We start from the raw sequence: 131,458 nt of genomic DNA, 5'->3' as shown, positions 1-131,458 counted from the left end.
ATAAGATAATTTAGGATTTTTAATAGAATTTATAAAATATTATTTATGGCTGACAGGTGTCCTCACAAGAATTTGCAATGGAGATTGGTGGGCCCTTGAAGCAATTTGGAACTAACATTTTTCAGGTGTAATCACATGGAAGAGAAGTAGTGTTATTGAAAATTAAAATCGTTCTGACAATAATTATAGGTTACGATTGGAATGGAAAAACCTCGAACCATACTCAGCCAGATTTGGATTTCCAAATTGAATTATAGGGGTTATTATCTTCTAACTCAACGTTCGATAATAGGTGAACAACGAAAGTAGCAACTAAAAGGTCATCCCATCTTTTGGTAAAAATGAAAAAAAATAGTTCCCGCTAAAGAAATTGAATATGTATTAGGGATAAATCGTGGTCCACTTTATTGGCCATGGCATTAAGATTAACTCGAGCTGATAACCTTTAAGATAAGATTGATAGAGAGCATACTCCGATTCTGCCAAATTTAGATTGAAGGGTGGCGTGGAGCCAAAAGATGTTATCGAAGGTTAAATTTAGAATGAATCCACGAGAGGGCTTTAATATTAATTCATATAATATTTTAAAATAGCGTGGCAAATTCTTAGTAAATCGAGAAGATTTTAATTGATTAATGTAAGAATTTTTTGAAAGATGATTGGCAAATTTTATCCACTGTTTTGTAAGGAAGAAAAATTGAGCTTAGTATGAGATGTACAGATCTATATATTGAATAAAGAAATAAGCCTGTCAATAAAGTAAAACTTTATATTCATTTTTATAAATCTTATCTTTCAATTATTTCTGTAAAGAAGGGGAATTAATCGACCTAATGCTGTTTACTATGAGGTAGCATCTATAAAATAATTAGAAGATTGTTATGTTAATGAATTTTTGTGTGATTATGAATTGAGCAGCAGCTTAGCATTGTGTAAAAAAAAACGTTAGGTTGTTTAATTGAAAGTAGCATTTTTTGACGCATTCGCAAAACGAAGACTGCCAGGAGTGTATAATCTTCAACATATCATCACTCTAATGAGGAATTGGAATATTATGTAGGATTTAGCTTTACATCTGTATAACTTTGAAAAGATTTTCCGAACAAAAAATTTGATTGCTGCAGATTTATTATGGGGGGTTCCATTTGTTCAAATGCCAATTTTATATATTAGGAATAAATTTAATTTTCCCCTTTATTAGTAGGCTTATGATAAAAAAAGGGGCAGCCATTGTTGCTATTGAATGAGCTACTTTATGCTGGCATCTATATGTATCTTCGCTCTAAGTCATTTATCTAATAAGGGGAGAAGGGACGTGAAAAACAATTTTATCCCATTTTTAAATTGAAGGCGCCTGGATATTTAAATTTTATCCTAATATAGATTACAGTTGTGTGCATATATATACAATTTATATTTAGAAATAATTGATTATCAATAAATTTATATGAGAAATTAAACTTTAATGTCAAATTAGAGAAATTGTTGTAAGAGACAAGATATAATTTTTATTAATTTTTAAATATGAATATATAATTTTAGTAGAAAAGTTAGAGAACCAAACCAACCCTCTTATTATTTCAAAAAAGTTCTACGAACATTTTGGGTATCTAAAGATTATTTTAATCATAATTAATAAAGCTAATGCTGCTATTGCTAGTGGGGCTTGGAAAATAAGAATACTCTAAACAGCTAATATATAATTTAAAAATTTTTTGAATATATTATCGTTGGTTATTTTATAGATTATATATATTAAATTACATGAGATATTATAAAGAACAAGTATTTTATATGCTATAAATGTATTTAAAATCAAAATTATATTTTAATTTTTATAATATATTTTGTCCAAATTTTATAGTTATAATTTAAATTAAATATCTAAATTATTTTATAAATATCTATCTAGAAATAAAAATGACATTTTTGTTCATTATATAGCAAGAAATTCAATGGTTTAGGAAGCCCCTCAAGGTATTATACTTAATCCCATGGTTAGGGCTTGTGGGTAAAATTACTTATTAAAATATGATCGTATTCACTTACAGAGATTATGGACCGGGCTGGCCGCGGCATAGGGGTATATTTTCGAGCGGGCCTGGGTTCTTGAAATTATTTTAATGGGTTGAGATGGGCTTAGGTTTGAATTTTTTTAATTTAAATTTTAGCTTATTTAAAACAGTTGATAACTTAAAAAATATTGTAAATATTTTTCTTAGTACATTTTAGTATTGTAAACATAATGATTACCTAAATACACTTTATTATTGTTTATTTTTATTAAATACAATAGATTAAATTTTGGATATTTAGGCCGGGTCTGAAACTAAAAATATTTTTCTACTGCGGGCCTGGGCCGGGCGTCATCAAAAAATTAAGGCCCTTGAAGGTCTCTGTAACTTATAGTATATAGTCGTAGGCATCTATTGATATATAGTATTCCCCTAAATATAAAAAAAAGGTAACTAAAGTTATAGACGATTTATATATTTAATTTTTAAAATTTAATAACGAACATAAATAAAATATGATAAATTCTGCGTTAAATTTAACAACAATGATGTTTTCTACCGAAAGAGTTAAATTTTGTCAATGCTTTCTTATTAATAGGCCATGCCCAAAGTAGATTCAATCTTTGGCAAGCAATTGTGAGTTAAGGTACAATTATGCAACAAACAAAACATGGCATATGAAAAATAAATCCTCTTTGAATGTAGGGTTAAATAAATTAAATCAATTTTATTTTGGCGAACTACAAATATTATACGTATAAATAGTATTATTGTAAAAATGATAAACATAGAAGAATATATTTGATTTATATAATATGAAACGCCATCCAAATATATATTGAATAACAGATTCCTTCTTTAAACTTATATCAAAATCCTTTTTTTAAAATGTTTTTTCCCCTGGTTTTCAAGTCTTTAATTAGAGATATAAATGTCATATTGGGATATAGAATCCATTTTGTATTCGGATTCTCTCAATTTTAAATCATTTGCTGAGCACGATTTTTAAATTTAAAAAATCTAACTTGACCTGAAATGGAATTCTAATATTTAAAGAGCCCCACTCGAAATTTTAGCCAATTTGCATAGATCAAATTTTATTACATAGATTTTTAAAAATTAAATTAAAACAATACACAAAAGTTTATGGCAATAATTCTCTAAGATTTACAGGGTAGATGTTCAATCTATGTTGGAATGCTCCAATCAAATCAGATTTTTTCAAATTTAAAAAATCTCTCCGGAAATGATATAAAATTTAGAGATTCTGAATTTCTATGGATTCCATATCCCAAATAAGAAGAAAAATCATTTAAATTTTTTCTCTTCAATAATTTGAAAACCCGGTCATTGATAAACTGGTAGTCATGATTGAGTTTTTTTTAGTTTTTCCAGAACCTTCATCACATATATCGCTTGAATCGTTGGGCATATTTAATGGATCCGGTGTTTTTTTCTGAAGTTCGCTATTTAGATAAAATGGCCGATGAATGGATTCATCACCGCTTTTCTTACAACCGATGAGGCTTTTTCTAAATGACCGTTTAAAGCCTAAAGATTTATGATTAGATGAAACCGTGGCTGTATATTCATAAGTGAAAGCACCCATAAGTCCACCCAATATAGGCCCTATCCAATACACCTTTGATATTAAATAAAAGATTAAATTTTAAATAGTATATATTATTTACTGATGTTACGAACCTTATTTTTCCCGGTTATGCATAGTTGGGTAATGGCTAAATACCGGCTAATTCGGTTCAATCTTCAGGCGCCTGCTGGAGAAAAACCTTTAAAATTAAGGCGTCTTAATTTACATTATTTTCTTTCAAATTTGAGCTGCTATATTTTTAAGAAAAATTCCGAGCCTAAAGTAGGGGAAATGTGCCATAAATGATGTGTGAAGACTAACCACCACCCTTTAACTTTTTATCTATTGGACCAATTTCTCTCATAATTGGTCAAAATGTGTATATTTATGATATGCACTATACCTAAGTTCATTTATTGAATAGAGCAATTCAATAAAAAAATATTTCAAATAAACTGTTTATAGTACCTCTTTCTGGAAAAATCACGTTACACATTTTTTTGTTTGGTGAAAAAATTACTAATTTAGATTACTGATATTTTATATAAATATTATCCTTTGGCATTTAGCATTATTCACACATAAAATTAGACTTTAAAAGCTTTATTTAATAGACATATAAAGGCGCTTAATAATAATAGAGAGGTGAGCATTGACTGGCAATGTATTGATTGGCCACAATTCGCACATTCACATATTCATATTAAAATGAAAAGCTCTTGCAAAACAACATTTGGTGAAATAAAATGATGAAAAGCTTAAGAATGTTAAGTTAAATGATAATTAAGATATTAATTTATAATATTATCATTAAATAAATGTGGTAATAAATAGAGATTTTAATACTAATTAAATTAGTGTATAATTAATTTTTTATATAACTAAAAAAATGTAGAAATATTAATATAGGTCTTTTACAATTATTTCATATTGTATTATTTCATATTTATAAAAATTCTTAAATAATATATTATGGCCAGTTAACACATAGTATATGGCCAGTCAATACATTACATACTATGTATTGACTGACCAGAAAAACAACTTTCACACTCATAAAGTATTTTACATAGAGCTTAGAATCAAATTTTATTTTAAATATTAATATTTAGGCTACACATTGAACAAACTTTGTTTGTTTAAACATAAATTTTAATACCTTTTTTCAAAAAAGCAAAAACATGGCCATTCATGGCACATTTCCCCTAATAATTTTCGGCAATAAAAATTTGGTTTAGCTGACTTAAATTGGCTAAAACTGCTAAAAATATAGCAATTGAATTTTAGTTATTTTTTTGAACGTTTTTTCTTCAAATCTATTCAAAACAACATTCGTATTCATTTCCAAAGAAGGAGGGATACCAATCATAAAAAAAAATTTTAACAAAAAGGAATAGAGGGATCCAAATTCGAATTTAAATTAGTTTGGGGAAAAAGGAAAATCCAAAATAAACAAAAAAAGAAGATGAAGAGGAAGAAAGGAAACCATTTTTAGTGGCCCGAGCCCCACCCCTAGTGACTCCACTAAAATAATATCTTATAACTCACAAAGCAACTGTTTTACAATTTATATTACCTACAAATTATTTAACTTTTGCTATCATAATATTTATATTATAACTAATTAATTAAGTTTTGGGCGTGGTAAGGACATCAATTCATGCACCAGAGAAACTTGGGTGGTAACTATGTTTTTAATACGGTTTTAAATTCGCTTATTACCATGTTAATTTTATCCAAGAAAAAAATGGTCACTAATGATAGACAATTCTTACTTTAATATTTAAATTTTAAAAAGAAAATGCGAAATCGATATTGGCTGATTAATTATCATAAAATCAGATAGACATATATTTAAAAAATTACGCTGTGAATAAAATGATATATATATGTTATAAGCAATTTTAATAAATGTTATACACTTAAAATTGGAGTGCAGACAACAATTACTCTTAACCAATCATTTTTATGCCTACATTCCCAATTTTATTTTATATATTTGGACCCAAGTCTGATCCAGCCAAATCTTTTATTTATTTTTAAGCCTGGCCTGCAATTTTTATAAATTTGAAACACTATAAAGTTAAATAAAATTTCAAAAAATCTCTATCTGCGTTGTCCCAATCCCAAATAAATTCTAACTGACATGTGGGACTCTATTATCGAATATCGAATACAAATGAATCCGAAGGACTAACCCAAAACACATCATATTATTAGGGTATAGAAAAAAATTATTTTTAGAAATAGGGTCTTTTTTTATTATTTAAAATTTTAAATATAGAATTTCATTTTTAATAAAAAATTGTAATATTGTATAAATCGTGTAGGCACAATAGTTTGTAAGTTTGTATGATATTTTCAAAAATTGTCCATCGAAAATTGATAATATTAATTTGAAACTAATGATTATTTTAAAAGAATTTACGTAATTAATATATAAGTAACTTTGACCTAATATAAATCTAATATATATTAAAAAATATAAAAAATCTTTCCCTTTTAAGTGTCCTATTTTTCAGTTTTATTAAATCTCAGCTTTGCATCAATCATTAATTTTGTAAAAAAGCGCTCTTGTAAATATAATAATAAATGGAATTTACTTCTCACTCCTCATTCCTTATTTTAAAATACTTATCCAAAACTATTAGAAAAAGGCCTTTATAATTTTTTAACGAAAACACCATTATTTTTTTAAATAATAAGCACTAAAAAAAAGTTGAAACATGTAAGCACTAAAATATCGATAATTATATTGACTTTACCCAATGATCGTTCCATTGTTTGTTAATGATTGCTGGACCCAAAGATTTGGCAGGGTTCATACTTGCCCCTGTGTATTTATACTAAAAAATACAAATTATAATCATTTATTTAGGGTTGGCAAGTCGGTCAATTGACATGAAAAGTATTTGACCAGGTCAAATACCATCAAATACTCTAAATATTCTGAAAAAAAAATTAAAAATATTTTTTAAAAAAAGAAAAAAACCATATAAATACAATGTGATCACAATATTGCTTATTTATTGGGTCATCAATATCGTGGAGCATCTTACTATAGTGAATTTAATGAAGTAAGTGATATAATACAAGAATCAGACATTTTGGTGATAATCAAAAAATTTCAAGTGATATAATAAATTTTATTTATAAAAGTGGCATGTTTAATAGCAAAGTATGTGAAAAGCAGTAACTTCCATAAGAAACATATAGATTCCTGCCTCAAGTTAGATGAATGGGCTTTGCCCATCATGCCCTTTAAGAGAAGTGGCATTTTACTAACAATTTATAGTTCTACTTCTTCTTCAGAAAGAAATTTTCGATTTGTGGTAATATTCTTACTAAAACAGAAATCGATTGAAGATTTCGTCAACAGGAAAATTGATTAAAAAAATAAAGAAAATGATAATATTGGATATAAATCAGAACAAAACTCTGCCAAGGAGAGCGAAACATTAGTTATTGAATGACAATGAAATTAAATAATATTTTAGAATTAATAATATATTCATTTGACTATTATATATAAAATAAAGATAACATAAAAACATTTACTTGAATTTGACTGTATTTGACCGTATTTGATTACATTTGACCTGTCAAATATCGGTCAACTGACTGAATCTTATTTGAACGATCAAATACACAACCCTAAATTCATATATATATATATTACATATCTATTTTTAGTCGCCTATGTCCTTTTTTAAAATTATAGCTTGTCAATCTAATTTAGTATTAAAAAAAGGACATTAAGAGTTTGAAAAAAAACATTTTGACTTAGGAAGCTATTTATATGGGAGAAGAGAAGAATGCAACATTGATCAATCTCAATTTGGAAGTATATCATTTAAATTTTTCAAAAAAGAAGATAATATAGTAAATTAAATTTACAAAATTTTTTTAAAAAATATTTGGTGCTTAGGTTTAGTATTCTTTCAATTTTTATTCCTAAGACTAAATTATCACAAAAAGGCAACATATAAATATGGGTTTCAGCCAAAGAAATATAAAATATCTATTCTTTACCCCGAATATAGTTGCGAAAGTTATGTACAGTCCTACAGATATAGGATACATAATGAATCCCCTAGTCCTTCCCTGATAATCTTTGTCATTCATCAACAGATCTTCCGCTATATTTCCATCCTTTTTAATCATGTGGTTACTGTTCATTTTATAACCTCTTTCCAAAACATTCTTATTTTGATGTTGTATTTTATCCAGATTTTCCTTTTTCATGCTTATTAATGCCGAAGTTGGATGATTATAAGGATCTACTTCCATATCGCAACTATTTCCCTCATTCAAAAGCCCCGAGTGGCCATTTTTATTAAATGACTTAAGATATCCATTAGGAGGTATGAGAAGGGTTTTTTTGGGATCCAAGGTAGAATAAATGATCAGAGCAAGCACAAATGTCATTATAAACTCTAAGCCGAATCCTTGAACATTTGTGATAATTTGGATAGAGAATAAATCAGTGTGAGGTAAGATAAATGTTTTTGTTGGTCCTTGGTCTGATATGTTAGGATGAAATAACGAGAAAATAGAAAAAGAAGGCTGGATTAGTGCCCTAATCATTGTAACTCCTATTATACTTCCCAAACATTGACAAACAATATACGCACTGCACCTCAAAACGCTTATATGATTGACAGCTAAATATGATAGAGTTATGGCCGGATTCAAATGTGCACCACTTATGTGTCCAAATATTTGTATGAGTATGCACATAGAGAAACCAGATACAATGGCAATTTTTAGAATATTGTATTCTTCGTTTAAAGTAACGTAATCTTTATGGATAGGTTGAGCATTTTCAATTATCACACATATATTTAATAAGGATGGGCTAACATTTAATTTGATGTCTGGATATTCATGAGGATATTGTTTAGTCAATTTAATTTGGTTAAATTTTTTGTTTAAAGATAACATAAACGATACGTTTGTATTAAATAACTCACTACTATTATTCGTATTATAATGGGCATTATCGGTTAAAGAGTCGGACATATTAACTGTTTCATTGTTGTTTCTAGATCTAGAACAATATAAGGATATAAATTTATTATCATATAAGAAAACTTCGTTCCTTGTATCCAATCACGATTCTCCCAATCATACTTAATGACAGATTCCGTTTTTGCATCAGTCCAACTCATCACTGGCCCATTCATAATTTTACTTTCCGCTGAAAGCTTAATGATATTACAAGATTCTTTAAAATCGTCATTGATTAGCGAAATTTTTTCACCTTGATAATTTAAAGTCACCCCGGATAAAAATATCATGTATAGAAATGTTCCAAGCATTTCGCACCTCAAGGCTCTCCAAAACTGAAAATCTTTGAGTTCTTCTAAGTACTGGTATTTTGGTCTTTTCATTTCGTCGTACACTTGTTCTAACAAGGAAGGAAGTGTCATTAAATTCAGAAGGGGTTATAACGGCCTCATCTGGTCATTTCTAAAATTAAAAATAAAATCGTTTGCTAAATTTTAAAAATATATTTTTTTTTGTAAAAAAAAAGGATGGACCATATATGACATGATATGATAAAAAATTATTGATAAAAATTTAATGCCAGCAGCTAATATTTATTGTGGCGATAGATTAATATTTTTTAAAAAAAATAAAAGTGCTCTCTCCTTTCTCACAGTTATGTAATCAAAAGAAGCAAGAAAAATATTTTCGATAAAGATTAGTAAAAATTCTTCTTTTTTTTTATTGCTTATTTTATAAAAAGCAATTTAAAAAGTTAATGAGCAACGAATAAGTTATTTATTCTCTAGAGAAAATATACACAATAAATTTTATTACTATATTAAAACATAATTTTTTTTTTAAAACAAAAAATATTTTAATAAAATATAATAATTAAAATATTGTTCATAAACAATATGCTATTCTTTTTAGGATTATAAAATATTAATATAAATTATATTGCGAAAGTAGAATGTTTATAAGAAGTGGGCAGATATTCCAGACCCCTCTCCCCCCAAATAAAATATTACTAAAATTTAAGCATCTCATTAACTCTTTTGGAGTCATATAATTTTTCTGCCATGATGGTATAAAAAACCAATATATATATAGGCTAGAGAAGACTACTTTTAAACTATCTTCTATTATATGATATCTGTTCAATCTTAGAAGCATAAATCTATTTCTGAAATTATTTTTAGCCTTTATTGCTAAGTTTTAAACAATTGAATATTTAACTCCATTTATTTCAAGAAGTTGCAAACTTCTCCATATTCCTATGCCCTTTAAAAATATTAACTATTAGAAAAAAATGAATTAATTTTGCAAGATTAAACTTTATCGAGCCAAAAATTTTCAATACTAAAGAGGTTTTAGGATACTATCAAAAATAAAAATAAGACGTTTTCTTATCAATGAGTTAAGCCAGCAAAAAATATAATATTCCTAAACCACTGAATAAAAATCCTACCCCATCTTCCAATTCTTACTCACATAAAAGAGTGATACTTACTCAAACATTTATTTAGAATAACCCGACTATTATGAATCTGAATACAATTAATAAATATTACATAATTTCCAAAAGAGGATTGTGAATCAAAGAGGGTTTGAGAGTCAATAGGTGCTAAATTAATTAATATAATAAGACATTGAATTTTAAAGTATTATATGAACTTATATTATTATTATTATAGATTGTCTCAACCCCGAATTAAAAAAATATATAATTTGTTTTATCTAAATATATTAATTTCTTCATTTTAAGGATAAAGTTAGTTCTCTCACTGAAGTGAGTGACAATTTTATTTTATTCATTTTACTCACATCAGCAGGACAAAGTTAAATTATTGTAATACTGTGCCTGGTACGCTTTTCTAATATCGAACGCTCAAGGCTAAACTTCTGGCAAATATGTGTTAGTCTTATCTTTTACATATTCAATTAAACTATTTTTTAATAGTTGTACATAAAGATTTACAAGTAATATAAGATGGTGAACGTATATAGTAGCCATGCTGGACTCATAATTTATTGGGATTGGATCCAAACCCAGAGAATGAAACAAAGAAAGAGCTGAAACAAAAGTATATTAGTTAATAAATTATCAACTTTTCAGAATTTAAAATATAATTTTAAAAAAAAAGATTGTTCATTTTATGACGAAATTGATTGAACAGTATTTTTTTAGAAAAAATTTCGAAAATGATCTCTGCACATAGATTATAATATTAAAATCATTTTTCAACATTATTCTGCCTGGCGCCTAAGAAAGGCAATTATTTAATGTTGCAACCAGAGATATTAATAAAAAATTTATAGGCCTGGCGAGATGATGAAGATTGGTAAAACTTTGGTTATTTTGTTAATTTTTCAACCTGCCCTCCCACCCTTTGCTTTTATTTAAAATAGTGACCTGTTTCAGAAATAAAATTTTATGATGCGAACTTTCTACTTGGGCATCGGCCTAAAATATGCTCACCAGGCAAGACCTGTAGGTGATTAGCAAAAATGTTAGTGATCGATGGAGATGTTAATTAACAAAAAAATTTAAAAATGATTCTATTTATAATAGCAAATAAAAATGTTTAGTGTATTATATTTATATTTAATAATATTTTTTCATGTGATAATGGTTAATATTAAATTTTTTACAAATTTATATAAACTTATTGAAGGACTAAAAAAAAGCATATCGTTTTTGTATCGGAAATGTATCGATTTTATTATTGTGTATAATAGCAACATTTAAAAAGGAATGCATTTGAAATAATATCTGGAAACCATGATTTGTATCAGTATAATACGTTTTAAATGTATCATTAACATTTTTACCGTACTGCAAGTAAATGATAACGGGATTTTCTGAAAAGAGATTGATATGACAATAGAGATAAAATTTCTAAGGTTTACACTGAGTCAACGCTACCCCCTCTCATATCCGCATTATTCTTTCCTAGTCATATTGTGTTAAGTTATCCGAAGATAGCAGCTAATTTATAAAATAATATTAATAAAACTTAAAATAATAAACCAAAAATAATGCCAAATATACTATGTTATATGGATAATATAATATATATTTATGAAAATGAACATGAACATTACATTACATATAATAATGAAGAAGAATAAAATTATAATAATATATTTTTCCAGTAATTTATTTTGATGATTTGAAATGGGAGAAAAAAAAATATTGTATACTTTTATGATTTCATATTTTCATATAATATTTACATAAAATATTTTGACAAAAGTTTTGCGAAAATCGATAATAGCTAAAAGCGGTAATCAGAGTTAATTTTAAATAAAAAGATTTTTTTTTGAAGAATCACAATAAGAATATGTTAATTTTCTTGTAGAATAAAGTTAATTAAGTTCGTCAGGGATAAAGTTCTTATAATGTTATATTATAATTAATAATTTAAATTTATACCTAATATTTTTTAATCCTATCCACGAAGTCAACTTAGCTACATAATAATAATTCAAGCCACATCAGGTGAGCCATTATTAACTCCTCCAAAATTTGCAAGAAAACCAGTTGAGTTCATAATCAGTAAATTTGTTCTCTCTGTGAATGATCAGGTGCGTAGCCGATGGGAGAGGAAATGGGGAAATTTCATCCCCCATCGAAAATTTACCTGTTCTCCGTAAATATCATTTTTAGCTAATAAAAATTTTCACCCTACACACCACCACCCCCTTCCCCTCTCCCCTCAATATATATAAAATATATGGGAAGATGTAAAAATTAATAACTTTTAAAAATAACTATTTTGATATTAAAAAAAGTGAAGACCCTAAATTATTTTTTATAAAAATCTAATATAGCCAAAGACCTAAAATAAGTTAACCTAAAGATCTTCAATAAAATTCATGGGGGAAAAATCCATCTAATAGTGCCCCCCCCCCCTAAAATAAAACCTGGATCTGCCTATGTGAATGTTATTTGAATTATCGTGTAAAATATAATTTTCGGGGTTATAAAATAAAATATCAATAGGAACTCAGAGACAGGTCACGTGGTTATACCGGCAGCAGTTTCATATTTTTTGATTTTGATTCCCCAATCTCCTTGTTTTAAATTTTATTCTTTTTCTTACACCCTGAACTCCAGCCTTGAGCGGGGGGGGGGGGTTGGTTGAGCAAAATTATAGTATTTATATTTATCATCATTCCAATTTGATAAAATTATTATTTTTACATTTTTAATATAATAAATGGCCTATTTTTTCCCTAAAATTATGAATACATTTAAAATTCTCATTTCAAACTTAAGTTTAACGCTCGATTTGCTTTTATAGTTTTGATAACTGTTTTTTGGTTAGAAGAAGATAAAATGATATTAAAAAAATTTTTTTTTGAAAGCTTATTAATTTAATATGTCATAAAAAGATATAGCAAAAAAATTGATCAAACCTTATATATAATGATATTAATAAAATTTTATATTTACTTTTTAAGAAAAAATAATCAATAAATTAAGAAAAAAATTTTTTTTATGCTTTTTTTAAAATTCTTATGAAACCTTTGGAAAATATTTTTATATTTCCTTTCAAATATATAGTGCAGGATTATAAATTGGAAACACCTTCATTTTCATTTTTTTGTAAAGTTACGTAAAAAAAAAAATTAGAAGGCTTATTTTTAAAAGATGTTCAGATTTGAACCTTCGCATAAAAAGTCAAATCAAATCTGGAATCCGGGTAGAACTGAGAGAAAATAGGCTAGAAATCGAACTATAACCAAAACTATCATTAAAAATTCTCCCCTAGTTTCTTTACGTCCATTTTATATATACTTATATCGCTTCTAAGATGATCATCATTTCGATTTAAGAAATAATTTTTTATATTTTTTTTCAAGCACTTAAGTCATAAAATTGGCCGGTAATTAAAATTTTTATTTTAAAAAATTAATTCGTATCATCCTATTGGAGTTTGTAGTTTTTATATTATATTAGGTCTTCTTTCTAGATTTAGAAACAAGCAAAAGAAAATTAGACTACATATTTTATCATATAAATTTAAAAGAATCACATTATAAGACTCTAGAGATTGAGATTGTAAGATAGAGACACCGAGATCGATTTATTCAAAGTTAAAAAATAAATAGCTTTAATACAATTTTAATTTCAATTTATAAATACTAAAAGTATGATTAAAGTGTCAAAAATACATAGAATATTCCTTAATTACTGAAAATAAACTGTATACTACTGAAAAGCATTAATTGATTAAATGCCAGATACTAAAAGTATGATTAAAGTGTCAAAAATACATAGAATATTCCATAATTTACTGAAAATAAACTGTATACTACTTAAAAGCATTAATTGATTAGAGGCCAGATTTTATTTTTTATAACTTTCTTCTTTAAGTAGAAACTGGGAGCATGGCTAGATCATTAAAATTTGGTGTTACAAAAAGATACCTATAGATATTTTGATCTGAGTTCTTTGGTAGCCTCCTCTAAACTATGTTTTTAAAAAATCTGGCATTTTTATTGATGGTGGCTTTATTTTTGGGTGCAGTGTGCCATTGCATCACTATCTTTTCAACATGCAGGAACCCACTTTATCAATATATTTTTTCTAAATTAGGAAAATTTTATTTAATATTACCAAAATATTACATCTTAAAATTAATCAAAAAAGGAAATTTAATATGAGTAGCAAAAAATGGAAATATATTTTAAAAGAATTAAGATATTCAAGGTGTTCTCCTAAGTTTTTTGGCAGGAGGGAAGTTAAGTCATGATGGGGAAATGCAAATCAAGACAGCTTTTGACTAAGCCTTAGATTAGAAAAAATAACTTTAGCTATTAGCTATATTCATTATGACTAATATAATAGCCATAGTAATTTAATAAAATAACTACGACTAATAGCTATGGCCAATTTTAAACCTGGCTGGTTTGTTTTAATGTTTTTTGAACCACTACTCATATCCCGAATGAATTATTATGTTATATATAAAATTAAAATAAGGAAGACTAAGAGATACGAATAACTGATTTTAAATAAATAACTTTAACTATTTCCATGAGCTATTTACAATTGATTATTGTTATTATTCGTATTTATTTAAATTGGTTATAATTTGTAGTCATTCTTTTATGGTTCTATAGCTATTTTTGTTGTCTAATAATCTAGTGCTCCTTGGTAAATTCTGCCAAACTTAATCGTTTTCCATCCAGAGTCATATGACAGGATATTCAGAGGAAGCTAACCTCCGTCAAAAACTACTCACTAAGAAAAATTCTCCATCCTCTGTGGAGATATTCCCACATTATGAATAATATCTTTTTAATCATAATGATGCCCCCATAAATAATTTGAACTATCAATACTCTACTATCAACTATAAAAAAATTATGAATGTAAAAGAATTATTTTTTAATTAAATAACCTCTCGTTAACAATGAATAAATTATTGGATTATATTGTTTGGCGTGAATATGAGTTAGCTGATGGAATATATAACTCTTTTAAATTATACTTAAAAGGTAAATTATGCATAAATAAGTTTTATTTGAAAAATAATGACTATGATTGAATCCAATTTATAGATTTGATCGATATTTTTTCATCCCATTGTTTTATAACAGGTTTCTAATAATCAATAAATATTTTTATACAATATTATATTTTGCCCTATTTCATCTAAATATTTAATTGATAAACCCCAATAAATTTAACCCCTTGCCTATCTCCTAGCTTACCCCCCCCCCACCCACCTTAAATACCTACCCCCTTTGGTAACAAACTAAACCTAGCTCCTCCGCTCCTACATATGATGTCCCCATCTATAGTTTGAGCCCCACCTTACTTCTTTAAAGAAACCGTAGTTCATCCTAAGACTAACAATTTTTTTAAAACTATGGTGCAAGCACATAGTCTCACACTGTACCCACTCTGTCTTTTCATCAAAAAAACTTGCACAATATTTAAAAATTTTGTTTCATTTGTCATTATTTAAGCGTTTCGCCTTTTATACTGTTAAAAACAATAGAACTAATCTTGATTCATCTCAAGCCGATTAACCTGGGCAAAAATTTTAACGGTTTAAAATTAAAATGAAACTCCTCCACAAATTTTCAGGGAGGCCGTAGTATTCTTTGTGCACATAAAGAATAGGTTTATGCTTAAACGCCTTTAGGCCATAAGAAGGTAAAAAATTTGCCTGTACCCTATTTAAATGAGAGTTCTTAATTAGGGATGGGTTTAATAAAGTTAATTTTTTTAATTAAGTATATTTAGATTTTTGTTTAACTATAAATTTAGGAGATTTCCCATATATTCATAAAGATTTAATATCATGTCCATTGAATTCAAATCCTTCTAAATAAATTTAATTTAATATTATTCAACTTCCCTAGATTTTTTTACAATAAATATATGTAAAATGATTTTAATTTTATAGGTTACATATTAACTTATAATTTCATAAAGTGTATACCATAGATTCATCCGAAAATGCCGTATTTTACAAATCCATTATATCGGCCACTATTTAACAGCATAATATTAAGAAATCTTTAGAACATGCATGCATAAAATTTATGCATTTAAAAAATTTACCACAGACCAAATGTTTCTTACGAAACTTTAAAAATATTCATTATCCAAGTAATGATGTAATGCAAATTCCTTTTATAATAATAGTAAATCCATTTATTTAGGTAGGCAACGATAAAATTATTGTGTCAGGAATACAGCCTACTGGTAATTTTCATATTGGAAATTATTTTGGAGCCATAAATTCATGGGTTAAAATACAAAATAATTATTGTAATAAAAAAAATATATACTATTTTATTGCCGACTTACATGCCATTACTAAATATCAAGATCCATCAAAACTTAAGTTTATTATTATTGAAATATTTTAAGCTTTGAAATCTACTAAATTAATTTATTGTAACATTATTTTAGAATTAGCATTTATTAATTTATATTACAATGTCAATTTCAGATTTAATATATGCAAGTCAATTGCAACATTGTTAGCATGTGGTATAGACCCTGATAAAGTCATTCTTTTCCAGCAATCTAATGTATTTTTTATTATATATTTTAAAAACATTTGATAAAATATTATCCAAATTTATAAAATTAATAAATATCAATTTATTGGAAAATTTAGTTTTATCAAAATGAATATATACCTGAGACCTACAACCCTAACCTGAATAGGTTGGGCTGTAATTTATTAAATATACCTGGTCCAGGCTGAATATTTTAAATTGCCATTATTATTCATAAAAATTTAAAACAATTATATATTTAAAAAATCTGGGACTGGCCTGAAAATATAAAACTTGGGCCAGATTAAAAAAAATCCAGGCAAGGCCAATTTTATTTTTTAAACTGGCACAGATTTTTTTAAAGAAATTTTTTCAACCTGGCCCAGCCTGGATTTTTTTTGAATATATTTTATTTATTTTTGATTTTTATAGCTAATAATGGCAATTTCAAATATTTGGTTTTAAAATATATGGCCTAGCCTAACCAGGGTATTTTTTTAAAAAAAATTTTCAGGCCTGGCCCGGGTATATTTAAAAATAATAAAATACAGCCAGGCTTAGGGCCGGGCCTGCAGGTCTGTGAAATATATAATAATTCATGAATTTCATATAATTTAAATCATTTACCTAATTTTAAGGATATCTGGTGGGGGGGGGGGATTATAATTCAATTTGAAATTTATAAATTATTAAATACTAAATTTTTTTTTAGAATTTACAATATATTTTTATCTACAAAAAATTAAATTATAATGTACATGTTTATTATGCCCATTCATTTTAATAGTCTCTTACATATTTAAATTTTTGATCATATAGCTTGGATTAAATAGTGTTTTATACATATTTATCTATTTTATTTTGCTTGATATACATTGGACCTAATTATTAGGGCTGTGCAAATATTTTGTTGATTTTGTAATGACCTAATCATAAATGTGAATATCTAAGAACTAGCATGAGATTGGCAGCAAATTTTTTATGCATAAACATATTGGAATATCTATATAACTTCACAACTTGTTATAAAACAAAATTATTTTATAGAAATGTTCAGAATCTGACAATTTAGAAATCAAATTGGTTTCCAAAGCATTGGCTGATTTTATTTGCCACTACAGATCCCTCTTTAAAATATTTTTGTTGAATAATATATTATGAAGTGTTATTAATATTCCAAGATCGTTATTTATAAAAAAAATATTTGTCAATCTAGTGCCAATTTTAAAATATACTCATTTATAACTAGGCCATTTATTGCTTACCTCAGTTATGCATTGCCTAAAGGTTATGCAAAAGGGGACGGTTATTGATAATAAAATATAAATAAACATACTCTAAGCCTAAAGTTGCAGCCCTTATTGTTTTTTTTGAAACAATTTTGTAGTAATATTAATTCCTTTAAAAATTGTATTTATTTTTGTCACTTCTTCTTATTATTATTATCTATTTTAATGTTCATTTATTTGACAAAATGGGAGTAGGGTTAAGTCAATAATAACAAGGGAACTCCCCTATCTTATAAATATTAAAAGATGTTATCAAGAGGCTAAGATTGGGGTCAAACATTTAAAAAATTTTCCTGGGTTTGGGCTCAAGTCAGGTTGTAAGATCTGTCCATTCCAAAAAATAAATATTCATTATAATTCAAAATGATTATAACACCATATCATTTTTCTATCTTTAAAATGTCAATCATATTTCATGTCATTTACAATTATTATTATATAATTTACATAACAGCAATATGTCTTGTCTTGTAGTTCACTGGGGAAACACACAATTAAGTGGTCTCCACCACCCAGCAGAGGCCTTATCCAGTGCAGTGAATTTGCATTCACTGTATGGCAGTAATTTACCCTACTGACAGGGCCCATTTAATTAAAGAGGGATTCATGGTACCTCTCGTGGATAAGCCAGGATCCATTAAGTTTGGTAGTAATTTACCCTACTACCAAGTCCGTTTAATTAAAGAGGAATGACGGTACCTCTCGTGGATAAGCCAGGATCCACTATTTAAGAAATAATAAATTTTATAAAGGAGGAAAAAAATAAATAACCTAGGGTTGAAGAAAGAAAAAAGAAAATATTAAGGAAGAAAAGGGAAGTAAGGTCGAAAATAATGATTTAGATAATTATTGAAAAAAATAATTGATTTATTATTATGACTGATTAAAGAATTCTATTATTATATTGTATCTTTAAAAACATTAATATTATTATTTATTTATTTATTTTTGATTTAATTATTATTTAATTTTTTTTTAAAATATATATATATATTTTTTTTTAAATTATATATTACTCAATAAATTATAAATTAAATGTAACAAACATTTTATTAATTTTGTAAATAGACAATAAAATATATGAATAGCAGACTGATATAAAAAATATAAAAGTTAAAAGAATAACATGAATTGTATTAGGAATTAAAATTATAAAAAAAATTGTATGATTCAGGATAAGGAGCAATGTTTGAGCCATTTTTTAAAATGAGATTTGTCTTGAGAGATATTAATAAGAAAAAGACTATTCGCATCATTTTTTTGTAATAGATGGAGAGCATGTCCATACCAGGTTTTCGTATTGTTGTAGTATTCTTTTTTATTGTTTTTTGTTTTATATTTAAGAGCCTTTGGAATTGTACTTATTTGGTTATGTCTTAAAGTATGACAAAGGAGTTCAATTTTTCTAAAATTTAGTAAGATATGTAATGGAAGAATTTTGCATTTGTTTCAAAGGTTAATATTAGAGATTATTTGAGGATATTTAATATTTAGAACATGTTTCTAAGACATTTATTAATGAAAATTTGTATTTTGTAAAGGTTGGATTTTTTATTATCCCAAGTTTTTATACCGTAAGTTAAATATGAGATAATATAAATCTTAAAAATGTGTATTTTGAGGTTATTTGATAGAATATTTGTATACCATAATTTATTAAGCGAGTAATATTTTTTTTGATGATAGCTAGTTTGGAATTAGGATTGATCAATGTATTGCCTTTACTATTAATAGTAATGCCGAGGTATTTATGTGAATCAATAAATCATAGAATACAAATATTCTAATAACCTCAAAATACACATCTTTAAGATTTATATTATCTCATATTTAACTTACGGTATAGAAACTTGGGATAATAAAAAATCCAACCTTTACAAAATACAAATTTTCATTAATAAATGTCTTAGAAACATTCTAAATATTAAATATCCTCAAATAATCTCTAATATTAACCTTGTACAATTCCAAAGGCTCTTAAATATAAAACAAAAAACAATAAAAAAGAATACTACAACAATACGAAAACCTGGTATGTACATGCTCTCCATCTATTACAAAAAAATGATGCGAATAGTCTTTTTCTTATTAATATCTCTCAAGATAAATCTCATTGAAAAAAATTGCTAAAACATTGCTCCTTATCCTGATCATTCAAATTTTTTTATAATTTTAATTCCTAATACAATTCATGTTATTCTTTTATATAAATATTTTAAACTATTATATTTTTTATATCAGTCTGCTATTCATTAATTTTTTTTATCTATTTACAAAATTAATAAAATGTTTGTTACATTTAATTTATAATTTATTGAGTAATATATAATTTAAAAAAAAATATATATATATATTTTAAAAAAAAATTAAATAATAATTAAATCAAAAATAAATAAATAAATAATAATATTAATGTTTTTAAAGATACAATATAATAATAGAATTCTTTAATCAGTCATAATAATAAATCAATCATTTTTTTCAATAATTATCTAAATCATTATTTTCGACCTTACTTCCCTTTTCTTCCTTAATATTTTCTTTTTTCTTTCTTCAACCCTAGGTTATATATTTTTTTCCTCCTTTATAAGATTTATTATTTCTTAAATAGTGGATCCTGGCTTATCCACGAGAGGTACCGTCATTCCTCTTTAATTAAACGGGCCCTGGTAATAGGGTAAATTACTACCAAACTTAGTGGATCCTGGCTTATCCACGAGAGGTACCATGAATCCCTCTTTAATTAAATGGGCCCTGTCAGTAGGGTAAATTATTGCCATACAGTGAATGCAAATTCACTGCACTGGATACGCCCTCTGCTGGGTGGTGGAGATCACTTAATTGTGTGTTTCCTCAGTGAACGACAAGACAAGACAAGATTAAACTGTGTATGTGGTTATATTTTAGTGCATTGCATAGGTAAAACGATATTATTACATACTTTCCTTTCATCACATTCTATCAAGTTAAATAAAATATAATCTATTTAATTAAATTGCCTCATATATTAAAAAGATTATTTTAATGGATGTTAAATCAAAATAAATTGGTGAATAGATTAAAAGCAATGAATATGAAGTAAGGGAAAATTTCAATGGCAAATCTGAGGTCTATTAAAAGTTTTCATTTATATATAATGAAAACAAAGAAAAAATTAATCTTGTGACTTGCAATTTGTGCAAATATACACGTTTATTATTCTATAAAAACAGATTAGTATATTTATACACTAATATTATTAAATTATTTTAGGCACAAATCAACTAAAAAGGCATAATGTATATTTACAATAGAGAGTAAGAAAACTCAATTATCAATTGATAGCCTTTTATGTACTGATCCCAAGAACTCAAAAGTTATACCAAATTTAAAAAAAAGAGTGTAAAAAGGTGCTTACCATGTTTTGCGGACTTGATTTAAGATCATTTGATACAATTCATAGGGAAAGCATTGTTGAATGTTGCCAATATTTTGCCAAAAAAAGCATCATTCCAAATCCCACTTCAATTTCTAAAAATTTAATAGATACTGCTGATGGTATACGCAATAAATTATTTCCGAAATTAAACACATATTTGAAAAGGGTCTTTGTGCTGGTAATAAATATATAAAAATATGTATTTATGATTTACCACTGACCTTTGGACTGATGATTATAAGAAAGTATTGTTATATTATTTTCAAATAATATTTAATTATTTATTATTTATTTTTTATTAAGTTTATTTGGTTAATTGAATGATTTTGCATCGGAAAATAATTTTTATTTTCGAAATTCGTTATATAAATATTATCGCTACTATTCAGACTTTGTTAATTCAATTCCAATTAATCGAACCAATTCTCAATTCCACACCCCCTAATCCCTACATGGTGGAGGATAGTAATCATCAAAATCAAAGTTCTTAGCTTAAAATAAATATAAACTTTTCTAAACTATTGATAAAGTTATGGCGGTGAGTATTATAGATAATTTATCTTATCAGCAAATGAAAAACTTAATTCAAAAAAAATAATAATAAGATATTAGAATCTTTGAACCTTTTAAATCCAATCCAGATAGAATGGAGTGTTCCGGAGAATATTTGATCGACTTAAAGGTTGTGGTTCGGGGCTGAATACGGAATTGATTTCGGTACAATCATGATCAACTGTCGTAATGAAAAATTTAAAGTAAGATTGATAGTGTAAAATACGACGGATCTGAACATTATTGATGATATAGTGGTCAAATGTCGATTGTTGGAAGTTACTAATAATAAAATCTGCAGAAAAAGATTCATGGAAAAGAGATGATGGAACGAAATGGCAAGTCAATAGAGGATGGAAGAAAATAAATATGCTTTTAATTAAGCATTTAACTTTACTATTTAAAACTTGCCCAACAACTGTGATGGGTTAGCCTTCATACGAGAAATTTTCTGAAACAACTTCTCAACTCATTATTTTCATAATTTGTGAGCTTTTCAAAATATTTGATCGGCAAGGTCACAGGAGATCGTATATCTATCATAAATGAAAAATTAAGATTATTTAATTGCATATCAATAATACAGGCGCGTACGCAGGAATTTGGTCTGGGGGGGGGGGGATAATAAATTTTTTTAAAATATTATTGTTTTTTAAAAATATCAAGCATAAATTTATTAGGACTAATAACCATTTCTAATACACAATTTTAAATTTATGTGAATTATAAAAAAATTATATGTAAAGAATCACTTAAATGACCCAAAATAGAAATTTGAATTTTTTGAGCCTTTACACAAAAAGTTTCTTAGAAATAATTGCATTTTATATGTCATATATTTACAATGTAAAATCCAATCTTCGTTGTGATTGAACTAATTTTTCAATTATCTCATCCTTGCTTGTAGTCAAATGCCTATGAATATTCAAAACATCCAAACCTTTCAATCTACTTTCAGATTTTGTACTTCTTGGTATATTTTTCAGATACCTGCCCGGGCCGGGCCCGAAATTTTTTAAAAAAACCCCAAGCCTGGCCTGAAAATTTTATTTAAAAAAAGCCGGCCCAGGCCTGAAAACTTTTTAAAAAAAGCCGAGTCGGGCCTAAAAATTTTTTAAAAAAAGCCGGACCGGGCCTAAAAATTTTTTTTAAAAAAACCCACCCGGGCCGTAAAACATTTTTAAAAAAAATCCGGGCCGTGCCCTGCAAATGGTACTTCTGCAGGCCTCTGTTGTTCTTCTTAAAAAAGAGAATGTTCTTGTCTTAGTATGTAAAAAATAGATATATATATATAGATAAGCTCCAAATGTCAATCAGATGAATTATAGACATCTGATTGGTAAAAAAAAGAATTATTATTATGTAATGTAAAAAGATAATAAATATTATGATAATATATTTTTTTGAAAAGATATATATTATTTTTTTTGTAAAAGAATTCATTGAAAATTTTTTGTTTATCTTTTCAAAAAAATATATTATCATAATATTTATTATCTTTTTACATTACATAATAATAATTCTTTTTTTTACCAATCAGATGTCTATAATTCATCTGATTGACATTTGGAGCTTATCATATCTATTTTTTACATACTAAGACATGTCACCCCTTTATGGGTCAGTGACACTCCTTTAACAAAAACGATGGCGATAATATAAAACAGATTTTACAAAAATTATTATACTACAATAAGAAATTTTTATAAGCAATTACTATACTACAATAAAAATCTTTATAAGAAATTACTATACTACAAAAATAATAAAAAAATTTTACACCTTCTTTCATTCGCTATCTGAGCTACATTAACAGTAGATCCTCCCATAGTTCTTCCTCCTGATCAGTTGATGCCAGCATACCGGTCGTTACCGTCAACGGGTTGGATTCAGCTGCTGCAGGCGCTACTGGACCCATCGTACTCGCTGCTCGATGCTGCTCCATCACTGTCCGAATATTTACGTGATCCATTCTTCTGATACTGGCCTCTTGGTTCACTAACTTTGCCGGCGTAAGCTGAGAATTATCCTTTCTTGTTCCGCTGATCACACTATCGACGAATTCTCTGGCCAATCTTTTAGTCATCCCTTGTTGTGTGCCCCAAATATTCGTGTCTTGTGCCCCCAACGGTACCCAATTCTTTTTAAACAACGCCGGACATTGATTCTTCAAATGCGTTTCAGACTGGCAATTGAAACATCGCCTTTTCTTAATAAGTAAATTGCTTGATGTGGACGGATTCTCCATTGGGCGAATATCCACATTATTATTCAAATCCATAACCTTAGGGATCAACGTGATCTGAAGATAGTGGTCCTGGAGATGTATTAATTTGTGTTGGGTTTGCACGGTTTTTTTATCAGGCAACATTTTAAAGAAGAGGAAAAAATAATCTAATTCAAAAATGCAAACTAATTTATGTCCTTTTTTTTCTTCTTTGTTTCACAATTGGGAAAAAAAATATTATAACCAATATTTATACTTTATCTTTCCTTTTGTCTTTCACAACAACTCAGGATTTTAACAACAAATTATACAAGTACTAAAAAAAAATATTATAACCAATATTTATTCTTTATCTTTTCTTTTGTCTTTCACGACAACTCAGGATTTTAACAACAAATAATATAAATACTTATTGATCACAAATCCCAACCTATTTACTACAATTTGTAATTTTTATTTATTTTCCTTTCCTAACTTATAACCATACTCACATCAAAGTGAACCGTTCGTGAAAACAAAAAAAACATAACTTTCTTTTTCCACTGACCATCCATCACAAAAATTTACATTTTTTTATTAACTTTTTCTTTACTTTCCTTGAAAACAAAAAAACAACTGCTCGGTATATAACATAATCATAAACGATTCCCTCGTTATACCATTTAATAACTTATATTATACTCCTATCACTCTACAATGAGGATACTTGAGTATATAAAATAATCAATAAATTAATAAAATACTTTCCTCTGATGGATTTTAATACCATTTAACCGAAAGCATAAATTACCAAAACACCCCCAGTTGTTCAGTATTCAACTAATTCATTAATTTATATAATTTTGTTTTGTACTCCACTAATTTTATCAATTACGTGATTATTTAAATAACCAAAGGAATCTCTTCCTTCAAGGGAAAACAAAAAAAATTGTCTTTGCCCTTCAATACCCTGAGACTCAATTATAATCCCGTATAATTATAGGATGTTGAGTTCTCCCTCCGAAATATAAAAATCCCTTTATTTTCCAGGCTTTTCAAAGTTTCAATTAAGCATCCTCTAATGGATTCCATTAACACTTAATCCCAAAGAGCCTATCCCTATCTTTATGATAGTATCTTACTCCCAATACTACGCAAGTATCGTTATCAGAGTATCCCAAAAGAATCAATATTTTCATTATTCACATTTAACATATTATGCTATATTACTACAATAAATTTCATTATTCATCTTTAACACATTATGCATTATGATTCCAATAATCTAAGATTCTGGAAAAATAATCAGATAAGATTAATATTTAAGCATTTTCACATTATCCTTATCCTTTCTTACTTTCTCCTAACCTTACGTGATCATTATGTCTGATTACCGTAATTCCATTTATTAGCAAAATTTCATTTAATTTGGAACCAAGGTTTTCTACTATACGACCTTTTTCCCATTTCTTCCCTTTGTTATCAAACAAACGGGCCCATATAATTCTTCCCACAGGATATTTTATTACAATCTTATCAACCGAAGGTACACCAGTTCCATCTTTGGATTTTAAGAAATCCAACGGCATTCTGTTGAATAATAATGTGGATATTCGCCCAATGGAGAATCCGTCCACATCAAGCAATTTACTTATTAAGAAAAGGCGATGTTTCAATTGCCAGTCTGAAACGCATTTGAAGAATCAATGTCCGGCGTTGTTTAAAAAGAATTGGGTACCGTTGGGGGCACAAGACACGAATATTTGGGGCACACAACAAGGGATGACTAAAAGATTGGCCAGAGAATTCGTCGATAGTGTGATCAGCGGAACAAGAAAGGATAATTCTCAGCTTACGCCGGCAAAGTTAGTGAACCAAGAGGCCAGTATCAGAAGAATGTATCACGTAAATATTCGGACAGTGATGGAGCAGCATCGAGCAGCGAGTACGATGCCAGTAGCGCCTGCAGCAGCTGAATCCAACCCGTTGACGGTAACGACCGGTATGCTGGCATCAACTGATCAGGAGGAAGAACTATGGGAGGATCTACTGTTAATGTAGCTCAGATAGCGAATGAAAGAAGGTGTAAAATTTTTTTATTATTATTGTAGTATAGTAATTTCTTATAAAGATTTTTATTGTAGTATAGTAATTGCTTATAAAAATTTCTTATTGTAGTATAATAATTTTTGTAAAATCTGTTTTATATTATCGCCATCGTTTTTGTTAAAGGAGTGTCACTGACCCATAAAGGGGTGACATGTCTTAGTATGTAAAAAATAGATATATATATATATATAGATAAGCTCCAAATGTCAATCAGATGAATTATAGACATCTGATTGGTAAAAAAAAGAATTATTATTATGTAATGTAAAAAGATAATAAATATTATGATAATATATTTTTTTGAAAAGATATATATTATTTTTTTTGTAAAAGAATTCATTGAAAATTTTTTGTTAAATTTAAAAAAAAAGAAGAAATAATAATTATATAATTTTAGTTTTTATTTTGTAAAGATTAATTCATTGAAAAAATTTGTAACTTTTGTTTTTATGAGTATGAAATAAAGTTTTTAAAGAGTGTAAAATTCGGATAACATATTCAGGAATTATTAAAGGCTTATTCTTCTTATTTTTTTTGTATTTAATACTTAAAAAAAAAGTTCTCTCATTAGTTTACTAATGGGAAGAGTTTATAAACCCATTTAATACATTGGGAATTCAATCTAAAATGTGTTTGACAGAGCATCCATAGCATTTTTTGGGACTATATAAACCATTGTTAATCTTATTATAAACATAGTTATTCAGCTAGTAAGGCATCATAAGATACTTTAACATCTTCATTAAAAATCTAACAAATTTTTTTTTTCTATCACCATCTGAAAAAGGTTGGGAAGGCTTTTGTATAAGTAATATTTGCAGATTAGTAAGTGCTGCATGATGAATTAAAAATTCATTTATTTGGGTTATAAATGTATCTGTATTTAAGATATACTCTTCTACTGATCCTATATTAATGTTTTAACGATGAGCTTGCCTTGCTACGAGTCGAGGAAGACAAATATTAAACACTTATAGCTCTGCTTTTGACTCAACAATAAAATATGAAATTCTTCATCAACATTAGCCCTAATTTCCTTGAGTTCTGATAAAATGCTCTCCGCTATTTTCATCTTCTTAATCAAGTCAATGTCATGTTTTTGAAAAGTAATACTTAAAATAGTTGTATAATTAAATAATACATTCTAATGAGGAATAAAATTTGGAATAAGCATTGAATCCAATAATTTTCTTGCTTCTGAGGAAATATTTCTTTCAAGCCATTGTGATATTTCAGTAATAGCAAATAATTGGCTTTTCTAACTCCTTAAAAGCTGTTACTGCTTGACGGCAGAGACTATCTCGTTGGACAAGGTTGCAATTTCTTTTTCCCTGTTGGACAAGAAGTTTCAGAAATAATAATTATTTGACTAGAAATTTGTAAATGGTAGATAAATATTACGCCACTAAAAATTTGAAAATAATAAGTAAATATTACGCCGGAAAACTTGAAATCGTAATTAATATAACTTAGTAGATAAATGTAATTAAATATATGAGATACTAATAAATATTAACAAATATAAATTAATATAAACAATAATATTTTTGAAAAATATGTCCGGCATCTGCATTTTTTGGCTTGGGGGGAGGGGATTTGTCCCCCTGCCGCCCCACGCTGTGTACGCCAATGCAATAATATAATCATTCGTAAAATTGATCTTATTTTGTGGCCTGAATCATCTCTTACTTTTAGTCGTTGTTGTCGGTCCCCTTAAAAGCATATTTATTTTCTTTCCATCCTGTATTGCCTCATTTCGTTCCTACATGCAAGTTTGAAGAAGAAGTGAAAATATTAAAAAGAAATTACTAAATTTCACCTTATTAGGTATTTATTTCATTAAAAATAATTATAAAAATCAATGTATTTATTTATCTGAAATCTCATTCATTACAGATAAGGAGCTAATTTGATTAAAGCATTTGAAAATCATTATCATTGAAATATGTCTCTCATCTTTTAAATACAGTATTAGAGAATAATAATATAAATAATGAATCTCAAGATTCAGAGATATCAATGTTTTGCTTATTATAAAAGTTTAGTTACTTATATTAATAAGAAAGGTTATATTAAATCAATTTTACTAAAATATAGCATTAAATTTTAGATTAGTTAATCAACTTGATAAAACACTCCACTTTTGTATTGAGACTTGATGGAATAGCAGACTAAAGATGATAATCAATTCAATGAAATATTAGGGATTCTCAGTTCTAGAGGAGAGTAGGCTCGAAAATATAGATTATAAAATGATGAAGGACCTTATCAAGTTTCTGACGTCTTTTAAAATTGCGAGTTGAGCTTGAAAGTGATTTAAAACCCACCATTCACAAAGTTATATATCACAAAATATTGAGTTTTTTTAGCATATCCAAACTTAAACTCAGTTTAACCTGCCTTCGCAAAATGTCGGGAAAAAAATGGTGGATAAATTTCTAATAGATTTATTCCACCGAATTTTGTGCCCAAAATTTCGGAGTATGAATATATTATCCCAATAACATTATAAAGATTTGTGCCAACATTTTAACACGTTGATTATTGCCGAGAAGAACAGAGATATGATTGGGCAAAAATCTATAAATACCAACTCACCATCTAGCTCCTACTCAACTGATAGAGTTATGAGTAAAGGTTCATTAAATTAATAAAAAAATTATGAATTAAAAAATAATAAGTAAATATATATTTTTTTAAAATTATTATGAATATTTTTCTTCTTAAGAAAATACTGAGGTATATATGTTTTTGGATTCCTCTCTATGGGAGGCTGACATTGCGTTTTCTGATGCTAGCGTTGAATTTGATGAACTTCAAAAATGCTTAGATTCTAAATTATATATTGAAGATGATAATATTTTAAATTGGTGGAAAACAAGCCATATTGACTTTCCAAATTTAAGCTTGGCTCTTAAATACCTAGCTATCTCTGCTTCATCAGCTAGCAGTGAAAGTGCGTTTTCAGTTGCTGGTGGCCTTAGAAGAGAAAAGGACTCGTTTAAAGCCAGAAACTGTACTTCTTTTTATTTATATATCAAAATTTTTCACTTTGTGATTGATAATGATATTGATATGTCATTATTATATGTTCATATTTTTTAGTCCGTATATTAACTAATATTATCTACATTCGACATAAATCATGCTTATTATTTTTATATAATCGCAATAATTTTTATCGATTGAATTTTAACTTTTTTATAATATTTTTTACAAATTAAATTAATGCAACTTAATATATATTTTGATTAGATTATGGCCGTCAAATTACTCTATTGTAAATACACATTTATATCCTTTTAGTTGATTTGTGCCTAAAATAATTTAATAATATCATATATTAAGTGTATAAATATACTAACCTGTTGTTATGGAATTATAATTAATTTTTTCTTTATTTTTATCATATATAAATGAAAAATTTTTCTAGACCTCAGATTTGTCATTACCATTTTCCCCTACTTCATATTCATTGCTTATAATCTATTCACCAATTTATTTTAATTAAACATCCATTAAAATAATTTTTTAATATATGAGGCAATTTAATTAAACAGATATTAGTAAAATATATTTTATTTAATTTGATAGAATATGATGAAGGTAAAGTATGTAATAATATCGTTTTACTTATGCAAGTTTGGTATATGGTATTATAATTGACTTTATGAATTATAATGATGCAATACCTATAAGCGCTGAGAGAAGCTCTTAGTTATAACATTAATAAAAAGTGGTTTAAGGTCAACCCTGACCGAAAGATCGCCTGAATTTTTGATTTTATCTAATAAATCCGAAATGGGGTATACTTTAAATCCAGATGAAATGGTTCAGAACTAAAGTTTTTAATAATATACATATTTTTTAAAGTTTTTAAGAGGCGGTAAATATATTTTTCCCCAAGGGCAGCGGATAGCCTTGGGACGAGCCAGGCCAGGTTGGCATTGAAAGTTTTTAAAAGTTTTCAGACCCTTCAAAAAAGATTCTTTTGTATTAATTTATAAACTTGTATAACTACATTATTATATATGTATTTAGGTTAAAGAACATGCCGAATTATGTTGGATATTAAGTTGCTTCACCACTTTAGCTAAGTTGAATTATATGCCTGTTTGGAAAGAAAAAGGGGAAGATAGCTATGACAATGAAGAGGTTAAAAAAGGCGGTACATCTTTGAGCTTATTTTCATATCCGGTATTACAGGCCGCTGATATTTTGCTTTATAAGTAAGTGTGAAATAAAAGTTTAATTTCCATTACTATAAGAAAGAACTAAATATATAAATATTCAATAATTATTAATTATAAAGAGCAACCCACGTACCCATAGGAGAAGATCAATTGTGGCATTTGCACTTGACTCAACATCTAGTTCAAAAATTCAATAATATATACAAGAAAGACTATTTCACCGTGCCCAAACCTTTACTAGGTTTCAAAATTTAATTTATAAAACTGTTTTTTTTCAAATATTTTTTGATGTTGGCAATAAATGAAACAAGTTAAAGCCACTGGGAATTGCTATATTTAGAAGAATATACTTAAATATCAAATGCGTATTACAATGTTCCATTTTGATTTCCAATCTCAAAAATCTTTTAATTTACAATCTTACTCCTTTTGACTAAAAAAAATTGGCCTTGGTGTGATTATTGATAATTAAATATTTTTTTTACCCTGTTAGGTAGAACTTTTTTAAACTATTTCTAATTAATTTTTTATTAAGAAAAAAAAATAAAAATTGGCTCATTGGAAATAGAATATCTTCTAGAATTTTTTTAATTTTCGCAGACATTTTAAAGTGTATATTTATTTAATATTATAATCATTAAATTTCTCGGTATATTATATATCAGAGACCTGCAGGCCTGGATGGGGCAGGCCATATTTTAATTTTTTTTAATATACCTGAGCCTGAATTTTTTTTTAAAAAAATAACCAGACCGGGCCGTATATTTTAAAACCAAATATTTTAAATCACCAATGTTAGCTATAAAAATTGAAAAAAAATATAATATATTTTTAAAAAATCCGGACCGGGCCGTGCAAATGGTATCTCTGCTGGCCTGATATATATTTTTTATATAAATGAATAAAAATTATTGATTAGGTAAAATTACCAGGGTGAAAGCCTTGAGGAACCCGGTTCTTAAAATGAGTAAATCGGATTCTAACATTAACAACCGAATAGAACTACTCGACGAACCTGACGAGATTAGACGCAAGATAAACAAGGCGTTTACTGATTCGAATATACCATCTGGCAGTCTCGTTTTCTCTTACCCTTATCATAAAGATCAAAGTACGTAAAAAAATCTTCACTATGCTTATACTGTCATTTTTTTTAAACCCTATGTTCAAAGCCTAATATGCTTTTTGCTTTACCTTTTCTAAGCAACATAATTTATTAAGATGCAACCTTCCATGACATTTGCAACTTAGGTCTTCGTACAATATTGCTAAAAAAAATTAAAAAAGAATTTTGTATGTATGGTTCTGTAAAATAGTTTCAATATTAATTAAAATTTATCTTTAAAAAAATTATGATAAAATAACTAAAATGGTCAATATTTATTTTTTCAATTTTTAAACTAGACAATATAATGCTTACCATACTTAACAGATAAATCTTGGTCCAAATAATTTTTTTTTGTTGAGGGGGAAGGGGGGAGGTGTTTTTGGAATTAATATTTAAAGTAAAAAAAATTATATACACAATGTAACATAAGGTAAAAGCCCCGAAATTACAGGTTTACAAAACTTATTCAACATTTACACAACGCTAAAATTTCCCGATCATAATTTCGAAATATCAAACATGGAATCCACGGAAGTACATAATTATTTACGATAAAATGAAGCGTTTAGGTCACTTTTCTAATTATAAAAATAAGCATTACTTAATCTTATCTATAAATTAGCTAACTAAATTAAGAGTTTGATAAGAAAGAAGGAAGGTACCGTTAATATTTTTCCCACCTATTTCTACAGTTTAATTTACTTTTATAAATTAATTATAAATGATTAAATAAATAAATTTAAAAAAATGAGTTATTTCCTTGCTATGTTTTGCCCTTTCAGGCAAAACATGGAAATAACCGGACATCTTGGCCTTTATGGCTTTGATGTCCCTAAGGCCTTTATTTCTTTATTAAAAATATATGTCAATCAAAAATTTACAGTATAGCGAATAGAAAATAAACAATGAGTTATAATTAGTGTAATAATAGGTATTTATGTAAATAAATATTAGGGATGATTCGTTCTAGCTAATATTGTTTATTGCAGTATTTTTGATTGACATTGTTAGGCCAAGTCTTGGGATGAAATCGTTAGTTGGTCCCAATCGTATGAAGCGGTGGTTGCGCCGTCTTCGGGTATCGACAGGTTGGATATCAGTGAAAGAGTCTCCTGGCTAGACTGGGGTCCGAATAGCGATTCGTCGTCTTGCTGTAGTAGGATAGCTCCTTCTAATATGGGCCATTCGAATAGTTCCAGATGCCGTCTTGGTGCCATCCAGGTTCTTGATGGTAAGTCAGCTGGGTTGTCCTCGGTAGGAATCCACTGTATGTTCTGTGATATGGCAGTGAAATTAGGCAGGCCCAGCTTGACCATGATCTGAGTGATGATGATCTCTAATGACGGGGATCTTGAGCCTCCTTTTCTAAAGGTGTAGTAAGCTACTGAGGAGTCTGTGAAAATCATTGGGTGCTCATTGTTGCGATGTATTGCCATAATTGCACCCATGCCAACTGCTAAGATCTCCTTGCCATTGATGTGGGCTATTGCATGTAGAGGGACGTTGAAAAGCAGGCAAGCTTCACTATAGGCCACTGAGAGGTTATCGGTTTCCCAGAAGTTGATTCCCATGTGAGAGTTGGATGCATCGACGTAGACGGGTGCGTTTGCGTAGTAGTGTAGGGGTAGCGGCGTCTCCAATGCGTCGATGATGAGCTTTGCCTTGGTGAATGCTAAGAAGGTATCCACTACAGGGGTAAGCTGCCCGTTATTCATAGTGACATAGTACGGAGAAAAGAGTCTGGACATGCCTGTTATAGTGTAGGCGTAGTGATTGACGACTCCTAATACTCTGGCAGCTAGTTCTATGCCCACATCAAGGTGTTGGTACGAGTGTCGCCGGAAGACTTCTAGGCATTTGAGTAGTCTTCTCCTCGTGGTGGTGTCTGCGGAGACGGTTTTGGCAGACAGGTCGATGGGAACGCCCAGGTAGGTAATCTGCGGAGTAGGGTCTAGGACCGATTTCTCGGGTGCTATTTGGAGACCCCAACCTTCCAGGGTGCAACGTAAGGAACGAGTTGACCACTTGACATCGTTTTCGTTGGACCCATAGATCAAGATGTCGTCTAGGTAGACGTTATAGCTGGCTTTCTTGACCGTTTTGGCGCATGCGTCGAGGATGATGGATTGCAGGCAATACGGGCTGAACGACGCTCCCATGGGCAGTACTTTGTACCGGTAATTATCATTATTGAACTTGAAGCCAAAAAATTTTCTAACCCCAGTTGCCAGGGGTATGGAGAAAAAGGCGGATCTGATGTCGATTTTGCAGGCGAAGGCCGCTTGATCGAGTTTGGCCGACATCAGTGGTATGGATCTGAGACGGAATGGGTAGTGCAAGAAGTTTTTGGAGACTTCGGAGAAGTCACTGATAACTCTAGGCGCTCCATTTCCTTTGGGGATCACAAAGAGCGGGGAGCAAATCTGGTCCTCGTCGGCAAACTCTATGACGTTGGCAACTAAAAGCTTCAAGTTCAATAATGATAATTACCGGTACAAAGTACTGCCCATGGGAGCGTCGTTCAGCCCGTATTGCCTGCAATCCATCATCCTCGACGCATGCGCCAAAACGGTCAAGAAAGCCAGCTATAACGTCTACCTAGACGACATCTTGATCTATGGGTCCAACGAAAACGATGTCAAGTGGTCAACTCGTTCCTTACGTTGCACCCTGGAAGGTTGGGGTCTCCAAATAGCACCCGAGAAATCGGTCCTAGACCCTACTCCGCAGATTACCTACCTGGGCGTTCCCATCGACCTGTCTGCCAAAACCGTCTCCGCAGACACCACCACGAGGAGAAGACTACTCAAATGCCTAGAAGTCTTCCGGCGACACTCGTACCAACACCTTGATGTGGGCATAGAACTAGCTGCCAGAGTATTAGGAGTCGTCAATCACTACGCCTACACTATAACAGGCATGTCCAGACTCTTTTCTCCGTACTATGTCACTATGAATAACGGGCAGCTTACCCCTGTAGTGGATACCTTCTTAGCATTCACCAAGGCAAAGCTCATCATCGACGCATTGGAGACGCCGCTACCCCTACACTACTACGCAAACGCACCCGTCTACGTCGATGCATCCAACTCTCACATGGGAATCAACTTCTGGGAAACCGATAACCTCTCAGTGGCCTATAGTGAAGCTTGCCTGCTTTTCAACGTCCCTCTACATGCAATAGCCCACATCAATGGCAAGGAGATCTTAGCAGTTGGCATGGGTGCAATTATGGCAATACATCGCAACAATGAGCACCCAATGATTTTCACAGACTCCTCAGTAGCTTACTACACCTTTAGAAAAGGAGGCTCAAGATCCCCGTCATTAGAGATCATCATCACTCAGATCATGGTCAAGCTGGGCCTGCCTAATTTCACTGCCATATCACAGAACATACAGTGGATTCCTACCGAGGACAACCCAGCTGACTTACCATCAAGAACCTGGATGGCACCAAGACGGCATCTGGAACTATTCGAAGGACCCATATTAGAAGGAGCTATCCTACTACAGCAAGACGACGAATCGCTATTCGGACCCCAGTCTAGCCAGGAGACTCCTTCACTGATATCCAACCTGTCGATACCCGAAGACGGCGCAACCACCGCTTCATACGATTGGGACCAACTAACGATTTCATCCCAAGACTTGGCCTAACAATGTCAATCAAAAATACAGCAATAAACAATATTAGCTAGAACGAATCATCCCTAATATTTATTTACATAAATACCTATTATTACACTAATTATAACTCATTGTTTATTTTCTATTCGCTATACTGTAAATTTTTGATTGACATATATTTTTAATAAAGAAATAAAGGCCTTAGGGATATCAAAGCCATAAAGGCCAAGATGTCCGGTTATTTCCATGTTTTGCCTGAAAGGGCAAAACATAGCAAGGAAATAACTGGTTTTTCTTAAAATTTATATGTTATTATTTTTAAATTTGATATTGGCATCAGCTAAAAAAGTGAATCTGTGCATCTGTTTTTGATTTTACAACAGGTTCAGTGTAATATTATTAAATCACCTATCTTTAGCCAACTTCAAAATGGTTTAGCCAAGTTTTTATTTAAGATCAATATTTAAGCTTCTAGCCATAATTATTCAATTCCTTTAAACAAAGCGAATTCTTTACATTTGTATTTATGAAAATAAATTAACTAGAGCTTTCGCCATTAATTAAAAAAAAGAACGTCTTTACTTCACGTTACTCAAATAATAACATCATTGATTTAAAAAATTTTTTTATATAAATTATTCATTTATACACACCATAGGTGCTAAAAAAATTTTCAACTTTTATTTTTAATTATATATAGATAAAAAAAATGATGATGCAATTTGACATCATCGCAGAGTGTAATACAAAAAAATACAAATATCTATTTATTATATATTGGTTATCACATCAATATTTATTACATTTTATTCGGTAGTATGTATTTATGCATAACTTGCATCTTTCCCTCGTTTCGCAGGCATCCGGCCAATGATCTTTGTTATCATATCTGATATAGGCGCCATTATAGAAAAACTTTTTTAATTATCAGTTTATTCAAAGATCCCTGTTTTTCTTTCCCTGCCAACAACAATGTGTTTTCAATTGGATTAGTTTCATAAATTTATTCTCTTTTTCATGGCATATTTGATCCCCACAAGCCATGAATTCACCACATATCAATGAGATGAAAAATGTTACAAATAGAACTCCTTTAATTCTCGATAGCACTCAACTAGAATATCATGTAAATCGACTCCTCCCATACCTTCTTTATATATTTTTAATATATTTGGTCTTGGCACTTCAATATATTTTTTGCTATTAACCATCTTTTTACATTTACTATCGGATGAACCCGACAAAGGATGAGATGACGACAAACCTATTGTCATACCATTTGACAATTATTATATTTTCTTTTTTATCAACTTACATAGCTCTTGCGACCTTCTTTTTTTAAGTCTTAATCACATTTTAACTTGCAAAATGGTAAAGATAAAATTATGATTGGATTAAATTTAAAAATAAAAATTATGCGTAAATAATTTTAATAAAATACGAAAGTATTTTTATTATATCTATATTATATGATGTTAAAACAAATCATGAGACGTTAAAGAAATAAATTTTTTAGGTTTAAAGCATGAGAATTTGGCCAAAGTTAGTTTATTTATCAATACTAGTTCAGATTGGATTCAAAGTAAATATAGTTCTAATAATTTTCTATTATTAAATTATTTCGAATTAATTTTAAATATTTAAAATTACTCTTAGATATTTAAGATATTTCTTGTTTTGTTTTTTTCTTTTCACATCTATATATCATTTTTATTTATTACATTTAATTTTCATTTTTTGAAAATATTTTTAAAGAATTTAATTTTAGGATCGAATCGAATATTCGACAAATAAGAATCGAATGTTTTTATTATTCCTACAAATACGAATAAGGAATTATTCGATTTGCACGAATATGAATGATTCAATTATTTGATTCGAAAATACGAATAATTATACTGGAGGCTTGCTGAAGAGAAATAGGACGTCAAATTATGGGGAGGGGTCAACGATAATTTATCTTTTTAAGATAATATACTTATGAACAAATCAAAATCTTAAAATATAAAGTATACTATTTCAGGCACTTATGCAGCGTAGGGGTGGGGGGACACCTTTCCTCCTAAAGCCAGAAAATCAAGATACCGGCTAAAATATTTTTCAAAAAATCAACATATATTCCAATTCACTTTTATTTATCACATTCATAACAAAAATAAACTACTAATTTATTCTATAAATTAATATCGATTTCAAATTTTATTTATTTAGCTGCCATTTTAAAATTTCCCAACAAATCATTTGTAAATTTTTCACCACAAAACTAAAGTAAAATATTTCAAAAAATGACATCGATTTGATTGAAGTTATTTGGAACTGATTTTAATAAATTGTATGTTATTGTTGAGTCAAAAGCGTGCTCTATGAATTTAATTTGTCTACCTTGATTCGCAGCAAGGCAAGCCCATCATTCAGTAGAAGAATATTAATAAATCTATTTATCTTCCTCATCTTTTACAACACGAATGAAAGGTTCTTGATTAATCACTTACATCTGCAAATATTATTACCACAGTCTGAATCTATTTCAAATTTTAGTAGAGGGAAAATCAAATATTTGGTAGATTTTTTTTGTGAGGATGCTTAAGTATTACATAGAATGCAAACTATGGTATAAAAGTTAAATATGGTTGATAATGTTCCGAAAAATGCCATAAATGCTTCACATAATTTCAAACATATTTTAGACTATAAATTATTTTCCTAATATAATTATTATATATAAACTCTACCCATTAGTACTTCTACCAATGAAAGAACATTTTCTTCTTTAACAAGAATAAAGGCATACTAGTGAAGTAGTGTATTATATGGCTTGATTTGAACCGATTTATAAAAACGTTAAATATTTTAGCCCAAAAAATAATGCCAAAACCTCGATATTTCTTTAGATGTCCAAACCTTTGTTCCATCTTTGAGGAAAATCTTCAGGCTTGTGTAATAAATTTCCGGATAAAATATTTAGTTTATCATTTTAAAAATTCGGCTTAAATCGAGACGTTTAACAACACTACTGAGAAGTAATACCTGTGAAAATAGATTGAATTGGTGTTAGTGCTTCTTAATATACATAGGGAGTTATGAAGCACTGTTGAAATCATTTATTCGCTTTAATTCCTCCAAAAAATTGAATTTTACATTTAAATTTATAATATTCTTAATTATATTTCCCCCATTTTTAATATTGAAAAAAATTCATCCCCTCCCCCCACTATTGAATTCCTGCATATGTGCCTATACTATTTCATGATATGTTCTTACTTGCCTAATCTTATTAATAAAAATTAAAGATTTTTTTTACATAGTTATAGAATAAATGATCTTATTATTAAATTTTATTTACAAAAAAAGTTGCCTCAAATTGTATTTAATAACAATATCAAGATCACATTTGACTCAGTGAAACATATGAAGGAAGAGATATCCCATTTATTGATCAAAGAATTATTGCCAATCAGGACTAAAATATTGGACTTATTACCACATGATCCAGAAAATAACAAAATCATGGATGACAAAAAATTTATGAATTTATGTGACATTATAAATGAGGGGTCTGAACTAGCTAAAGTTGTTGCTAGTAGAAATCTTGTTGAAATTAAAAATTTAATAGGATTTCTCTAAATATATCCAAATGACAATATTAATATTTATTTTTGAATATTAAATTGAAAAAAAAAATACATCATTTATTTTAAAAAAGTTTAATTATGCAGCAATTTTTTATAAAAATTAAGTAAGTATTGCATTAAGTCACTGGTATATTTTGAGAATTTTTGATTAAATAATACATAATTTTAATTATTTCTGCTATCTTCTTTTTTTAACAATAATTACAATTATTAGTTTCATTTTTATCATATAATGGATTATCCTTAATTATTTTCAATAAGGCTGGATTAAATTGAATTACTTGACTTTGTCTATAAGATGTATTTAAATCTTTTGCTATATCCTGAAACATTGACTCAAATTCAATGTTTAGCTTTATTTTTTCTGGAGATATAGTTGATAATGTGTATGATTTAATTTTCATATTTCCACAGTCAGTAATAAAATTATCCAACATTCTTTTTGTAACAAGATTATCATCTTGATTACTTGCATTTAAATTATTTTTATTTCCACACAGATAAAAATATTTACATTTAGGAGAATTTTCTACAATATCAAGTATATACTAAAATTAATATTTTAAACTATTTATAAAAATCTTTATAAACTTGGGGAAGTGATTTAAAAGTTTTAATATCATTGAGAGAATAAACTAAAATTGCGGCATCTGAGTATTTATAATAACTATTAGGAATGGATGACCATTTTTCAAGCTGTGCAGTGTCCCAAAGTTGTATCTAAAAATTAATTTCTTAAAAATTTCTAATTTAATTTTACTTTGATACTTTCGGAAGATGAAATTTGGAACTTATTTTCGATGTGATCGAGATTAATGAATATATTATTTTCTGGGTCTGATTTATTTTTATTTGCAAACCTTTTGAAAATTGCTGTTTTCCCAACACCAAAATCCCCACATAATATAACTTTCATCGAAGGACATGGTATGTTTGCCATTTGCTCTTTTTCTAACTTTCATATTGCTAATCAGGTTTCATGAGCGTATAAATTAATTAAAGCGTTATATCGAAATTATTCTGGAAGAAAACAATATTAGCATATACCCTTTTTGCAATTGAATTTATTTTCATATAAACTAATATTGGTCGTAATATTTCTTTTTCAAATTTGTGCTCCCAAAAGATCTTTATTAGTTGAAATATTATTTTACACCCTTTTAGAGCGAAAAATCCTTGCACAAATTCGGAAATGAAAGAATAAATCCCTGAAATGATTGGTGCAACTTTTATAGATGTCATCAAGTTGATAGTCACAGAGTCATTTTTTCAATATATATAATAATAAATAAAGATCATCTGATAAACATAACCAATTATATTGATAACTTTGAATCCTGTAATAAAAATATGAGAAATGTATATATTTCTACATAGGCGTAGCCATAAGTTTTCTGTAGAGGTTTTTTTTTTGGGGGGGGGGCACTATTAGATTAGTTTTTTAAAAAAAAATTGTATTAGATTTGTGTTATTTGCAAATTTTTGTTTATATTACACCTTTTGAAGAATAATTTTGGGTTTTCGCTTTTTTTTAACTTACTTATTTTTATTTTATGCGATTGTTTATATTAACATATTATAAATAATTTTAATGGAAAGAAATGTGAGTAGTGTTGTGGGGGGGGGGACTTTTTATTAAAAATGATATTTGTGAGAACAAGAAGATATTAAGAGATGGAAAAATTTTCCCCTCCCCTTCAGAACTACTCCTATGTATTTCTTAATCAACTCGATGGGCCTGAAATGTGAGTTCCCCTTAGATAGATTTATTCTAAACTTGAGAAATTTGGTATAAAACTTGGGTAATTTATTACAGCCAAGTAGGATTAGAGGTCTGCAATAGGAAGGTTTTACCCCAAATCCACCTAACCATTGTTTTATATTTTTTAACTCGCTCATAAGCCTCTTCATGTGTATTAAAAAAATTGAATAACCCTTACACCTACTTTATTTTTTAAAATAGTTTAATTGGTTGGTTCAGCTGTTTATTTTAACATATTTTCTTTAACTTTTAAAGTATGCAATATTATTAAATAAAAAATAATCATTTTTTTATAATATTAGTTTTTTTTGTTGATTTCAGAGTTTGAAATGCTTATCTAAATAAAAAAGATTTTGATCTCCAAATATTTTTTGAGAATGCCCAAACAAGTTTTTTCATCAAATAACCTTTTTTTGTAGAAAAATCTTTTATAAGTAAATATTCGGAATTCTTATATGCATACTTTCCTAATAAAATCGCAAATTTTAATTTGAGTAAAAATCTTTAATTTATTTTGCTCAAATTTATGACAACAAAAAGTCTTCAAAATTTTTCAGAATTTTTTTCAACTCTGGCTCATTTAGCCTGATAAGTATATCCTTAGTGCACTATATCAGGTTTAGCTAATATAAGAAGGGGGGAGAGGCCTAATTAAATAGGTCATCACATAAATTTTACTGGAAGGCTTTAGATCCACTAGCAGACCGTTAGCTATATTATTTCTAAAGAAATAATTCTGGGTCTTCACTCACTTTTATTTTATATAAAAATGCCTTTTTTTATAATAAATATATATTATAAATTATACTTAAAATAATTTTATACACTGATAAAAAATAATAAGATAAATTTTTAAAATTTATATTATTTAAAATATACAATATTTATGTTAAAAAAAATAAACATTTGTTTACATTAAAACAAACAAATCTAAAATTAAAAAATAAATAAGAAATATAACGTAAAACGAGAAGAAAAAGGAAGGAAGAATAAGTCTAGAAAAGTTTTTTGGAAAGAAGAATGTCATTTAAGCTTATATTATTTGATAAAGATAGCCATGGCCAGCCTTTGTATTAGGAAGACTTCTGAGGATAGCCAGTAAACTTGCAGAAGTGAGATCCTAAATTTTTCAGGAAGGATAACGCTAGCTTGCAAAGGAAGTAAGATTATGGATATTATTGGAATAAAAATATGATATTAGAAATTTCCAAATATTAATAAATTTAGCTGTTCTTTTTGCTCCAGGCAGGTCAAAAAAATCCTGGCTGTTCAAGTATCGCAGGTATTTGAGAAGATTTTGAAGTTAGTTTGATTAAGAAATTGTATTTGTAATGCCTATTCGACCTTTACACGATCTGCTTTAAACCATCCTGTTCATAGGAGTTCTGCAACCAAGGAAGATGCTAGGATAGGCTATCGTACAGTTAAATCGGGTTACAGTAGCTTGGGTAAGCTCGTTGGTGGTAAGTTGGAAGATTGTTAGAAGTGATAACTTCCAAAAATTCGTGTTCACATCATTGTGAGGGGATCATCTTATTGATGGGTCAGAATAAGAGGGATCCTAGTTGGTTACTGTTATATATTTCTTATATATTTGTAGTGGATATTTCATATATGTTGGTATATTATATATATATATATATATTTATCAATATTAGTATTATTAAATTATAAATGTCAATCAATTATTAATATATATTTAGAAATATAAAAAAATATTGATTTTTGTTTATATTGATTGGATAAAGAATTAACGCGGAGGGATATAATAATTGTAAAACAAAGAAACGAATGTTTTGTATTCATTAATAGAATTATTACAATATTTGATATTGGAGAAAAAGTTATAAAATAAAGAAATGTTAAAAAGTAGTAACATGTTCAAAATTCTAACCAATAATATTAAGTTATAATAATAATCAGTGAGATTATTGAGAAATTATAAGTTATAATAATAATCGGTGAGATTATTGAGAAACAATATTAGATATTATTGAGAGATATTTTAGTTACCTTGTTGGATACCCTTGGATAAAAATATTTTTTGAGAGTTGAATTGCAAAATTTATTAAAATTAGTAACAAGGATATAGAATTTGGTGCAGCATGGGAATGATGTGCTCGCTGATTGCAAAAATTAGTTACTGGAGAGAGTGTTTTATGCATTAGCAAAATCAATTTTGATAGGTGTTTCATTTGTAGAACTTCTCTCCAAAACGTGTAAAATCTAAAGCCGTCTCACATCCGCTAATAATTCTTACCCCTAATAGAAATGGGTTGAGAAGACGAGCGTTATAATTAATCCTTGATGCAATTAGTCCAAGGCTGCAGAATGTTGAACCAATGGCTATTTGTCAAATGTTTTTAAGGCAGTAAGTCTGGCTGATTTAATTTGTTTAAGAAAATTCTTGAGGATTTGTCAGATAGCCTTAAGGTGTTATAACAAAGTATAGAAATTTAAACAATTCTGTCTTACCGTTAAAATTTTGCTGAAAAGAGGAGATAAAATCAGAGAGTTATAACCTAGTATCTTTAGGAAATTTTTATAGGATGTTAGGTTTTATGGTATCAAGAAATATATGAGAAGGAGTTATTAGAAGCGTGAGGTGAAGGGAGTTATGTGAATGAGCTGGAAAGCGGAAAAATGCTCTTATAAGGGGAAGATCTTAACTGAGGGCATCTGTTTATGATTGATCCATAAACATAAAACACACCATCATTTGTAAAATGAATAAGTTAGAAGTAGGAAAGGCAAGTTTTGGATTGAAAAGCGGTAGCCATTGTTATAAACTCATGGCGCAATCATGGATAAATTAAAAGCTAATGCGATACGGATGTAATGAAAATAAATTAATTGAATAATATTTAAAAAAAATGAATTAATGCGATAATGAATAAATCGAAAACTTGCGAAATATATCCAGATGCAAGAAAAAATTAATAAAAAATAAGCGTAAATGAATAAAGCGAAATTTATCAAAACAGATTAAAAGTGGGAAAAAAAATCATGTTGGCGTCAGTTATATAAAGACGCGAACCGGACTTACTAACACCGAATATGGACTTAAGGCTGCACAATATGTGGCTAATTGTACCGACAAAAATATTAAGACGACGAAATAATTATTAAAACTGTGGAAATATATAATATGAGAATGAATTGAAATAAAAAAAACACACGAATAATAAATATAAATCAATGTAATATCCGATAAAGCTGTATGAATAACGCGAATTTAGGCAAGATGGCGCCAAATATTATCAATTTTTAGATTTAAAAAATTTTTGTACTTTTATCTATTTTATTCTATTTATTACTCCTTCAATTAACTGTTTATAATGATATTAACATATATTTTATGTGGAAAGGGCAGTAGGAGGGGGGGAGGGGTTAGGAGGGATTTTTACTAGCTCAAAATATTATTTACGAGACAATAAAAATTTTAGAAGGGAGGTGATTTGCTACTCCTATGTATGGCATTAAAAAATACTGATAGATTACGTCTTTTTAAAATCTTTTAGTCTCCACTTAATATTTTAAAACAGAAAAATACTTACTAAGCTTCGAGATTTCGCTAATAGATGTCCAAACCTTTATACCATCTATTAGCAATATCTTGAGGCTTGCATAATATTTTTGTTCATAGACCTGGGGAGGGGAGTATCAAAAAAATGAAAACTCAAAATTCTTTTATTTTGAAAATATAGTCCTTTGAAAATTTAAAATCATTGACATAAGTGTAATCTATCAGTATTTCTTAATTTTCTTTCTGGCATAAAGCCAATCTTGGCAATTTTTTTTTATTTTACAAATGAGGCTTTTTCTTTAAACCTTCTGCAAAAAGGGTGGGACCATTAAAATGTTTGAAATAGGTACTAATTTTTGATATAAGTTTCAGAATTAATGCTTTTAGGCTAACTTTATGCTTAAAGCGTGATATTATAGTTTATATTTTATAGTTCGGTTATTTTTGTTTTGCGAATTAATCAAAGAATTAATAAGTATGTCGCAAAATATTAGTGCAAGAAAATTTAGAAACTTCTGTATCTTCCGTTCTAAGATGATGTCATTTTAATATTTTAACAATAAATTTATCTTTTTTAAAATAAAAAATCTACCCGACAAACGGGATTTAAGCACTAAAATGTGCTATATTCATTTTGTTTATAACTCGTTCTTTTTTGTGGTTGGCAAAATGGATCTAGGAATGAATATATTAGTCAGGCAAAATATCACAAACCAGATATTTGGTGCTTTTATATTTCTTATTCTGGCATGTCAATTTTTTTAAATTTGGCTAATAACATTTTTGTTCTATATACTCTAACGGATTAAAATAATATAGTAATTCAGCATTAAACTAAATTTTCAGGATAAATGTTCTCAAATATTTTTTAATCGTAAGGTTGGCTAAGATAATGTTGTTAATAGTTTTTTTCCCTTCATAAATGGTTAATGCATTCAAACAGAAGCACTTAGAATTCACTTCCTCAATTTAGGCGATTTTTTTTAAAAAAAGGACGGAATCGAGACTTTAGCAAAAATATATTATCTAAGCCTCGTGATTTGATCCAATGTAGGAAACCTTTCTGTCATTTAAATGCGAAATCTCGGAAAAATTTTAACTTAAATTTTGAAAATTAGAATTTGCTTATCTATGCCATAGCTACTAAATAAATATGAGGTCCGTAGAAGTTAAAATTTCAGACTACATCCTATTTAAAAAAAATGATTCTATTTTCAAGCCTCGAAATTCATCCAGCAGGCCTCCTCTTTAGGTTTATAATAGAAACTGTCAAAGGTAATGTTTAGCCAATTGGTATTTTATTTATTTTTCATTTGGATAGGACAGCCACACTTGCTTGTAATAATTTATATTTCAAATGCAATTTTTGGAAATAGTATATGGAGTGTGGATGTTGATAAGAGCATAACTTGCCATCCGATGGTTCCGAGTTTTAATCCAGCAAGGATCATATTTTTTTTCTGAAGTCAGGGGTATATGAAATATAGTAGATCGGAATCGATAGCTTGATTTCACCACTTAATATATAAAAATGTGGAATTTTTGACATTTCAAAATATATTTTGTCATTGTTTGGCAAATTATGTTGTATTTTAGATAATTTTTATATCTTGATTTGACAATATTTATCATTGACTTCCTCTTTACCTAAGGCCAAGCAATTAGATTAAATGGTTTTCAGTTGGTAGAGGACTTGTCATACTTTGGATTCTCTGTAGTCTCCAATCGTAATATATCAATGACAGAAAGGGCAAACATAAAACAAAAAATAGCTATACTCAGTTAATTTAAATTTTATCCTTAATATATTTGGGTGGAGTTCCAAGTGCTGATTTAAAATCGAAAATCTTATAAACATGATATTCAATTACAAAAATGTTTGATTCAATCAGAAGTGGGTTGGGGACATTAAAAACCCAAAATTAACGAAATATTGCTATTTGTTTTAAATTCAAATTATTAATAAATTAAAAGAAAAAAAATACTAATTTTTAAAAAAAATATTAATGAAAAAAGAAATCCATGAAGCATTGTTGTTTAAAAAAAAGCAGGACTATGAACCAACCCCCGAGATTTTACTGAATCACGATCCATATTTTACACGAGGATTCAAAATTCGGAAAAAATGAAGATGAAAAATTTTGGTTTAGACATAATTTTTTTCCTCTTGACATTCAGTGATAGTTGAGGAGTGGGATTTCCAGATAATCTGGAAATTTTCGATATTGAATATATTTTTTTATGTAATTTCTCCTAGGCTAGTAGATTTAAATATTATACTTGCTAAGCTATTATTGACTATAAATTTCTTTAATCTAATATATTTTATCAAAAAAAATCACTTTGTTGGATTTGTTTATCTTTCGTTCATCTAAATTGATTTTTATGTTATACATATTATATTTCTTCGTTAGAAATCTAATAAGGAAATCTAGAGCATTATTTTTTTACTTTATACTTTGAAACGCGAATCAATTACATTGTCAAATATTTCATGTTTATCGAAATTATAAGGACTATTATTAACTCCCTGCCCGAAATGTTATATAAAGGAATAATAGTTGAAAAGGATAGTGTTTGCCTTTGCACACGGGTAATCACCATATAAAAATTATGTGCTCCTATAAATTCTTAATAAATTTATATATTATGAAAAAAAAGAAATAATTTTAAATATTTTAACTACAATATTCAGTTTTATATTATATTGACTCCCACCTTCTAATCAGAAGGCACAAATTTTCCGCAATAACTCAAAAATAAATTTTTTTTTAAAAAAAAGAAAGTACAATTTGATTTGTTTGTTGATTAATTGTTATAAATATATTTTTTTTATTTATTATTTATTTTATTTTATTTTGAAAAAATGCCTTGGAGTTATAAAGCCATTAAAATAAATATACTTTCTTTTCTTTTTTTTTGTAATTTAATATTTTTTATATTTATTATTGTATAAATAATTTATAAAAATTTGATGATTAAAATAAAAATAAAATAAACAAAAAGTAATATAAGTTTTTGTTTATTTTTATTTTTTTAAGATTAAACCAATCATGTGCACCATGAATATATTTACTTATTTTTTGTTTTAAAAAAAAATGTTTACTTTTTTTTATTTTATCCCAACCCCCTAGTATGTGATGTTATATCGTATTTAAAAAAAAAAAAATATTTATAGTTGTGTTAATAATTTATTTATTCGTATATCTTCACACACATGATGATAACACTCTATCTTTATATTTATATTCATGATTCTAATTAGAAAAATTTAATTTTATACCTTAAATTTATTTTAATATTTTTTTAAAAAATATATCTATTTTAAAAACAGATGATGGTTAAAAAAATATTTTTTTATAAAAACAAATTTGTATTTATAAAATACAAAAATTTTAAATTATGAATTTATTAAAAAAAAATAAAAATCGATAAATAAAATATAAGAATGAAAAAATATTCATGAAAATAGTATGAAAACATTCATACAACGTGCCTTCCCATTTTACGAATAGACGACCTCAATGATTCCATAATTCTTAATCAATTTTCTAGAAAATTATCGTTTAAATGAAAATAGTATTTTCTTGGAAAAACCCAAACTCCGTACTTTACAAAATAACCACCTTAACCTCATATAACATTCAAATTAAACCTCTATTAGTATTTCTGCTGTTAATTTTGAATGGCCAATTCAATAAAGATTTCAATAAATCGTCTGCCGTCGATGAATCCGAATTTAGATGTACCGCGGAATGTAGGTGCTACATAGACAATGAAAATCACAAGTACGTAGATTGCGATAAGCGTAATCTTATAGGAATTCCTTGGCTCCACGAAGATTCTCAAATAATGTAAGATATTTTTTTTAAATAGAAAGAAAAATAGATAATGATAAAAAAAAATTATTGACCTTTTATATAAAAACTAAATTAATTCATGCACTTCTACACCACCACTCTCAATGACGATTTTACTCCCTACTTTTTTTTCCATCCCCATACTCCCAAAGAAAATCCTAATTAGCATATCCTTATATCATTTTAATTCATTTACCCTTAACCCCTCCCATTTTATTAATAGGGTTAGCATCTTCACAACACTTCAATTTCCATGACGATCTTGCGTCATACTCCCTCCCCCCTACCATTATTCGCGAGGTAAAAGTGCCCGAATTGATTGCGATAAAAACTTTGTTTAATATATTAACTAACTACAGGCGATAGGATAGTGATAACTTTCGTGTCATCTTAGTTTAAATAATTATATAACGGTTTCATTTTGTTTTAATTTTAATAAATATATAGCCTCGTTAGGGGGCACAGGGAGCTCAAATATCTGAAAAGTTTGGATTTGCCGAGCTCTTCACATTTTTTTAAAGATGGATGCCCTTTAAGTAAATTTTTTTAAAAAGTCAGCCCTCCTCAAGTTAATAAAGCTAGCAACGCCACTAAATATATAAAATAAGCGTCCTTTTAGCTCCTTTTAAGATTTTATTATATTCAACCCGAGTTCGTGGCTTGATATAATACCCTACTGGTTAACCAATGGTGTCGTTTATTACAAAAATGGTCCATTTTTTTATTACCATTCACAGTGACCACTATCTAATAAATAAGAAAGATTTTACCTTGCTGATTCATATGATTCCAGTGACTTACAGTTCTTATGGATTCTAATTAAATTAATAAATTGAAATAAAATTCGTCTGCATGGTTGTGTCCTGATTCGTTTTTTTTTCTAAACACTCATCTGTTTAGCCGTCTATACACCTACCTCTAAACAGTCCTAAAAAAGAAAGTGGCTATTTAGATTTATGTAAAAGGATAATTTATTTGTAACCGAAAAAAGATATGAAATAAAAAAAATAATATTTATTTAATTTACAAAGTAACTAGGACACGGCACCCATAAGATTTTTTTCCGGTGTCCATGCCCTTAAATGAAAGCCTTTTTTGTAGTCCTAATTAATTTTTCGTATGCTTCATTCTCCGCGTAATAAAGTGAGGTAAAACTAGTATTGTTAAACGGCTCGTATTGTGCCGATTTTTAAAAACGGCTAACTCAATATTTTAGCCAGAAAATTATTGCCTAAGCCTCAAGATTTTGATAGTATATGTCTAGACCTTTGTTCCTTCTATGAGCAAGACCGTCAGGCTTGGCTAATATTTTTCTGGATGAAGTATTGAGTTAACCGTTTTTAAAAATCGACTCAAAACGAATAAATCGCTTAAAAGGGATATAAAAATTAAAATACGAAAAGAATTTTTACAGCTTTATGAATAGAAATGCTCTATTCAGAATTAAGACTAAGAAGAAATAAAAAACACGAATTTAAATTATATATTTTTTTAATATTGATATATTTTATTTAGCGATCTTGGGTCAAATCAAATTACCGAAATTTCTCAAACATCTTTCAAATATCTGACCAAGGCTTTAAAAATGTAAGTTTATTATATATAAAATGATTATCTATCTGGCTAAAATTATAAAATATTTTATAATTATTTTGACATTTGTTAGCTAAGATTCTATATACTTCAAATTTTAAAAATAAATCATTTTTTTACCAAATAATTTTCTCAAACATCTTTCACATATCTGACCAAGGCTTTTAAAATGTAACTTTATTAACATATTAAAAAAATGATTGAATATGATTATCTATCTGGCTAAAATTATAAAATACTTTATAATTATTATTTTGACACTTGTCAGCTAAGATATTCTATATTAATTTTATTACCTTTACTTCGAATTTTAAATATTAATCATTTTTTTACCAAATAATTTTCTCAAACATCTTTCAAATATCTGACCAAGGCTTTAAAAATGTAAGTTTATTAACATTTAAAAAAATGATTGAATATGATTATCTATCTGGCTAAAATTATAAAATATTTTTTAAATTATGATTTTGACACTTGGTACAGCTAAGATATTCTATACTTAATAAATCATTTTTTTTATACCAAATAATTAATTCCCACAATTTATCAACAAATTCATAGTTAAAATAATAAATTTTTTTTCTCGATTTTTCAATATTTTTTTTTGAATTCCATTTTTTTTACAAGCGTAATATTCCTTTATTCCAACGCGACAATTTGGAGCCAATTTTTTTGTTTTTTTTTCTCATTCATATTATTATAAATAAGTTTCATATAAAATATAAAATAAAGTTTTTAACCTACTATAATATTTTAGTAATGTAATGAGGCATTCGACCGAAAAAAAGAGACAATTAAATATTTTGTCGATCCTTGCATTAATTTTTTGACAAAAGAGGGAAAAGTATGTTTTTAAAAAAAATAAAACATTAACTAAATGATGACCATTTTAGAGAAGTTACGGTCACCTTTAGAGGCTTTGACATACCCACCATTTTTTAAAAAATAATAATACAAAATAATTGAATATTGTAAAATATATTTTTTATTATTTATAATAATAAATTTTCTAATTGTCATAAAAAATTATTTATATTTTCTCAGTGTGAGCTTAATCATTTTTTTTGTATCAAGCTAAAATAGGGGTCGTATATTCATTTAAAAATATGAATGTGTTAGGCTTAATAGAATATAATACATTATTATTACACATAGTAAAATGTGTAAAATAAAAAGAAATCGTTTTGTTTGGTGATGTGTAATATAATTTTTTTTAAAAACAACCTTTATTATATATCGAAATAAAATCCCTAAAGAATAAAGATTCTTGATTGAGTTACCCCCCACCCCACTCCATTCTGCCCCCAAACTTTTCTAAAATAAATATGTTTATATTATAATAATTCATATATCATGTTGTAAATGAAAATTGACAAAATTATGACAAATTGTATTATAAATTTATTTTTTTTAAAAAAAACACCAAATATTTTTATTTACGGTTACTATGCCGTAGTTAATAGAACATAAAGAATATAATATATATTTTTTTATGTGATTGAGATGTAAATAAAATTGGTAGGGCTTAAAAACTTAAATTTGCATTTTTAAAATTATAAATGCTATATATTGATCATCTATCAATTTTAAACGAAATATAAAGAGTGATGATTTATGATTACCTCGTGGAGATTTTATGTTTCGCTATATACGATATAAGATAAATAGCGAGATGGATAGCAGAAAGATTAACCGCAATAAATTCTATTAGAGGCCCGGACCGTTTTCAAAGAAGAATTAAAGGAAGAGGAAAAAAAATGATATTCAGCATCCAACAAAATTTCTCTTTAATCCCCAACCGGAATAAATATTTTTTTTAAATCAAAAACCACCCTGACTGAGTCAGGGTCGCTTAAATTTATTAATGTCAAAATCCCATGATCATTTTATTTAGTATATTTATGCTCGTATTTAATTTAACATATTTCAGGTTGTGTCCAGATTCGACATAATTTTGATACCTAAAGGCTGTTTAGCCTAGACTAATTATCTTTTGAACTAGGACACCCTATTTTGGTATGTTTTAAGTATTTGGCGGCATTGTCATTTTTCGTATTTATTTTCTCGTTTTTTTTGCTTTTCAGGCTGTTTAGGTAATAAGTTGAACCAGGACATTTTATCATAGCTTAGAAAATGGTTGAAAAAAATGGTGAAGTTTAAAGCTAAACAAGAGTTTATTCTAAGAAGCAATTTTTGGTTGACTATAGTTTAAAGAAGTTTTATTAGAATCGATTTTGTGAACTTTTCCAAATTTTCCTCCTTTTTTATCCGTTGCCGTACCATTAAGAATCTCCAATTAAGAAGGGGGGGTTATTAGTTTTTTTGAACATTAAAAACAAAATGAAGACCAAGTTTGGGGGCCGAAAATCATTTTTGGGGCGATTGGGGTCCGTTCTTCCCTCGTGAATAAATTTAAATTTTTTAAAAAAAAATTTGATCCATCCTTTTCCTTCTCTCCATATCCGTATTTAACCATTTTTAACATAAATAAATTATGTATTATTTTATTTTAAGAAATTTTATAACCCCTAATAAAAGAGGAGAAAGAAAAACACATTTTATATTTTAATAAAAAAATTATGCTTTTTAATTTCTATTTCTTATTTTAATCCCCTGCTATATTTGCTACATTTTTCGGTGAGACAATACGTCTGGTAAAGTAATTATATTTCATTATTATTGTATAATGGACTTTTTTCTAAAAAAAATCTTTACTTGCCATTATATAATTTTATTTTGTTCCACTAGGGAAATATATTTTTCTTTAAAATAAATTGAGTAAAAAAATCACGTACATGGTTTTTTTGGGTAGTATGATGGATTTGTTTTTAAAAAATAAATAATAACAAAATAAATCCCATCAAGGCTTTGAAAGATAATTTGTACAATTGTAATATAATATATTCTTTCCTTCTTTTACCTGACATTTTTATTTTCATTGTCAAACATTTTCCATAATTTGTCACATATTATACGTGTGATGACATTTATCTTTAGATAAATAATATTAGAAATTAACTAAAATTTGACGCGCCATTTTTTTGATGAATGATGTAAGAGGCCCTTAGTAACAACCCCCCCCCCCCCTTTAATTTTATAAGGAATAAATTTATTATTATTTTATACGACATGACGTTCTGCGATAGGCGTGTTTTTGATTCTAAAGGCCCGCCTGCCCAATGTTTTAAATTTTTTTCCTACCCGCCCAATGAGCCAGGGTATGGAGGCGTTTCACCCCACTACGAATTCTTTTAATTCTAAAAAATATCTTAATATCACTTTCGCTAATGTCTTTTTTTAATCAAAAGAACCGAAATATAAAACACATTAATGTTGCCTTATTTTATTTTAATTCGAGAAATAGATAAAATGTTACGCAATCTCGTCGGGGGAAAAAATTCCGGGCGAAAATATCGGGTCGTTTTTTATTAGAATTCTTTTTTTAGGACCAAGCCAAGGTGGCAAAAATTTATTATTTGTCTTTAATACTTTTTTCTCCCCTAATTATTACCGACTTTTCAGTTTTGACAATAATTAATAAATAATTAAAATCTTTTTAAGAATATTACTCACACACAATTTCAAATTTCATGAATACCATTTTTGGTATTTTGTCAAAAAATTATGACATTTATCATAAATTTTATAACATCATCATTTATTTAGCGCAGGTGTGACATTTCGTCATAATTTAGAAGAAAAAAACAATATATCATACATACATCCCTCGCTATATCATAATATAATATAAAAGATAAACGATTATAGTATTATGTAAAAACGAATTAAGTTATAACTATAAATTCGAAAGACATATCGTCGCCTCTGCTTTATATCATTATTATCTTGCAAATAATAAATAATAATTTTACAATAAAATCTATACCCAAACGAAAAAAAATTACTTATCACCCATCCACTTGGCTTGGATATTTAAAAAATATATAATAATATAATAAATAAAGAGTGGGGTCTTAATTTAATTGAATAAAATTTTTATTATAAGTTTTTTACAATTATTTTTATATAATAATTTTTTTATTATCTATTCTTTTTCAATTAAATTAAGTGGTTTTTTTTAAATTTCACACAGGTGTAGAACAATGGTCACTTTAAGCTTTTACAATATATAATATAAATTATGGATTTATTTGCACAAACTATTACAATTAAAATTGTATAATTTATTAAAGTAAAACAATATTTTATTTTTTTTTGTTAAAAGAAACTCTTAAAATAATTTTTTTATTTTTTTAATGGTGAGACCGAAATGTAAAAAAAGAGGAAAGAAATATATAAAAAACGCATGCGCCATGTGAGAAATTCTTATCTTCCGACTACATTTAAATCCATCATATTTATTATTTAACAAATGAGAAAACGGAAAACATTTTAAAAAACATAGGTTAACAAACAGAAAGTTTGTATGTTTGCTTTAATTCGTGATATAATATAAATTTATAACATACCAAATATAAAACACAATATGGAGTTTTGGGTGCTTTAGACTGTTAAGTTTATGTTTTTTTTAAAGAAAATTGTTTTTCTCCAGAAATCTGGAGCCCGAAAACAGAATATTTGTTCTTATTTTGATAATAATTCAATTCATTCTTTTTTTTTTGAAGGAATGTTTTAAACGAAATTCTACAATAAAAAAAATATAAGCAAATTAATTTATAAAGAATGCTTCTTCAGATAATTCAATTCCCCCTGTTGCTTTTAATTTAACTTTTAAATCCCTCTTACAATTAATATATTTAGTCCGCTAAAAATAAGATCAGTGCTCTTTTATTACTTTAATCTTTTTTTAAAAAAATTATTTAGAGACGAACCGTAGAAGTGCCCACGCCCGCCTTCTAAACTATTTTAAACTTTGAGCGGGGGGGGGGGGGAGACCAAGGTTAAAAATATTATAAAAGCGATGAGCGGGTGAATTTTAAATATATTTTCGGACAAAATGAGCAGAATAACTCTATTTATAAATAAATTATATATTTTTTTTTATAAGTTTAATTAAAAATGCATTTAAAATAATTAAATAAAAAGCTAAACCAGCAATTATAATAATTTTTAAACATTGGGTGGACGGTTTAAACAAATTTTTTAGATAAATGGGCGGGCGGATGAATTTAAAAAAAAATTCTCGTTGGCGAAAAACTCGCCTATTTCAGACCTTTAACCCACCGCATCGTATGTTCCATAATTTCTACCGGTATGGGAACAAATCCCAATTTTTTGACCAGCCCATAGTGTTGTTAAACGGCTCGATTTTCGCCCCTATTTTAAAAACGGCTAACTCAATATTTTTTCCAGAAATTACGTAAAGATTTTGCTAATAGGTGGCACAAAGGTTTGGACATATATTAACCAAATCTTGAGGCTTAGGCAATATTTTTTTCCTGGCTATTTTAAAAATCGGCTCAAATCGAGCCTTTTAGCAACAGTCCCCACCCTGGTCACCTGATTCGAAAATTTTCTCATAGATTGTTTTCGAATAAAGAAAAAATTGTTACTAAACTTTTTACCTTTTTTTTTCTTCTTAATAATGAGGTTTATTATGATAACCTATATGCTTTTTAAGGTAAAGCTATATACTAGTAATAATTAACAAATTATTAAATATTTATAAATGTAAATTAAAAACTTAAAATTTATATATTGGAGATTTTGGTAATTATATTCCCCAAAAATGTAAATTTAAAATAATGTTCAATTTTTTTTTTGACACAGCTAGTAAACTAACCTGTTTTTCGTGTATACAAAAAAAAATTCACCAACATTCCATTAGCATCATTCGTCTCTCATAAATATTGATTTAAAATAATTACAATTCAATTTATCGATCACAACAATTTCTACATTATACGCATATTAATAATGCTTTATTAAAAAATAGATTTGGGAAAAATTATTTTAAAAAAAAGACTTGATAAATCTTTATATATCGGGCAGGGATTTTATCGGACTTGGTTGGGCTGAGTTTTGAATTTTGATTCCAGTTAAACTCGGACCTAGAAATATTTTGAATAATTTTCTTTTTCCTAATATTAACGGATCGGCTGGGTTTAAAAATTTAATTTTTTTTCTCCCTGACTGTGCCATTGAAAATAAGCCTGATTTAAGGATTTGGCATTCAGGTGAAATTTTTTTTTATTGAATTGAAATCTGCAATTCGAATTCTAATTTAGACAGATATGTAATTTTATAAAAAAAACAATATTTACTGACATTTTCTTCACGTGGCAAGTAAATAACCCTGATATTTCTATTATTAAATTAAGCCATGCTGCTTACCTACCATTTTAATAAAGCATCACTCTTTAGGTTAGGGAATATATAGCTGCATAACATTTTTTTTAAGCGAGCGTCGTTTACGCCATTGGTGGTTTTATTTAAACTCAAAAAAGCGTTCAACTCATCTAGATTTAAATTTCGAAAAACGCCTAAATTTATTTTAAGAGACATGCTGGCTCTTATTTTATATTACATAAATATAAATCTTTGTTACAGATTTTTGATAAATTTTCCCTTAAAAAATGCCCAAAAAATCTCTTATTTAAGTTAATCCTTTGTAATTTTCATGCATAAAAAATCTTTCCAAGATTAAAATCACAAATTTTTAAAGATTTTGTGTTTTAAAACTCTTCATCAATCTTAGCAATTGTCTTATGATTAATTATTATTTAAAATAGAAAAAGATGTCATCGATATTATTTATAAAAATGCTATAAAATTCGACAATTTTTAAAGCCATAAAAAAGGGTTTTTCCTGTATTATTACGCGTTAATAATTACCTGTTAAATTTTTCCAAAATAATACATTTTCGCAAACTTTCACGGTGACATCGACTATATCCTTATTCTTTTTAAAAAATTTGAAAACACGGTAATTATGTTCTTAAATAAATTGTTTTTATTTCGTATATCGATTTCTTTTTTAGCGATTTGAGTAACAACGATATTTCGCACATTCACACTGGGGCATTTTGGAACTGCAGGGAACTCCGAGAACTGTAAGTATTAAGCCCTCTATTTATTTTTTTTGCTTATGGATAAAAATATTAAATATATATATATTTAAAAATATAAATTAAAAAATCAAGGAAATTGCATTACAATATGATAGTAGACTTTCCGACTTTCAATCCAGACAACGATCTCAACCTTTTATACATGTAAACAGGATCTTGAGTTGTGAAACTTGATTTATATAAGATTTCTTTTTGGGTTGAGTCCAAAACTTAAAAAACAAGCATAAATTTTCGGTGCTGTTAACTAGTGATCTGCATCGGGCCTAATTTTTCAAGCCCGGCCCGGCCCGAAATTTTTTTTAAAAAAGTTTTGCTAACCCGGCCCGTCCCGAATTTATTTAAATATAGAAATTTATTTTTATAATTACTCAAAATAAAAGACTTATGTTATACGTTTAGTTTCTATAAATAAAATCAAATATTTTTATTTTACATAAAAAATTCAATATAAAATTGATAAATTTGGATATATTTAAAAAACAAGACCCGACCCGGCCCGAATTTTTTTAAAAATATTATACCCGGCCCGAACTCGATTATTTTTAATAGAATTAGGCTCAAGCCTAACCCGAAACCCGTTCGGGCCGGACTTGGGTCCGGTACGGGCCGGGCCTAAATTTGCAAATCTCTACTGTTAACTGTAACGTCGCCATTTTTACTGTAGCTGTCCACAAAAAGGAATGCCAAGGTAATGCCATGGTCCGTTTCGGATAAAGTCTTTATAAATGAAGAAATGCCCACAATAATCAAAAACTGCAATAAGGGCACATGTGGAGTGGAAAATTTTTAATTATAATTCTCATGAATTAAATTAAAATTTATTTATAAGATATTATAATCTTATTTTGATCTGAAAACTCGGTTAAAATTAATCTTTAATTAAATTTTAAAAAAATTTATTTAATATAATCATTTAATATGGATAATAGTTTCAACTCAAAAATGGTTTTCAATAAAATTTAATAATTTTTAAAACCTGGTAAGTAGTGACGACGTTATTTTACAGCACTGCATATTTTTAATAATTTAAGTAAATTATTTAAAATTTTAAAAACTTTCTGAAAATATTGCCAAATATTTTTTGGACATATTTTTATTTGGATAAGAAAAAACTTTTTTTACTTAAAGTTTCAAAATTTATTTCAATTTTTTTAAAAAAAAAATCATATGAATAGCCAACATAACAAAATATCCCAACTAGTTCCAGTTTTCGTGAACCAGCTATCACATCTCATTGCCTTGGATGTCAGTTTCAACAATTTGACTCAACTAGTTCCAGGGACCTTTAATCGTAACAATTCTCAATTGAGACAATTGTAAGTTAAAAATCTCTTATCCCATTCCCCGATTAAGTATTCGGCATTTCTATAAGAGCTTTAATTGGGATAGAATGTTTCTAAATAAATTAATATTTATAAAGTGTGCCTCGTGTGTCCAAAAATAGATTTTATTAAAGCTTAGATCCTCTAAACTTTATCGCTTGATTATTTTGTTAGTGAATGGAAATTTGATAGTCGCTTTACCCTGTATTCATAGTTAACGCACGCGGTGAAGGCGATAGCGCTTTATATAACACTCATAATAGTTAATATATTTTTGGACCAAAATTTTTTTTAAAAATATTATTTATAAGAACTTAGTATGTAATATTTGGTATATTATACATGACTTCTTCTTTTTTCCCTCCGCGATAAATGTAAATGAATAAATAAAATATCTTTTTAAACTATGACTGTTCAGATTTCTGAACAACAATCATATAACACACCTACACGAATCTTATTTCGATGAGCTCGTGTCACTGGAATGGCTCAAGTTAAGCAAAAACAGGCTGTATCATTTACCGGACTCCATTTTCTCGAAGCTCTCTCAACTCAAATATTTGTAAGTTTATTTTTTTTAAAAGATAAGATCGTTTATCAAGTTTATTATCTAAGGCTTCATTTTTTAGTAAACGCGGGTTGTTCCAATGGTGCGGTATTTAACGCTAATCACAGCTGATTCTTCACAACGATGATAATTTTTGAAATATACGTTCGCAACAATGTTTTTTTATAAAATTTTATCCTAGCATTTTCATCGTATCGCTCCATATTTATAAATTATACCTTAATGGCTTGATTTTGTGAGTAACGCAGCGGTTAATGCCGCACCGTTTGAAAAAACGAGCTTACTATGTAACAATTAATATTTACAGACCTTAAAGGCTCTAAATCGCTAAAAATTGAGAATATTTATTTATCCTCAAACATAAATGAATAGTAGTGATAAAATAAGTGTTAGAAAATTATAGCTATGTAATTGAGGCTATGAAAAAATTGTTGGGGTGGGGGGGGGGATTTTTATGTATTCTCAATTCCATCAACATTGTTTTAAAGATTTTCAATGATATTTAATAAATATTCCCGATTTTTAGCGATAGATTGGGGCCCAGGAAGAGTTGTTATCCACATAAAACTCGAGTCTTATTGAATATTTCATTCCCAATTCAATTTTCTGTATAAGGGGACCAGTTCCATATATCTTTCCTGTTTACAGCAAAATTTAACACGCAAAATATATGTTTTATTATTATTTATTTTTTAAATTGCAACAATTATTTTCACGCCATTTTAATATATATTTTTTTAAAAAAATAGGGAATTGAATAGGAACAAGTTGAGCGAGATAAAAAGCCTAACATTTAAAGGGTTGTCCAGCCTGGAAGTGCTCAAGATGAGGCGTAACGATATCAAAATTCTCAAGGACGGCGCCTTTTGGGGACTCACCCGCATACAAAATTTGTGAGTTTTTTTAGGGAAAAAAAATTATAATTACGATATTTAAAATTCCGCAGAGAAGGAAAGAAAGAAAAGAGAGGGGAAAAAATAGAATACGTTGTAAAATAATTAAGAATAAGTTAACCGAGGTGGCACATCTTTTCTTAGGATTCTTGCTATATCAATTTTTAAAAAAATAATGAATATATTATATATTTTTTTTAAAAAGGCAATTGGATTTCAACGAAATCGAAAACGTGGGCAGAGAATGGTTATACGGATTAGCTCATTTGGAGAAGCTGAGTCTAGCCAATAATAGAATTAGCTCTCTCAAAACTGAGCCTTGGGATACTTTACCAAACTTAGTTGAATTGTGAATATTTTTTTATAAACATTTTATTGATTCAGGTTTGAAAAAAAAATTATCATAGGTTATATCTTTTTTGCCCAAAATATTGAGCAGAAAATCTTTGAAGATTTTTTTGAAAGAAGATTAAAATTATGAAAGATTTTTTTTGCATAATAATTACAAAAATATTTTTTACAAAAAAACAAGGAATTTTAGATAAATTATGATGCTGAAAACTTGTTTGAACATTTCCAAAAAAGATTTCAGAGATCAAAATTTTGAAGATTTTATATTTTAAAGAGCATTTCAAACTCTGGATTAAACATATGCAATTTTTATAATTCAAACAAATTTTTATATTAATTAAATAATCAGATATTACCAAAATGGGTTTTAGAGGTTTTATATTGATTATCCGCAACTTTTTCAATAATTTTTGTTGACCACATTATATAATTTATTTAGAATAAAAAGAAAGAATACACCTAATTTTAATGTATTTAAGTATAAAAAATATTTATTGTATACAGGACTTAACCTTCACATGTTACCTTAGTTTCAATTAAGCCAGCTTTGATTTATTTTGCCATTTTATTATTAATATATAATATGTATATAATATCGTTCTCAGGGATATAAGTCATAACTCGTTAACCAATCTGGAGGCGGATACCTTTAAGGACCTACATTCTCTCAAAATTTTGAATCTAGCATACAATCGCATAGCAGACGCCCATCTGAATACGTTTTCAGGACTTTCCAACTTGCAAGAATTGTAAAAATCTATATATAGTTCAATTTATGGTACATTAAATTTTTTGTGATAATTTTGATCGGATTTGCTCACTAATTTTCTTAGAGGGGTCTGCATAATTCATACATATATGTAGTGTTGTTAAATGGCTAGTTTTGAGCCGATTTTTAAAAACGGCTAACTCAATCTTTTAGTTGCCTAAGTCTCGAGAGCGAAACTTCGCTAATAGATGTATAAGTTAAATATTGAGTTAGCCGTTTTTAAAAATCGGCTCAAATCGAGCCGTTTAACAACACTACATGCATAAAATGTTAGATGCTAAGACTCACCAAAAGTTATACTGAGTCTAATAAATTAATTATATTTGTGCAGTTATACAGGTTATCCAAACACTTAAAATACATATCAATTTGTTTTACTTAAAATCGGATAAATTTTTCAAACATTTATTTTTTTCTTTCCCCCTAATAGCTAGAAAATATATTTATTATAAGCTGCCTTTAATTAGGAATACATTTTTAACTATTATTTGCAGGGATCTTTCGGACAATCATTTCAGTTCCGCTTTCAAAGTATTCGAATCTGAGCGATTGACGGAAACATCTCCCCAATCCCCCTTGGGCAACTCCATATCATCGTTTTATCAAACTCCCCTCTCTTCCTTCCCCGCAAAGTTGCCTTCCCCGGGTAACAATGTATATGGCCTTAAAAGTTATGAGTTAAAAAGCAACCTGTTTTGTGGACTAGTAAATTTGAAAATTCTGAAATTAGCCAGGAACGAGATGAGTTCCTTGATTTTGGAGATGTCTTCAAATGGATGTTTGTTAAATTTGCTCTCCCAATTGCACAGCCTGGATCTGGCCGATAACCCCATATCGTACATTACGATGGATAGCAACAGCTCCTCATTACCGCCGCTCTGCAACATGAGAGAAATGTTTGAATAATATATATCACATATTTTTTAACTGAAGTATATTTTATCGCTAGATTTCTCTCTTTCAATTTAAACGTTTTTGTTGTGGAAACATTTTAGGAATAATTTTGGTTTATGATTTAATATTTTATAATTAATGACTATTTTGTTTAGTTGTATTTTTATTTATTTATCAAATTAGCAAACCCTATATTTTATATAGATATTTCAAAGGGTTGGGAATAGAAGTTATCAAAATACAAGAAGAAACCTTTAGTACCAAAATTCTATATATTTTTTAAAAATATCCATTTAGGATCCTTAACTCTTCCTATCTTGTCTGTGATTGCGATGTACTTTCATTGGTTCCGTCTTGGCTAACCTCTACCTACATGAATCCGGCTTGCAATAGCAATGGATCATCAATCTCTTACCACAATGACCATATTTCTTTCTTCACATCTTCAACTGCTTCTTCATCCCTAAAATGTTCTCATCCTTACCAATTGAAAGGTTTAGATTTGATCAAAACATTATCACCGACGCCTAATAGTGGCATGGGAAATAGCAACACCAATAATCTTACAGTGCTAATGGAAAAGTTTTGTGGCAAGGATGAGGAATTCAAATTGGCAGCTGATATGCCTTTCAGCGATTTTAACTTTTCAGGGTTCATGGAAAGGCAATCATCATCTTTAAATTTTCTAGAGAGAAATGGAGGCCATATAGGTAGTCGCTACAAGTCTGGTGAAAGAGAAGTGGGTTATCAATCGGCAGCACCCTTGAATAAGTATTGGATTGACAGGTAATATTAATTATATTAGAAATACGTTATATATCAACCGATTTCATTCATCATTTTAATTTTCTTTGCTATGCTCTCTTTGTTTAAAGTACATAGAATGTTAAATTGCATTCAATTCATAACAAGCCAGGTAGGGTTTAAAATTTGTTTAATGATCCTTTTTTGACTTCCTATATTTTCCAATTTAATTCAAATATCTTATACTAAATATTTGGCTAGTATAGTAAAACTTAATTAAAAACACAGACATAAATATTTAATATAGTAAATATAATACTACTGAGTTTACTTTACCATTCCAAACAAAATAGGGCATTAAATTCTTTTGAATGGATATTTATTAATTCATATCTAATATATTTTTTCTAAGACCTTTCCCGCAAAATTCGGTTGATTCAGGCCACCTAGGTGAAAACTCTTTTCACACTGCAGCTATACTTTTACCACGTTCACCCCTTACCTTAACCATAGATTCACCATCGCGTTACGAATTGGTTATGGGGTCCGTTGACAAGGCTCTAACATGTTTGGTTAATTTAAGTCTTTTAGCGTTCGGTTCTCTGGACAAGGGGAAAATCGATAAGAGTTCATTCGTTGGCGTGAATTGGATGAAAGACGGTTCCAGCTTAGGCTTTGATAATGGTAAGATGAGGCCTATGAATCTTGTTTTTTTTAAGAAATTATTTTAATATCGTTTTAGCTATTTCATATATGGGATTTAGATATCTGCAACGGGCCTAATTTTTCAAGTGTCCCGAAATTTTTTTAAAAAAATTTTGCCAGTCCTACCCGAACCCGAAATATTTTTAAAAAATTTTCCGACCCGGCCCGGTCGAATTAATTTAAATATAGAAATTAGTTTTTATAAATACTCAAATAAATGATACATGTTATATGGCGTCTAGTTTCTATAAATAAAATCAAATATTTTTATTTTACATTAAAAATTCAACATAAAATCGATAAATTTAGATATATTTAGAAAAATTTCCAAGGACCGACCCGACCCGGACCGAGCCCGATTATTTTAAAAATAGGCAGAAGCCCGTTCGGGTCGGGTCTACTTTTGCAGATCTCTAATGGGATTAATAATAACCTATTTAATACAAAAATAAGTATAAATATTAAAAAAATTTAAATATGAATATAGAATTACCAAGTGAAAAATTGTTCGAGGTGGAGGAAAGCTACACACTAGAGAAAGGAGTCGATAATAGCGACAATGAACCAAGAGATGACAATGGGGATGAAAGCAATAAGCCAAGGATGTCAAAGTAATTATTTTAAAAAACGTATAAATTTTTTTGATAGGCAGAATATGAAAAATATTTTAAGTCCTACTTACTTCCTTCTTCTACTAGTTTGCTAACTTTCTTGAAATAAAAAATGGTTTTTTGTTTGGCTCATTTTTTTTCTATATCTCACTTCATTATTTTATATAACAGTTTAAAATTACTAGTTAGCTATGTTTATTATGCAAATCCTAATTGGAGTCACTATAGAAATTATAAAGGCACCCTAGAATTGTTTTTTTAACAGTTTTTTTTAAAGATATTTATATTTACCTTCTTTTCATAATCTTTTACAAAAGATACACTCTAACGATTACTTCTCGTCTAGTATTCCATCCATCAGTGCTGGACGCTCATCGAGGCACTTATAATTGCATAGCCAGCTTCCTTTCTTCCCCTAACTTCCCTTCCTCAATTTACTCCCTTCATTCATCCACATTTCCCAAAGATGACAGATCCCAAGAAATAAAATCACCCCGAACGGATATAATAGTCTTGATAGCTCCCCATTTTCCTTCATCCACAACTGGATTAGACCCTGGATTCGAAGTGTCGAATATCAAAACTGGTTTTGGACATATTTTTGCGAGAACCGTAATATCTGTCAGGGTCGGTGGGACAGCCAGACTTGAGTGCGCCGCCTCTGGCCGCCCTCGACCCAGGGTAGCGTGGCAAAAAGTTAACCCAATCAAAAAAACGAGCCCGAACTCGGATAACGGATATTTTTTCAGCGACGAAAACCGAGCTGAATCTCGATTTGAAATCGCCGATTTCCCTGCCGCCCGGGAAAGGAGGATGCGGGTTCTTCATCCTTCTGATTCAGCCTTTTACATATCCGACGTTAAACCTGCCGACGCTGGCTACTACATTTGCAAGGCAAAGAATAGGGCTGGGGCTGCCAGGCTGGACCTTACTCTCAAAGTGCTAGGTGAGCAATCCTATTTTTAATATTTACTTATTAGCATTTTTTTTTTTTGGTATGTTGACTCTGATAGATTATTTAAAAATTATTTATAAATTTGTAATAGAAAATGACAAATTAAGATTTATCAATAAAATTATAATTATTTTCTCTAAAAAATATTAGATTTGACCTGATAGGGGAGGGGGAGTATTAATGGTTTAATTTACAACAAAATGATGACAATTGTTGTAAATATCTTATTTTTACTTATACATTTTTTTCTGCAATATAATATTTTTATTCATTAATACATTTTTATAATATTTAGGCCTCTAAAAGTGTAGAGTCATATTTGGTGTAGTCATAGTTATTTAAATCATTATGTTGATTATTTGGTGATTATTGTTATTTTTGTTTATTAGAATTATTGTTTGATTTTATTGTTATTTATGCGGAATCGACTACCGATTTTGGTTAAATTTTCAATTTTTTTATTTATTTATGCGGATTTTACAAATTATAAAAGTTTTGAATTCAGAAAAATATCATTGAAAGGTAAAAATTTGATAAATAAATTTTCATTCAGTGAACACGTGTTTATAGTAGTTATATTGTATAAATTTGCCGAAATACATACTCCCAAACTATATCAACGCCGCACCCAACACATTGAATCAACCCTCTATATCTATTTCTTTATTTTAAAAGTTCATATTTTTACTCTTTCTTTGTAATAAAATTAATAATACTCAACTCAAAATAATTTATATAAATGATTTTTTTTAATTAACTCAAAATATTCTGCAAACATTTATCTCAACCTACCCAAAATAAGTTTTAATTAATTTAACTTAGGCTAAAAAAAAATTTTTTTTTAATAAAAATTACGATTAATTTAATTCGAATTGTTTTAACAATTAATTTAACTAAGAATATTTTTACGACTTGTAATGTTAAGCAATGTGACACTTTTGACAAAATTAAAACCGATACTACACAACAGTATACATGCCACAACTATTTCACTTACCACCGTACTAATATTACACACCACTACTTCAACTATTTTATTACTACCACCGTACAGCTGCTACAACTATCTCACATCTACCACAGCTATTTCACTACCGTACAACTATCTTTTTTTATAAATAAAATATTAAAACAAATTATTTTTCTTTTCGGTCACGGCATCAACTTTTTCTAAAGAATCTAAATTTGTTTAATTTTAATAAATTTTTTTATATAAAAGAATGGTGGTTGTACGGTAATAATGTATAGTAGAGAAATAACCGGTCCCTAGTCCTAGCTCTCTATTTAAAAATAATAGTGTCGGTCCGGGTTGAGCTTGAGTTCTTAAATATGATACCATTACATGTTGTCAAATAGATATATTTTAAAATTCTTTCAAGAAACAAGGCGCTTATGTTTTTATTGTAAAATATTTATTTTACAATAAAAAATTCGGGCCATACCGAACGAACAATATTTCGACGGACTTTTCGGGACAAATAAAAAAAAATTCGTTCAGATCGGGCCGGACCAGTCAAATTTTTAAATAAAATTTTCGGGTCGAGCCGGGCTTAAAAAATTAAGCCCGATGCAGATCACAATGTATAGTAGTGAAAAATGTTGTTTTGGTGTCTGTAAATTTTGAATAGTGTAATATTGCTTGACATTGCAATTCATAAATATATTATTAGTTGAATTTGTTATTAATATTTTCATAGAAAGCGAATTCGAGTTAAATTATTAAAACTATTTTATGTAAGTCGAAATAAATTTTTGAAGATAATTTTGAGTTGAGTGTTATTAATTTTGTTTAAAAAAGAGAATAAAAATAACGAAATAATATAGAGGTGAATTTAATGTGGTTGACAAGTTTGTATTTCGGCATACTTTTACTATAGAACTACTATAAACAAACACTTCACTCTGCAGATAAAATAGTGGTCATTGTATATGAAAACTTATTTATCAAGCTTTTACTTTTAAAAAATATTTTTCTGAAAAATTTTTGAAAGAATTATTTTTAAAATCCTCATAAATATCAAAAAAATTTGATAAAAATAGCGAATCAGCACTTTTCATAACCTAAATAATAAATAATATGAATGAATAAGCCCATTTATATTACGGAATTCGTATAACTAAAAAATAAGATATTTACAACATCAATAATTTACTTTCGATCTTTATATTAATTATATAAAAATATAATTATAAATATGATATCCCATAATTTAAAGAAAAAAAAGGTGGAAGTATTTAATTACCAGTTGAATTAGTATAAACATGTCATAGAAAAAGAAAAATATATCTATTAATAAAGTTTTCATTCTTTCAAAACAAATTTTTTTAGAGTTGCTAATTTATTGTCGATAAATTTTACTTTCATTAGTTTATACCTTATAATTTTAAATAATAAATTATTCATCGAACTATTTACGTAAAAACAAAAAATAGAGTTACCTTATCTATCCAAACCTATGAATGATCAAATAATAACCCTGGGTCAGAGCACGGTTATGGAATGTATGGCCGCCGGAAGTCCTTTCCCTACAGTTACATGGTTTAAAAATGGTAGAATCCTCAATTTCTCCAAGCATGTCGATTTTCCAGTTGATTCTAACTCACGTGACACTACCTTCACCAATAATTCTACGCGTGTAGCTCCAACAGCGGATGAAAATATAGGAGATTCCAGGTTGACTGCCGTTGGACAAGGTCGCTTTCTGGTTTTGGTCAGGAGCCAGATCAGCGATTCTGGCATTTATGAATGTGTGCTTCAAAACACTGTTGGGAAGGTGGCTTCTTCTGCCCGTCTAAGAGTCATAACTAATGGAGCAGATATACCAGATAGCAAAGATGATAATGGTAAAAATCACTAATAATTCTTCCTTGAGCTTTTCTCGGTCAGAGCATAATGCTATATTAAGCATTTTCGCTGGATTGTTAAAGGAAGGAAAAAAATATCCCCTTAATCCATTTGATTCAAAGAATTGAATCGATAGATTATTCTAGACTTAAGTTATAATTTGTTAGAATATAAATTTCATAATTTAAATCACACGTTACAGAAATTCAAATAAAATTATTAATTCTAAGGAACACTATTTAACAAAATAAACAAATAAAATTGCAACAAAATATTGATGGATTATATTTAAGATGATTGTAATTATTAAAATTTTCTAACAAAATATTGTTACTTTTTATTTTCTACAAGGATTATAATAGTAATATAAAAAAAATTAAACAGGATTTTATTATCCTTATATCTATTACTCCCTGCCCGGAATTGTTTATTAGTTCAATCTTCAAAACGATTGATATATAATATAACAAGACTAAATTTTGCACTTTTATCGGTAACAATTGCTAGAATCCCCCTTCCCCATCCATTAACTAGCTAAAATTAATAAGAATATCATTTCTATAACAATTTAATTTTATAAATATAAAAACATATTGCAAAAATCTCGAATATTAAGGTGATTCTCATGCCCAAGAAGGAACTTCTTCTCCTGACCCATTCAACGTTATGGATCTATTAAACCGTGCAAATCACCGCTATCTCCAGTCACATGATCAGATAATACCCAATCAATTTTACCCGGGCCTAAATCCAAATCATGCTAAAGACAAGGAAACATTTCTAGAAGAAGAAGAGGAGTCAGAAAGTTATGGTTTAGACAAACCCAAAGACGCCGTGAGAATAGGCAGTTCAGATGTCGGCAAAAAGCGTTCAGCATCAAAAGCCCATCATCACAACACGTTTGACGAGTCCGTAGCTCCCAATAAAGGTCACATCGTTGAGATCATAGTATTAGCTGTAGTGTGCTGTGCCGTCCTCACATCTTGTCTTTGGGTCTTCGTCATTTACAGGACAAGGGTTAAACTGAACCCTCATTTAAAACGCCGCTACACAAAAAAATATGATTTCGGTGAGATTTCGGATAATAGCGCTAGTATCAAGGAGCTACCACACAAGCCTATCAGATCAATCAGAACGCTTTTAAGGCTGGGCCGTTCTGAAGAGAAAAGGAACAGCAGTAAAGTGCCCAGGAATGTCAGTTATGGGTTGTTCAAACCCGATTTATATTACCCTGGAGGCTGGCAGAGCCGATACTATTCCACTAACCCATTATTACGTCCTTATAAAAATTTATTGGTTCACGCGACTAAGAATTTGGATACGAATGATAAACACCTAAACAAGGTCCATTGTGATGAGCTATCGACTCAAGGTATATTTTTTTTAGATAACGTCCTAAGATATCGAAAGTTTTCAAGTTAATAGAAATATGAGTGATGAAGGTCTACTTGACATTTTATTTTTTATATCCTCTTTATATTAGATTCTATTATTCTTACTGGAAAAGAAAACATCTTGAAATCGCACAATAATAACTCATGGTCAAAACAATCCTCAATAAATTTATGCAACAACGTTAAAAATACAACGAGTAAACCGAAAAGATATCAATACATGGCTTTATTAGTGCCTAACGACTCATCATCGTCTTCCATCCTTAAAAGTTCGAATATTCCTGAACATCTATGCAATTGTCGCGAAAAGTTAGCAGATTCTGAAATATATGCTGATCCAACTTTCCAAATGCCTCAAATGGATTTAGACATAGGAGGTCCAAACAATGCTCTTCTGGGTGTCTATACGCATAAGGTTATTAATAACCATGACTCTATAGTTAATTACGATAATTATAATGAAAGGAACCGAGGAAATATGACTTTTTCCACCTTTTTGAAAACTTCTCATTCCGCCCCCTTGCCCAAAGATAGTTATAACAAAGCTTCCTATACTCTTTCTCACTGCGTTAACGATGAATCCGCTTGTGACAATTATGATTGCCGTGATAATGAAAATATAGAAAGATCTCTCACCCCAGATCTAAATTCAAATCAAGAGCTCCATATTAATAATCACTCTATGTCTATATCACATAATATAGTCTTTGACACCTTGAGTTCAAAGCATTTTTCAGATCGAAATAATTCGTCAGAAGATCTTGATTCGGGTTTGGCGCCATTATCTCATACCAATTCCTTCCCGTCTTCCCTAACCTCTTGCCCACTCATGGTATTCAAAAAAAACGCATGCGCGTAACCTTAAAACCTCAGTGATTTTTTTTGTTCGGTGAAGATTAGGACACGAAGGTTGTCCGGCCTTAAAAAGCGCCATGGGATTTGCTTTTCTCATATTATTCGAACTTTCGCATTTATTCAAAAAAAACGCATTTACAAATATTGTTAATATTTTGTTACATATTTAATTGTTGATTTATTTAATTATAAAGTTTTATAAAGAAATATATATATATTATAATTTATAGGTAAATTTTGTTATATTATTTGTATGCATGAAACATATTTATTATATAGTAGTATTATATTAAGTCTTTTATAAAACCAATTTATATCTTCCAACAAAATAAAAGATTAAATTTTTTTTAAAATATTATTAAAGATTCCATTGTCAATATTATACAGGGTAGAGATGATGTTAGTAAACAATCTGGTCGCATAATTAAGGCATTTATTTTAGATAACCACTTTTATTGCTATAATGGGACATATCATTTTTTTAAGCATGATTTAAATCATAAATGAAGATTGTCTTAAAATTAAATACATCAGAGAGGTTTCGTAATACATATCAGTGATTTGGATAAGCACAGAGAAGCATTTTTTTAGAAAATTAAAATTGGTATCTCAATAGGGGCGTAATCGATACCATTTTTTGGAGGCCGATCCCACAATACCGATATTAAATTGATATCGACCGATTTGCGATTCGATATCACATTTGATTGTGTTCTTTATTCTTTGTAAAAGAAAATGTTGATTTCGGGGTTAAATTAAATATGAACCTAATATATATTTATATATCAATAATTAAATATAAAATTAAATACTTTTAGTAAAAAATCACATCACCATTTAGTTCATCATGTAACAAAATTAAAAGCAACTTAAAATCATAAATTGAAAACAAATAAAAAGTAAAATTAAAGACAATCTCACAAAAAGTTGAAAAGCCCCCAAATAAAGTATAATTAATGATATAATAATAATATTAATCCTTTTTTCACGAATAAAGTTATTTCTAATTTACATAAACCTGATTTTCTATGTATAACAAATTGACAATTCCCAAAAATATTCAAATAAAATTTTAATGAACTAAATAATCTAAATTATACTACTCACATTCAATACAGGGCAGTAGCCACGAGGAGGGGCAGCCCCCACCCCTCAAAAATCCCCACCCCCAAACCTGGCCTATCGGAAAAACTTTTGGCCACCAAATTTAAAAAAAAAATTGTTAATTTTAATTAACAATTATCTAAATAAAAATTCTTAGACATATATTAGTAAATTTATACAAATTAATAAACAAGATATATACCTAGACCTGTGCGCCGACGAAATATAGGCGGCCGGCGCAATTTTTAAAAAATCTAATAAACGGCCGGCGGCGCGCCGATTTTTAGCCGCCGTCAATAAAATCGGCGCATATATAAATTTTTATAAGATAAATTTTTTTAATTGCTTATTAATTTTAAAAAAAAACAAATAAATATACACTATTCTACAGATATCTCGGCATATTTTTTAATATTCATTTAATAGAAAACTTATATCCAAAATCGATTTCGTAATTTAATTATCATGTATAAAAATATTTTTATTAAAATTTTTGGGACACAATGTTGATCTCCTTGAATTTAACGTCAATCCAGCTGTAGAGAAAACTCTTTCACTAGGTGTGCTAGTCGCCGGAATGCAAAGAATTTTTTTGGCGAGCCTGGAAAGATTGGGAAGTTTACTCTTCTTTTCTCTCCAAAAATTTAGAACGTTCATATTTTGTGAATATCGTTTTCCAAGAATGTGGCATTCTTGTTCTAAGTCACCTAACTTGGAATCATAATTTATATTTGTTGAATGTTTATTTGCCAATTTTGTCAAATAACTTAAATTTAATAATTCATCTTGATCCTCATTAGCTATATTTACTACCTGATTATCATCATTCTCTATAAGTTTATAAGATGTTTTATTATAAATTCTTAAGCTAAGCAATTTTGCACTATTAAATTAAAAGAAAGTATTTAAATTTAAGAAACTATTTAAATTAATTCTTTTTTAAATCAAATTTTATTATTATCATTATCTTTGTATATCTAAAAACATGGTATATATATATATAAAAAGTTAATTGAACATATTAAACAATCAACTTTAATATATTTTAAAAATAAACAATATTCAAATAAAACTAAAATTAACTATTCAAATTTAAATTTATTTAAATATATAATCAATCAACATTCCCCCTCTTCTACAAAGAACTAAGCTTCTTCTCAGCAGTCATCGAGAGCTTGTTGTCCTAGAAGTTTTTCCTGTTTCGATTGTACTCGGTTTCATCTTGGTTGGCACATAAGTCTCAAATGTTCTCGTAGGCTTGATTCTATCACGTAGGTTTGATAAAATCGTTTATTAGAGTTGCGTGAGTTTGTACGTTTATTGTAGGCTTGATATCCTTATCGTATGTTGTTCACATTTCTCAAAATTGTTATTATCATGTTTCATAATTAATCCAGTCGAATATTGGAATTTGGAATAAATCGGAATATATAATTTGGAATAGTTGATCAAATATATGAATAATATGCACGAATAAAATTTTGAATTTTGGAACAATAAAATATGTAATAAGGAATGATAATTTATGGAATAAGGAATAAAATAATCCAGAATAAGGAATAATAAATTATTATATTATTTTTTAGGTGTTAAGTTAATCATAGCGTTTTATACTTTTAGCGTTTTACATTTTTTGCGTTTTACACTTTTTAGCGTTTCAATATTTAATTAGTAGCGTTTTAATATTTAATTTATTTTTATTTATTTTCAATCTATGAGGTTAAAATATGCAAATATTATGCACATTTCCCTCTCTTAAAAAAATTTAAATTTCACACAATATTTTTCTAAAATTGATGTTTAATTTTTACATAACCTTTTTTATTACAAAAACATTTTTATCATATTAAGCATAACTTATAGGGTTATTTAAATCAATCCCTTTTAATTCATATGTTTTAATTACACTTTAATATATTTAAAATTAAAGTTTTATCTTCTTGTTTAGGATTTTTACTGGTTTATATTTAATTATATCTAAGAATTCATCTTTAGGTTTAGTAATTTACAACAATTGGTCATCATTCAAGAAATCAAAAAATATCAATATTATCCATTATGATTTTACATTTTAGTGATTTTAAAAATTTATAGCATGCCTTTATCCTGGCATAAAATTTTAATTTTTAATAACTTTTCTTCTTACGTGGATTAGAATAATAAGTAATCATCATTTTGGTCTCACAAAATAGAATTAATAACCTATCGTTCAACTTCCATATCAGTTCTTCCTAGGTTGTCACATTAGGTTAGGTGCTGGTTATCATATTCCAGTCCAACATCCAGAGCCGGGACACCATGAAGAAAGAAGCTTTTTGCATGAAAGAACGTGCTAACATCTCCATAGATTAGGCATTGGTCATATCAATAGATTAGGCAGTCACAATAAATAAGGTAGTCATAATAGGCAGTCTCCATAGGTTACGCAGTCTCCATAGGTTAGATAGTCATCTCAGTAGATTAAGTAGTCACAATAGATAAGGTAGTCATAATAGGTAGTCATCTCCATAGGTTAAGCAGTCTCCATAGGTTAGATAGTCATCACAATAGATTAGGTAGTCACAATAGATAAGGTAGTCATAATAAGTAGTCATCTCCATAGGTTAAGCAGTCTCCATAGGTTAGATAGTCATCACAATAGGTAGTAAATAGGTAGTCATATAAATAGAGTCATCTCAATGGATTAAACAATCGTCACAATAGGTAGGTCACCACAAAGGTAGTCATATAAATAGAGTCATCTCAATGGATTAAGCAATCGTCACAATAGGTAGTCATATAAATAGAGTCATCTCAATGGATTAAGCAATCGTCACAATAGGTAGTCATATAAATATAGTCATCTCAATGGATTAAGCAATCGTCACAATAGGTAGTCATATAAATAGAGTCATCTCAATGGATTAAGCAATCGTCACAATAGGTAGTCAAATCAATAAATAAGGTAGTCATCAATTTCAAATTTAATTTAATTTATACTTTTTTATTATAATTTTAGGCAAATTTTCTATATTTTATTCTTTTTTTTTTTCACAAAAATGTAACAGGGCGCCATAAAGGAAACAAGAAGTTAACAAGTTATATTTATTCTAAATAAATTTTTTTTACCTTTTATAATTTTGTAAATTTGGATAAAATTTTTACTATCGTAAAGAAAAGTCAAAAAAATTTTATATGTCCTTTTATCATCTCCAATATCTAACGACGAATTTGCTTTTTATTTTTACAAAAGAAATCAAGGGGTAAGGATATTTTTAAATTTTATTTTTTTAAACTTTTATTATTTAACTTTATTTTATTTTTTAAAAAAAGAAAGAAAAACGAAAAACGTACCACCGTAACCGGGGCACCATAAAAGAAAGTGTTTTATATTTAAGAAACTATTTAAATTAATTCTTTTTTAAATCAAATTTTATTATTATCATTATCTTTGTATATCTAAAAACATGGTATATATATATATAAAAAGTTAATTGAACATATTAAACAATCAACTTTAATATATTTTAAAAATAAACAATATTCAAATAAAACTAAAATTAACTATTCAAATTTAAATTTATTTAAATATATAATCAATCAACATAAATACTTTGACACAATTGTCAATTTTCAAAATCTTGGATCTAAAAGAGCCAATACCTAGATAATTTTAAATAAAAAATAAAAGAATATACTTATATAATATAACTTGCAGATTACAAACCGGAAATCGTATCGCAAGTTTTTTTAGCATATTTTCCTTAAGTGAAATAATTTCAGAACTATCACTATCATTTACTATTAAATGTGTTTCAATTTCACTTCTAAAAAGTAACGCCAAGTTTAAAGTAGGCCAGTACTGAAAGAAATTCGACAGTTTCTTAATTTTGAAAGAAATGCTAATAGTTCTTCTACCAGATCAGATTCATAATTTGAGAATGCTTCCCAATTCTTTTCAAAACATTATTAATTAAATTCTTATTTAATCCAGATATGCTTTCTAGCATAATAAATATATTATGCCAACGTGTTGGGATAATTAATTATTATTGTTACTATTATCATTGGAATTACCAATTTGAAACCGGGATATCGGGGTATGGATCAATGCTGTCAAGATCTAACATGTCTGATGTTAAATCTATTGTACTTAGACATTTTCTTTGATATTCCTCGAATTCAAATTTAACCTCTGCAGTTTTATATCTTAGAGCAGTAATAATTTCTCTAATTCTTTTGCAAAAAATTTCCAGACTGGATTTTTTATTATCCAGAGTTAGGATACTAAAATTATTAAAGTAGATGCATCCATTTTAAAAATATGTAAAATTATGGTAACTTTTGGAATTTTAGATTTTTGTTTGATTGAATTCTATAAAGACAAGACGTCAATATAATTATGATTTTAAAATAGTAGAAAATAAAAATTCATCACATTCCTGATTGACATTGTTTAACGGCGGCGTTTTCGGCGTAACCAAAAATGGCAGGCCGGCGCACAGGTCTAAATATACCTATAAAAATATTAGTTATAAAACGTCCATTCACTCATTACTCCTCCAAGTGATGAATAAGAACAAAAAGGATTCAGCAATTGGAAAAAAGCATTAGCTGCAAAGAAGCAACTCCTATAAAATGAAAGCTCATTTATGATAAAATATTAATATTAAAAGGGCACTGAGATAATTTCAATTATGGTAAGCCAGCAAATTAATCGTATCATTATTATCATTAATCAATATTTGATTTGATGCTACTTTTTAGCACTCAGGAGAGCTACCTTTTCGTGGGTCAGGTTTAACAAAAATTACGGATGCTGTCTAGAATATTTATTGCTATGTTTTTATATACCATCCAAAAAGATCCTGAATAAAAAAAATATAAAATGAATATTCAAAATGCACAATATATAAATTTAAAATTAAATCTAATCTATGGAAGATATGATGCTAGAATATATCTCAGAAAAATATAACAAAAGTGAGATGTCTTTTTTTTGTCTTAAGGCTAATGAGACAAAAGATGCATCAGGTTAACCCTGAGTATGAATCATTAATTTACAATGTCTTTCTGCTGAAAGCATTATTAATTGTATTTTAAAGCAACTTAATAAATTAAATATTAATTCAACAAATGCCATATGATAGTGCAAACGTCATGTCTGGCCGAAATGGTGGAGTACAAACCCTGCTTCAAAAAAACTTGATAAAAAAGTTCCTTGCTAAAATAATATTGTAATTTTTTAATTTATCTAATACATTGTATAATTTTTTTAGGGTATTAACGTATCATGTAATGCACGCCATACTCCTAAGAGACTTTAGACCAGAGGTGGTCTGGTCATTTATAAACATCTCGTATTATTTATGAGAATTGTGAGACTATTGATGAAGTATTATTTTAATCTTCTAAAAGAACTTTTAACTCAGAGATATCCCCTCATGATTCAGTCGAAGCTTTTGGTTTTTTATCTCAATGTGTTAATATAAATTACATTATATTGGTCATTAGAATTTATGAAGTAATCCACTAAATAAGTATGTACAGTCAGTAGTTACTAATAGAGTGGATGCTAAACATTGTATTAATTCTACAATTTATATATTAAAAATAAAAAAATGATAATTCTTTTGATTTGATAAGAATTATGGCTGAAAAACCTATATCAATATTAATTTCATCCCTCAAATATCTTAAAGGGTACTTAAATTTCTATTAGGCGTTACCAAATTGCAATTTGATAGTTTTTCGAAAAGGAATTATGAAATTATTGTAGATCGTTTTTAGAAGATGTACACAAGATGATTATAATATTCTATCACGTTTAAATACGTAGACATCCAGTGGCATAGCCAAAATTTTCCAATCGGGGACGGAGATTAAAAATTTTTTTGGGAGTTTCGCCCTCAAACCCCCTTTTAACCCGGACTTCGGCCGGGTCCCTCCTATAAAAAATTTTTATATTTTATTGATTTTTCGGTGGTCTTTATATAATCTCCTTTAAAGTTCGCCGAGCAAGTCCTACTTCTAAAATATGACAATGTTTTGTGTTTTATTAGTAACTGACTTTAACCAGTATATTAGCCATCCTAAAGGAAAAATTATTGGTAAAAAATTTTGACCAACCTTAAGATTAAGAAGTGACTGAAAGCATTTATTCTGTAAATTAAATCGATGTTTATACCTTAATTGAATATTAATTTAATCCGATTGGTGGACATCATAAGGAAAAAAGGAAAATTGTCAAAATAGATATTGTGCTAAAATGGAAAATATAAAAATAATTATACATCTGGCGTGCGCTAATATTTAGTGCCTGACTAATATTTTCAATTCCTCGCTCAAATATGAGAACCACAAAAAGATATAGAGTTATAAACAAAATGAAAGCTATGACGTCATGCTTTAAGCGTGAAATGAGCTAAGCTTTTGTAAACACTAATTCCAAATCTTATAATAAACCATTATTATTAGTATATTTTTTTGCTCTATTCTATCTAATAGTTGGTTTATAGATGAAAAGTAAGATTGAAAATTTAACATTTTTAAATCTAGTATCATGCTTGAACCCAGATATAAAATAATAGTTTTATTTCATAATATTGCATATTATATATATTTAATTTAAAAATACATTAAAATAAACAAAAAAAGAGTCCAACTTGCCATCAATATAATTTTTAGGCATTAGGTGGGCGGGTTAAACAAAATTATAGATAAGTAGGCAGTAAGGCGGGTAAATTTTTTAAAACAATTTATAAGTGGGCGGGCGGTTTAAAAAATTACAAAACAACGAGCGGACGGACTTTTTGGCTGAAAGCCGGCCCATTGCAGACCTGCCTGTGCCTAATATTTTTTGAGATAATATTACATTAATGATTATTTATTCATAATGAAATTGACAAATTAGATTTTTTTAAAAAAGGAATATGACAAATTAGACAAGTTTTTTGCAAGATGTCAAAATTTATTTTAAAAATATCTAAAATAATAAAATATTGTAGATCAACATTATTATTTATAAATTAAAAACATAAAAATAGTTGTTTTTTATATTTTAGGCATTTATATTATCAATTTGGTAAATTAAAAAATATATTTTAAAAAAAAACTTATTTTTTTCATGGGGGGGGACAAGGGTGAACCGTCTAATGCCTACTGCCCACCCCCCCCGCCCTAACCCTGATTATTTTATACCCCATTAGCATCATTATTAAACTTAATTGTGGAAACATTACATCATGAAAAGAAATAGCAAAAGGATTATTAGCTGTAGAAGTTAAGGAAGCACATAATTTTAAAAATATCCTAAATTGAGCACTAGAGAACCGATGAAAGATAGACGTAAATAAATGGCCTTTAATGGCTTATGGAAGAAACTAATACAGAATTTAGCATTTAATTCATTTATGTTAAAATTTTAAAATAAAAATCGTCGAGTATTATTTTGTATGTATATTTACATTTACAAATTTTTGATAAAAATAGCAAAAAATTACTATGAGTGCCTAACTATTTGTTTCATTTCAAAAAATATTGATCCCTCTGAATAAGCAGCTGACCCCTCCCCCAGCCAAATTTTTTTTAGCTACTACCATTATTCAATATCTGAATTCTTTAAAAGATCTTATTCAAATATCACAACATACATATTTAATTTAATGTGTAAAGCGTACAAAATATTTTAATTAACATTTTTTATATATTAATAACACATTATAAATATCTTATTTCTATAGTAATTTAACAAATATATTAATGAAATTTTAAATAAATATTTAAATTTTATCAAAGATTTCTTTTCAGAAACACAAAAATTTCTAGTTTATCTGGGGTCAGACTGCCTTGATGGGGACTGTCAAGTCAATATCACCAGCTTCATAAAGAGATTCTGATGATGCATTTGTCGCAGCTGTTGCTAGATTTTTATGAACCAGTCTAGAAAGAGCGAGATATTTATGGCAGTTCACAGCTCAATTAAAGGGTCTGCTGATGTATTATCATTTATTGCGTTAAATATTGGTTCCTCAAGATAAATTTTATGAGAATAAGGGCAATTTTTGATGGTTTTTTTAATTAAATTAGACTCTTCATTTGCTTTAGCTTCAGTAAAAGATCCCAACAAACTAAATATATGCCAGTTGAATTGTATGCTGATATTGATGGAATTAATTCTACGTCCATATTTTGTTTTTCTAATATTATAAATAATATAAAAAATAATATTTAAGAAAATTTAAGATATTACTTAGACTGGATGAATTAATTTCCTCACGAGAGTTGCTGTTAATGCATTCTAAAAGTAATTTTTATCGACAGAATAATGATTGAATTAAAATTGTTCTAAAGTGAGGATTCCAAATTGTTGCTAGTAGTAAGTAATATAAATATGGGGAAAACGTTTAGTAAGATTTGTATACAACGCATCCTTTATAGCCTAGACACCTTTATCATGCTAACAATGATTAGCAAGTTCTCTTTTAAGAAATTCTACAAATGGAATAACTATGCTAATTAGTGCGTTTTCTCCATTAATTTCTTTTGTAATAATGCACTGAATTGGTAATGAAACCAGCTGGAAATTTTTTAAAAACTAAGACACCATTTTATCAAATTTAATAATATCGGATAACCGATATTTTAAAAAGGATGAATAATCGGCACGAACCGACGGTATATTCCTAAATCTTTGTATGTCAGTGTGATAAAATGAAATAAAACCCTTTGTATAGCATGGGGCCTTACGAATAATTCCTAATTTTTATTTATGGACTGTCTGTGTTCATCTATTTTTCAGAAAAAATAGCCATTCTAATTATGGGACAACTTGAATCCTAGAAGAAAGAAAACCTTAAAAATTTTAATCATTTTGTCCCCTAAATTTTATATTTCGTTCGGCTATATAAACCTAGCTTTAATAGGCAGGGGTCTATATAGCTTACACTAGTTAGGCGTTGTGTACGGTAGAAGTCTGCAATGGGCTGGTTTTCAATTAAACGCCAACCCGCTTATTGTTCTAAAAAATTTAACCTACTTCTCCGCTCATTCATAGTTTTTTTAATGGCACGCCCGCTCATTTATCTAAAAATTTTGTTTAACCAACCCGCCCAATATTTAAAAATTGTCTTAATGGCTGGTTTAGCTCTTTATTTCTTTTATTTTAATACATAAAAATGATTTTTTAATAAATACAAGTATGCTTCTGCTTATTTCACCCTAAAAATATATAAAATTCACCTTCCCCATTTAAAAATATTTTAATACACCTGCCTTATGTTTCCTTAAAAATTTTTAAAGGGTCCATGCTAGTCTGGAGAATGGACGCGTGGTGCAGACCTCAAGTCTACAGCACAAATATTGACAAAAAATAAATCGCATGTAATTTTTTTAAATCTACCCATTTGATACCTCTAATTTATATCATATCATAAATATTTTGTAGTCATTTTGATATTGGATTGATCAGTTTAAATTTAATGACTAACCAAAATTCTAAAAAAATGAATATTAAGCTGATTCAATATTAAAATTTTAGTATATCCCTATATTTGAATTCCATATTGCATATAAAATCTCAGACAGATAAATTTGACTAACCAAAATTCTAAAAAAAAGAATGATTCAATATTAAAAATTGGTACATCCAAACTTATAATATTTGAATTCCATATTGCATATAAAATCTCAGACAGATAAATTTGATAAAATTATCAAAGTTGCAAGTAAAAATGTAATAATTGGGTTGAGTACAAATTATTCCTTATATGTTATCTTATAGTATTTAAGAATATTTACATAATTTCAATTTCATAAGGTTCTAAGAAATATTTTATAAAGGTTTCATAAAAATAATAATGAAATATATGTCAAATACAGAAAAATAAGGATTATATAATTAATTTTAACTTAATTTGCTATAAAAATATGTTTAAAATTAGATATTTATCTCAAATATTTAAGTATATTTTTATATATGTTATACTAAATAAAAGAAATGTTTATTTTAATAATATACATTTTTATCTATAATATACATTTTACAACTTATATCATATAAGAAAAATACATATATTTGACATATAAAAAAATTATAATATAAAATATTTTAATCTTCAGAAGCTGGCATAGAATCTTCAATTTTCCTTAAAAGCTTAACTTTAATTTCATTTGTGCTGTTTCCACGTAGTGTATCTTGTACAAAATAAACAGATGTTTCTAGTTGCATCATTTCTAGAGCCCCACGTATAATACCACATATAACATTTGAATATGACAATTTATCATGTTTACCATCTGGAATTTCAACATAGTCTGCTAAGGGATTATATTCAAATACTAAAGAAAATTCTTGGTATCCATTTGCACCCACAATAAAATTTGTGATAGTAGGCACAATATTAAGATAAGTTTTAAACCCAATTTTGGATAATACATCTGCAGTTTCTTTCATATCATGGCATTTATTAATGATAGGTGTGGAAGTACTCAAGGATCTTGCTATTAAATCATCTATTAATCTTATGCCAATATTATAACCAATTTTATCCAATTGTTTGTTGACTTCCTCATCATTCTCAAAATCCTTCATTAATTGTGTAACAAATGAACCATAGGTCATTATAAAAAGATCGGAATTCATTTTTTTGATCGCTGGATTTGGACCATCCGATAAACTCGTTATTACATTTGTTGAGGCACTTCCACTAACTCCTTTTATCGTTTGTTTAAAAGCCATAATACATATGGTGTAACCTAACTGTATAGTTAATTACGATTGCTAAACCCTAACCGATGCGAATATAGTCATGATATATATATTTTGATAAACAAAGATTATAATTTGATTAAAAATTAAAAATAGATAATCTTTTATCAAAACCCATGATATTACAATAATTGAAACAATATATTTGCATTTCCTTAGCCTAAGTTGGAAAAATGGCATAGATTACTTACTAAGCTTACGGTAACATTCATTAAATTGCGTCTTCATGAAATTTAAATCTATTTTGGTTTCCTAGATAATAATTTAATAAATGTTCCCTGAATTTTTTAAAATTCATATAATTTAATATAAATAATCTATACTGGTAAACAAAAATAACATAATATTTTCATTTAAATATTAAGTAAATAAATTTTTATTTGACTTTTATAAATTAAATTGGTGTTAAAAGACGTGCTCTTATTTTTCAAAAATAATCTTCCATTGACTAAATAAACGGAACGTTTGAGCGATTGAGTGTTTCAAATAGTGTTGTTAAACGGCTCGTTTAAGCAGATTTTTTAAAACGGCTAACTCAATATTTTAGAAAGAAAAATATTGCACAAGCCTTGATCTTTCGTTTATATGTCTAGATCTGTATTGCTTCTATGAGCGAAATATTCAGGCTTGAATAGTATTTTGCTGAATAAAATGATTTAGCCGTTTTAAAAAATCAGCTCAAAACGCGCCGTTTAACAACACTAGTTTCAAATGTTGATTTTTCAGTTTATCATTTTCTCTATTGCTCCATTAATCATTTGTTAGTACGGCTTGAGTTTGTTTGTCCATTGAATCATCGTTTGTTGAACATCGTTTGTTGATTTATTGTTTGTATTTGATCATCCCATTTCCATTTCCATTTCGCTTTCAGATTTTTATATTTTTTTTATCAAAAATTTTATTTATTTATAACAATCATTATTTTTTTTAGGTCGTAAGTCATAATTCCGATTTTAAACTTGAAACTTGTTTTTCACTTCTTTCCCCTCTTTCTGTTTTGTTGTAGAATTTTCATTTAATATTATGTTCGTTGTTTAGCCTCATTCATATCTTTTTCATTGGTTTGTTCGTTTTTTATCCTGATCGTCTAATCATTCGTTTGATCATCATTCCATTAGCTTGCCCATCTCTTTATTTATTATCATTTATATTTAGTTATCATTGTTCTATCAATTTATCTCGAATAAATAATTTTGGAATAATTGGAATGATAATGGAATAAATAATTTATCGGAATCATTCATAAAATAAGAATAATAATCAATTGGAATATTGAATCATAGAATATTTTGAATTATCGCGTTTTATCAATGACATATATAATACCTAGACTGACGATTCATACATTAAAATGCACTTTTAAAGTGGTTAAAAGCAAATCAGCTGGGCCCACCATTTTGGTAACACATATAGTAATTATTCTCATGTTAAAAACTATTATTAAATTGATAACTTGCTTCCTTATTATCTCCATGATCCTAATAAAGTTTGCATCAGATATAGGAATAAATTAGGCTCTCGTTTAAAATTTTAATACTGATTAGTGTAACCAAGATGGCGTCTCCAGCTGATTTGCATTGATGTACACTTTAATGAATAAAACGTCAGTCTTGGTATTATATATGTCATTGCGTTTTATATAAAAAAATTTTTTTTATTAAAGTTCAATTATTTTTATTTTTAAATTTTGAATTTTACTCACTTATTTTTCATTTAAATTGTTCTTTATAAAAAAATTTATCTTTAGTCTTAATTTTTTAGAAAATGATCTTCTTATCGTAAATATTTTTCTAATAAGACGTTTAGTTTTTACATAGCCTCCCTTTATCATACTTCTATCTTTTAAGTGTGATTTCATTATTTTCTTAAATTTTTTATCATTTTTAGTATTAATTACAAGATTTTCTTTTTACTTTAACATGTGATTAATACATTTTAAATTGTAAGATTCGATTTTTGAATTTATAATTTTATTATTTTCTTTAATGTTTATATCATTATTTTCTTTAATCACAATTATTTCTTCGAATTTTATCATATTATTTTTCTCTTTTAATTTATAATAATCTATTTCAATTTGAATATTTGGTAATTTACGTAATTCCATATTTTTCAAGTTTTTATTATTATGAGATTTATGATCATTTCTATTATTGTTATGTGTCTTTTTATAATATTTGTTATCTAATTGTCTACCTCCATAATAATTTTTATTATTAATTTTATTACATTGTTGTGATGATTTAATGTAACATATTGATGATTTAATTTAAACACATGCATATATAATTATATTATTTCTTTTGTTGTACATTTGTAAAGATTATAACTATATATGCAAAAATTAAATCGTCAATATGTTACATTAAATCATCACAACACTGTGTATTGATTTCTGTTATAATAATTGTCTGTTTCACTATAATTAATTTTATGATTATTTTTATAGTTTTGACATTGAAAATTTTTGTTAGGATAATTAGATATATTATTTGATCTAGATGTTTCTTTTATCTCCGTTAAGGTTAACGATTTATTATTACATAAACATTTTAATATAAACATTCTTCCTCATAAGTTGAACTTCATCTCTCGGTACCATTGCTTCCATAGCCAAAAATAAATCATCTGGTAAATTATGTATTAAGCTTAAAGTATTTTTACTATCATAATATATTAAATGAACTTCTAATTTATCTTGGACTTTGTTTTATTATTATGGTCCCATATTGGTTTATTCATATTTTAGAGATTTTATTATTAAAATTTTATTTATTTTTCACTTTTACATTTTAATCATCTCTTACGTTTAGAAAAAACATAACATTCCAGAATCCTTTTTCATCTATTTTGACCATATTCCAGTAGCTAAAGTCGTATTTAAAATTTGTCTCTGAAAAATATCTAAAAAGAAAGTCTGAAGTAGCCTTTCTACCACCACGATAAAACAAGGAAATCAGTGAGAAAACAATAAATTAGATTCCTTTTTTATTTATTTTATCTAAATTATCTATATTACAAATTTACAAATTTTCATTCGATATATATAGTGTACAAAATTTAACTATCCTACAAAAATAAAAATATTTAATTTTTTAAGGTTAAATAAGAAAAGAACAATTTAAAGTTTTTACATTTAGAAAAAGAAAAAATATTTTAAGGTTATAATTTTTTAAAGGATACATTATTTATTTTATTTTTACATATTTAACATATCCGAAAATCCTTTATCGTTCCAAACATTTTTGGGGGAATATTAGGCATGACCAACAATATAGAAGGAGCTCCGTTTAAAAGGCCACTTTGATAAAAAATTGTGGAAATCTATACAGAGATTGCCTAGAAGTGACAGAAGAATTTTTACGGTCAGGAAAGCACACGAGATTGATGCAGATATGAGAGGAAACAGGCTTTTTGATGCCTACAGCAAACTCAAATATTTTTGCAAATCCAAAATTTTCAAAAAACTCCCTTCCATTCGATTGGAAAATAACAAAGTTATAATCGACCAGGATGATCAATTGGCGCTCTGGGCGGACCACTACAAGAGGATCTTCGAATCCAGGAAACCGACAAGCGTACTATCTGATTTCCAAGCCACACCTCAATATACCTCTCAGTTCTCAACACCTCAATATACCTCTCAGTTCTCACTAACCGAAATTTCTTCTGCACTTAAAAAACTTAGGAATCACAAAGCTCCTGGCCCAGACAATATTACTGGTGAGCATCTTAAAGCAACATCAGAGGCAGAACCACGTTTCCTGCAAATCATCTTTAATAAAATTTGGTCCACAGGGGTGACACCGAAGGATTGGAATCTATCCACCCTTTGCAACTTCCCTAAAATTCCAAATCCCACTAAATTTGGAGATTACAGGGCAATAGCACTCACCTCTATTGCTTCTAAAATATTTATGATCCTCCTCAAGTTTCGCATTTTACAAACATCGCAAAACCTCTTCGCCAAGTATATCTGCGCCTATCGCCCAGGCAAAAACATTATGGAACCTTTTCTTGCTCTTAAAATCATCATTCAAAAATGTGATAGATATAAACTACCTTTCTTTTTCACTTTTATCGATTTTAAACAGGCGTTTGATAATGTTAATCATGATGCGCTTTGGAAGATTTTATCAGAAGTTGGGGTTGACACAAACATAATCAAGATATTAAGGCACCACTTCAACATAGTTATGAATAAGACGCTGCAAACCTGCTGGAACTAAACTTATATCCGAATAAGTACAATCTAGAGAACAGGATTATATCCTACGCCGATGATGTGGTAATCATCACCAAGGATTTAGAGGAAACCTCCAATCTTATTCATTTGTTGAAATTGGTGAGCTCGAAAGTCGGGCTAGAAATAAACTTCAAGAAAACCATGATTATGTTAGCAAGACACACGTCTCCCATAGAAAGTATCGATGTTGGGTCTGATGTGATTAAGGTGGTTACCCAAATAAAATATCTAGGAATTACCCTAGATAATAGAGGGGGCTGTAAAGAAGAACCCAGGATAAGAATACAAAAAGCTAGGGTAGCTTTTTACAAGTACTTCAAGTTATGGAAGACAAGGGAGATACCTGCCTTCACACGACTACGTATCTTTAATTCCACTGTGATTCCCATTCTATTATAAGGCTATGAAACATGGGAAATAAGCAAAGCTGATAATAGGAAATATCAAACGTTTATCAACAAGTGTTTAAGGATAATTAACGGCATTTTCTACCCCAGACTAATATCGAACGAAAGGTTATGGAAACAATCAAAACATATTCCTTTCCATATCATTAAAGAAAAAACGAATTAATTTCTTAGCGCACATTCTGAGACACCCCAACTGCAATTTGGTTCATGATGCTTTAACTTGGCTTTTTACCTGTAAAGGTAAATCATACAGCAGATACAAAACATTATGGCTCCACCGGGTATTGAAAGACGTTGCTGACCTGAACTTAAACTGGAAACAGTTCACCAGACTAAACAAAAATAAAAAATCTATCAAAAAGCTTCTTAAGGTAAAATCTGGGTACCTGAGATGATATCCCCTATCCGTTACTTCACCCTTACCCACAACTATACCCTTCCTCTCCCTCAGCCACCTCAAGAGTACAAGTTTTCTTTTATTTAAATAACATATTTTTTTTTTATTAAATGCGAATCTTTAAACATTAACTTAAACCAGCCTTCCCCTATCCAATCATAGTTAGATAAAATTAGGACAGTAGGTATGGGTGTGGGCTGTCTTATTTGGCCCTGTCCCTTTCTCAATCAGCCCATAGACGTTTAAACGATAATCCTTGGACTATTGTGCGTACAAGTACGTACGGCTTGCCCACAAACGTGTAAAGGGTTTCTCATATTTTCTTCCCCACCTTAATAAATCCAATTAGATGGAAATGAGAAAAACCTAGCGTAGCTCTGTTGTTCCTACAACGTTGAGAGGGCGAATGCGCTTTATCACGTATCACGTATACTTATTTGAGCCACTCTATTTTTCATATTTATCGATTACTAAACCAAGTTTTGATTTATTTTTTTTTAATTTTTGTAAAATTGGCCTTGGTCTTCCTTTTTCATTAATCAATAAAAAAAATTTAGTTTTTATGTTTTAAGGCCCGGCCCAGATTTTTAAAATATATTTTTTTTATTTTAAATTTTTATAGCTAATAATGACGATTTAAAATATTTGGTTTTAAAATATACGGCCCTGCCCGGCCCGGGTATTTAAAAAAAAACCATGCCCGAATATATTTAAAAAAAATAAAATACGGCCCGGCCCTTTAACTAATAAAAATACATAGAAGACTTTGCTCATAGATGGCACAAACGTTTGGACATTTATTAGTGAAATCTAGAGGCTTAAGCAATATTTTTATGGCTAAGTTAGCCGTTTTTAAAAATCGGCTGCTCAAATCAAGCTAGTGAGGTTTCTATTTCCCGACCTTAGATATAGATTATATCTTTAAAAGGTTATAATTTTTCTAATTATTATTATTATTAAATAATGATTTAAATTAATCGGTTGCTTACATATTAACAATAATCATATATAACATAAATGAACAAATTATTTGTAATTTTTTGCTATGTAATCCTCTGATTCTCTTTCTTTATTGTTAATCAGCCCCAACTAAATATTTGATCATTTTTATTTATGTTTGAGCAACTCCTTCAATATTACTTTCTAATATCCATCTATCCATCATCGTTCTCTTCGTTTAATACTCTTAATAAACGCATTCTCTCCAATTAGCTTATTGTATTTAATTTAAAGAGTATTCTGTTATGTGGGGCTCTATGAGTCGGGTAAAGCCTTGCTCGACCCAAAGTTAGCTCGGACTAAGTTAATAAACTTTTATAAAAAATTGGGGGGCGTTGGGTTTGTAAAATATAAAAAATAATTTTTTGCCTTTATTTTTTTTTTTTTACTAAATTATAATAAAAATTTTTCTTAGTATTAAGATTAGGTGGAAAATTTATTAACTTTATTTTATTTATAAAAATGTGTTTCATCTATATTTTTCAATTAAAATTTTTGGGCCAGGAAAATAATAATGTATAAAAATAAATACAAATTTAATTTATACATTAAAAAAATATATGCTTTATTCAATAAAAATGGTTTTAGCATTAAAATTTTTAATTAAATCTAAAAACAAAGTTACAAAGAGCTTTAATAATAATTAATTTTAAAATGAAATATCAAAAGCATAATATGTAATAAAATTAATTTTATTTTCTAAATAATTTGTTAAACCTCAACCAGGTTTACTACAAATCGTGTTTTGTTTGAGTCAGTGGCATGGTTAACATTAACTAGAGTCTCATTTGAAAATAATTAGAAAATTCATTCATTTTCTAAAATAAATAAGAAAACAATATATTTTCTAATAAAAATAAAGGTTAATAACGCATAAATATTTGATAATATGCCATACCACTGGTTTAGGTGCTAGATCATTCAGATCATAATTTGAGCGAGAGTTGGGAAATGCGTTACCAAAATGAATTATCTATTTTATCATTAAAAATAAAAGTATATACAGAAGCAGTCATGTTCCCTACTGTTGGCGACAACATTAAGTTAATATAGATTTCGAATTACGACTATATACAATTTTTTTAAACTATAATTTCTCAATTTTTCTCTGATAGGCATAAAAATGATAATCCATAATCCAACCATAAATACGTAAGATTTATTAATTTCTGGGTTGACATTTTGTTTGTTTCGAAAAATATTCCATTTTCGAGAAGAGACTGCTCTGCGTTTTTAAGGGAGTTTTAACAAACTATATTTCGGAAAAGTGGTTTCTAAATCTTACTTTAAGTAGAATCACTATTTATAAAATCAAGAGTTCAGATCGGATTGGTCAGACAAAAAAGTTTAAAATAATAATTGGGTCGCTGAACCTGAAAATTAGATCGTATATAGAGCTCTTGAAAATGGGATCTCATACAGAGCTATAATCAACGTTATCAGCTGATTTTGAATTACTATTAGGCCTTATCATTTTAGTAACAACACTATTCAATACAAGATTAAAATTTAAATTCCCAAATATCTCCCCATGGTCTCGTCCAATAAAATAATATTTTTTTGCTAGGAGTTATCCTCGTTTTGACCATATGCCTATATTATTATACAACTAGTAGACCTTGCGTTTTCACTTTTTTTTTCTTCTTCTAAATGTATTTTTTTAAATTCGCTACAAAGTTGCACAATTTAGATATTTAAAATAGAAAAATGCAAAGTGTTTTATTTTAAAATTAAAAAAAACATAATTTATTTCTAATTTCTAATTTATTATTTTTCTATTTTCTATCTATAATAAATTAAATATAATTTTACTAACTAACTATTCCATAATGGTTTTTCTTTTCTGAAAATTTAATAATAAAAACAATTGAAAAAGTATTTATTATTACCTCTATAACCCTTCTTTGCTTCTGCCTATAACTATTAATTTAGATTTAAAAATTTATTAATATATATGCAAATTTATTAATTAAAGAAGATTCTTAAATGGAAAATTTTTTTATATTTTAATTCTTCTTTTCTTTTTTTTCAAAAAAAAAATGAGTTAAAAGTTCCTCTTTAAATTCCGCTGCGTTTGTTGATGAATATGATTGGCCTAAATGTAATAGAAAGAAACGAGATAATTTATGTTAGTAATTTTGTTTTTCATCTAGTTTTTTTTTAAAAGTTATAGTTTATATTCCAATTATTACCAAAAGAAGGGAAGAAAGGAGTAATTGACCCCAGTTTCGTTTAAGCATGGAAAATAATTATTTCATCTTATTCTTATTCTTCTAATTCTAAATAAATATCAAAAAGATTTTATAAAAAGGAATTTTTGGAAAATTTGAAACATATTTAAATTTATAATTTAAAAAGAAAAAGCATTTCTATAAAAAGTGTGTGAATGACCAATTTTTATTTTGGCAGACAAAATGATTTAACGATAACCGAGAAAATTGTTATGTTAATCAAATATTTTATAACAAAATTTTTTTAGAAATTATAAAACCATTTTATTTAAACGCTTCAAAATGAAATAATTATCATTTCTATTTAGTCGGGATCTGGAACTCGAAAGAAAATAGGTTATTAGGCCAAAAAAAAATATATATATAGTTTTCATAAATTAATATTGTCACTTTCGGTAATTATGATTTTTAAAATCCTTTTTTTTTTATTTTCTTCATCCTTATATTTTGGTAAAATTATTTGTCCCAATTCCATTTGTTGGTTCTAGGTCGAACTTAATAGAGAAGAATTTCTGTATTTAAAGCTATATTTTGCGTGTTTTGGACTGCTCTAACTTATTGCTTTACCATGTTAAAAAGAGCGAATAAAGGTTTTTATATTATTGTTAAAAAAAAAAGAAAGAAGAAGAGTGGTAAATATATAAATTTTATACGACACATTTTAATAAAACTAGGTTTCAAGATAATTATTCTATAAAATCATTTCTGGGAGTGGGGACAGATATTTATACGTTATTTATTGCATTTTAATTAAGAGTATTTATAGAGATCATTTATGTTTTTCAATAGATTTATTCTCGCCAACGGGATCTCTGAATAATACAGTGTTATATAGTCATTATATCGTAAGAAGTTTTGTTTCTATTTGATTCGATTTGATTTAAACCTTTTTTTTCTGAGTTAATCATTAGTTCCTTTAATTTAGATTACCTAAGAAGCTTATATTTTTATAACTGCCCAAAATAATCTAACCATCTTGATTATGAATTAATCTTATTTTCTATAATCATATTATAGTTTTTCGCTTCCCCCTCATTGTTATACAAATACGGAGCCTAAATATATATATACTTTAGAAAATACGGACTCAGTAAATATATCATTGTATTTGAATAGAATAGGGCATGTTAAAAATTTTTCTTTAAAAGATCAAATTTTGAATTAACTTAAGCAAGGGACCAGAAATAATGCATTAAAAATGTTTCTTTCTGTTCCGTTCCAGTTATCATGTGGAAACTTTCCCAGAATACGAATTAGTTATCAAACCTGCGGATTCTGGAACGTATTCCCGATATATATTTTTTAAATCTCATTGCATGTCCGTTTCTACTTTTTCTCTAAATATCTATAAGAATATTTTGTAGTGTAGTTATAAACTTATGAACATTGAAAATCATATTAATAAAAAAATATATATTAGAAGAAAAAAATTAATTTTAAAAGTAAGAAAGTTGATAATTCATCAAATTTTAGAAATGTTTCGAATTTTTTTTTTATAATGGATTTTAGTAATATAGGTCTCTCAAAAATATTGGTCTTTCCCCTAAAAATTCTTATAGGAAGCCCATAATTCGAGATCTCTGAGTCCCTTGCCTTAGGATCTCCCTTGCTGTGAGGTGCCTGTTACGCCTCTACATATGTTTCAATCATTCACTAACTTGATTTGGCGCTATTATAAAATTATACACGATTGGTGTTTGAGTACAAGGTTATACAAATTTGAATTTATTAAAATATAAAAACAAATATTTAATACCCTGGTTCTGATATTACTTTTTTTTAAAACTATAATTATAAAAAATATCGGTGATTGAGGGCTTTCTAATAATAAAATTAAAATATTAGATTTTTTTTTTAAAAAAAAAACCTATTAAATTTAATATAAAAATCAAATCTACAGAATTTAAGTTGAGTTACATACACATAATATATTATGATTGATTTGATAATCCTAAAATGACCTTTGACCTTTTTAGTGACCGTATATAAAGATATAAAAAAAATATTAACTAACCTAGATAATTAAAATATTATTCGTTATTTATATATAATATTATTTTTAAAAAAATATATGATTAACACCTGATCGATTTAAAAATTTAAGATTAAATTACAATTAAAATAAGGAAATTGATATAAAATATGAGTTAGCCGTGTCCAAAGACTCCAGCCCTTTTTTAAAAAAAAAATTTAGAAAAAGTGTTCTTGAATCTCAATGATTCATGCAACCACAAATCTGTGTCGTAGAGGGAAAGAGAAGAAAATTAACGATTCAAATAAATTCATAAATTTATGCCTATTTTTTTAAAAAACAATAAAGTTGCTAGAAGGGTTTTTAGTATGTACATAATCATATTTTTTTTTTATTAACAATTTATAAACATTGCAGTTATTTTTATAATTCTTATGTATATATAAGAAATGATTATATACAGATATATGTAGAAGAACTTTTATATCATTTCTTTTTATTAAATAAAGGGTTATTTGATAAATAAAATATCATCTTAAATTGAAATAAATCTTTATCATCTGTTTATTAAATTATATATCATACATGGAAAAAAAAATACATATGATGATGATTATGCAATAACGAATTTTTCATTATCATTTTATAAAAGAAATATATTTAAAAAAAATTGTAACATTTCTTTTATATTTAAAAATAAATTTTAAAAGAAAAACAAGCTATAAAATAAAATAAATCTAATTCTGACATTAGAGATTTCATTCTTAGCTTTTAAAAAAAATAAAATAAATAAATTCTAAAAATTAAAAAATTTATTAACTTTTTAATTTGAAGATAATTTATTAAAAAAGAATAATATTTTTTTTGTTAAAAATTTTTTAATTTAACCATTTTTATATTTAAATATTTATTTTTTATTATAATAGCAAATAGCAATGATAACTGAAAATTAATAAAAAAAAATTCCCTTTAAATTAACAATTTAAAATAAAAATTAACAAAAATATGAATTTATTAACATCTTTAATTTTTTTGATAACATTTTACCGATTGACAATATCATCAGCTTCTAACGTGACAATTTTTAACGATTCAGAGGAATACAATACTACGTTGACCCTAAAGAATAGTTTGAGCAATTTAATCGATTTATTGGAACAATTGATCAATTCTTCCATCATCCGACCTAAGTCTGCCATTGGTAATTATATTATATTAAATTATCTTTAATTAAATATTATTTATTTAAATGTATAAAATTTAATTATCTATATATATTTAAATATTTAAAAAAACTTTGTTAAAATTATTAAAAACTCAAATAAAATAATATTATTTTTTTTCTCATAATTTTAGCGAATAACCCTTCCAACTCACAAATAATTGGCAACGACCCTAAGAATGATGTATTGGATTATATAGAAAACGAACTGGATAATGTGAAACGAGATTTCGATTTACAACGTCATGATGACGATCTCAACTATGAGCCTGTCAAGATGGTGTGTTATTTCACCGGATGGGATCAATGGAAGCAACCCCCTTACAAATTTCTAACATCCAGTGTTGACCCATTCCTATGCACTCACATAATTTATGCCTTCAGCAAGATATCCCCCGACTGGAAAATGACGGTTTACGAACATAATGCTCATGGTACATTTAAAAAAAATTTTTTTTGACTTGATTTACAGCAGAGACCTACAAAAATACCATTTGCACGGCCCGGTCCGGATTGTTTTTTTTCAAAAATTTTTTTCGGCCCTGGTTTTATTTTCAGGCCCGGCCCGGATTTAAAATATATTATATTTATTTTTAATTTTTATAGCTAATAGCGATTTAAAATATTTGGTTTTAAAATATACGGTCCGGCATGGGTATATTTACAAAAATTAAAATATGGCCCGGCCCGTGTACCCCAGCTTAGGGCCGACCTTGCAGGTCTATGATTTACAGATCTCTACTCTACTATTTAAAAAGTTAAATTGTAAAATATATTTTTACCTCCTAAGCCTACGGGGGTAATACCCCTTCCCCTCTCACCCAAACCTATCCTCCAATATAATAAAAATAAGGAAATCTTAATTAGCATGCCCCCTACCCACCTTATATTCATTTAGCATCCACTTCAATTTTATTCTAATGATAGCGTCTTTACATCTCTATTCCCTTTAATTTCAATGATTGTGGTAGAAATGCATAGACTTAGGCAAGAAGACACCGGGCAAAAACACCCGCAATATATCTATTCACCTTAAAAGTATAATTCTACCGCGACATGACAATTTAATATCCTTATTCTTTCTAAGCATTTTGGATATTTTATCCCGAGTGTCAGTTTTTTGAGTTAGGGGTATTAGCTTGGTCTTCTGATCTCCTTCTTTTCCGTTTTATGGCGATTTCCAGGTTTACCCGGGTAGGCCAGTTTTCCCTCTGATTTTTCTTTTCCATTTTTGACGGTCCTGAGCATCAATACTTGTAAGATTCAAGCTTCTCATATCCGCCGCTATCACATTTGTCCACGTCATCTTGGGTCTTCCTCTAGGTCTTGATCCTCCTACTTCCATCTTCTGATCTCCGATACTAAAAAAATCATAAAATACTAATCTTAGTTTTATATAATTTTATTAGATTTTTCAACATAAAAATACTTAATAAAATATATTTTTTTAAAATTTTTATAGATTTTTATTTATAAATTCTTTGAATATTAATTAATAAATAAACCCATAAATCTTATTCTTAAATTTATTTTGAAAAAGATTTTTTTTTATTTTAAAGTTTTAAAAAGAAAGAAAGATAATGCAATATTGCAAATGATATTTTAGTTGTTTGGTATTAATTAATTAATTATATATTATTTATTACATTTTTTTTAAATCGATATATTTTTTTTAAAGCAGAGGCTGCATAACGCAGTCATAACTGACCTGGTTCCAAGTAAATATTAAAATTCAAATCCGAATCGGTCCTTTGGCCCATGCAAATCATTATTGAACCATAAATAAAGAAGGAAGGAGATGGATGGAAGGGATGTGAGGGAGTAAAAGATAGTAAATAAGTAATGCTAGAAAAAGTGAATATAAATTATATAATTTAAAAAAGATGCATATAATTATTTTCTTCTTTCTAAAGAACAATACAGGGAATTAGTGAATCTCAAAAACACGAATCCGAAATTAAAAATCATGTTGGCTATCGGCGGCTGGACACATGGTGGATTATCATTCAGGTATTTATTAGGATTTATATTTAGAAATAGTATCCAGGTTTTGACGATCAGACCCGGAAATTCGCCAACTCCCTAAAATTCATTTGAAGATTTATTTCGCTCAAAATTTTGAGCAGAAAAAAAAATGAGAATTGTGATTTAATCGGGATTTTGTTTTATGCATAAAAATCACAAAACATTTTTTACAAAAAAAGCTTAGTTTGAGCATTTTCATAAAAAAAAATTTCATTTATTGATCTTTTGAGCAGTTTGTGAAAAGCCTTGTAATAATTATTAGGTCCTAGCGGGTAGGGGCATATATTGGCTAGACTTGTCCGTATACTTACAAAGGTTTAATATAGGCCTATCGTTTAATCCTCATTTTAGCAGTTTAATAAAATACATAATTTAATTATTTAATTATTTCATCTTTTATACTTAATTATATTACAAATGAAATATCAATATTTTTTATAACTTAATTTTTTTTTAAAACATAATCTTTATTTTTAATTAATAATCAAACATAAAACATTTTTTTTTCTTCAAAATACAGTCTGATGGCAGAGGACCCAGTAAAAAGATTGGCATTTATAACCGACGTAGTTCAACAGCTGATACAGTTCAATTTTGACGGCTTTGATTTGGATTGGGAATATCCGGGCAACACGGAGAGAGGAGGAAGGAAAATGGATAAGGACAACTTTTTGACACTAGTCAAGGTTTTTAACCCCACCCCCTTCCCCTCCCATTATCTGGTATTGCTTTAAAAATAATGTGGCAATTCAAAAGAGTAAAGTAACATTTTATATTAACCGCGAAAATAAAATATCGCGATATTGATCTATATTGCTAGTTTCTTAATTTTGGTATCTCTCGCCACTACGGTGAGCAAACCTATCAAAAATTATTCGATATCGATTCAATGCGACGAATACGAAATAATTATTTTACAAAGTTTGTCGAATAATAAATGTAAATTATTTGTAAATTGTTTAAAAAATCTTAAATCTCGATACACATTTTTACCCCCTTATTGTCTTAATTGAATTAAATTAACATATGGATCCCGAAATTTAGTTATCCAAAATTAGTTACTAATTTTAATAAAGCTCTCTTGGAAATATACATTTGACAACAATAATTAAGAAATTCGTTGATTAAATTGGTAACTAATTTGGACGCAGGGGTGTCACTAGCCTTTACAATCTCAAGGGGTTCAAGAAAAATTATAAAATTATTTTCAAAATTGCCTTCTTTTTTTTGCTAACATTATTCAAAATTACCTTTTTTTATATTCAAAATTTTAGGGGGTTCTTCAAATTTTTTAGGAGCTCGAGTCCCTGCGTCTTCCCCCCCCCCCCACACTAGTGACTTGCTAGGCTAGGAGGAGATGTCATGAATCACGATTGTATTTTATGTTTCGTAAGAAAACAAATACTAAATTATTCGATTCGAAACGAAACGATTCAATTTTCTGGTGGCCCAATCGTGAGACATATTGCTCTATTTTCGGTCTTACTATAAATGCTGCCGTCTAATTCTTTAATTTGTAATCTAATCTAATTTTTTTTCTTCTAGAAGTGTATAATGAAAATTTCCATTAACCATTTTTTTTCTTAAAAGTGATACGAAACGAAAAGCATGAAAAGTTAATGGTTTCATTCTTATAGATTAGAAATTAAATCATTATTTTCAAATTGGTTAAACCGTTAAACTTGTCTTTTTTTTTTATATAAAAAAGGTTAGCTATAAAATATACAAATTTATTATTATTATTATGTAACGAACTTCAATATTTATAAATAATTTTTTTTTTTTACCTTACCTTTAAAAATTAATTGGGTTTATTTATGCATTCGCACTCTTTTAAATAAAGGTTTAATGTATTTTTTTAAAGAAAAAAATACTTTGAAAAAGTAATACGATTAATAAATAATTTCTAATAATAATAATTTATAATGAAAACTTACAAAAATAAAAAAAAAAAAATTTTTAAATTTGTGGCAAATCATTCCTTAAATTTTCATAATATTAATTTTAGAAATTTTTTTTTGTTGAGAATGCTGACAGGCTGCCAGTCTAAGGTTGAATAATTTGAAGTATAAGTCATTATTATGTAACATAATGGTTTTTTAACGCCCTTTTACATTAAAAAAATATCAATTTTAAATATGATATTTCACTTAATTTTTAGCCACTCCAACTATGGTTCTTAATATTAATATCAAAACCGAATGACATAATTTTTTTTAAAAAATTTTTAAAATTTATTTTGTATGAAAATAGCCTAATTTAATGGGAATTCTTTAAAAAAAATAGATACGTAGTGGCGAATTTTTTAATAATATATTTTTTATAACCTTGGCAATTAAAATGTTTTTTTTTCCAACTTATTTGAATGACCTTATATAAAAAAAATTCATATTTTTTGTATAATTTAAAAGAAAAGATATTATAATAAATAATGATGCGAATAAAATTAGTTTGGCATACTCATCAAAGTCCCGACTTATAAAAAAGTTTTAATTAAATTTTAAGAAACTTTTAGCAACTTGAGAATTATACATTATTATTTATCAACTCTCCTTCCGTTTGAAAAGTCGACCATTTTCACGAGAAATTCCTTTCTTTAGTAACCAGGGATAATTGAGATCTTATCAAGCTTAGGCCTTGATTTTCGGGTTCGGAATGGGTTTAGGCGGATTTTGTTAATTATTTTTTAACTATTATAAATTACTATTGAATACTAAAAATATGATATATCATTGATCTAAACGCCTTTAACTCTATTTCAAAAAGTTTATTTATGATTCTAGAAATAATTTAAATCTCTTTCAATAAATTACTCGAGATCTATGAAGATGGTAAATATACATTTCAAAGAAGAAAAGTAACTTTCTACATTGACTTGTATAGCTGGAACTTCTAGAACCAGAAAGTTTTGAATATTTAAGGCAAGATCTTCTTCATTTCCCAACATTAGAGTAGTATAGATTATCATTTAAGAGGGTGTTTTGAAATAGGGTAAATAAATAATTATTATATAATATAATCTGAGAAACATGTCTTTAAAAGTTCTTAGAAAAAATTCGTTCTGTATAACCAGTTTAATGTTTTTAAATTCCTTTCCCATTTCTACTTCAATTTTATAGTTTGTCATTAGAGGATGCTAATTTAATCTTTATCTATAATATATAATATTGATATCATGTAATTTGACGTTTTGTGAAATAGAATCTGATATCTAACATCCAAAGGACGAAATTGTAGATCATTTATAAGTTAGTAACATTCCTTTATTTTAATCTGGTTTAAATACTATGGCAGGGTGAATTCTGAAAATTTATACCTTTGAAAAGACATTTTAGCCGGGTAACTTAGTGTTGTTCACCCTGCAAAATGAAGCTATCTTGGTATCAGAACAGAACAATTATATATAATCTAATTCAAATCATTTTATCTATTGTTTATAATTAAAAAAATTAATTCAAATTCGCTAAATATTAAAAAAATATATATTTAGATATATTTGAATTTTGAAGAAAATAAAAAGTTTTATTTTTTAAATATCTATTATGCGTATAATATTCATTAAAACTTTATAACCTAAAATTGTATAATGAATTCAAAGGAACTAAGACAAGCTTTCAATTCTAGCGGGAAAAAATTATTGCTAACTGCAGCGGTATCAGCGGGCAAAGATAAAATAGATTTCGCTTACCATATTCCGGAACTTAACAAGTTAATATGATATTTAATGACATTATTAAGATATAGAATAATAAAAAAATTGATTGTAAATTTGACAAGAGATATACATCGTAAAATCCAGAATTGACATTTCTCTTAGGAAAGAGGTTTTTTAAAACGTTTATACCTTCAAGTTTTATCAAATTAGTTAGGAATTTCGTATTATTGTTATTAAGAGTAAGTGTCCAAGTTGCATTCGTGAAAACTAAATTTCGAAGTCATAAATGTTATTCGTATAATATTTTAAATGATAAACAAATATGAGAAATGTGAATTATCGTTTTAAATGCTTGGATATAGGTATAAATTAGTTCCATTAAATTCGTAACTAATTTAGCCTCGAGCTAAGATGAGATATTAAATCCGGGATTATTTATAAAAATATCTCTAAGATTACTAGGAGCCAGAAATTTTTAATTGGTATAAAAAAGTGAGAAAAATTAAAACTCTTTTTAGATATCATTTACTTTAATTAAGTTTTACATTTTTTTTAAAGGGATAGGATAATTCTTTTTTTATGTTTTATAACAAACTGGCAATTCTAAGTATTATAAATGGTATGAGGAAATAATCTTAGGGACCTTTTTTTAAAAAATTGTTATTTAAAATAAATATGAAGACAATTTGTAAAATATACAAGATAAGAATCAATATTTACATGAGGATAAAATGGAGAAAGAACATAATGCATGTTGTAATGTAACACCTCTCTATTTGAGCCGATTTTAAACGGCTAACCCAATATTTTAGCCAGAATAATATTGTCTAAGATTCGAGATTTCGCTAATAGATGTCCAAACCTTTGTATCATCTACTGAGAGCAAAATCTTCAGGCTTGTGTAATATTTTTCTGGATTAAATACTGAGTATGTTATAATTTTAAGTTCATTTATTATAAATCTAATTGTTTTTTGCTTTTTCTCATATATTATTATTATTTTAAAAGATATTTGGATTTCTTTAATCTACTGTCTTACGATTTTCACGGAGCTTGGGAAAATGTAACGGGGTTAAATAGTCCTTATAATTCAACGGGCGATTATTATAGTTTGGTAAATATTATTATGTATCATTATTTAGTATAAGTAGTATGCATTACCACTCATTCACTGTTAGCGCGAATTCGCGGTGAAGTACAGAAAATTCGCAGCGAATAATACAAAAATACAGTTATATACTTCGACGCGAATTCGCGCTAACTATCAATGCAGGGTTATATTTATTTTTATGATTAATTTCGTATAGAAACTAAAATTAAATTTTAAACAATTTTTTATTTCTTCAAATTGGAATTATAGTGAATTACGCTTCTATTGGTCAATTACTTTAGAGTTTGAAGGAAAGAATGATAAAAAAAAATATATATATATTTTGACAGAAATTATCGAGATGCTCGTATTATATCTATAAAATTTATATAATAATTTTAAAGAGCGAATATTTTTTTAAAATCATGATATTATCAGATTCAAGCTGTATAACATAACTTTTTATCTTCCATATCATATAACTTTAAGACTTTGTTCAAAATTTTGAGATTACCTTTATATAAAAAAAAGTCATACTATAACATTGGAATAAAAAATAGATTATTCTTTGAAGCGCAAGTCAGCATAACATATGAAATGAAACATAATCAAAATTATATTTATTTTTCTAAATAATAGAATTATATGATATTCAAAATTAAAGAAAGAAAGTAAAAGAAAAGAAATATTTCGTAAATTATCAATTTTACAAAGTTAGTTAATAAGATGCTAATTAGTAATTAAGTAGTTTGTAAAAATACTATTCAAATTATAAATAAAATTAACAGACCTGGGCCATCGATTATTGGATCAAAAATGGAGTTGATAGGTCAAAACTAATCCCAGGAATGGCTACATATGGTAGGAGTTTCACTCTTCATCAACCCTTGCAGGATGAAAGCACTCTTATTAGTGACACAAATAAGTCAGCGTTATTGAATTTGCCCGCAAAAGGGCCTGGTAAGGCCGGGAAATTAACACTAGAACCAGGAGTCTTGTCTTATTACGAGGTTGGCTTTTTTTTAAATTTTAACCAACTACTGGTTATTTTTATTTATAGCAGAGTTGGTAGTTACATTCATCTAGAAAAAAATTGTATCTGTGTCGTTTCCATAAATATTAGCTGCTATCTTAATCTATTTATAAAAAATTTTGATACAATTTTATAATACGTTTTTTTTATTATATAAAATTTTTTTAAATTTAATCCTATTTTTTTATATTAAATTTATATATGTTCGAGTTTATTAAAGTTTATTATTTTCAATTAAAGACGCGTTTTATTTTGCACAAAATATGGGAATAATCTATATATTATAAATTTTTAGATAATTAATATTAGTGATAATGATGTAAAAGAAACAATCAACATTATCATCGGCAAATTTTGAAATTGATTGGACTTAACTACAAATGTCGGAAAATTTAAAGAAAAAAATTAATCCAGAGATTTGTAGAAGAATTTTTAAAGTTTCCATATGATACGAATCGCAGAAAAAAATTGAAAGATTTTTAACACATTTTTAAACACCCATTAAAAAATGATCATTTTTAAAAATGAACGCCATGATTCTACTATATAAGATTATCATAATATAAAGATTTCATAAAGTATAACACTAAAACTGTCTTCTAGCACGTTGAAAGACTTTCTAATATGGATAAAAATGTGTTTAAAAGGGGATGCCTCAGTAATAAAAATTATGAGAATGTTTTATTAATAAGGGCTAACAATCATGAATATATCTGTATTTTGGTCGATGTATCTGTATCCACCTGAAGGGTATCTTTTAACAACTCTGGAAATAAACTATGCATATATAGATATGCTAGAGATGTAAAGTAAGAAAGGCCAATAGCGCTGCGATGCCAGGGCATGCCCTATATAAACTTTTCCCACAATATATAGCCTGAGCTCCGTTGTAACGCAATTTCTGTTACCCTGATTGTTACGAAGCTGCTTAGAAATGTCACAGCAAACATTTTAACATGAATGTATATCAAATTATTAATATAAAAAAATGTATGGTGTATGTATACTTTTAATCTGAATTTAATATTAAAAAAACCAATACTTTTTCTACCTATGATAAATTTGATTTTTAAATAAACTTTTTTTTTGTGACTTCTTCGTATCGATTACTAGACTGTACCATATTATTAAATATTTATAAACAATAAAAAAATTTTTTTAGCCTATTATTTTTATATAAGTAAATATCATATATTATAGATTTGTAGACACCTGAAAAAAGATAAATGGACTAAAACCTGGGACGACTTAGGAAGAGTGCCATATGCGTTCAAAGACGATCAATGGGTTGGCTACGATGACAAATCAAGCTTAGATCATAAGGTTAAAATTGCTTCCATCTTAAGTTGAAATTTTCTTTTAATTCCGGCCCAGAGAAAAATTGTCAATCCAACCAGGTCAAAAATTTTTTAAAATCCCGAGTCGTACTGGACCTGAAAATAATTTTTTCTTTGTTTAAATTAAAGTCAGGCCTGAAATTTTAACCTCTATAATAATGTTTCATTATTCGAAAAATAAATAAAATAGATAAATTATGTGTTATCGAAATGTCTGGGCGGTGCTATGGTTTGGGATTTAGCTTTGGACGACCACGCTGGTATAAATTGTGAAGAAGGAAAATACCCGTTGATTAAACACATCAAATCACGCTTATCAACTTATCCAAATACTTGTGGATCTACCAGCAGCTCAAGAACTTCAGTGAGGTGCGTATTGTTTCTTTATTGGTTTATCTTTATTTCTTTAGATCATATAGACCGAGTTATTGAGATTTATTTTTAATCTTAGTTTCTTTGTATAGCATAAATATGATTTGTTGTAAAACATTTCCATATATTTGTAACAACTTTCTTTAATAATTGCTGTAATTTTTTTTTTATTAAATGTTATCAATATGTTTTTACAATAATTACAGCAGTTTCAGATATATGGAAATGTTTTACAACAAATCATACACACACTGTATTTGTATTGTAGATTGATGTTTATTTAACCCGATTAAAATGACCTTCTTCCTCATTAAAATCAATTGACTATTCCTATTTAATTTCAATTTTTAACCCGAAAAAATAATTCAGTCCCATATGTCCTTATTCTTCCATATCCCCGGTGCCACCTGTTATATCTCCCGAGATCTCAATTTTGCCTTACCCTACTACAATCATTTCTTCCTCAACTTCAGCTCTGGACGCCAAAACACCCATTACAATAGCTCCACCAATTTCGATTTCCATTTCTACTGGCACTCCTTATTCGGCTATCGTTTCAACTTCAGATAAACAAAATGTTTCGAACGCCACTACTGAAAATATTGAAAACTCAACAAGAGTCACAGAGATGGAAAATTCTTATTCTAGTACTCCTGTATTTATTGCTCCTACTTCAACCGACTCTAAAACTCTTAAATTATCGCTCAATCCATCATTGGCAGCCATAACTAAGACCAGCCTCTACTCAGATTTAACGACCACACAATCTACTGTTGAAGAAATTACTTTAATCTTGAATGCATCCACTTCAAACATTAATATTTCAATTCCTAAAACATCTACAGCTGACACAGCCATTACTGAATTCGGAAAATCTGGCAAGCTTATAATAAATCTACAGCCTTTGATTAATTTAACCACTACAAATAGGCCTCACACTAATATTATTAGCCAAGTTGATATAAAATCGACTTCATCTCTCCCAATTTCAGAAACTTCATCAACCTTCATTCCTCTGATACCAATATTTACCAAAACAATTCCTACTAAAGTATCAACATCTACGACATGGACAAGCCCGAAAGAAGTATCTAACTCCTTGAACAATGCAAGTACTGCTAATATTGTTACCACGAAACCACTAATTTCAACTTCTACAGGGAGTGTGAATAAAGCTTCCACGCTTATTGCCGACGTAAGCAAAATCAATTTGACCGATTCTTTGAAACTTAACATAACCCTTAGTACTGTGGTAGCATCAACAACTATATCTAAATTTGAACCGGATAGTACCAAAATATCTGCAGCGACAGCGCAAGATAAGAATTCTATTGAAGATGACACAGATTTAGAGGGCTACTGTAGGAGAAACTGGGGCAACCACAAATTTAAATGCACTAAAGAAGGAAGTTTTCAGGATAAATTTGATTGTGGGTAAATAATTTCTTATTATATGCACTATAGCTGGGCCTAATTGGTAAGCTATTGAAACGTATAGGACTTTCAATATTATTTTCTACAAACGAATTGAAAATTAATATTGATACACTCGATCCCAATTAGAACGCAGCCTATAAGTTATTTGAATTGTTCTCAGATGAAAACATAAAACTAATTGTGTCTAAATTTTAATGAAGCAATTCTTTTTTTATGATTATTTATAAAATATTTATGAAAATCATTATTTTTTTAAGGAGTTAGAATTTAAAATCAAAGAAATTTGAAATAGTATTTGGTTTAAGGTATGATATTATTTACAAAATTGATAAATAAGTAAATAAAATTGTTATTGGACTAGAGGGAACTTTTTGAAAATTCAAAAGGTTTTTAATTTAAAACTCCCTGAATACATTTTTAACCTCGAATTTATTAATTAGGATTTAATACAAAATGTTACAATTACAATACAAGCAATAAAGTTAATTTTTAAAAAGTTTTGCCGGCCAGGCCCGAACCCTAAATTTTTTAAGATATAGAAATTGATTTTTTTTTAAATTATTCTATCCCAAATAAAAGATATATGTTATATCATATGGCGTCTAGTTTCCATAAATAAAATTAAATATTTTTATTTTACATAATAAATTCAACATAAAATTAATAAATTTAGATATATTTTTAAAAATTTCCAAGGCCCGACCGGACCCGGCAGAACTTTTTTTTTAAAAAATAGGCCCCTCGAAGCCCGTTCGGGCCGGTCTTATTTTAGCAGATCTTTAGTTGTAACTATATATTAATTATAAAAAATAATGTATAATTTCTATACTATAGCTTAATATGACCAAAATTTATTGTGATATAGCCATTACTACGAATGCCTGTACAACCAATTGACCTCCTCCTATATACAGTTTTATAGAGCATGCGCCGACCCCACAAAGACTATGTACGATCCTATTTATGGTGTTTGTATATGGAAACCCCCAGGCCACGATAAATATCCTCGCATAACGTTAGATAAGTTGAAACTTTCAATCGAGGAAGGATCTTGCCAATGTGATGCCTATAACAGTGGTGCCTCAAAGGAAGAAACGATTACTACCAGTTCTTATGGTATATACAATAAATTTTAAAGCATTTTTCTTTATAAATAGTTTTTGTATTTAATGTTATAATTGTGTGTAATTTTTCAAGATTCAAAATTCGTATTAAACATTACCGGTTGCTCTATTGTCAGTTATGAACTTTATAGTTAAAAAGAATATGCACTTTAATTTAAAAACGATCATTAATTAAATTTAAAAAAATTATATTAATAATTAGGTTAAAATGCAATAAAATATAAAAATATAATATGACGTTATATCATTTAACAGTTGTTACGATCTCGGATGAAGCAGGGCCAAAAAGTGCGATGATAACATCACCATTTCCAACTTTACCTAATGATGATGGAAATGATACCAACGATACTAATTCACGTTTGCTGTTAGATATTCTGACCTACAACACAACAAATTTGCTAGGGAATCTTGTCAATGAGGAGACAACTAAGACATTGATCGCTGCTTGCATTGCGGCTATCAAAAAAGAATTCACTTGTACTGGTAATGGGCTCTTCGTTGATCACTCCGATTGCAGGTTATTATTATTGTTACTATAATATCTTATTATTTTTATTTTAAAACTAAAAAACTAATTTATATTATTTGAAGCATCCATCTGCGATAATTATATATGTTAAAAATTTCCATAACTTTCGAATACCTAAGGTCTTATCAACTGAATCAGAATTATGGTGTTTTATTTTATTAATTAGATAACTATTTTTTTTAAAAAATTCTAGATATTATTGGGAATGCGTTCAGAGTTACAGCGGATTTACGCGTTATCGAAGACCTTGTTCAATGGCCAGCAACTCTAACTTGCAAGACCCTGTTAATGCCAAACAAATAGTAGTTTTTGACCCCGAAATAGGAACATGTGTATGGAATTGGCAATCCCAACTCTTCTCTCGTAAATCCGAGTATAGTATTTTAGGTTACCACAAGATAAATTTTTTTTATGTCAAACGTCTGGTTGATATATAAGACCGGATTTTTTGATCGCGCTGACTGACGATTATAAAAATTAACACATCTTTTCTTTAGACTTAAAAAATGAGAGCTCAATCATGACTGAGGGTTCCCAAAAATGCCCTTGCAATCGAATGTTTACTAAAGAAGTGAACGAGAAGCCGGATCAAGAGGAAATCGTGGTAGAGGAAAAAGAACCCTACGTAACTTTGGAAGAAGAGATTCCCACACCTGCTAAAGGTTTCATATATAATATAAGACAAGGAGGAGGTGCATACTAGTTAAGCATTATATATTGGCTTAAGCTTTCGAATTAGTGCCTTCAAAAGTTTGGCAAACTTCATTTTTAGTACCGGGCTAGATCAAATATAATGAGATTTTAACTATTTTACTTTTAAATCTAATAAAAGAACAAATAATATCCCTAAAGATCGTAGCGCATAGGATTTAAAAATAACTTGAATCGGGGGGAAAAAAAGAAACTTTGATGTATTTAAACATATTTGGGTTATGATATACTCATATCAATTTTCTGGTTGTCAAGGTTTTCATAATACCCCATACCGACCAATTTCTTTCTACAAAAAGAAGTATAAGTGGGAATTGTTAGTAAGATATTAGACACATACCATTCCAACAACTTGAGGTCTAAATTTGATTTTTTTATGAAAGCTATTGATTTCCACATATTTTCTTCACTTCACGCTTAAAACACGTGGTCTTTTATTTTTTTTATAACTCCGTTTTTTATTACTATTCAAGCAATAAATATTAGTGTTAACCAGATATTTAGTTCTTCTATATTTTCATTTTTGGTAATTTATTTTTATTTCGCTAAATAATAACTTTTTTTCTTTCTACGGTGAAATCATAGATTTAAACATTACACATTGATAAAATTAGAATAAATGCGTTCAATCGATTTTTAATCGTAAGGCTGGCCAAAGTTTTATTGCTAATAATTTTTTCCTTTACAATGTTTAAAGCATAGTAAGGTATGAAACATTGACATAGAATTTAGAATTAGTGCCTCGAATTGCCTAGCTAACTTTAACCGAGATGATATTAAGATTACATATTTAAAAAGTCAAAATAAAAATAACTACGAGAAAATCAAAAATACCTTATCATAATTTTTTATAGGGCAAATCCAAAAAAATATCCGTAAGCCCCCACCCCACCTTCTAGATAAAACCTGGCTATGCCAATACCGTTTTTTTCTTTGTGCATAAGATTGGTGCTCTCTCTATTATTGTCGATTCATATACTATTCCTTTATGTTGTAGAATGAGAAGCATTATGTCATAGGTGTATCCAGGATTTTCCTAAGGGGATGAGATTTAAAAATTTATGGGGGCTTAGCCCCCAGACCCCATTTTGGATGGGCCTTCGACCCGCTTTGCCTGCCCGGCCTTCGGCCGGGTTACCTTAGTCTATATATACTCAAAAAATATTTTTACAAGAGAGAAGGTTATTTTTAATAAAAAAAATAAGCCTGAAACAAATATGAAATATATTTTTATTAGTTTATATAAAATATAATAAATTACTTGTATATATATTAATATAAAAGCATGGTAATAATTTATTCCAAACAAGTATAAGAAATTTATTTATAAAAAGTAAGTAGACATATAGTTGATATTCCTCTATTATATAGAATTGGTTAATACTAGGTAAAATTCCACTTTTACAGACATATTTGACAGTTAGAGAATATATTACAGTTAATACTTTAACAAAATTTACTAATCAATGCTTTTGATAATAAATATTGCAACAATTTGCATTCAATTATTTAACGCGATCTATTTTATTTTTAAGAAAAAATGATATTAAAAAATAATCTTCATATTATTCATCCCACAAGGTCTTTAAAAGATATTTTCTGATGTTCTTATCAATATTTTATAGTTTTCTAATATATAATTCTCTATATTGGTAAAAATTATTTGTTTGTCATATGATAATTGATAAAATTAGATATACTGTAAATCTACGACATATTTCCACTGTTTGTATTGTGCTTTAATTTTATCAATAGTTTTATGGTTATATTTTACTTTTATTAAAATAAATAAATTAAAATTACTCACTTTATAAAAAATTAAATTTGATATATTATATTATTTAGTAATTTTATGGATCGATTATTAATAATTATAATACATTTCACTTTTGTTTTGTCTTAAGACTTATCTTTGGCTTATATTCCATTTCTTAAAAAACATTTTTGGTTCACTTTTTTTTATATATAAATGCTTTTTTCCAAAAATGTATAAATGATGCTGAATAGTTTTATAAAAAAATATCAACTTTTACATTCTTTTTTCAAATTATTGTTTGATATGTGCATACATTTTTGTTTTTGGGGATCAGGGAGTGGGGGGAGGACTAATGGGGATATTTTTTATTAGCCTAAAATGATATTCACAAAAAGTGATAAATTTCTGAAGGGGGAGGATTTCCCCTTGCCACCCCCCCTGGTTACGCCTATGAATTATGTGAATTCTTTGTGAACCATGTGTTAAAAAGTTTACCCTTAAACCTCCTCATTGATTTTAGAGGCCAATATATGAGGAAGGAATAAGCAATTTGTTCTCTACTTTTATTGTTTGCTAAGGTATTATAATTCACCATCGCACTATATGCAATTACGAGATTTGCCTTAGGTTATCAGAGGGCTAGCTCCTCAACACCTTGTCATTTCTATTTAATCTTTGTTTTTTTAATCCATTTTGATGAGGTTAAATATTTGTCTAGGTTAATTTGTTGATGTAGGGTAGTTGGCAAAAAAGGGAACTCATTTCCCATGACATTTTGACTTTAATGGTTGATATCGTAGGGTGAATTAAGCTTTGCATTTGTATTAGTTTGGTATTATTAGAAGCGTTTATTAAATATACTTCAGCTCATGTGATAGATATATGTTGTAAGAAATACTCATATCTTTAAATAAGATTAGTGAATATTGTAGGAATTCCGTCTTAATATTTTTCAGCGGTGCAGTTTGGAGGGGATATATTAATTTTGGCTAAATGAATGAGTTAAGATAAGGATAATTTTTTGATGTAGAATATAAATTAATTTTATATAATTTTAATTAATTAATATCATCATATAAATATTTTGAAGGTACTAAGGTTTTGTTTTGTTACTTTACTGGATGGGACCAATGGAAAAGATACCCTTATAACTTCACCACCGCTAATGTCAATCCACTACTCTGCACTCACCTCATATACGCCTTCCTATACTTAGCACCTAATTTTACCGTTCAAAATATCGAACATAACACTGAAGGTTCAGTTAAAAGAATATATTTTATTTATTTTTTCGCAAAATTAATTCTTATCAAAATTAGTCATTTTTCAGGGCTGTGCCGATCCACAAAATTTTCACTGATTCGATATTTAAATTAATATTTATTTACTACCTATCTTTATTAATGTCATAAAAAATTAATATTTTCTATTAAAAAAAAGAACCAACTAACTTTCACGAATGATTAAATGTAAATTTTTAAAAACTACTAAATCAAGATTTTAGCCAAAATATTATTACTTAAGCCTCGAAATTTCACCAATCATCTGAAAATATCCAGGCTTAGGTAATTTACTTTTAGTTATAATCTTAAGTTATTTGAAAATCGTTTGAATCAGGCCGTTTAACAGCACTAGCTGAATGTGACTCGTTAGATATTTTTAAATTCTTTTTCTTATTGCAGATAAATCAATAATAAAATAATATCAAGTTTTTAGCTATTTATCTTTTAAAGTAATTCGATATTTTTCAAAAACATTTTAAATAAATTGAATTTTGATTAAAAAAAATACCAAATTTGAAAATATTAGCCCTATCTGATTATTTAATATCGGAACATCCCTAAAATTTTTTAAACAATATACGACAATAAAAAAATTAACGAACTAAATTTGATAAAGGTTTAATCATTTTATATGTACAATTAATCATTGTGGAGATCTATTAACGATATTTGGCGGAAGAAGAAAAAATTTACCAATCAAATACCAAAAGCAATTTTTTGGGGGGGTTTTGTTTAGAAATCCTAGTCTTAAGTGTTTGCTCGCTTATATAAAACCTATATTTATAGTTGTTAAATGGCTCGACTTGAGCCGATTTTTAAAACCGACTAACTCAATATTTTATCTAGAATAATATTATGCAAGGCTGAGGATTTTTCTCATAGATGGCACAAGGGTTTGAATATCTATTAGTGAAATCGTGAGGCTTAAACAATTTTCCGGTTACAATAATAAGTTAGCCGTTTTAAAAAATTGGCCCAAATCGAGACATTTAACAACACTTCCTATATTATTTATTTTTTTAAAAGAGCAATTTGAACAATTGAATGCCTTGAAGATTATCAACCCTGATCTTAAAATAATAGCTGGTGTGGGAGGTTGGAATGCTGGTGCGAAAGTATTTAGGTAATTTATAACAATTTTTATTTTTAAGCCTACTTAAAATCTGATATCTTATGTTTAGGTTATACATTAGGTTCAAAAAATTTACCCATTAAAGTTACGCAGAATAAAAAAGAATTACATGATAAAAATCCCCATGACATATACTGAATTAAATATTTTATTTTAAAAAAGCGATTTAGCCAGGAATAAAACCACTAGAGACGTGTTCGTTAAAAGCGCAAAAGAGTATTTATTGAAAAGAAACTTGGACGGTATAGATATAGATTGGGAGTACCCTGGACACGAAGGTCAGGGGGGAAGATTAAACGAAGATAAAATCAATTTCCCAATTTTTATGAAGGTTTTTTGAAAAGAAATAAGAATTTACATTAGAAATCTAAATTGATTATTTTATTACTTTTGAAGATCAATTTTAAGCATTATTTTGTATATAAAAAATAATTTAATTGAATAGATCAAGAAGATTATTAAATCTTAAGATTCTAATCCTGACTTTTAGTGTTGTTACATGGCTCGTTTTGAGCCGATTTTTAAAAACGACTAACTCAATATTTCGTCCAGAAAAATATTACGCAAGCCTCAAGATTTTGCTCATAGAAGGAACAAAGGTCTAGGCATATATTATCGAAATCTCGAGACTTAGGCAATATTTTTCTGGCTAAAATATTGAGTTAGCCATTTTAAAAAATCGGCTCAAAATGAGCCGTTTAACAACACTACTGACTTTGCACAAAAATATGGTGTACATCTAATAATATAAACAACACCAGGCTGGTTCAATATATAAAGTTTTTTTTATTGGCAGAGACCCGGCCCATGCATATAATTCTTTGATTTTTTATCAAAAAAAAAATAAAACTAGTTATTATAAATGGGATTTTGTTAAATATTATGCATTAAAACTTAGAATTCTCCTAAATTTTGATATACATAAAAAAAATTTTTTAGGAATTGAGAGAAGAATTAGATAAAGATCAAAATAACGCTACTAACCCCAAAAAGTTACTTATAACTGCTGCCGTATCCGCTGGCGAAACGAATATCGACAACGGATACGATATTCCAAAATTGTCAAAGTTTCACATATTAAACTATGTTTTTTTAGAAACACTTAAATTAATGGAAGAACTATAATTTTTTTATTAAACGAATAAGAAATATTTTGAATTATTCAAATCGATTAATTATTCGTGCTCGAAAAAACGAATTATTTGTGATTTACTTATTAAGTTGCATAGTTGTTTTTAATATAAAAACACCACGATTAAGTCAATGTTGAACATGTATTATGTATTATTTGTTCTCGATTATTTTCTGTATCCTTAAATATATTATTATTTGTATAGATATTTCGATTTCATCGCAGTCATGACATACGATATGAATGGTTTGTGGCAACCTAACGCAGGGCATAACAGCCCTTTATATCATTCCAAATCAGACTTTTCTTTAGTTATATATTTTTAAAAAAAATTAAGATTTATTATTTTCAAAACACAAATTAAGAGAGTCGAATAAATTCATTTGATGGTAATTGTTTTAAAGTCTATTTGTAAGATTTACCGATAAAAGTTAAGTTTATATGTTAGTATCGATGTCCTTTAATGACTGAAGAGTCTAGATCAAGATTTTATATACATTTTAATCAGCGTTCCTTACAATTTAATATAACCTAATTTTTTTAAACGAGTTTTATGATACTTCAGTAAACTAATCATTAATGGCTCACTTTAAGAACTTGAGGGTAAACTTCATTTTTTTAAAAAAAATTAATATTTTAATCAGTTTTCTTTCTATCATCTTTTGATATTTATATAAAAAAAATGTTTATTTGTCATATAAAAGAGTTGGGCCATGAAATATTGGCACAAACATGGTACTCCCTTGCATAAATTGTTGATAGGAATTCCAACATACGGAAGATTATTTAAATTGAGACACCATTCAAACAATAAGCCAGGAGATGCCATTATTGGACCGGGACCTGTTGGGCCTTATACTTCGGAATCCGGAATCTTGTCTAATTATGAAGTTTATATTTACCTATATTTCAATTTAATTTATAATAAATTATACTGGAATTTTAACGTAATTTAAAAAAAAAATATATTGAGGCCATGTCTTAGTTAGACTTATTCTTGATACTTAGTTCTGTTTCGCCTAGGCTAACAGTTTTTGAACTAGGATACCCTATTTTGGTTGGTTTATTGTTTAGTTACATTCTTATTTTTCGTATTTTTTTTTTCGTTTTTTATTTTATTTTTTCGTTTAATTTTTTCTCTCTCTTACATTTTAGGTTAATCGGCTAAATAGCGACCTTTAGTGACTTCTTTAAACCAGGACTCACCCTTCTTGTCTTTTTTTGAATAATTGTTTGATTTATTATTAGTAGGAACATTAAATACAGGTGTGAAAAAAACAATTTATTTTTTTTCAGAATTTGTAATTACGTATTCTTATCAAATGAACATATTTAAATTTATAATTTTTTTAATAAGATTTGTCAAATTATTCATAATAATACTCTTGGCTGGACAAAGAAATTCGACAATGATTCATTAGTTCCATACGCTTTCAAGGACAACCTCTGGCTAAGTTACGAAAATAAAGAAAGCGTGATATTGAAAGTTAAATATTTCAAAAAATACTATTTGAGTTATTTTAAACGTATATTGTAAATACTTGTTATTAGTAGTCATCTAGAGATCTGTAAATAGCAAAGTTTTTAAGCTCGTCTCGGTTTGGAATTAGTTCAACAGGTCCGTTTAAATTTGTATCAAGTACGGCCCATGAGCCGGGCATAACAGATCTCTCTGGCTATGAGAGGTTTACCCTAATTCCAAAAATATTTATCGAGGAAGATTCTAATGAGCATATTTATCTGAAGGGCTCGAACCATTAAAGATTTTAAGAAGCCCCATAAAAAAATTGGAAGTTCTCCTTTAGATATGGATTTCATTTGCTTACTTTGGATAGAATTTGTCTTTTTGAGATAACTTTAAAAAAAAATCTTTTTTTTTCTAGTTAATTTTGAAAAAAAAGAGACCTCTTCCTTTCCTCCTCATTTTAAAAATCTACCAATGCCACTGATAAATAAATATGCTTACACACTTATTTTGTAAATATCTAAAGGCAAAATACTTAATCAAACATAATTATGGTGGAGCCATGGTATGGAATCTAGCTTTGGACGATTTTGGAGGTTCAACTTGCAGTACGCAAAAGTTTCCCTTAATATCTACCGCTGCAAAATTACTAAATATCCACGATAATTTTATCAATGCAGCAGAAGCGAAAATCTCTTCAGCGGGTATATATATTCAATATATATATTACGTATAAATCAAAGCCTAGCCTTTGCTATTTGAAGAATTTCTAATAATTTGTGCCCCGATAGAAAAAATATTTAAATATGGCATGAATATTTATAGAAAAAGTATCCTACACTCTATTGGCGGATGATCACATCAACTTTCATGTTCATTTTATATAGGACTGCGTCAATATTAATGATTTTGTTTGAATTTATATTGGGGTTTTCTTTAATCATATAATCTGCCAGATTTGACAGGTTATCAATAAAAATGATTAAATTTTATTAAAATATAATCATTTTAAATAGATGCTTAGAATTTTTAAATTTATAAATCAATCGGTATTGGGTGGATTGGTTTTATTGATCGGCAAATAGAAATATCTGATTAGGATCACCCCCTCCCTCCATGAAGATTGGTGCAGTCATAATTTTATATATTATATTATTGTTATCTCGTTGGCTTGGCAATCATAAAGAGACATGTTTAAAAATTAAATTTTTATAATTAAGCCAAATTCTATTTTGATTTGAAAAATAAATTTAAAGTTGGTTTTAGAACTGATGATTCTGACTCGCTAACAGATGTTGACAAGTTCCTGGAAAAGCACCCGAAATATAACACTAGCGAAGCCTACCCCGGAAGAGACATATTCAAGGACTCTTTAAAAAATTCTAATATTTCATTGGAATCCATAATAGCTACTCTAGTTCTCTTGAAAAGTAGGTTGAAGGCACTTTCCGAAAATAACTCTTCTTTAACGGATAATGATGGAGTGAAAAAAATTAGAGGTTACATTTTATTTTATTTGAAACCCGATTTAACCCCAAAGTTTCAGTGTAAATTTAATTTTTGATGAGTGCATTACTTGGCTAAGACTGAGTGGGTTAAAGGCCTTAATATGGGATCACCCGAGTTGGCCGAGTATGTTTCCACAAACCTTTTTTTCACAACCCTGTCTCCGGAGGACATATTTTATTTAAACTATCTGACCAAAGCCAATGAGTTGAGTCAGTATATTATACATGGCATTTTAAATTATTTGTTATTAAATATATTTCTATTTTTTTTAAAAAAAATTACGATCCAAGATGACCTTGGTATTTGGGATAATCTTCCAAACTTAAACGTAATGATTTCAAATTTATATAAGAACTCTGTTGAAAATATCAATAACATTAATAACAATCAAAGCGTAAATAGATCAAAGGAGGATATTAAAGCCAGTAATGATATAAATTATGAAATAACATCTTATCATTTGAAAAAAGATAAACCATTTGGTTCAGCCTCTAATACAACAGATTACAACAACATCGAGGATATAAATATATTGAACAACAATGCATCTTCTGAGATATTTGTTAAGAGCTCAAATCAACACAGAAATTTATATAAGCAAAATACCGAGATTAATCATAAGAATAATGATCTCGACTATACTAAAACTGATATGTCTTTTAATATCGTAAATAATAGCTTATCAGACGTTAAACGTTTGAATACCGAGCGTATACAGTCTATTAAAAAATTGAACAATTTTACTTTTTTCAGCTCTAAAGGTCCAGTCTCTATCAAAATTAATTCACAAACCAGTTTGAAAGATACCACGGCAAAAAATACTAATGTCCTCAATACATTAACAATTATGCAATATTCACAAACCAGTTTGAAAGATACAACGACAAAAAATACTAATGTCCTCAATACATATACAATTAATGATATACGATCAAAAGACAAGTTAGATTATAAAAGTAGAAACAATTTGGAGTATCATGATATATTTGATTACAATGATAATCAGGCTGACGCGAAATATAGATTGCTTGAAAAGAAAGACCTTCAATTTATTGATCCCGAATCAAGCGATGGCATAACGGAACAAGTGATAGGCGCCCCAAAAGTTATACTTTCAGTTATTTCTAATCTCTTTTCTGTCCTCACTAACGCGACTTTAAATGTATCTGAAAATAATGTGACCAAAAATGTTAACAAAGATGAAAATATATTTAATGTGGACATCAAGGATGGCTATGAGAGCAAGGATTGGCTAGTTTTGCCATTCAACTACGTCAATTCCCCTTTAAATCTAACCAGAGTGCTTAATTTGGAGTTCAAACGCCCTGTTTTTAATTCCGCAGATCACAATGGTTCTATTGGATCTAAAACTCTACCTCTTAATAAATCTATCAGCAAGGATGATGAAGTTTTAAGCAGCATAAAATTAATAGACCCCGTGCCTTTTGACTCACTCAATAATATTCCGTCTAAACAACTCAATTTATCCAACATCCTCTTACTCACTAAAAATGATACAAAGTTGGTAAAGACAAATGATACGGATAAAGATAAAACTTCATCGAAATCAGGTCTTGCGGAGGGGTTCCAGTTGGCTAGGATAGTGTATGCCAGACAAGACCTTCAAAACCCCGTTAGCGGAAATAACTACAACGATGGTTTCGATAATCGCTCCCTCTCTCTTTATTATTATTACGCGGACCCTAAAAGGAGCGATCCCGCATCTTCTTCCTACCTTATTTTCAATCTTTCTTCCCTGAATTTGATTAACGAAGATGATAGGAGTATGTATGCCGCTTTCAATAGGCACAGGGTTTATAGGCCGGTTACCGTGAGCAAGGAGATCCCTCGTGAAGAGAACGTAGATCTGATGACTAAAATTTTGAGAATCGATGCAAAGCTTTTGAAAGGAGAACTCACAAAAATCATTCATTTTTAACCCAAGAAAAAAATAACCTGATCTTTAATGTTATTACGATTTTTTTTTTAAAAATTTACGTGCAATTACTAATGTGATTAGTTATATTTGAATGACAAATAAATATCAATGTTAAAAAAAGAAATATTATGATAAACAATTAATATATTATCTATTTTTTTTAAAAAAAATATCATTGTCGTACAATTTTTTTGTAAATTTGTTTTTAAATTCTATATTTAAAAAAAATATATATATGAATTACCGTGAAAGTTTTATAAATTAATTTTCCTCTTTCTGATCAAAGCTGAAACTTTATTTTATAGATTATACACATTATATATTATATTCACATGAAATATTTTCCTTTATTATCAATTTATACAGATATCGTAGTTTAAAATATGTAAATGTATATCAATAAATATGTAACAATAAATAGAAATTGAGTTAAATCGTGTGTTCGATTTGTGAAACAAATTAAATCAAAATTGCATAAGGTTTTATACAAAATATTCCATCCTCTTGTATTAGCAGGTAAATCGCAAGGAGCAAATTATTTAAAGAAATAAAATTAAGAATGAAAAAAAGTGTCAATTTTTATTCAAAAAATAATTATTTTGATGAAAAATAGATTCAAAAATAATTATTTATTTTAAAAAAAATTTCATGTCTATAAAACCCCATTTAAAAACAATACACCCCAAAATATGGTTCACCTGAAAAAAATATTCTTCTTAAACTTATAGCTCAAATTATTATTGTTATTGATAGCTCTCTCCATCTGAGAATCGCTGGTTACTGAACTATTGCAGGTCTCGTTATCCAGCCGAGATAACTCCATATAAGCCGTCCTAATGTGATGAGGTTTTAATGGTTCTTGTTTCTCTGCAACAGAATTGACGAATTTATTACCCGGGTCTTTCATAAGAATATCAAATTCCATCGGAGTGGGTCCGTTACTACTATCTGACGTTGTTGGTTCAATTCTATTAGTCATAACTGATTGAGAATTAGCCGCGTCTAAAGAAGTATTGTACTCTCCATTTCCTTCAGCCTTTCCCGGGCTATTTTTGAGCCAAATTTCTCGGTCCTTGACATCAAGAGCTCTTTCGATAATTTCTCCCGCGAAAACCTTAGCTATGCCTGCCATTGCTATAACCACGTTTTGGGATACTGGATAGCCTATGACGGATTGCATAATTTTGCGAATCGAGGATTTGGGAAAGACCGATCTTCTGTACATTTCGTACCTGTTAAGTTGATCCTCAGTAAAGTTTGAGATTAGGAGCTTAAAAAATTAATTTTTTTAAAATATAATTTGTATTACAGCTAAGAACCCCAATATATGAATCCTGCCAAATTTAGGATTATAACATTTTTTATATTATCAGGACGATTTATTTTTTACATATGGAAAAGAAATCATGAAATTTACAAGTTTGTAATTTGATCGAAATCGGGTTCGGTTTAAAAAAATTTTAAAACAGGATGGGGTTTAAAATTAAAAGATTTGAGGCGGGCCTCAAAAAAAAATTAATGTGAAAATTTAGGATAAAATAATAATACGAATTTTTCAATGAACGCATAAATATAATAAAATTTATACTATTTATGTTTAAAAAGAGAATTTAGAACGGATAACTAGAATATTTTCTAATATTTCAGGATTTAATTTAGTTCTCTGGGCAGAGAGTATAAAATTAAGGCTAGAAAATGCTTTTCCTACGGATACCTGTGTAGATGGAACTGCTAGCACAGTTATAGCTAACTTATAAAGTTCTGGCATACTATTCTTAACATTTTCCCAATAATTCAAAAGATTAGTATCTTTTTCTAATCTCTATATTATCAAATGACCGAATTATATATTTTATAATTTTCTATGCCCTGAGAATTATTCTTATTAAATGCGATTTTAATAAATCTTCAAAATCATCATCTAAATTATCTTTCGAATGTAAATTCGAAGGCATAGTATCTAAAATTTCTATTCTGATTATTTAAATTAGAAAGATGTTTTCTGGAGATCTCTTTTTGTTCAAATGTTAAAAATACCTTATATCTTGGGTCGAGATATATAGCTGAGCAAAAAACGTCATTTTTCAAATTTATTTCTCGTAATTTTATAGTAGAAACTAAAAATATGGCAAATGGAGTTTCTACTTTGCTCGTTTGCATGATGCATTTGATCCAGGCGGCATAAAAATCGCCCATTGTCAATTGCTCACTTTGTATATATTTTGTCAAAATATAAACTGGATATAAAGTTTTTAATATATCGCTAATTATTTTCCATTCATTCTCTGATAAACATTTTTCGCGATCATTGCTTTGGAGCGATATTTCTTGATAGAAGTTTTTACTCTAGTAATCTCTCCAACAAATAGATTCCATCTTGTGCAACAATCTATTAGTGGTTTTTCCAATTTAATTTGGAGAGAGTAACCACTGTTGTCTGATTTTTTTGCATGTTTCTTGCTTTATTTATAACGACAATTTCATTTGAATTTTTAATGCAATAATCATTATATGTATGTAAGGCCATGTAATGCCCATTAATATGGATCTTGCATTAGATTCAAGATTAATATTTTCAACAGTAAAAGGTTCTTTCATCATCAATTATATCATTGTTATTATTTAAATAGTTAGGGCTATCATCTACATCATCTTCTTCCGTGATGTAAATAGCTTAATTTAATCATATTTGTTGCATTATCGATGATCGTGAAAATCTGCTCAATTCTCATTTCATATTCTTTTAGAACATCTAGAATAGAAATATTCTGATGTGTGTCGTTCATTTATCCCTTTCATGCATAGTTCTTAATTTTATTTTTTGGTTATTAATAAATTGAATGTGATCCCCAATATGGACCTATCATATCTAGTTACTATATATAATTTTAACGAAATAAGTTTTTGGTATATTTCCTTTTTTATATTTTGTGAAAAATTGAGCGTTATTTTTTAAAATATTATTGAGTATATTTTCCGAAATGATAGTTAAATTTCCACTCAATCCATAATTATTGGGTCTATAATATTTAGAAATGCTTTACCGTCAATTGATTTTATTGGTCTTCCATGAACTGTTATTAACTCGGTGCAGGAGCGAATTATGGTTTCTTTATTGATATTAATTTGTATTGTAGTAGTTCTGGACTTGAAAGCATTTTGAATTGTATTATAATGATTTGCAATTGTCGTTATTTGAGTTTTTTTTAATAGTCAAATTTTCTTTCTTTTTTTTTTAAATAATTTGAATTCCCTATGGTGGAATCTTTCTATATGTCGCTCGAGATTTGCTGCATGATCCCCAGTTAAAACTTTACCATAATCTTCCAGTTTACAAATAGATTTATATTTTATAATATCTAATTTAAAATAAAATCGCATGGGATTTGACTTTTCCCAAACCATTTAAACTAATATACTATATGATGATGAATAGATCAGAATCTTTTATTATATAAATAGAATAAATAAAAAGCTTAGTAGAAACAATTTTACATTAAATATGGTTGTTTTTTATCTTTCTAAAAAAACTTGGACCATAGAATTATGACAATAAATAAAATGGTCAGCAATATTTTAATGATCAGTATAATTTTTTATTTATAATCATATAGTTTTTTTTTAAATTTAGAATTATATTCATTTAAGTCATTAAAAATTATTTATTATTAAAATAATATGTTTAGCATTTACCATTATCCATATATGCAAAATAAAAAATATGACTAAATAATGGCATTTGTAATGAATATTCTCTAAATCTGTTTTTTTTAAATAATAAAAAATCTTACTAAAAATCTTCAGTTTAAATAAGTTAACTAACATTGCATTAAATAATTTTTATACTTTTATTTATATGTTTTATATTAAATAGACTTACATTGAGTCAAAAATAGGAATGATGTTAAACTAATATAAATACTATAGTTCATATTCTATATAAACTAAAATAAACTCTTTTGAATATATTAATTAATAAGAAATTATTATAAATCAGTAATTAAAAGTGGTCAGGACCCAATTTCTATTAGATGTTATTATAATTGTAGAATTATATTATTTTTCCCTAAATTATTAGCAAGTATTATTATAGAAGTTTATTAATAACTAATATATAGAAAAGTCAAGAATATTATATGATTTTAAGATTATATCTTATCAAATTAACTGATAATTTGCCTAATCTCTAATAAATAAGTATTTAAAACATTTCATTATTTTCTATTTGTAATTAATTAAAATTAATATATGAAATTTTTAACCAACAAAATTTGCCCAATATTGATGAAATATTGATGAGTATTGGTGCATCTCTATAATTACACCTTAAAAGGCATTTTGATCAAAAATAACTTTGAAAATAAAAAGTGAGATTATAATTAGTACCTGCATTTTGTGCCTTTCTTCTTCTTCAATTTCGTTTTTCCTTTTTAAACCTTTATCTAAAGTATCTAAGCTATCATTTTTAGGTGTTGAAGTGTTCTGAAGATCTTCACCAATCCCAGAATCTTGGATAACTTTATTCTCTGTAATAAAATATATTTTATATCAAAATAATAAAAATATTAATATATAAACCATGAGATAGTTCTTCTTTAATATTCAATAATTTTGGAGATATGGGCAAATAGGTGTCTTTGGTTTCTATAAATTCTTCTTTTATGATAGTGCTCATATGTGGTAAGAGTTTAATAATTTAATAGATTTAATATGTTTTCCTGGTATCATTACAAGTCCTATAGACCTTGGCTCATTAATATTATCAGAAGTTGATTCAGTAAGATACTCTCGGCATGCATTAAGAATTATATTTGAATCCCGATCAGTGCAAATAAAATTTCCAATCAAGATACGCCCATCTGTAACCTTGACTTTGAATGTTTTATTTAGCCAGGAATTAAGTAAATTTATTTTATCTTTGTTAGAATTCACGATTGATGATTTTTAAAAATTTACAATGAAAGAAGATTGTCGATACAATATCTGTCAGAATAATGCTACATATAAACGACATGTAAAAGTCAAATATTTTGAATGTTAAATTTTAGTAAATTTTTTTTATTGCTATTAATAATTGTGTTACGGTTGTTTCTACCATCTGTTGACAAAAAAATAATTATCATTTAAAAACAAGACCACGATGAAAATTTATTATATTAAAATGATGTTACATATCCTGGATTTTATTGCGGGTTCCATAAAACGGCTATGTTCCAACATCTGTAGCCCGGCATCGCGTTTGGCTAATAATATTTAATGTGAGGACCTATAATACAGCGTTTTTGTGTTTACACTTAATTCAGTCTTGTTTTCTAATTCTAACTGACTAGACTTAAATAAAATTAATATTAAATAAATTCCATATAATTTACATTTGGGCTCAGTGGTTCATACAACAGGGTTGGAGAGGGGGTTACGAAGAATTTTTAAAATTTGCATGGGGGTAAAAAATTATTGATGCAATTGATTCATAAAAAAATATTGTATCCTCATAATGATGGGGGTACTTTTATTTTTAAATTTTTTTGTAAAATTGCTTAATAACATTTTAAAAAATTTATTTTAAAATTATCTCATTGATTGTGAAGGCTTAACTATTTTGGAGAATATGGCGCGATATTATGCGTGCATGAATCTTACAGACACATCTGATGGCTGATTATGGAAGACTTATAACAAAAATTCAGTATTATAATATATAATACTCCCGAAAAAATGTGTTAATAATACTAGCTCATTAATAATAATAAGATGTCTCGGTTATTTGATTTCTTCTCATAATCAAGCCTTGTGGGGGAACCAAGAGGCTTATAAAATTTATATATAAGTGTATAGGTGTGTTCTCAAACTATAGGGATGACAAAAAGGCCAAACTCTATTAATCTTGTATCGTGTAATATTATAAAATTCAAAAAGAAATTGAATCTAATAGATGCTTCCCAATTATAATCGATGGTACATATAATGTTTCTAAATTAGATAGCGTTGATAGTATATCGAAAGTGAAATACCAAAGCCAGTCAATGACTTATTTATATATGTTTTGCGGATAACATGACTGGTGTTGATATTAAAATAATATATTATGCAAACTTAATTACATGAATCTATCCTTCAAAGCTTCAAATATCAAGGGAAGAACTAACAGTACAGTCTTGCCTTAAAGTCGGCTTTATTTAGTGCTATTTTCGTTGATTATATTTAATCATTGTTCAATTATGTCAATCTGTAAGGGAACTAAGAAATGTTTAAGGAATTTTAGACGAAATTTATATGTATTTCATTAAGGTAAAAAGCTATGCATTGCTCAAAGCATGTCAGAGTAGGATACTGACAAAGCCGCAACAATTTTTACGAACATGAATACCACAATGTAATTATATCTTATTTGTTTATATTTACAATGTTTATTTCATATAATTATATAAGCTGCTTATCATTATATAATATTTAAAAAAATTCCTACTTAATGATGCTCTAAGGGCAGCTTTGACAAATAAAAGATTCTGAGCATTCCGTCATTTCAGTCAGGCCCATTAATATAATTTTTAGGATAGAATTATTTTTTATCACATTGTATTTTGGATAAAATATTATTAACAAGTTTGGCTTGTGAAGAATTGAAAATAAATATCAAAGGATATATGGTTTGCAAGGAATCAAATTCAATTGGCAAAAGATTCTCTGATTTAATTGAACAATATAATTTAAGTTATTGCCAAATCATTTTTTAAATTTATTAGATAAAGAAACTTTTTTAAATATATGAAGGGGATAAATTTACCTTTTGATTTTGAAAGTTCAAGGATTCTAGCATTTTAATCCAAAAAGGAAGGGTTTATATATACTTTCATTATTAAGTATATTTTATTTAAACTTTAAAACCATCGTGTTTTATACTACACTCGATCTGATAATAATACACTTTAATGAACGATAATGATAAATCCATGAATTTTTAAATTAAACCTCACCTTTTTAGAGAATGGTTGAAATTTTTTTTATTAAATATGATATCAAGAATATCTGTAAATATAACTATTTTTTAAAATTTATAATATTTTTTTTACATTTTTATAGTTATTATATGTGTTTATGATTGGTGCAGTAAAAATTAATATTATTTTTGAATTTATAATCTAGGATGGAGTCAAAAACAAATTAATTGCATTTTTTGAGGGAAATATTTTTTTCATCAGAGTATTCTCCTTAGCTCAAAGGGTAGAGGTCTTTGGCCTTAGGTAAAGTTAGATTTTAATTAATTACTATAAAATTGTCAAGGCTAACGGAGGAATTTAGTTACATAAAAACAAAATAAATGTAAATAATTATTTATCTATTTAATATATTAAGCTTTATTATATTTACTAAATGTTTATTCGAGTAATTTTTTTTACAAAAATTCCCAAAAATTTGTAAGAATATACTTAAATTAAATTTACTTACTATTGCTTTATCAATAAATTAATTTAATATGATTTTAGACTATTAACAATATCTGATAAAAAATATTTTTTATGTAGCCCTCATTTACATTGATGAACCAGAACATGCGTTGTACCTACCGTTTGATGAAGTACGATGGTTCAAAGTAAATTTTATTAAAAAAATTTGAAGTAATATTTTAAAAAAATTAAATATAAATAGTATACTTCGAGGATACAGAATATATTTTATTCTTATTCAGATTTGAACAAATGTGCCAAATACCTCGATCTCCCTAACATGTTTAACTAAATGGGTGGTTCAGTAAGGAAATGTAATCAAAATATACAAAAGTCAATCATGGGCCAATGTTTATATGTTAAGGAAAAGGAAATTTTTTAGGAAGGTGGGGGGGTAGTATTTTTTTTAGAGACAGTGGCCATTCTGCTTCCAACGCTCAGAAAGTGTAGGGGCCACTGGTAAGATTTTCTAATAGATTAAAAAATTATTGTATATGGATTTTATAGCTTTTTTCATATAATGTAATCAGCGTCTACATGAGCAGGGGGGGGAGGGGGTAGGAACAGTTTGCATCCTATTTTTTTTAGGGGGTAGGGGGTAAGCTGCTTTAATGGTGGTAGGATAAATTTTTTGGGGGGTTATCTATTAAATTTTGAGATGAAATAGGACAAAATTTATTGCTGTAAAAATTATACTTTTATTATAGTATTATTATAATACAATTCATCGACCAAATCTTTATATTGCAAACAATCATACACATTGTTTTCCAAATAAACTATCCTTTTAAATGTAATTTAAAAGGTTTAGATATTTTAGCAAGCTCATAATGCCATAATAATTAATTCATTGTAAATAATGGAGGTTTTAATTGAATTTATTATCTAAAAAATAAATTCTTTATATTCACAAAATATAGATAGTTGTTAGTAGAAATAGATTAATTTAAGGTATCCTTTATAAATTCTTTTAAAAGAGTATCAATAAATAAATAGGTGAAAATAATGAGAAAAAACACCGCCGCCGAAGGCGCGTTTTTTTTAGGGGGGTAGGCAAAGGTTTTTGAAGGGGGTTTGCATCCAGTGAAAATCCTGTCATGTAGACGCTGATGTAATATCATTTGATTTTTCACCATTTTGTTTTTACCTACGGCAAAAGGAAGAATTATAATAATAAAATGATGCTGGAATATAATATATATTTAAAAGTAAGATTGCTATTTAATGGGCACTAATTATTTTAAAATTGAGTGCTAATTTTTTTGAAAAAAAAGTACTAATCCCTTTTTCAACAATTTTGAACAAGCGGGTAAACCAAAATACCTAGCTAGCGATACACTTGCTAATAGTATACTCATCATTATGTACGTTTAAAGTAGTGTTTTCAATGGTCAAGTCCCGTTCGGTCCTTTTCTAAAATTTGAGTGGATCATTAATTGGGTGGGACCAGGCCGTAGGACCATTGGTCCAGTTTGATTCGAACGGTCCGGTTATCGAAATATGTTTTTTTTGTTAAACTATAAAAGTTTTATTTGGCATAAAATTTATTTAGAATAAAATTTGTTATAATAACAATATTTTAATTATATCATCAAATAATTTTTATTATATTTTACAATAAACTACCTAATATTTTAAACAATACCAAATTTATTGCTCATAATATAAATCAATTTACATATTAAATGAGTTTTTGTGTCCCCAGAAACATTCTTAGATGTCAAAGTCCATTTAAAAAATATATTTTGTCCAGAATTATGAATCGATATTGATTTTCTTCCCAACAATCTAATAAGTTGGAATTAATTGTATATAAAATATCGGATAAATCACTTTGGATTATATTTATATCATCTCTTTCTCAGCTTCATCTGATGTCTCCATACTCATGAGCCTATCCCCGTCTATTCTCTCTCTCCTCAAGGATATTTTCTTAAATAATAACGATGAATAAAATAAATAAATATTTTTATATAATTTATTCCCCTTATGCCACTTGATAAAGTGCGCACATATTTTTCATATATTTTTTTAAATTGAACAAAATGTTGTGTGGTAATTTATAAATTGCACATGTTAACCTAAATAAAAAGAAAATTTGTAATGCATTATAAAGAATCAGAAATTTTAACTTTTTTTATTCTGAGGTCTAATAGACTACTAATATAGGACGTCATATTTAAAAATTAAGAATGCAGCGGTCAACATTTTTAACGAATTTCATTGCAAAAAGCCTATCAATGAAAGATGAGAAAGAGTATAAATAAAATTATTCCTATATGTGTGTTTGTATGTTTTCCATCTGCATAAGATGCCTAAATAAGAGAAAAACCATTTAAAATATTAAATAAAAGTTTATTTATTCAACCAATGGTGGAATAATATATTCCAAATAAATCCAAGGTAGTTTCATAAAAGGGCTTATATTAAGGAATTCGTTTATATATTTTATTTTTTCATTATTTGTCAGGGCAATGTTGCCAAGGCTATCAAAATCAAAATTACACATAGTTTTTATCGTCTTCAAATTCTAATTTTTATTAAATAAGAAAAAGATGGATTAATTTATTGTAAGGACCTCTACTAACATCAAATATATTAAATTCCAGCATGCTTCAAGATGAGTTTAAACTCATGTAAATAGACATTAGTCTCTGAATTCTAAGCACATTTGCAACATTATGTTGCTAAACTTAGAAATTTTTCCGTTGTATTCAACAATTATTTCGGAGACACATTTATAGTTTTCTGCTTTATGAGGATAGGGCAAATTAATAGCTAATTTTATTTCTTTCATTTACCACGATTCATCAATAAAGTGATCACTTATAGCTATCGGAAGTTTTTAAACAGAAGTCCATAAATCTGTTGTGATAGCCAGTTTTCTGGCAATTTTGCTAGCCTGGATATAATATGTCTTTTTTTATCGAGATAATTATTTTGAATATTTGTTTTAAAAGTATTATTAGAGAAAACTTCTATGTTATATATCTATCGACGTATTTCAATAAATTTATGTTATCAGTGCATCTAGGGGAATAGTAGTTATAATTATTTCAGCAATATATTAATAAAAAAATTTTACTTTGAGAAATTGTAATTTTTTAATTATTCTAAAAAAATAGTACTTCTTTCTGAACTTATCTTTATTCCTATGATACCTGTTTTTACTTATGAAACATATTACGTCTCAAAGTAGCTAAAATAAGGTCAAACATTACATAGAATGTGCACTATACTATCATACTCATATTATCTAATTAAAAATAAAAAAATATTAATATGAGGAGAGGAAGGTCTATAACTATTCTTAGATATTTTTGATGAAGTTTTAATTTATATATTTTAAATTTTGAACTCTCACTTTGATATGTTCACAAAATTTACTTGTGCTTGAAGAATTCCAGAATATCTGGAGACATATTTTATATGTTCCAGAAATATCCTTTCTAAATAATTTGTAAAATTATCTAACATCTTTCAAATTTAATTTGATTGATTTTATACATTTGTACCATTACTACTACTTTCTAAAATAATAGTTATTCCTTACCTCCAGAAGAGGGAGATTCATAATATTATAATCATCTATGAATTCAATTTAAAATTATTTTTATTAATTTTCATAATTCTATTAAAATAACACATTTTACTTTAATTCTATATGTCTTTTTCAACATATGTCTTTTTCAACAAAATGTTGTGCAACTGCTTATTTGGGCATCATTAAAAAATCACATATTTAACAAGTAGTGTCATTTAATCCTGACAGCATTTTCTAATTTTAATAATAAAATTATGTAGATTTAAAGGTCAATTAATTATATTTTAAGTTATTCTGAGATATCATTATTTGATTTTAGTCCAACAGGAACATGCTAAAAGCATTTGGCATATTTATACTATATTTTATAAAGTCGGGGCGAGTTTACGACCTACAGTAGTGTAATATAACTTTTTACTTATATAATTCTAGAACTCGTTTTAAATTATTTATAAACTTTATTTAACAATCACAGCTTTAACCTTTCAAAAAATCCCTTTTTATGAAATTATTTATTAATTTAAAATTATTATAAAATCAGAAAATGATATTTTTCCTTATTCCTATAAAAATAGTTGTGTTGATTATTATTAATTTCTCACAAAATTGGTTTAATGACATGCCCACTTCTGTCGTAGCATCTATGAAAGGTATTTTTAAAAAATATATATTTAATAAGCAGTGAAATTGATACATTTTGCAGAAATTTTTTAAGTTCTTTAATGACTTTCTAAATGCAATTGAGACTATATTAAAAATAATTATATTTTATTAAATATAATTTAAATTTCAAAAATAAGTAGATTGTGGTGCAGTTTGCGATATATATTGTCCTAATGGACCTATAAAAGATAGTAGAGGATGTCCGACTTGTAGATGTCATGATTTTGTGGATCAAAATGTTCCAGATTAGATGTTTTTATATATTAAAACAATATTACACATTTTTTAAATAAAATATGCATTTATATATTTTATAGTTTATTCAAAAATCAAATGATTCTATATCACGATATCTTTATACACATAATGTTATAATTTTTATTTATTAACAGATAAATCGCATGACAATAGGGGAATATAATTGAAATTATAAATTAAAAAATAACAGAAATATATAATTATCAGAGGCATTAAGGCCCGAAGTTCGGCTCAATGATGTTTACAAAACAATGTGATTTTAATATTTTGAGCGGGATCAGGTATAGAAATAAAAGATAAAATTTCAAACCCGGAAATGTGTACCGTTGGAAATATGTGCTAAATATCGACGTCACAACAAATGCACCTGTTACATAACTGCGATTAATATGATTCTTATAAAATATTTATCGTTCTATTCAAAAACACTGGCTGCCATTTTTTTCTATAAAATTCGTTTGAAAATAAATAAATAAATTTAAAATAACTCCTATTAATATGATTACTCGTTTCAAAAAGTTTGAAGGCCATTTTTTTTTAAAGAATAGATATATGTAAATAAATAGGATCATCCAGCATTCATAGTCAACTCAAACCTAGCGAATTCTCTACAAGCTATCAGCTGGCATAAAATTTGCACTCATCAAATTTGCATATGATAATTCGCGAGCGAATTTAAATATTTATTAATATATGAAATACGTTTTTGTTAGCCAAAGATAAGATTTTAAGCAAAATGGTTAAAAACATTCTATCATATAAAGGTATTGCAAATAGAAATGTTTAAATATTTATATGGCTTATTTTTGGGAACCCACAAAGTTTGTCAGAGAAATAAATTATCTGTATTGAATTTAATTGACAATGTTTATGTAAATCAAATTATGTTCAATATTTTTTTTTATAAATATATAACTATTTATTAAAAAAAATATTAAAATTATAATTAACATACTTTACCTATATAAAAATATATAATTAAAAAAAGAGGAATTAAAAAAAAAATTTAGCTTTGGTCAGCGGGTGGTTAATGACCCATATGTAGATATACAGTTGGATCGACAAATTTCGATTGATATTCTTTGTCATAGGTAGAAGTCTTCTTTTGGATCACTTTTGATTAAACTTAACCTATGCCATATTGTCTTGAATAATTTTAGGGCTTGGGGTCTAAATGATCCACAGGAACAAACAAAAGATTATTAAGATGGCTATATTTATTTATTTTTGTATTTTCAGTTTTCGTGATGGAGTTGAAACAGATTTTAATTTGAAACTTCTACATTCACTACTCCCAAACCCTAATGCTTTTTTTGAAGTTATTTAATTAGTTGTTAGTCACTCTTTTATAAGTTTTAAAAATAGTTAATAATTTTATAAATGGTTTACATGTTACTTTTATTTTACTATAAATAAACAATTTCCTATTTAAATATAAAATATAATTAAAAAATTTATAATATATTTTTTATATTATAAAACTTACAAAATAACTTTTTCAAAAGTAAAAAAAAGGACATCAATAATTTTAATACAATACATCAATATGAAAAAAGTAGAAAAATCAAATTTTTTAATAATAGCTAATGTAATTAGCCTTGTGAATTATGGCGAGTCTTTGTCTCAAGAAAAAGCTTTCACGAGGATCGTCCTTAAGTTTACGAATGTTTCCTTGAAGAAGGATAAAGCGCGATTCTCAAAGGTTGTTAATGGGATGAAAATTATAGAATTGGATATATATTTTTGTGATTTCTGAATATTTTGCTATTTTTTAGTTGCTCCTTTTTCTCAGGGATGTTAAGTGTTTGATTGATAAGAGCCAATCTTAGACCAGGAATTGGCCTCGCTTCTAGGGAATTTAAGAAATCTAATTTGGTCGTTTCCCATCAGATCTGAAAAGACCTGGAGGATCAAGGTTAGATGGAATTTGAACGATTCTTAAATATCCGAGATATAAATATGTATATTATAAATCTTTTTAAATGAAAATATTTGAATTATTAAAAATGTTTTACTCTTGTTCTTATATCATGGTTTTCCAAAAAGAACTATAATGAGATAAATTACTAAAATATTGAGCCAAATATAAACATTATCTCTTTCAAAAGTTACTTAAAACATTTGCAATATAATTAAAATAAAACAGCATTTATTTATCAACTAATATCTAGAATATATAATAAATTATTCAATTTTATTTATAAATTATCATAAGTTGATTCATGTTCTTTATGCCTTTCAGGTTTATTGTTTGTCCTCATCCTTGATGTCGATTTTAAGAAGAGTTTAAGCTAAAGATTATTATATAATCTATATTACGTTTTATAAAATATAAATTAGAATATAAAAAATAAAATAATATAAAAAAAGTAAAGTTAAACCGAAAGTTATATAAATAAGGTTACGCAAAATAATAAGTAATATAAGTTGAATTACAAAAATAAAAAGTTAAGTTGAAAAGATAAATTTGAATTCATAAAATGTAATATAAAAATAAAATTAGATTACAAAAATATATAATTATAATAACGCAACATTCTCCCTCTTCTGATAATTTCATCGGAGCAGCATAGAGAGTTTGTTGTTCTAGAAGTTTTTCCCGTTTCGATTGTATTCGGTTTCTTCTTGGTTAGCGCATAAGTCTCAAATGTTCTCGTAGGTTTGATGAAATCGTTGAACGTTATCGTTAGCTTGATATCCTTATCGTATTTCTCATATTTCATAATTAATCCAGTCGAATATTGGAATTTGGAATAAATCGGAATATATAATTTGGCATAGTTGATCAAATCAAATATATGAATATGCACGAATAAAATTTTGAATTTTGGAACAATAAAATATGTAATAAGGAATGATTTATGGAATAAGGAATGATAATTTATGGAATAAGGAATAAAATTTTAATCCAGAATAAGGAACGATAAATCATAATAATTATTATATTATTTTTAAGTTAATCATAGCGTTTTATACTTTTAGCGTTTTATATTTTTAGCGTTTTATATTTTATAAGCGTTTAATTTTTCGTGTTTTAGTGTTTAATTAATTTTTGTTTATTTTCTATCTCCCAGGTTAAAATATGCAAATAAAATATTATTCACATTTCCCTCTCTTTAAATAAAATTTTAAATTTCACACCCTAATTTTAATTCAAAAAAAAAAAATTCTTCATAAGATTCACCACATAATTTAAATATATTTTTCTAAAATGAATGTTTTTTTACATAACTTTTTGTCTTCA

General features: G+C 27.7%; 6 protein-coding genes and 1 long non-coding RNA gene across 11 annotated transcripts; 3 read left to right on the top strand and 4 right to left on the bottom strand.

Annotated features, from left to right (window-relative positions):
* Positions 1-2,879: 2,879 nt before the first annotated feature.
* On the bottom strand, positions 2,880-11,482 carry LOC135923150 (uncharacterized). Of its 2 annotated transcripts, none has more exons than XM_065457743.1 (5): positions 11,431-11,482; positions 8,701-9,078; positions 7,639-8,656; positions 6,372-6,452; positions 2,880-3,657 (listed from the first exon to the last, which is right to left on the bottom strand). In XM_065457743.1, the coding sequence occupies exons 2-5, from the start codon at positions 9,036-9,038 to the stop codon at positions 3,343-3,345; spliced, it is 1,752 nt and encodes a 583-aa protein (XP_065313815.1). In that variant the 5' UTR covers positions 9,039-9,078; positions 11,431-11,482; the 3' UTR covers positions 2,880-3,342. The 2 variants fall into 2 exon arrangements, with proteins under 2 accessions (XP_065313815.1, XP_065313816.1); XM_065457744.1 differs by lacking the exon at positions 11,431-11,482 and adding an exon at positions 9,433-9,454.
* A 4,673-nt stretch (positions 11,483-16,155) lies between these two features.
* LOC135923699 (tryptophan--tRNA ligase-like) lies at positions 16,156-38,767 on the top strand. Of its 2 annotated transcripts, XM_065458598.1 has the most exons (8): positions 16,156-16,239; positions 16,285-16,469; positions 16,578-16,659; positions 30,245-30,432; positions 30,516-30,637; positions 31,316-31,507; positions 31,935-32,038; positions 38,519-38,767. In XM_065458598.1, the coding sequence occupies exons 1-8, from the start codon at positions 16,165-16,167 to the stop codon at positions 38,756-38,758; spliced, it is 1,188 nt and encodes a 395-aa protein (XP_065314670.1). In that variant the 5' UTR covers positions 16,156-16,164; the 3' UTR covers positions 38,759-38,767. The 2 variants fall into 2 exon arrangements, with proteins under 2 accessions (XP_065314670.1, XP_065314671.1); XM_065458599.1 differs by lacking the exon at positions 16,578-16,659 and having other exon boundaries at positions 16,285-16,371.
* Positions 38,496-39,801, bottom strand: LOC135923700 (uncharacterized). The gene is made up of 3 exons (XR_010571260.1): positions 39,527-39,801; positions 39,358-39,486; positions 38,496-39,314 (listed from the first exon to the last, which is right to left on the bottom strand). It is a non-coding gene; the product is annotated as an uncharacterized LOC135923700 (long non-coding RNA).
* Positions 39,802-47,473: 7,672 nt separating this feature from the next.
* LOC135923754 (uncharacterized) lies at positions 47,474-69,715 on the top strand. Of its 2 annotated transcripts, none has more exons than XM_065458677.1 (17): positions 47,474-47,908; positions 49,430-49,501; positions 56,449-56,520; positions 56,611-56,682; positions 57,714-57,854; positions 58,279-58,422; positions 59,178-59,321; positions 59,527-59,670; positions 60,278-60,421; positions 60,936-61,337; positions 61,633-62,121; positions 62,492-62,763; positions 63,272-63,395; positions 63,713-64,341; positions 66,784-67,194; positions 67,812-68,567; positions 68,703-69,715. In XM_065458677.1, exons 1-17 carry the CDS (start codon positions 47,625-47,627, stop codon positions 69,446-69,448), a joined length of 5,046 nt encoding a protein of 1,681 aa, XP_065314749.1. In that variant the 5' UTR covers positions 47,474-47,624; the 3' UTR covers positions 69,449-69,715. The 2 variants fall into 2 exon arrangements, with proteins under 2 accessions (XP_065314749.1, XP_065314748.1); XM_065458676.1 differs by having other exon boundaries at positions 68,679-69,715.
* Positions 69,716-80,593: 10,878 nt separating this feature from the next.
* Positions 80,594-81,305, bottom strand: LOC135923952 (trafficking protein particle complex subunit 3-like). Its single transcript, XM_065458979.1, has one exon. The coding sequence runs from the start codon at positions 81,263-81,265 to the stop codon at positions 80,636-80,638; it is 630 nt and encodes a 209-aa protein (XP_065315051.1). The 5' UTR covers positions 81,266-81,305; the 3' UTR covers positions 80,594-80,635.
* An 11,233-nt stretch (positions 81,306-92,538) lies between these two features.
* On the top strand, positions 92,539-116,632 carry LOC135924913 (uncharacterized). 2 transcript variants are annotated; one of them, XM_065460040.1, is made up of 25 exons: positions 92,539-92,751; positions 92,907-93,206; positions 94,686-94,782; positions 95,318-95,483; positions 98,396-98,505; positions 99,461-99,566; positions 100,331-100,552; positions 101,776-101,898; positions 102,103-102,281; positions 102,654-103,718; positions 104,587-104,837; positions 105,101-105,365; positions 105,571-105,764; positions 105,875-106,039; positions 108,935-109,102; positions 110,154-110,250; positions 110,422-110,590; positions 111,199-111,326; positions 111,597-111,702; positions 112,096-112,281; positions 112,749-112,877; positions 113,383-113,560; positions 114,113-114,355; positions 114,656-114,790; positions 114,836-116,632. In XM_065460040.1, exons 1-25 carry the CDS (start codon positions 92,556-92,558, stop codon positions 116,302-116,304), a joined length of 6,447 nt encoding a protein of 2,148 aa, XP_065316112.1. In that variant the 5' UTR covers positions 92,539-92,555; the 3' UTR covers positions 116,305-116,632. The 2 variants fall into 2 exon arrangements, with proteins under 2 accessions (XP_065316112.1, XP_065316111.1); XM_065460039.1 differs by having other exon boundaries at positions 114,656-116,632.
* A 24-nt stretch (positions 116,633-116,656) lies between these two features.
* Positions 116,657-121,277, bottom strand: LOC135924914 (transcription initiation factor TFIID subunit 11-like). The gene is made up of 3 exons (XM_065460041.1): positions 120,883-121,277; positions 120,691-120,830; positions 116,657-117,574 (listed from the first exon to the last, which is right to left on the bottom strand). The coding sequence occupies exons 1-3, from the start codon at positions 120,977-120,979 to the stop codon at positions 116,999-117,001; spliced, it is 813 nt and encodes a 270-aa protein (XP_065316113.1). The 5' UTR covers positions 120,980-121,277; the 3' UTR covers positions 116,657-116,998.
* Positions 121,278-131,458: the final 10,181 nt, after the last annotated feature.

The sequence above is a fragment of the Gordionus sp. m RMFG-2023 genome, chromosome 2 (assembly GCF_954871325.1).
Source record: "Gordionus sp. m RMFG-2023 chromosome 2, tfGorSpeb1-WG-v2, whole genome shotgun sequence".
NCBI classification, from domain to species: Eukaryota; Metazoa; Nematomorpha; class Gordioida; order Chordodea; family Parachordodidae; genus Gordionus; species Gordionus sp. m RMFG-2023.
Note: the sequence above shows the minus strand (reverse complement) of the source record. Positions and strands in the feature narration are given on the sequence as shown.

Coding starts and splice junctions, on each gene's coding strand:
- LOC135923150 (XM_065457743.1), bottom strand. CDS start 9,038: ATGACACTTCCTTCCTTGTTAGAACAAGTGTACGACGAAATGAAAAGA. Junction 6,453..7,638: donor CTTTCGCAACTATATTCGGG/GTAAAGAATAGA, acceptor TGTATTTTTTAG/TATAAATACACAGGGGCAAG. Junction 3,658..6,371: donor AACAATGGAACGATCATTGG/GTAAAGTCAATA, acceptor TTAATATCAAAG/GTGTATTGGATAGGGCCTAT.
- LOC135923699 (XM_065458598.1), top strand. CDS start 16,165: ATGCATTTAAAAAATTTACCACAGACCAAATGTTTCTTACGAAACTTT. Junction 30,433..30,515: donor GCTGATATTTTGCTTTATAA/GTAAGTGTGAAA, acceptor TTAATTATAAAG/AGCAACCCACGTACCCATAG. Junction 31,508..31,934: donor CCCTTATCATAAAGATCAAA/GTACGTAAAAAA, acceptor ATGTAACATAAG/GTAAAAGCCCCGAAATTACA.
- LOC135923754 (XM_065458676.1), top strand. CDS start 47,625: ATGAAAATAGTATTTTCTTGGAAAAACCCAAACTCCGTACTTTACAAA. Junction 62,122..62,491: donor AATAAGTATTGGATTGACAG/GTAATATTAATT, acceptor ATTTTTTCTAAG/ACCTTTCCCGCAAAATTCGG. Junction 67,195..67,811: donor AGATAGCAAAGATGATAATG/GTAAAAATCACT, acceptor TCGAATATTAAG/GTGATTCTCATGCCCAAGAA.
- LOC135923952 (XM_065458979.1), bottom strand. CDS start 81,265: ATGGCTTTTAAACAAACGATAAAAGGAGTTAGTGGAAGTGCCTCAACA.
- LOC135924913 (XM_065460039.1), top strand. CDS start 92,556: ATGAATTTATTAACATCTTTAATTTTTTTGATAACATTTTACCGATTG. Junction 105,765..105,874: donor ATCCGAGTATAGTATTTTAG/GTTACCACAAGA, acceptor TCTTTTCTTTAG/ACTTAAAAAATGAGAGCTCA. Junction 112,878..113,382: donor AAGAAAGCGTGATATTGAAA/GTTAAATATTTC, acceptor AAATATCTAAAG/GCAAAATACTTAATCAAACA.
- LOC135924914 (XM_065460041.1), bottom strand. CDS start 120,979: ATGAGCACTATCATAAAAGAAGAATTTATAGAAACCAAAGACACCTAT. Junction 120,831..120,882: donor TAAAGAAGAACTATCTCATG/GTTTATATATTA, acceptor ATTTTATTACAG/AGAATAAAGTTATCCAAGAT. Junction 117,575..120,690: donor AAGAAAGGCACAAAATGCAG/GTACTAATTATA, acceptor TAATTTTTTAAG/CTCCTAATCTCAAACTTTAC.